The sequence below is a fragment of the Taurulus bubalis genome (assembly GCF_910589615.1).
Source record: "Taurulus bubalis genome assembly, chromosome: 13".
NCBI lineage: Eukaryota > Metazoa > Chordata > Actinopteri > Perciformes > Cottidae > Taurulus > Taurulus bubalis.
Genome location: NC_136601.1, coordinates 2,516,841 through 2,661,019, shown reverse-complemented (window position 1 = coordinate 2,661,019; position 144,179 = coordinate 2,516,841). Strand labels below are relative to the sequence as shown.

General features: G+C 43.0%; 1 protein-coding gene across 1 annotated transcript; it reads left to right on the top strand.

The window, feature by feature from the left end:
• The first annotated feature begins 43,753 nt into the window (after positions 1-43,753).
• Positions 43,754-135,455, top strand: fat2 (FAT atypical cadherin 2). Its single transcript, XM_079228904.1, has 28 exons — positions 43,754-46,994; positions 47,991-48,302; positions 57,618-57,676; positions 58,524-58,862; positions 59,491-59,698; positions 66,667-66,806; positions 67,626-67,688; positions 69,351-69,563; positions 70,151-70,361; positions 71,331-74,998; positions 75,625-76,021; positions 79,234-79,433; positions 80,854-81,007; positions 81,967-82,200; positions 87,459-87,848; positions 95,754-95,965; positions 98,392-98,529; positions 98,622-98,765; positions 105,557-105,754; positions 107,954-108,557; positions 109,498-109,698; positions 113,336-113,493; positions 120,546-120,996; positions 123,647-123,800; positions 127,522-127,618; positions 127,750-127,898; positions 128,545-128,828; positions 134,718-135,455. Exons 1-28 carry the CDS (start codon positions 43,760-43,762, stop codon positions 135,245-135,247), a joined length of 13,143 nt encoding a protein of 4,380 aa, XP_079085030.1. The 5' UTR covers positions 43,754-43,759; the 3' UTR covers positions 135,248-135,455.
• The last annotated feature ends 8,724 nt before the right edge of the window (positions 135,456-144,179 follow it).

Below are 144,179 nucleotides of genomic sequence, written 5' to 3'. Positions count from 1 at the left end.
GTAGTAATGTAGCCTGCTGGGAAACTCGTTACAAAACTCTACGCCAAAGTAATCCTGACTTGAAAGTAATCGATTAGTTGATTTAATCATAATTTTCTACCTTTTGTTTCTTTATAATGTTTTTAATACTTTACTTCTTTCTTTACAGGGTTTGTATGAAGGTAATAAAGTAGTTAATAAAGTAACTCAAGTTAATAAAGGTAATTAACTAATTAATAATAACTAATTATTAATTAGCAATTATTGTTATTGTTAATAATTACTATTAAATTGATTATTGATTTTTTTAATTTGTTGATTGTTATTATTTGTCAATAATATTTAATATTATTATTTATTTATTATGAATTTGTTTGTTTGTTATTATTTTTGTTTGTTGTTTGTTATACATTTATAAATGTGTTATACATTTGTTATACATTTGCTATAAATTTGTTAATTATTATTAACAAATAATTAATAATAATGAATAATAGTAATTAATACAGGTGATGAAGTAATTTGTCAATAATATTTAATATTATTATTTATTTATTATTAATTTGTTTGTTTGTTATTATTTTTGTTTGTTGTTTGTTATACATTTATAAATGTGTTATACATTTGTTATAAATTTGTTATGAATTGTTAATTATTATTAATAAAGTAACTAATTACTAAAAGTAATAAACTACTTAATAAAGTATTTTATGAACATGAGATCTCTGAGTTTTGTCTTTTAAAACCTTCTCGTCTCATCTGGTTTGTTCGCCCCCTGGTGGTTTCAGAGAATATCGCAGCGCATACATTACGGTTGACCTTTCTGTCTGCTGCTCAGTTTTACTCCCCAAAAATTAGACACCATTTATCCAAGGAGTGTATTTCGTGACAGTGTGTGCTCCGCGGTCATGTCGCTCTGACAGCTTGACAGAAGGGGCGGGGCTTAGCGAAGGGTCAGTTGCATATCTGCCTGTTTGAAGAGGGAATGCAGGCAGAGGCTTGTTAGTGGCTTCAGTTTCTACTTGTCTGGCGTTTACAGCGTTGCCGTCGGCCATTACATCCTACAGTTTAAGTGCTCTGGGGTTTAGAGGTTTTAACCTGTGTGGGTTAATCACACGACCACGCCTGACATCACCGATCCGCCCACAATCTTTAGAAAGACGTGTTTTTTACATTTTGCCCTGACTGCGCAAAACGTAAAGTAATCTGTATTTAGCTTTATGCCGGTTACACGGTAAACGTCTCAAATCCATCCTGTGTCCTCGGTATCCCACAATCCATTGCACGCTGCTCAGTTGTTTGCGACTTAAGGAGGAAAGCACTTAAACTCAGGAAATACCATGTCGTATTTGTGTCGGGTGGTTTTGCCTCCAGGTGGTTGTCGGTCACGGGGAAAAGGTATCACATGAACAACGGCAAACGCCAAAGGGCTCGTCGGCAGCCCGGACACGTCGGTGACCACGAAGCCGGTGTATGGTTGCCGCACTTTCATTTGTTGAAGGTTTATTGAGTTCAACCCGAGCACATGGCGGGGTATTTGGGTGTCATGTGAGGGTGACAGAGCATCGATGTGCTCAATGCATTGCTAGAATAAGTACAATAAAAAGTTTAATATTATTTTAGCGTTCTGTGAAACTTCATGGACACAAATGAAACCTGGCTGTTGTTTGTTTGTCTGCAATAACTCAGCCAACTCATTGTTTACGAGAGAAAAGACGCTCTTTGTAGTCGCTCCAACGACGGAGTCTCCAGCCAATCGCTTCAACTTTCCTTCTCAGCAGATCAATAAATTAAGTTTACTTGTGTCAGGTGAGAATTTCGTCGGCTCAGACTCGAGTCAGCGAACTCCCGGTATCGAAGGACTTGGATCAGGGCCTAAAAGGACTTGAATCAAGGCCCAAAAAGACTTGAATCAAGGCCCAAAAGGATTTGGATCAGGGCCCAAAAGGACTTGGATCAAGGCCCAAAAGGACTTGGATCAGGGCCCCAAAAGGACTTGGATCAGGGACACAAAAAGACTTGGATCAGGGCCCAAAAGGACTCGGATCAGGGCCCAAAAGGACTTGGATCAGGGCCCCAAAAGGACTTGAATCAAGGCCCCATTTTGACTTCCCTAACCTGTGGGATTGCAGGTGTTCTGCATCTCGTGAGTTTAACGCTACCTCATTACTTTCTCGTGCAGAGGCAGGGCGCTCTCTTCATTTGGCGCCAGCCTTCCTTCCTCTTTACTCAAGTTCTTGTCGTCGAGTGGATGGATGACAACGAAATGAACAACCACTAAATGATGAAGCGTTCCTTGTTTGGTGTTTTAACGGTGATGTTCCAGTATTGGCTTCGGCTCCAGAGAAGCAGCGTTTTGTTTCCTGGAGCGTCTTCAGTTGATGCACGGCTGTGTTTGTGTTGCTGAAGCAAAGCTCCCATAGCGGCTCTGTGCCGGTCTCTGTGGAGCACGTTTTACCTTTCACTTTCTCTTTTGCACTGATTTCATATCATATTTTACTATTATCTCCTTGTTTCCTAACAAAACCAGACTTCCCAATAAATAAATCAAGACAATGACTGGCAGATTGATCAACAATGATGACTACAGTCATTATTTGGAGCAGCCATAAATACATGCATCTTTTGTAGTAAAATTAAGTTTAAATGATGTAGTTCTTGATGTGAAATATACTATATATATATATATATACATATATATATTTATATATATATATGTATATATATATATATACATTTTGGTTATTTCTTCTCTTTTGCACTGATATTATATTGCATTTTACAGTCTGTCTGGCTTTTTTTTTTTTTACCGTAGGGCAGTTCACTATAGACCTTTTAGTCACTGTAGACCTTTTTAAGTAATAATAAATCAAGACAATGATTTGCAGATTGATGAATAATGATGAATGCAGTCGTTATGTGGAGCAGCCCTAAATTCATGCCTCTTTTGCAGTAACGTTTAAAGGATGTAGCTCTTGATGTGAAGGACTGTTGTGGTTCTCTGATGTCTCTCCTCCGCCATGTTGCTGTTATATTCTGTCTCGTTATGTTCAGTCTGCTCCGTCAGCGCGTTGTGTTGCTAGAGAGCAGCAGGCCTGCAGAGTCAGGCAGCAAAGCCTCCAACCCCTCCAACACTCCAACCCTCCAACCCCTCCAAAGCCTCCAACTCTCCAACCCTCCAACCCTTCAACCCTCCAACCCCTCCAAAGCCTCCAACCCTCCAACACTCCAACCCTCCAACCCTTCAATCCTTCAACCCTCCAACCCTCCAACCCCTCCAAAGCCTCCAACCCTCCAACACTCTAACCCTCCAACACTCCAACCCTCCAACCCTCCAACCCCTCCAACCCTCCAACACTCCAACCCTCCAACCCGCCAACCCTCCAACCTCTCCAACACTCCAAACCTCCAACCCTCCAACCCCTCCAACCCTTCAAACCTCCAACCCTCCAACCCCTCCAACCCTCCAACCCTTCAAACCTCCAACCCTCCAACCCCTCCAAAGCCTCCAACCCTCCAACCCGCCAACCCTCCAACCTCTCCAACACTCCAAACCTCCAACCCTCCAACCCCTCCAACCCTTCAAACCTCCAACCCTCCAACCCCTCCAACCCTCCAACCCTTCAAACCTCCAACCCTCCAACCCCTCCAACCCTTCAAACCTCCAAGCCTCCAACCCCTCCAAAGCCTCCAACCCTCCAACCCCTTCAACACTCCAACCCTCCAACCCTTCAACCCTCCAACCCTCCAACACTCCAACCCTTCAACCCTCCAACCCCTCCAAAGCCTACAAACCCTCCAACCCTCCAACCCCTCCAACACTCCAACCCTCCAACCCTTCAACCCTCCAACCACTCCAACCCTCCAACCCTTCAACCCTCCAACCCCTCCAACCCTCCAACCCCTCCAACCCTCCAACCCCTCCAAAGCCTCCAAACCCTCCAACCCTCCAACCCTCCAACCCCTCCAACCCTCCAACCCCTCCAAAGCCTCCAAACCCTCCAACCCTTCAAACCTCCAACCCCTCCAACCCTCCAACATTCCAACCCTCCAACCCTCCAACCCTCCAACCCCTCCAAACCCTCCAACCCTTCAACCCTCCAACCCCTCCAACACTCCAACCCTCCAACCCTTCAACCCTTCAACCCTCCAACTCTTCAACCCTCCAACACTCCAACCCTTCAACCCTCCAACCCCTCCAACCCTCCAACCCTTCCAACCCTCCAACCCTTCAACCCTCCAACCCTCCAACCCCTCCAACCCTCCAACCCCTCCAACCCCTCCAAAGCCTCCAAACCCTCCAACCCTCCGCTCCCTTCGTTCCTTCAAGTGCATCTCTACTTCAGTTCCTCCGGGGGAAGTTGACTGAGGTTCATTCTCCATCTCAGTTTATTTTGCTTTATCAGTTTGTTTCACAAACATTGACGCTTGCGAGCCAAACAATACAACTACGCTTGACTTGCTCTGAGTGTGTGTGTGTGTGTGTGTGTGTGTGTGTGTGTGTGTGTGTGTGTGTGTGTGAGGAGAAGGAGAAGAAGAACCCCATATGTTCCCTTTCATTAATTCTCTGTTTCCCTCCTTGACCTCGTAGCCTTCATTAGCTCTCCATTCAAACGCCTTCTTCTTCTACTACTTCTTCTTCTTCTTCTTCTTCTTCTTCTTCTTCTTCTTCTTCTTCACGCTGTGATTTAAACGTCTGTCAGCAACGTGTAGAATCTGAAGGTGTGACTGAGGAGCTTTTGTATCTGAACCTGAATAAATATCAGTGAAAGTTAAACCTTAAACACCGCTTCACTCTTCTCTTCTTCTTCTTCTCGTCATGAAAAAATAAAAGTAGCTCTATTAGTGAAGTAGCATAACTACTGTATTTGTTACCCGTCTCCCTCTGAAATATTAATCCTGTCTGAGTGGGAATGGAAGAGAAAGATGTCCTTACAAGAGAGGATCCTCTTCCTCAGTCAGCTTCAAGTCTTCGCGTGTTGATTTTGGCACCGCATTGTCATCAGTGACAGATTGGAAACTGCTCGGTATGCTTTGATGTCCTCTCTCCTCGTGAGGAGAAACAATGAGCGGCTTATTATGGGATGTTCCTCGTGTCAACGTGGACTAAGTGGAGGACCTCACTCAGCCGGTTTCACAGTCCTTAAAAAAGGAGTTAACATAACAAAATAAACCATTTATCCTCATGCAGATTATGTCGTACTGATGGTGTGTGTGTGTGTGTGTGTGTGTGTGTGTGTGTGTGTGTATTCTCAGAGTTTTAGTGCGGCTGGCCTCGCTGGACGGGAACCAGAGGAGGAACCATTTAAATATTACTAACACTTTATACATGATCTGATTAATCACCTAGTCCTTTCTAAGTCCTTAATCCTAAATCCTTTATATCTCATTTACAATGAAACATTTATAAGTGTGTTTATGGATTCATACGAATGAGTGTTCATGTTGGAATAATGCTTTATAAATGATGAATTAAGGGTTTATGCATGCTTTACTAATGCTAAATAGTGTGTTATTAAAAAGTGATATCAAGGTTTTAGTTTCAGTTCAGTTTTTACAGCCATTTAGATCATATTGATATTTACTTTGAATCAAATCAGTGTTCGTAGTGACGCTCAGATCCTCTTATTGTTTTACCATTTCATTGAGTCTTCATATTTACTTTATTCTGACCCAACAGTCGCTGTATTAGGAAGCGGGCGCTGGAGTAAGTCCTAAATACAATCCATGAATCGGCACATTACCAAGTCAACTGCATGGTGGAAACCAGGCCGGCCTTCAAAAGCTCTGAAACATAATGCGCCATAATGCATAGGTATAAACATGTGTATGTTCTCCACAGTCTCATGAATGGTGAAGTATAAACACACACAATGCTGCATTACAGTTTTTCTTCATTGTATACACACAAAAAGATTGAAATATGCACACAGTTTAAATCTCATGAATCAACAAAAAGGCTCCAGATTGCGAAATAAATAATATAATAATGTTCTTAAGTAGTTTTAAAACAGAGGTCTACTTTGAAAAAGTCCGTATGAATTTAACGAGCGAATATTGACGGATTTAGGAAAAGGCACAAGAAATGAGAAGTAACTTTTAATATGATTCACACAAACTATTGTCTGAGGATTCGTTGCAGAAACATTGGAATCAGGGCTTTGTTGAGGATTTATGGTCAGAGATAGTAAAGTAGAAGTGTGTGTGTGTGTGTGTGTGTGTGTGTGTGTGTGTGTGTGTGTGTGTGTGTGTGTGTGTGTGTGTGTGTGTGTCTGAACTCTGACATGGAGTGACTCTGAGTAATTTATGACACTATAAACATAAACCTTTTAACATGAGATGTAAATTCTCTTGCATAAATCATCAGATCTTGTCCTCCCCTCTTTGACCTTTGACCTCCACTCACACCTCTGAGCGCCACAAACTACCAGTGGACCCTGAATGCACCGCGAATCAGGTTTGATCAAAATTCAGATTTCACTAAACTCAGAATATATGAATATATTTATGAATATTTGTGTTGAATCTGATGTATTAATAATTCATATTAGTAGAAGTCAAATATACCGCAAAAATATTTAGAACATTTCTGAAGAAATATTATTAAAATATAAAAAAGATCATACTAAAATGTTCTGCAAAATAAATTTAAGATATCCCACAAACATTGTGTCAGATAAACTCAGTTAAGTATCCACAAATATAAATCAAATATCTGAAAATAATGTGTAAAACATCAAAAAAAATGAAATAAGAAAACTTTTCCCTCTTGTTCCCCTTCAACTCCTTCTTCCTTCCTTCTCTTCACCATCCATCCTCCATGCTTCTCTCTTTCCTTAAGTCCTTCATTTTCACCTCCTTTTCTGTTTTGTTTCTTCCTCCTGACACTTATCTCTTTCATTCTCCTTTCATTTTCTCTCCTCCCACAGTCCCATGTTGTCCTCCTCTCTCCTTCCTTCCTTCTTTCTTTCCTTCTTTCCTTCCTTCCTTCCTTCCTCCCTTCCTTCTTTCATTCCCTCCTTCCTTCCTTCTTTCTTCCTTCCTTCCCTGCTTCATCCTTCCTTCCTTGTTTCATCCTTCCTTCCTTGTTTCATCATTCATTCCTTCCTTCCTTCCTTGTTTCATCCTTTCCTTCCTTGTTTTTCTTCTTAACCAGAGTTCAACACATTTGATTATCTGTTTCCTTAAATATCCTTTAGAATTACACTGTTCCTCGACTTTAAACCAGGCAGTAGACGTTTTCCTGCCTTACGTCGTGCAGCGGTAAGAAACAGTAAAACACACCGGAGAGGAACTGTTCTCAGATCAGATCTCAGCAGGTTGTGTGACTGAAGCTGAGGATTCACGCCAGCTTGATATTTAATTTCACTAAAATGCACGAACAGTTTAGTCCAACACATTCATCCTCATTCATGCCTCGTTTTAAATGAATCTTTTGCATAGATCTCAAGTGGACCAATGACGACGTCTCGGACCCGTTTCCATTGGTTACCAAGCTGCTGCTTTGTTGAAGGTCTATTTGTGACCTTGACAATAGCAGTTTTTTAAAGCACATCAAAGTCCACTCACTCGCTCTTTCTAGAGTTGGAAGTTCATTTTTGCAAAGATGCTCACTTTTTTTTCGACGTTCAATTATTGTCATTCTACAACACAAGGTTGCGCAACAAATTGCAAGTTGTTAGGCGACACTTTGCTGCACAGGTCATCGATTGAGGTCATCGATTGAGGTCATCGATTGAGGTCATCGATTGAGGTCACCACAGGTGAGTCCAACTTTAAAGAAAGAATGTAGAAACTTTTCTTTTCTAACCACTTCTTCTTAAATTGGATCGAGCCGTTCACTTCTGCTCTGGAAAGCGTAATAATAATACAAAAAGAAATCCACAAGAACTCAAGCAAACTAAGCAGGTGTGACCGTTTTAAATGCACGTTATTTAAAATATTTATATTCAGGTGATCTGAGCTGAAAGGTGTTCAGTGGAACACGCTGAGAGGAAACATCACGGCATCGGGTTTCACCGCATCGAAGACACAAAAGCTTTGATGCCGGGAAAGTGAGAGGCGTGGCAGTACATGATTGAGTGTGAAAGTAATCCTCCAACTACTAAGAGCGAGTGTGTGTTTGTGTGTGTGTGTGTGTGTGTGTTCAAAGTAGGGGAACATGTGCGTTCATGCAAGTGGAGTAGACCATAAAGACCAGAGGGGTATCAGACAGAGGAAGTGGGTGAATGAGTTAAAGACGGTATTGTCCCCAAGGGGAAATTCATCTCCACAGCACTGTACATGTCAGACAACAATACAACAATACAGCACACAATGCCACACAACAGGGCCCACTCGGGTCCATTCAGCAGGACCTTCTGTTTGGGTCGGTTGTGGCTGCAGAGATCAGGTTTTACCCAAAGCGAGCTCCTCCTCTCACACAGTCGTCCTGTACGGATGGCTGATCCTCTTTTTGAGTCTCCTGAGAGCGCTGGCTGAGTCTACTGTCGAGTGTCACCTCCAGGTTTTTAAAACAATCAACTGTTTCATGACAGGACGTTGACGGGAGGAACGGACCAATTGTGATGTCCTTTGTTGAGCTGAAGATGGAGATCAAGTGTGCCACCATGTTGGGAGTCTCCAGAGTGGAGTGGGATGTCAACGAGTCAGGGAGGGATGGGCGACGCACCGGTGCAGCCACGGGTGTGAAGTGTGTCCAGGAATGGGATCGACTGGTGTTACTGGTGAGGGCCGGGACGTGGTCACTCAGATTGTTGAGCATAGATCAGATGAGGGGCTTCCGGATCGTCCGGATACCTTTGACATCTTCAACAAAGACGTGTCTGTAGCTTACATCGTCTAAGATGGCCTATGACCTGCTTTTCTGTAAAGGAAAAGTAAATAAAAAGTTCATGCTTGTTTGTTCCTAGGGCCTATAGTACAATTGCATTCATTTGGTAAATCATCATTCTGTAAAAATACAACCTTTTGAGACTTAATAATTATATTTGTGAAGAAAAAACCATGAAAATATTGCTGATTTTCTCCTCTTCCTCTTCTGTTTGAAGATGAAGAAAACAGCTGAGAGACAGCTGGTCTGTCGTCTTTGAAAGCTTTTCTCTGAACTGAAAAACTACAATCCAAATGACGCGGCGCGCTATTAAGGGGAGAACAAAACATGAACAAAAGGAAGAGAAAAGAGAGACACTTTCCATTCTCACCAAACAAAACCCCACTGAACGCTGAGGCAGGAGGGATAGAAGTGGTTTTCTCTGCAGACTTAGTTCTCCATTGTCACAGAGTTGGGACAACGTGTTTGGGGAACGCGTGACGAGTTGACCAACACCGCTGAGAACATCGGTACTCGCTGCTTTTGTCTGTTCTGGCACGACGAGTGTCTGAAGCGTGAAGACAAAATTCACTTTTTCAATCCTGCAGCCTTCAGACAGGATGCGGCGGACGTGGGGTCCCAACATGTTTAGCATATTAATAACCACGTTGTATTACGACCAGAGTGAGGTTCAGGCTTTAATTAGGTCAACCATTTAGAGGCTATATTGTGCAGTTTAGAGTGTGTACCTCTCCTATTTCTTCCATTGAAACTCTTCCTCTCAAACTCTCCATGTCTTTGCTTCTTATTTATTATTAACTACGAGTTTTGCATCTCTTTGTGGTCATTTAGCATAATTATGTGGTCATTTTGCCTCAATTTGTGGTTGTTTTGTGTCTCATTGTGGTCATTTAGCATAATTATGTGGTCATTTTGCTTCAATTTGTGGCTGCTTTGTGTCTCTTTGTCGTCATTTTTAGAGGTACACCGATACCAATATTGGATATTTGGGCAAGTACTGACTCAAATAGCTCCCTAAAATATCGGTGAGAAAGGAACCAATTCAATGTTTGTATTTGTTGCTGGTGAACAAATTATTATTTTAATAATGCATAACAATTCAGTACATTTATAACCATTTTTGTATTTGATATATTTTGTTTTAGAGAGTTGGAAAGGCAATGTGTAAGGGAGGCCTGATTATCCCGGCCAAAATACTATATACTATTATTAACTATTTAATCCCAATAATCATCTAAATGTGCTTAACACTTGAATACAAATGACACTAAAAACATGCAGCTGCCAGATACATTTTACTGCATAGTACACATCTTTATGTAATGAACAAAAAAACCTTGTTCAGTAGGTAAAATGACATCTTCTAAAGGTAAAGTTAATGGGGATAACAAGGTTTGTTCCATCCAAAAATTATTGTAACATTTCAAAATACTAACTTTCAGTTCAAATGATCTGCTAATGGGAGCTTCAATCAGAAATATGTATTGGCATCAACCTCATGTTGGTCGTACTGATCCATGTTCTGGAACAACCAGAAAAATGAATACATATCTACAGATATATATCTGTATATCACACCTCAACTGGGCTTCAAAGAAGTTGTCCGATTTGTTCCGATCTAACATATCAAGAACTGCATATCCATAGATCGTCGGTATAAAATATAATTTAAGTCATTAAGTAGAATGCCATCTACAGTTCTTTTTAAAAAGGGATTTTCCAGATCTCTGCACCACATAATAGCACAAGTCCAATAAAAACTGTTGCCAGTTATGTTAATTATTATCAAAGGCGGGGAAAGTGATGACTCAATACATGAACTAATAAAAACAAGTGCATGGATAGATGCTACTGTAAAGGAAGGTGGAAATATACTTTTAATTGTCGTTGAAATGTCCTTTATAGGTGAGAGGGGGATTTATTTGTCATTGAGGCTGTTGGCTAATAGCTAGCTAGCTAGCTACACATTTAGGTTAACATGCTAGTTAGCGAGCGAGCAAGCAGTTAACTTTATTTAATTAACGGGTGTCAAATACATTTCTTCGCTAAGTGTGTTTCAATGTTATATAACTAGCTTAGATGTCCAAAGTTAAATTGTTTTGCTATGCGGAAGTTAATTATTGTTAACCAATAATAAAGATGTAATATGGTTAGCTAGCTCTTATAGCAAATGTTAGCTAAATGTTAATGCTAACTTTATCTCACATCGAAAAGTTCTTAACCGTGACCGGTTGAAGAGAGGACAGCATATCTCACAACAGGCCAAAAATAATAAGCCTCATTGATACCAAAACTGTAATTATAGACTCTCAGCGTATATAATTTACAACATGAGACTATATAGACCTGTAACTCGAGAAATTTCAACAGCTAGTTTTTATTCTCCATCATTGGCCGTTTCTGCAAGACGTCATCATGCTGCTGAAGGTGGAATACGACTACAGCAAGTATTCACATTATTAAGAATACAAAAAACATTGCTATAAATGATAATAGTATAAGAAAACATATAAAATAAGCCACAAAAATATGACAACAGTATTGCACAATCAGTTTCACTTACTTGTTTACAGGAAATTCATAATGAGTTTTTAACATTTTACTTGGTGCAACATGGCCAGCATCTTCTATCCGGATGCACAGGTTGTTTCATATTTCAACAACAATATTAATATTAATATTAGGGATGTCAGTTTCCGTTTATTTTGCTTTCAAAATTTGCACCCATTGACCTTTAAATAAACCGGTTAATTTTTAAGAAAATTACATGAAATCCAGAAGGTGCTTTCCTTTGACGTCGGCGCTCCATTGACTCTGCGTTTCATATCCTTTTTTTCTTTTTCTGTTGGCTTTGAATCAGATCACTGATGCTCTTATTGATCAGCAACCAAGTTACATCAGCTGATATTTATTACAGCTTTGGAGACCTTTACAAAGGCCGATCAGTTGACGCATCAATCTGAATTCAAACAATTGTCTGCTATCTAGTCTGCTCTTTGTTCGTTTCCCAGACTTTGTCTTGGAAGAATGTCGTTGTTTGTTTTTTTAGGGTGGATAAAGCCGTTAGGATTTTAGTTTTGGAAGCTTTAAGGATAATCCGTCGTTGATCTCGTCGGAGAGACTTCTGCCAAAAAACGACTCTTTCGCAACACACCTGTTGAGGACTTTTGCATTTCACATTCTGCTCATCCTCTGTGGCGACTTGTTGGGGATGTGTGTGACTAATGTTTCTCTCCATCAGAGTTCACCGCACAAATAATGACAAAAAAAATCCGACTAATCTTGCGGCTCTGTAAAAGACGAGGGTATAACTGAGGTGGAATGTTTTTTTGAGCCGACTGCAGGATAGAAACTACGGGCGAGGTTATTCATAAGTGACTGTACAATGTTAAATATGATTATTCAACTCTTATATCAGATACTATTGGAGCAAGGAAACTAGGAAGACAGAAAAGCTTCAGAGAATCTTATCACCGTAAAAGTCGAGTTACGAGCCGCTACTACCTTCGGTCAGTGTCCCCGTTAGCTGCCCGCTGTAGCGAGCTGGGGCTCCTGCTAGCGCTCCATTACTTCCCCGCTAACTAGCTCCCCGAAAACCACCGAAGGTAGCCGGACCAGGCTCGACACCCGACTTGGGCAGAGGGGACGCGGGCAGTAGCAGCAGCAGCGGCCAGTAGCTAGCAGCAGTCCTAGCTAGCAGCAGCGCTAGCTAGCAGCAGCTCCTAGCTTGCTACAGCGGGGACACTGACCGGAGGTAGAAGCGGCTTGTAACCCGACTTTTACGGTACACTATCTGCATGCCTTTTTCTTTTCTTTTTTACCAATATTACATTATTTTCTATTTATTGTAATTCATGTTTTTAATGTTTCCCCTCTCCTTCCCTCTTTCATACATTAAACGGGACGTTGGGTAACTTTTTCTGTAACGTGGAGACGGGTCTAAATTGGCTGCTGTTAGATTGTCAAGATGCATGTTGGTGTCATCGACAAAAACCTTGTCCTTTTTCTTTAATAGAAGGATCTTTTTAAATGACTGAATTATGTAAATTAGTTACATGGCGAGTAAGGAGAGTATAGTTTGGATGTATTCAGCTGTCACTGCTGTGACACCCGAGTGCCTGCAAAAGATTGAGCTGCGTTGAAAAGGAATATATTAAATGTTTAAAAATGATTGACACAGTAAAAGAATAAATACATTAAAAAAAACAACCTAAACGTTTAATTGATTTTCTGCCAGTTCTACTAAATAATCCGCTTCTTCTCTGTTTGTTGTGTTTGCGTGAAAGAAAAAGAGTAATCGATCCGCAGTGAACATCCAGTTTGTGCAGAAGCAGAGAGTTCATGCAGGGACCTCGTGGAGAAAAGACTCATTTGCATGTAGGGACGGGTTTCTGAGCTCCAATATTTAAGCTTCCATGTAACGGGAGTTCAAAGATTCGAGCCAATATCCTGACCGAAATGACAAAGCACCCAATAAAACTGTCAGCAAACTGTGTGTGAGTTTTAAGTGTGTGTGTGTGTGTGTTGTATGTACGTGTGTGTGTGTGTGAGAGAGGCCGAGCGGCAGAAAGGAATGGCTGTAACATGATATGATAATGGGGAAGAGATTACGGAGGGAAAGTGATTTCCCATTCGACTGTAAAACAAATCTGAAGCAAACATTTCAAGTGTTTCCAAAAAAACGGCAAAAATAAATCACGCAGGCGAATATTAAAGAGATGCATCATTTCTCCGAGTGCTGCTTCAATCAGGAGCGCGGCCTCAGAGATATTACGCACTTCCAGAGTTTGACGTTGCAATCGAATGTTCCTGGGACTTTTTTCTTTTTGTACTTTTTCAAATATTTTACTGTGAATGAAGGAATGTGTCTCCGTCACGTCGAGTCTCACTTGACAACCGGGACAATCAGTGATTGTGTTTTATTAAGTGGTGTTCATTCGTAAAGGCAACACACTGAAGTATCAGCAACTTGGTTGCTTTACCTGCCACAGAGCTTATTGTCGGCAATAATCCCAAATCTAATTACAGGATTCATGCACATTCTGACCAATGGATTCCATGACTTTTTCATGACTTTAAACCAAATTTCTATGATCAAACATTTAGTGAAGTCTGGGTGTAAACAGTAAAAAGTGAGTAAATGTAGTATTTAAACTAACAATGAGAACACAAAGCATACAGTAAACCTTAAATGACACAAATGAATGAGACAATAGTTTGATTAAAATAATAAACATTTATATAGATGCCTGTATGTATGCCTGCTTATATTTTGAGTCTTTCTTTTAAAAGCATATTAATAATTTCAAACTCAGCATCATGAACACATGAATATAACACACTTACATGACTTTTACTAAACAAATATGACAAAAATGGAAATAACTTTTAAAATTCCATGACTTTTCCAGGTTTTCCAAGAACCCTGTAATACAAAATGTGGGTTTTCAGCTGAGCCTGATGGGAAGAATAAATACAAAATGACCTCATGTTGGTGCTGGACGAGGGTCAGAGGATCATCGTTTTACAACTCACCCTCTGGCCGCAATCCATCCAATAATAATAGAGATGTCTTCCAGGATTCATGCATGTTTACACAATATTTGGGGCCAATCCATCAGGAAACCACACAACAATAAGTAGGTCAATAATACTGTCACAACGAGAGAGAAGTACTGAACTGAAAGGTACATTTAGGTACATTAGATCGCTGAAACCAAACAATTCATTTTACTTTCCGCCAGCTGTCAATTTGAAGAAGAAAACTCCAAAATGGAAGCAGAAGCGTCAGCGAGTCGTTTTAAACGTTGATGAGCCGCAGGAGCGTTTAAGGTTTAAGAGTCAAATGTGTGGTGTTCTCTTTGAATGAGGGATTAACATGGTGGAGAGAGAGAGAGCAGATGGTGCAGAGGCAGGAGGCCGAAGACCGCCCAGATCCCCTGTGTGTGTGTGTGTGTGTGTGTGTGTGTGTGTGTGTGTGTGTGTGTGTGTGTGTGTGTGTGTGTGTGTGTGTGTGTGTGTGTGTGTGTGTGTGTGTGTGTGATACCAGCAGGTCCCAGGAAGCTGCAGCAAATTCCCAGCAGATCTGCTGGTTCAGACGCAGCTCTGTTCCACCAATATGCTCAACACACGTCTTCTCTGTGCACTCGTCCATCTGTCTGTCTGTCCTGTATGCCTGTCTGTCTGTCCTGTATGCCTGTCTGTCTGTCTGTCTGTCTGTCTGTCTGTCTGTCTGTCTGTCTGTCCTGTATGCCTGTCTGTCTGTCCTGTATGCCTGTCTGTCTGTCTGTCTGTCCTGTATGCCTGTCTGTCTGTCCTGTATGCCTGTCTGTCTGTCTGTCTGTCTGTCTGTCTGTCTGTCTGTCCTGTATGCCTGTCTGTCTGTCCTGTATGCCTGTCTGTCTGTCTGTCTGTCTGTCTGTCTGTCTGTCTGTCTGTCCTGTATGCCTGTCTGTCTGTCTGTCCTGTATGCCTGTCTGTCTGTCCTGTATGCCTGTCTGTCTGTCTGTCCTGTATGCCTGTCTGTCTGTCCTGTATGCCTGTCTGTCTGTCCTGTATGCCTGTCTGTCTGTCTGTCTGTCTGTCTGTATGCACGTCTGTCTACCTCATACTGCCCGTCTGCCTCATACTACCTGTCTGTCTCCCTCATACTACCTGTCTGTCTCCCTCATACTACCTGTCTGTCTCCCTCATACTGTCTGTCTACCTCATACTGTCTGTCTGTCTGCCTCATACTGTCTGTCTCCCTCATACTACCTGTCTGTCTCCCTCATACTACCTGTCTGTCTACCTCATGCTACCTGTCTGTCTACCTCATGCTACCTGTCTGCTTCATACTGTCTGTCTGCCTCATACTACCTGTCTGTCTCCCTCATACTGTCTGTCTGCCTCATACTGTCTGTCTACCTCATGCTACCTGTCTGCCTCATACTACCTGTCTGTCTCCCTCATACTGTCTGTCTCCCTCATACTACCTGTCTGTCTCCCTCATACTACCTGTCTGTCTCCCTCATACTGTCTGTCTCCCTCATACTGTCTGTCTGCCTCATACTGTCTGTCTCCCTCATACTACCTGTCTGTCTACCTCATGCTACCTGTCTGTCTACCTCATGCTACCTGTCTGCCTCATACTGTCTGTCTGCCTCATACTACCTGTCTGTCTCCCTCATACTGTCTGTCTGCCTCATACTGTCTGTCTACCTCATGCTACCTGTCTGCCTCATACTACCTGTCTGTCTCCCTCATACTGTCTGTCTCCCTCATACTGTCTGTCTCCCTCATACTGTCTGTCTCCCTCATACTACCTGTCTGTCTCCCTCATACTACCTGTCTGTCTACCTCATGCTACCTGTCTGCCTCATACTGTCTGTCTGCCTCATACTACCTGTCTGTCTGCCTCATACTACCTGTCTGTCTACCTCATACTACCTGTCTGCCTCATACTGTCTGTCTCCCTCATACTACCTGTCTGTCTGCCTCATACTACCTGTCTGTCTGCCTCATACTACCTGTCTGTCTACCTCATGCTACCTGTCTGCCTCATACTGTCTGTCTCCCTCATACTACCTGTCTGTCTGCCTCATACTACCTGTCTGTCTACCTCATGCTACCTGTCTGCCTCATACTACCTGTCTGTCTGCCTCATACTACCTGTCTGTCTGCCTCATACTACCTGTCTGTCTACCTCATGCTACCTGTCTGCCTCATACTGTCTGTCTGCCTCATACTACCTGTCTGTCTGCCTCATACTACCTGTCTGTCTGCCTCATACTACCTGTCTGTCTACCTCATACTACCTGTCTGCCTCATACTGTCTGTCTGCCTCATACTACCTGTCTACCTCATACTACCTGTCTGCCTCATGCTACCTGTCTGTCTGCCTCATACTACCTGTCTGTCTCATACTGTCTGTCTGCCTCATACTACCTGTCTGTCTGCCTCATACTACCTGTCTGTCTACCTCATGCTACCTGTCTGCCTCATACTGTCTGTCTGCCTCATACTACCTGTCTACCTCATACTACCTGTCTGTCTGCCTCATACTACCTGTCTGTCTACCTCATGCTACCTGTCTGCCTCATACTGTCTGTCTACCTCATACTACCTGTCTGCCTCATGCTACCTGTCTGTCTGCCTCATGCTACCTGTCTGTCTGCCTCATGCTACCTGTCTGTCTGCCTCATACTGCCTGTCTGTCTGCTGTCCCCTCCCTCCCCTCTCTGTTCTGCTGGTATTATTTTGTTCTCATTCATTCACTGTGACATATTCCTGTGACTCACTGCTGCTGTCGCCTTCACAGCCGGCACTAGTCCAGTGTGTGTGTGTGTGTGTGTACGTGTGTGTATGTGTGTGTGTGTGTGTGTGTGTGTGTGTGTGTACGTGTGTGTGTCTGTGTGTTGTGCGTGTGTGTGTAAACACTTTATTTATGAGGTGGGTAATTGAAACAACAGAATCATGAAAATTATTACAATCATGATAAATCATTACAATCGTGATACATCACAGGAACATGAATACTTTAAGAGTAAACATGCAGCTTCACACACAAATCTACAAATATTATTAAATCAATAAAAACACTGTTTCAAAACAAGACTATGGACCGAAAGCTGCACTCACGGCCCGGAGGCTGCGTCCTCATTGCACCCCATAATATGAAAATACTTAGCAGCCTGTGGGACGTCTTTCATCCTTCAGTCAACAGTCCAACTCGCAGCGTTCCTTCATCATCGTGCCGACGGGTTCCTCCTGAAGACGCGAACGTTAACGGACTTTTAGCCGTCATTATATTATTATATTATAGAGATATTATTGTGACTTTTTTGGAAAGTGTTTATTCGGTGTTAAATATGTTAATGTTAAACACAGGTACAGTGTAGCTGTGTGATATGACGATATATATATATATATATATATATATATATATATATATATATATATATATACATATATATATATATATATATATATATATATATATATATATACATATATCCTGAAAACGATTTAAAAACGTTGCACATATATGTAGAGGCCATTTGTCCAATGAATTAAATAAAATAAACATAAATCAAATAAAATAAACACAAATCAAAAAGCCACTGATATGTAGATTATGCAGCTAAAAGAATGCATCATGCGGGATTATGTTTTTTCTGACATTTATTGTAATTTAACAAAACAAGCAAACAAACAAAATAACAAAGAAACTCCCCATGCTGCCTCTCCTGAGCTGGTAAAAAAAACATAGGCCTACCCAGGTGCATGCTGGTCCTGTACCGGCTTCTCCTATATATATATATATATATATATATATATATATATATATATATATATATATATATATATATATATAAACCCCAGGCATTACCCAATTAATATACCAATAAACAATCAAAAGACTAAGTAAACAACTACAAATAATTAAACTAAAAACTATCAAAAGAAAAAACTATCCTAATACATAAAAAAATCTAACCTAAATAAGCAAACCACCAGAATAATTAAACAATACTTGTGAGTAAAATAACTTAATATCCAATAAATAGCTCCTACAATATACATTTCTCTACCGTTTCTGCAATAGGAGCGAGGCGCTCTATCTGAAGCCAACAGACTTGCTGAGCACCGTTAGCTGGGAAACGAGCGGCTAGAAGAAGGATGACGGTTGTTTGTTGTGTCCTAACTGTTTAAACCGTGCAGCGCAGTTTGCTTTATCAGCGCCGTGACAATAAAGCACGAGCAGGAGCGAGGAGACGATCCAAAACAACACGCACTGTTTTATTTCCTCTCCGCCGAGTTCTTATCGCGGGAGGAAACGTGGACGCTCGCGCTATCGGTTGCCGCGGCGGATGTGTCGCGCCGCAGCCACAATGCTTCTGCTCATATCTCTCACTGTCAGAGTTTGGCCTTAAAAACTTCCCCGCTGCTCGGCACGGTCTCACTGCTGCTCGCCGTCGACGTGGAAGCTGCCAATCAGACGTTAACCCTCCGCAATGCCCGATTAAAATGATTCTAATGAGTTTAATGAACGTGAACGCTGCTAATCAGACGTTAACCCTTCGCCCGCTGAATGAACGCGTAACCCGCCACATTAAAACAAGTTTTGGGGGTCGTTTATCCTCCTTCCTTGTTCCCCGTGTTCAAGTAGTCGTATGAACCCCCAATGAGAAAAAACACACTTTCATAACATATTTTGATCATAACTATGAACATTGGGCAGATTTGTCAAAAGATCCCTCCTCGAGCGGTCACTGAGTTTTTCCAACTCAGGGCCGTAACCACATCCCACATGCTAATAACAAACATTTTTGGAAAGATTAGGACCTAAAGAATCGGAATCTGCAACATAAACCACTGCAAAACAAAGCTTTGACATATTGGGGATGTTTTAGTAAAGAAAAAACGTGTTGTTCGGTTCAGAAATGGAAAGATTACTTGTTTTATGGGAAAACGTTGTCCGATTTGTACTCTTTTTCTTTCATTGTCTCCGTGTAGCGAGCAGGTTGTACATCATCTTCCTTCGGGAGGACATTCCTCATACAAGTGCCCTGTTTGAATTGAAAATAAAATGGTGGTAAGAATGAGATAAATAGGGAGGATGATGATTTATGATGATTTATGTCCATGTTTTTCTGTCCTTGTCTGATTGTTCGTATAGTTGCTTGTTATGCTGGTATGCATTATTTTTTTATTTTACTTATTTGTTGTTGTTGTTTTTTGTTCTCTAACAATGTGTAACTTGTAAAAACTGATGATTGAAAGAAAGAAAGAGCGAAAAGCAGAATTTATTGACTTTGCATGCAGATCAGATTAGTATTGACTAAAGACCGTTCTCCCATCTTCTCTGTAAAATGTTTGGCTGGAATTTTACGTTTTTAGGAGGCTGCAATATGAGTTGGTGATAAGCAAACATTTCTTGTCTCGTGGAGGAGCACAAGGCGATAACACCTGAAAGAAAGTCTTTGTTTGAAACTGGAACCGACAGCAGGGAGGAAAGTGATGAGGCGGCAGAGACACAGGACTCTGTCTGCTGACGGCCTTGATTTGTGAGAAACACACACACACACACACACACACACACACACACACACACACACACACACACACACACACCGCTCTGCAAAGAAAGGTATTGCTTGTGTTGCTTTTGTTGCTTTTGTTTGGCTAGTTTTCAGGATTTTCTCAAATTCTAACAGGCTTCATTAAAATGGACAGAAAGTTGGTGGAAAGTCAGGTTATTGATTATGGAAGAAGGCCAGGCTCCATTCCGCCCACATATTTTCCACTATTTACATTTTTTGCAGTTCCTTCTACAATTTAAATTGGAGGTTTTAGTCGATACTTTACCCATTTACTTTCTAATACTTTTTATTTGTGAACTTCTTGTTGACTTAGTTCTGTAAACTTCAATATTTCTCACACTGCATTTACAAAGAAATGTAAAAGACTGACCTCTGCAGCAGTAATTGCTCTTGTTGCCTTTTGGAAACAATCATGCCCGTCTCCCTGTGCATGCGTTTGTAGACCCAAATCCTGCAGATGATGATGATGATGATGATGATGATGATGACGTGTGTAAATATTGATGATTTTGGATCTGGCCGATGCAGTCGTTTGTGAGAAGACATCCATTCAGTATGTAGATCATTAAAGCTGCATAACAGCTGGAGACGATGCATAATGCTGCTTTCAATGGTCAAACACACACACACACACACACAAACACACACGGTCAGAAACACTTAAATATGCAGATACGAATACGAGCAGTGAGAAAACCTGTTTCTCTTGAGGTGTGTGGGTGTGTGTACGTGTGTGTGCGTGTGCGTGTGTGTGTTAAAGTACATGAACACATGCTTGTTGTTCCCGTGTTCTCGGTCGGTAACCTTTCCCTTACTGCTTACCAGCCCCAACGTTCCTGCCGCAGCTCGCGATCTGTCCCAGCATGCCTCAGTGTGTCTGTCCCTAAATTCACTTCCCCGTCTACTCCATCCTGACTCATTCCCTCGGTTTCTCAACATACCGGGTTTTTAAGTTTGAGAATAGGTGAGGTCCGCCACTCCAACCAAACCCTTTTTCTGGGAAACCCCCGCGTAGCATTCAGTAGGAGGTTCCGTTACCCGCAGTCTTGGAGACAGAAGGTCCGCAGAGTGTTGGGAACCCTTCGATGTCCCGGAGTGAAGGCCGGTCTGCGGTTTTTAAATCACTCTCCTTCCGTCTTTGATTCCTCTGCTAATGGATCTAGTTTTTGTTTTTCCGTTGTAGAGTTTCCAAACTTACTCCGGTCGTTTAAAAACCCCCAACGAGGCTTGAATATGGTTGTGTTCATGGGACTTTTCACAATTGTTACCAAATACTTTGAAGCTTCTTTACCTGACATTGGCATCCAAACCCAAATGTGTCCCGCTGTGGTTCTGGTCGGGTTTGGACAGAAGCTAAACGCTTGTTCCTGTTGGGTCGGGCCTGATTTCCACATACAGAAGAGCCGTCTGTCCTCTTCCTGTTTCGGTTGCGATATTTCTTGACGCACTTCCTTTGTGCCGCAAAATGGAGCCTTCGTTTTCCCCGGAGATCGAATAGCCAGCGAGGCTCATGGGTAACCGATCTGCACACCGGTGGTGTCATCATTCTATTGGCATCACATTGTGCAATCACCATCTATTTAGGCTCAATTTAAACCACGTTTTTTTTTGCAGAAGTTTAATCATTTTTTTGAGCCAAAGGCAAATTAGAAGTTTCCATGAATGGAGCTTCCTCTTCATGTTGGGAGAACAAGAAGACTTCAGCCTGCTGCTGCCTGTGTGATCCCTATCAGCCAGCCAAGGCAGGCGCTAAGTGAGGTGGGGGCAAACACTGTAAATCAAACGCACCCCAATGGGGGTTGTTGCGTCACGACCTTCAGGGAGAAGAGGGTGTTACAGAACTGGAGAAACACGGAGAATTCACTCGCTGCTTTAAGTAGTTCAGTTTGAAATCCCCTTTAAATCCAGATTGAAGACTTTTCTGTTTGCTGCTGTCTTTAATTGAACCAGATTCAAGGATATCAATTTCTGCATCTCACTACTGCATTTTATTTCTTAAACTGCACTGCAACTTGTCTTCAATTTTTTGCTTTTTGACTGTTTTTAATGTTTTAAAATGAATGTTCTTAGTTGTTTTTAAATCTTGTTTTCTCTGTATTATGCTTTGATGCTTTTAATGTTTTTAAGTGAAGCACTTTGAGTCGCCTTCTTGTTGAAATGTGCTCTACAAATAAACTTGCCTTTCTTTGACGTGCTTTTCCATTTAGGTACAGGGGGGTGTTTTTGAAGGGTGTTGCATACCCTTCTTTTTTTATCGTGGCATTTCATCTTAGTTTATTTGCCCATGGAAAAAAATCTAGCAGCGGAATTTTAAAACATACTAAGGTCACGCACTGTGAGCATCACGATATGCTTTTGTTTGGAGGAATTCAGGTGAACATCGCTCTGATCTGTATCAGTCTGCGTCGAGAGGTTTACAGTTGTATCCTCACAGGAAGTAGAATACACTGTGAACACATGCCCCCGAAACCATCGGCTCAACTTGAAGTCCTGAAGGGAAAGAGGAGCAACGTGTTTGACAGGAGACTATCATCCGGTGCGTGGAATCCAACGATATTTCGCCAATGTCCCAGTTTAAAGAGCTAAAAACGCTCCTAAGTCTCGTAGCCTTTTGATCTATGCGCTGCCATGTCAGTGAAGAAAGTTCACACCGACTATTTATCTTCCTCCGTGGCCCCTGTCCTTTCCACGGCCCCGAATTCCTCGTCACTTCTGTGTGGAGAGATCGAAGAAGCGGATCCGCTGACGGACGTGTTGACGCGCTTCGGAAAAAAAAAAGGTCATCGGAGGACGATGCAAGGGCCCTGCAGCCTCGGCCCATTACTGCACCTGCAAACTGGTTGTGTCGACATGTGGCGACAGTGTTGCTTTCACTATCCTGTCGATCTGGGGACGCACACACACACACACACACACACACACACACACACACTGCGTCCACGCTGAGAGCAGTTCAGGCGATGGGTCGCTGCTCCCTGAGTTGTTGCATTCTTTTAAACAATCCGTCATTCCAGTCGATCTCAGGTTGTGTGTTTTTATGCTCTCGGGTCATCCGGCATGACATGGCAATTCAACAAATTGCCACAGTTGGTTATGAAGTACTTTTTTTTGCTTCGCCTCAGGAGACAAAAGCAGTCAGAAGTTAAATAAAAATGATCGCAACCGCTCTTGCACACTCGGCCTCGGGACGGCCGAGTCGATGGTTCGGTGGTTCTGATGAAGAGCCTTTTGGATAAATGAGCATGGACGTCATCCGGCATGACTTTGCATTCATCTTCGTTGCGTTATGTTTTGGGAAAGGTTTTTGTTTCCTCTCGCCCCGACCAATCAGCAGCAAGTGACGTAATCGTCACGCCGCCGTCATTTTTCTCGGCAGTCGACGGATGAACGAGAACCTTTGAACAAATTAAAGATGTTGGCGGTGATTCAGAAGTCTGGAAATCTGATACAATCCAAATGAAATTAGCACGAACATGTTAAATGTTACACGCTTCAAGTCGGCATGCTGAAAGTTTTGTTGTGTGTGTGTGTGTGTGTGTGTGTGTGTGTGTGTGTTTTATTCAGACTCATTGCCCAGTTGAGAGAGAGAAATGAGTCTGCTCTGCTTGATTCGCACATAAACTGTGAAATTACTGTCATTTTTGCAAAACCAATGCTATTTAATTGTATAATTTACCAATTTAGCGAATAGCAAAGGATGAAAGACGTTGCCGGGTCGGTTGAGGATATTTTTCTTTCAGTCGGCTCTGAAGCTGCTGAACGAGACTACGTCAAACATTGGGAACATAATTTCAGTCTCTCTCCAAATGAATGGAAAATGGTGCGTTTTAGGTTTAACAAGCGTTTTAATCAGATAACCGTAGTGAGAGGGAATCATCTCGACTGTTCAGAGGGAACGCACATGTGTTAGATTTGGTATTTTCAGTTCAATACCAAAGCGTTCAGGGAATAAAACCTCGACAACATAATCATCGTTTGTGTATATCAATTTCAATTACTGTGTCACCTTGACTTCTTGAAGAAATAGTTTTTTCTTGCATGCCTCCTTGATGAAAGGAGTCAAAAGGTCTTGATGGATTGAAGTTTAATACAACACTTATACTTATTAAGTATTCCTTAAAACAACATTGTGTTTAAAGGACTTTTACAAAAAGGGAAATCCCACCTTCATTGTAAAAATACACTTAAGTGAACCAACAATAGTAATTAATTGTAATCAGCGCATCTCTTTCCCTCAAGCGTGGACTTTGTCTACATTCGTGGTTTCCATCACTCAACAAACTCTCAATGAGGAGATTTGTATGAGACTCACGCTCTTAGAAAAAAAACCGACAAATTTGAGACAAATCACAGTCCATCGGCTGACAAGTCTCTACATTCTTTAAAGAACTGAGCGATGGACACATTCCGTCAAAATACATCTGTCAACTTTTCAAAGTAATCAGATATGAGAGTCTTAAGTTCCAAGCCGGGACCAGAAATGTGATTCCCCAGTAATGCTTTGTTTAACCTCAGGTGTGTGTGTGTGTGTGTGAGTGTGTGTGTGTGTGTGTGTTGCACCGCCCTGCAAGCTGCAGTTCATTGCTGGTTGGCGGTGTCATAAAGTAACACAATAACAACAAGCCTGTTAAGCCTTGACAGCACAAAGGAAGCCATCAAAGCTCCACCGTCCATCACCGGCAACGCAACCGAGACAGAAATAGTTTGGGGTCAAATTATCATCTGCAAGTTTGTTGTCAAACATCAATAAAAGCCGCCTGGCTGGAAGGTAGAAAATCAATTTGACAAAATGATTGATGGTTAGCAGCAACAAGATCTGCCGGTCGGTTCCTTCAACCGCAGCGGCAACTTAATATTTAATGAATGAAACAGATTATGAATGTCTTCATAGGATAATAGTTGACTAATATGAATTAATAAACACTTAAAAAACTATTTAATATAATGTTCCTACAGTTCTTATACATGCTAAATAGGAGGGTTAAAGAATTACAGATCTGTTCAGTATAATAGCTGATGACATTGCAAAGAAATGTTAAAATGTTACGGCTACAATAATAATGCCCTCGTCACATTCAATGCATACATTTACAATATGTGTTGGATCTTGTTTCATTACTGGGGGCACTGGGATATTCTTGGCTCCGCGCTGTGTGGGTTCCTGTGGATGAACAAGCTGTGATTCTTTCATCGCTGCTGAAACTTCAGGCTTTTAGACTTCTTCTGGTTTCCAGTTCAGCACAAACTGCTTGTCCCAACAGGTGAAAACAGCTCCGGCAGTAATGTGAATATTCCTGATGAAGACAGCTGAGGAAGACCCTCTCTTGCACACCTGTAACGTCACGGGGCGGATTTCAATCAGGCGGAGAGAAGCCGCTGATGAAGCGTCTTAAAACCTGCATTCTCTCTCCTGACCACCAGGGGGCGACTCCTCTGGTTGTATAGAAGTCTATGCTTCATGTGTTAAAGCTGCATTCTCTCTCCTGACCACCAGGGGGCGACTCCTCTGGTTGTATAGAAGTCTATGCTTCATGTGTTGAAGCTGCATTCTCTCTCCTGACCACAAGGGGGCGCCTCCTCTGGTTGTATAGAAGTCTATGCTTCATGTGTTAAAGCTGCATTCTCTCTCCTGACCACCAGGGGGCGACTCCTCTGGTTGTATAGAAGTCTATGCTTCATGTGTTGAAGCTGCATTCTCGCTCCTGACCACCAGGGGGCGACTCCTCTGGTTGTATAGAAGTCCATGCTTCATGTGTTAAAGCTGCATTCTCTCTCCTGACCACCAGGGGGCGACTCCTCTGGTTGTATAGAAGTCTATGCTTCATGTGTTAAAGCTGCATTCTCTCTCCTGACCACCAGGGGGCGACTCCTCTGGTTGTATAGAAGTCTATGCTTCATGTGTTGAAGCTGCATTCTCTCTCCTGACCACAAGGGGGCGCCTCCTCTGGTTGTATAGAAGTCTATGCTTCATGTGTTAAAGCTGCATTCTCTCTCCTGACCACCAGGGGGCGACTCCTCTGGTTGTATAGAAGTCTATGCTTCATGTGTTGAAGCTGCATTCTCTCTCCTGACCACAAGGGGGCGCCTCCTCTGGTTGTATAGAAGTCTATGCTTCATGTGTTAAAGCTGCATTATCTCTCCTGACCACCAGGGGGCGACTCCTCTGGTTGTATAGAAGTCTGTGCTTCATGTGTTAAAGCTGCATTCTCGCTCCTGACCACCAGGGGGCGACTCCTCTGGTTGTATAGAAGTCCATGCTTCATGTGTTAAAGCTGCATTCTCTCTCCTGACCACCAGGTGGCGACTCCTCTGGTTGTATAGAAGTCTATGCTTCATGTGTTAAAGCTGCATTCTCTCTCCTGACCACCAGGGGGCGACTCCTCTGGTTGTATAGAAGTCTGTGCTTCATGTGTTAAAGCTGCATTCTCTCTCCTGACCACCAGCGGGCGACTCCTCTGGTTGTATAGAAGTCCATGCTTCATGTGTTAAAGCTGCATTCTCTCTCCTGACCACCAGGTGGCGACTCCTCTGGTTGTATAGAAGTCTATGCTTCATCTGTTAAAGCTGCATTCTCTCTCCTGACCACTAGGGGGCGACTCCTCTGGTTGTATAGAAGTCTATGCTTCATGTGTTAAAGCTGCATTCTCTCTCCTGACCACTAGGGGGCGACTCCTCTGGTTGTATAGAAGTCTATGCTTCATGTGTTAAAGCTGCATTCTCTCTCCTGACCACTAGGGGGCGCCTCCTCTGGTTGTATAGAAGCCTATGCTTCATGTGTTAAAGCTGCATTCTCTCTCCTGACCACCAGGGGGCGCCTCCTCTGGTTGTATAGAAGCCTATGCTTCATGTGTTAAAGCTGCATTCTCTCTCCTGACCACCAGGGGGCGACTCCTCTGGTTGTATAGAAGTCCGTGCTTCATGTGTTAAAGTTGCATTCTCTCTCCTGACCACCAGGGGGCGACTCCTCTGGTTGTATAGAAGTCTATGCTTCATGTGTTAAAGCTGCATTCTCTCTCCTGACCACCAGGGGGCGACTCCTCTGGTTGTATAGAAGTCTATGCTTCATGTGTTAAAGCTGCATTCTCTCTCCTGACCACCAGGGGGCGACTCCTCTGGTTGTATAGAAGTCTGTGCTTCATGTGTTAAAGCTGCATTCTCTCTCCTGACCACCAGGGGGCGACTCCTCTGGTTGTATAAAAGTCTATGCTTCATGTTTTAAAGCTGCATTCTCTCTCCTGACCACCAGGGGGCGACTCCTCTGGTTGTATAGAAGTCCATGCTTCATGTGTTAAAGTTGCATTCTCTCTCCTGACCACCAGGGGGCGACTCCTCTGGTTGTATAGAAGTCTGTGCTTCATGTGTTAAAGCTGCATTCTCTCTCCTGACCACCAGGGGGCGACTCCTCTGGTTGTATAGAAGTCTATGCTTCATGTGTTAAAGCTGCATTCTCTCTCCTGACCACCAAGGGGCGACTCCTCTGGTTGTATAGAAGTCTATGCTTCATGTGTTAAAGCTGCATTCTCTCTCCTGACCACCAGGGGGCGACTCCTCTGGTTGTATAGAAGTCTATATAAATGACCCTACTTCTTGTTTGGACCTTTTGAACGAGTCACAAAGTCGTATTTTTTCTTTTAGGTTTTAAATTCGCCGAGAGTCACACACACACACACACACACACACACACACACACACACACACACACACACACACACAGTATATATGACGGAGCAGCATGAGGCGGCAGCAGCGGGTTACGTAAGATGGATTTGAGCTTTTTCTTTCCTGCAGGCTCTCGTGCTCTCCAGCTTCACCTGCTGCCGGTGGCGACTTGCCCACCTTCTGTTGTGTTTATTTCTGGACCAGCCCTCCTTCCTCTTCTCCTCTCTCCCTCCATCACCCCCTCCACCTTTATCCATCTCCTTTGCTTCTCACAAAGACATTTTCTCTGATTAATTCCACTGCTTTCTGTCCCTCCTCTTCCTCTTCCTCCTCCTCCTCTTCTCATTGTCTCTCTTCACCTCATCTGTCTTTGTGTTGTTTTCTTTCCTTTTGACTCACCCCTTCATCCACCTCCTAACATTCCTCATAGTCTTTATTTCTTCATCAGCATCGTTTCACTTTTTTTTCACCTCTTTTCTCTCGTCACCCTCCAACAACATATTTATTTTTCTCTTTACCCTCCGTTGCTCTTAACTTTCCCTCTTTATTTTCCATTGATCTCGACCTTTTTCTTTGCTTTTCTATCCATTTACCCAACACCTCCTCCTCCTCCTCCTCCTCCTCCTCTTCCTCCTCTCTCTCTCTCCACAGGTCCATGTGTTCTCTCTCTCTCTTCTGCATCATCATGTCTCTCCGTTGGCCTGGACATGCTGGACACGGAGCCTCAGGGAAGCTTCTGCTCACCTTCTGTTCCTCTTTAAAGGTTAATGCAACCTTCAATAAGGGTAACATTGTAAAGGGGAATGTAAACATGCCGCAGAGATACATGTTAATGTTTTTAGGTCAAAACTGATCACTTTAAATATGCGTAAAAGTCTTTTTACATAGAGCATGTCAAGGGAAGTTTATTTATGCAACAGAGAAATTAGAAATGCTTTACATAAAACATCAAAAGCTCAAAAGAGAAAAGGACATTTAATTAAAAACATTCATTAAAGACTGAAGAAGAGAATAGAAAAATTAAAAGAAGCTATAATACAATGAGATGAAATGAAATACAAGAATGAAAGCGTAAGACATTATTTAATAGAAGGCAGCGTCTTGATTTAAAAGAAGTGAAAGTTGCAGATGAACTGCAGTTTTCTGGGAAAAATTACTATTATAGTGATTATTAAGCCAGTATTTATCACAAGGGGTCAGGGATCGTTTAATTGTCGTTAAGCATCAACAAACACACACAACAAAAACCGAAGAACATTGGCATCATAAGGAATGTAAACCGCAGCAAAAAAAACAATTTTCCAGGCAGATAATCTGCTGATGAATTACCGTTTAAATATAATCTCTGAATCTGATGTTATCAACGCACTCTGAGATGCTACTTCTTTTCTTATTAAATCTCGATAAGACAGAAATGACCTCTGATATCAGCAGCGACCGCACTACAGACTAGATGCATTGTGCTCCCTCCTGTTTCTAACACGGCCCGGGGCCGGGGGTTAGAGAGCTGTATGCGCTGCGTTTACACAACATCAGCACCGAGAAAGCCGAGGCGGCTAATTACCCCTCTGAGGTGGTTTTATTAGTCCGGTTGGTTTCTGGTGGGTCAGCAGACTGGTCCCAAAGCAGTTTGTTCATTCACAAATTAAAAGCCCAAACATCTTCATATTTGAAATGTGTTTTTTTGTGGTTGGTGATGAAGCCGAAACAAACATGTTCTGGTTCCGGCTCGTCTAATGTGGGAATCTGCTGCTTTTCTTTTGGATTACAAACTTATTTTTGTCTTTTTTCAAGTGTGTAAATGAATAGTTTGGCCTCAAAAAGGAACACATGTTGTTCTAGAACTGACCGGAGGAGGAAGTGTGTGTTTTCTGGTTGAACCGACGCTTTTAAAGTGTTTTCTTGTTGTTGTTGTTGTTGTTGTGGTTCTATTGGTTGCCCTTAGAGTTCCTTGCAGGTCACAGTTGGCACATTTTAAGTTTTGTTTGTCTCCATGTGTTTATTGTTTTTTGCCAGCGAATATGAATGTGTGTTTAATGAGTTTCTCTCCATTCTGAGATAATTCACCAGGTAATTATCTGTTTAAATGTTAAGCCCGGTTCAAAACGGCTCATTTCAGATGTTTGCCTCCCAATTAGGAGATTCTCTTACGAAAAGAATATACAGATATAAAAAAACCATTTAATTAAAGTTGCTGCGTTAAATGAAGACGTTGACTTCACATGTTTTAATCAGCTGTGTGTGTGTGTGTGTAGTAAATGCAGTTTGCTTTGTTCTTCTACAATAACTTAAACATTGGTTCTTTCATCCAGTTGCTGCATTTATTGTATATTATTATCATATTATTACTATTATTATTATTATATAACAAATTGTCAGCAAAGTACACGCTTCAAGGTTCTGCATTGAATCTGATTAAATTTGACGTAACATAATGCAGAGATATGTGCACTATCAACACACACACACACACACACACACACAAAGATGCACACACCCTAGAAGCACAGCGCTGGCTGAGGCCCAAAGGCCTGAGCCCACAGGCACGAGAGGAGGGGGGGGGGCAATCTGGGCAAATGGGAGGTGTGTGTGTGTGTGTGTGTGTGTGTGTGTGTGTGTGTGTGTGTGTGTGTGTGTGTGTGTGTCACAGAGAGGAGGGCCAGTGTGAGAAGTGGGTGGAGATGGGAGTCCTGAGGGAGTGTTGAGGTGTCTCACTCTGGTTCAGAGCCTTTGACGGCACTGACGTTGAAGTTAGCAGCAGTTGAAGCTCACTCTTACATCTGTGTGTGAGTGTGTGTGTGTGTGTGTGTGTGTGTGGTTTCTTCTTGTGCCTCCTTTTCTTTTGTTCAATCGACTTTCCACCAAAGCACTATGGGAGTACAGCGGCTGTCGCCGTCCTGTCGAAGGACTTTTAAAGTTCCTGAAGTGTGAGGGGAGAAAAGAGACGGATATTCCCGGAGGAGTCGCCTAGCTGGACCCGAGGTGAGTTCTCCTTCACTTCACACTGCTGTTTATAGTGTTTATGCGCCACTATTTAGTATTAAAATCACCAAACACTGCCCCGCACTGTGTATAAACAGCAGAAGCGCCTCGGAAGAAGAACCAAACTGTTCTTGGGACACATAAATCAGAAAGATAATGAAGTTCGTGCACATTGTGCTTCTCATGTCAGCCTCTGCACACCTTGATGCTTTCTGATGTGTTTTACCTTCAGCACCAACTGTTGCCTTTCACAGTCAGTGGAGCAACTCACTTTCTTCCAGTAAAGAGAACATGTGTGTGTGAGTTGTTCCTTGAAGGGTTTTGTTAAATCCCGTGGAGGCGCATGTCAACGCACGCAGCTGAGCGCTTGACGTTTGGGAGCTTTGGCGTCGGCGTCCCTCCCTTTCTCCTAACTCTCCTCCCGGAGCAGTTTTACCTTCTGTGTGTGTGTGTGTGTGTGTGTGTAATGATATTGCTCAATCGTATTGGCGATGACGCATGTGCCCGAATCCAACCTCAATGCAAAGAAACTTTATTTTTTTAAATAACTGTTCAGGTGAGCAGTTTTTTTTTTTTTTTTTTTTTTTGTCGTATGCACGTCTGAAAACGGAGAGATGGCGTTTGTGTGATTGATGGGTGACGAGGTGACCCTTAACTGGCCCGACCCGTTCATTACTCAAGTTAAGGGTGACTTTCTATCATGGAAAGCGACACACACACGAGTGGTTGTTTTCGTAAACAGAAAACTCGACCGCCGCTTTTCTTTTCCCCGAAGCCCCTTTGACCTCAGAGTGGCCTGAGGACTGATCACACTGGGGGTTGATTCTTAAGTCATATAATAGCTTTTTTAGCCCCCTGGAGGAATGCCTTATCTCTGATCAGACAGGTTGTTGAAGTAGGATTAAAGTCAGTTTAGTTCTCCCATCATGTAAAGTGTTTGAAAGCTTTATGCTGAAATATTACAGTGCAAATATTCAGTCAGGACTGGGAGCTTTAAAACGATCTAATGAGCAATTTGGCAAAAGCAGAGCCTCATTAATGACGTCATGGTTCCACGGCTGTTTGGAGGAGTTGAGGTAAAAAGTCTGGACTTGGAAGACGGATGGACCGGCCCGTCATAAAGGGGAGATGGATGTTTCCCTCAGCGGACGCTGAGTGTTTCATTGCCTCTGCAGCTGTCTGGCTGAGCGAGAGCTGCAGGGAAGTGAATGCATGAGTGAAGGAACGAGTGGAAGACAGTGATGGTATGAAGTTAAAGCCTTCTGAGCCCCCTCTGAGGGTCTTCCCACCTCATCCACTGCCCGTCATGCGGTCGGGTCCAAACCAACCCCTCTATTAGGGTAAATAATGCAGAGGCATTTCTGACCCTCCCTGTAATTATGGTATTTGCTCTGAGGCCTGAGTGACCCTTAGGGTGGGTGTGGGGGTGTGTGTGTGTGTGTGTGTGTGTGTGTGTGTGTGGAGGGGCAGTTTAACTTAAGAGGACCCCCCCCCTCCCTCCACACAACCTCCCATGACCCAACCCTGCCCCGCTGCAGAGGCCCAGAAAAATACAGCTAAAAAACAAGTGTTGTATAGGATGTTGGTACAGAGAAGAAACCACAATATGAATCATTTTATAACCGGTTAATTCAGCCTTTGCTAAGTCCCGCCTCCTCAAAAGGTGTGTGACCTGTAGCTTTAGCTTCTAGCTTCATCTTTTTAGCCTGTTTTCACTGCTGAATCCATTGATTTACATAAACAATTAGATGGCATTTCTTGGTGGAGTGGAGTTAGTGGCAGTGTGGGCTCCGGGGTAACGTAGGGTCAGTCGTCTAAAATGGTTTCATACAAATGCAGTTTTTCTATTTTTTTTATAAATGAATGTTAAAGTCCAAATGCAATGCTTATTGTCACACTTATATAGGTAGAAGCAAAAATGCTTATATATTCCTATCCTAAATTATTATTATCAGTTAAATCAGATAATTAATTTGAAATAAAGAAAAAAATAAAATATAATCTTCCATATACATACATTCACACTTGTAACCCTAAACACTTGTTTTATAAATAATGTCAGACTGTTGCATTATGCAGACTCATATCTTTAGAGTCTCCTCAGTGTCATACGGTCGCACATAAATTATTTACCGCATTGTTTTTTGTTATAAAGTGATATATGCGTTAATATGACGCACATTTGCCTCATTTTGTCATTCCATTTACACCAAGGTATCCATCTCTGTAATATCACTGGTTGAATGAAGTCATTGGGACCATTGAGTTATGAGAATATTGTATTTTTATATGATTTTTATACAATGCAAAGCTGCATAGTTATTTATTTGGCTGGTTCAGGCAGAAACAGACTTCCTCTTCTGGTTATTTTATACACAAAGAGGATCCTGGGTGATTGTCCCGAGTAACACATGTTTTGTGTTCACTGATTTATTTGTATTTATCTCTTTCAAGTCCCTCACTCTCTCTGGTTTCTGAGTTCCTTCAGAGCGCTCCGTGGTCCCGACGGGGTCAAGTAGATCCGGACCAAAGCAGATCAGGGCCGTTAGCTCACCCCAGTACACCCAGCCCAGTATACCCAGCCCAGTATACCCACTCCAGCTCCACTTGAAGGCTTCCCAGTCCCGGCTTCACGCTGTGGGGGTGAGAGAGGTCGGGTTGGAGGCCGAGCCCTTCCCAGACCCCTGAACCTCTCCGGGCCGGGGGTTAGCATCGTAACCCCACTCTTACGTAACCCAGGAGGTCTGATCTGAAACGGCGTGGGAGGGTTTCTGCAGATGGTATTTTAAAGTTTTAGTTCTCAGTCATTTAACTGATGATGTTTTGCCCAGATCACATTCCACTCCATTTATAGTAATGTGGATGAAGTTCGCTTTTGCTGATCATACTAAAAATTGTCTCCGTGCCGTAAAACTCAAACCTGCATTTTCTGATACTAATGTTGTATGAAATGTTCAAATAATGTGCCTGAATAATGAGGTCTGGCTCTAATGCAGGATCCGGAAGAATGAGTAGACACTGTTGAACAGAGGTCAAGAGTCAGAGTCATTAAGCACAGATAACAGTCATGCAGGGAAAAAGTAATAAAGTGAGAGCAGAGCGCTGGGAGGCACTTCTATAAATGAGAATAAGTCGGAGCAGGAAGAGGGGGATGAAGGAGAAGGGGGTGATGGAGGCTCGTCCAGTCCAACCTCTGACCTGACTTTGAATAATTATCTGGAAGCAGGAGGAGAAGTGTGGGGCCAAACGTGAACGCTAGATTGTTTTTTCATTTGTTATTTGAACGTCAACACCATCCTTCAACACCAGCCTGCAACTTCCATTTCTCTCGTGGAGGTCTGGTGCTCAGTAGGAGTCGGCTAATTGGAGTAGGCTGCGCTAAAGATGATCAACACAGGGTTTCCTGCAGCGTTTTACAGGGGAGGCAGCCCACCTCGCCTGGAATCATGACTAATGTCAGACCTTTCGCTGTGAAATATATTATGAGTATTTAGCTTCAGCAACAAAAGTGCATACCCCACACCCGATATGATGGACACTTATAATATGATTAACTTTGCTTCTCCCGTAAAATTCAGGTTATAAGCCGCTACTTAGCGGTTATAAGTTGCGAGCTAGCAGCGAGCGCTCTTCCATCAACTCCACAGCTGCTAGCTCGCACTGCTAGCTCGCACTGCTAGTTTGCACTGCTAGTTTGCACTGCTAGCTTGCGCTGCTAGTTGGCGCTGCTAGGTCGGCCAGTAGCTCGCGAGCTAGCGCTGTGGAGGTGGTGGGAGAGTCTAGCTTGCTCACGCTTGCTGCTAGCTCACGCTTGCTGCTAGCTAGTGCCGTCAGACCTGTTTTCCATCGCGCCACCTCGGGTGAACGTGGTGGCATCGTGGGGTGCTGACGGAGAGCCAAGCGGGGTGGTGGGGTGAGAGGCGCTGCAAGGCGGGAAGGACAGCAGGGAGTTTGGCTGCTAGCGAGAGCTCGCTGCTAGTTCGCTGCTAGCTCGCTGCTATACAACCATTTCTTTAATTTTAGTAGATGCGGCTTATGAAGGGGTGCGCCTTATAACCCGCATTTTACGGTAGTCTCCAAAAAGCTGCGTTAATACATTTTCGGTCACCTGAAAGCAGTACAACCAGCTTTATTAAAAATAACATTCATATACTAGGGGTTGGAAATCTTTTGAGAATCTCTCCATTCGTTTCAGAGACGATTCTCTTCTGGGGTAAATGCTGGGAAGCCGTAACAGTGAGCTGGAAGGCGATAAAACATTCAGTCCAGCTTGCGGGAAGCTTTGGAAACGACACGTCTGGCATGGACACATGCTCAAGCAGTTGCACACAGAAAAAAAGTGTCACATAGTTTCAATAGTTGTTCCAGAAGTTCAGGAGTTTCCAGACAGGAATACAGGACCCCATTGTTGGGCCCGACACAAATCGGTGAATTCTCAGTGGATGTTTTCTGTCTTGCAAATCCAAAATATAAAAATTCACAACATAAATGCCTAAACAGCACATGTAATCTGTTGCAGTGTGTTGTCGGGCATCTCATACTGTTAAATTGACTTTAACGTATGTGGAAAAATGAAGACAAGATGTTTTACAGACTGATGGCAGATCAAATAACTCCTTTACGGAAACCGGCTAAAAAAAGATTATGATTTTTTCTTGATTATATTGACAGTTGTGATGACAAAAAATGCAGAGTCACCTTTTACCGCAACCTTTTTCCTGAACTTTCAGAAAGCTTAAACCTCATTTATCTGCTAGTTGACTCTAGTGGTGCTTTGATTGTTGTCGCTCATCACTTCCCTGGAGCCCCACAGGACGTTTAATGCTAAAGACCCCCACACACACATGGCACACACACACACATGGCACACACACACATGGCACTGGGTGTCTTTGGAGACGACCTTTATTCTGAAAGGGTCCGCCTGCTTTCACACCTCGCTGTGGCAACTCATTGTCAAATTTGACATTTCGGTGGGTTATTTCAACATCATTTGTGCGTCGTAGTCAACAAATTTGGGGCGTGTGTTGTTTTTTTATTCCCCCCGGTAAGACGAGAGTGAGCGTTCAATGGAGTGACACGAAGTGAAGCCCATCCATCCATCATGGCTAATGGTAAACTACACTGCAGCACAGACTCATTACCGCGTTAGATTGTATCAAGGATGGATGTTAATGTTTTTTTTTTATGAATGGGGAGGAAATTGAACTTTGCAATTATGCAAATGAGAAGCAGTCTAAAAGTAAGTTCGGTTCCTCGTGGAGGAAAACGTGTCGACGCCATCGAGACCGAGTCAACACTTTAAACCCTCGATGTTTAGCTTTTTACAAGCATGATTTAAACAATGAAGTCATTGTTTATATCTCAGCTGTAGGGGCATTTATGTATGAATTTTATTTAATAACAAGTTAATGATTACTTATACTTACAGGATAAAAATGATAATAATAATTCTTGTGATGTAATAATAGGCGTTTATATACATGCACAAATAATTTACAAATGATCAAACAACTCAATATGATTGAAGGTTCTTTCTTGAAAAATGTACTCAAGTACTTACTATATTTCTTCCTGAGCTTTCAAACAGAGTCATGGAGTCTTTATAGGTTATTAAATTCCTCATTAATAATTTATATGCATCCCATTCCAATAGAAATATACATATAATTACACATTGCATAAATACCCGTAACATATCATTAAGACATTCTTATGCACGGCTCATGAACGGTTGAGATAAAGTGTCATCAGAGGAGCCGAGACACGAGATTAATGTCACTGTAAAGATGAATAACGTTTGGTGGTTGAATGAAGTCGTGTTTCATGGACGGAGAGCTGCGTTCGCTCCATCTGTTTCCTTTGAAAACGCCCACATCCAAAACCAGCAGCTCGGATATTACATTTCAACTGAATCCCAGCTCCCTTTTTCCTTTCTTTTCTCCTGGAGATCGGAGGGCGTAATCACCGCACAGGAAACGGGTCTCTGGGATGAATGAAGGAACAGGAGGAGGATAATGGGCCTATAGTTTTCAGTGGAGAAGAAAAAAAGGAAAAACTCGGAAAATCCTTTAAGACCACTTTCTTAATCTTTTTTTTTTTTTTACCGCAATTTTCTGGCGAAGAGCCTTTGTACAAACATATGGAGATAATAATTACCTGCATGCCACCGGGCCGGGCCGGGCCTGCTGTGCGCCGTTGGCTCCGTCAGATCAAAACCACACTCCCCTGCCCGCCCCATAATAAAAAATAAAACGTCCCAGGGTTTACAAAGCCTGATTGGCAGCTATACGGATCCGTGATTCAACATGTCTGTGTTGCAACAGTCAACACACAGGAAACGGGTGACTAGCCTCACACTGAGTGCTACGTGTGGTACAACAAAAAGTCATTCAGTCGCAGAACTGATGAGTAAGTAGACAGCGACTGTACGGAGATACGGCCAAGAGCAGACAAACCACGCTTTACTTATTGATTTCACTATTTGTTTAAATATGCCATGAAGAGGGAAAACATGACATATGAGGCAATTGACCTTTCGCTAAGTCCCGCCCCTTCGAAATCAGCGTAGCATCGTCCGACATCATCCGTCTGCTGCGTAGAGTCTCATCAATGGTTTCAGATGTTCTGTAGCCCTTTAAGCCCTAATCCTATTTATTGTTTGAGTTGTGTTTATAGGTTGTACATGGGATTATATATTATTGTAGCCATGATTTTTATGTTTAATTTGATACCTAACATGTTTTTTTATTTTTTATTTATACCATGTTTTTTTCTTGATTTGTACCTTGTGACCTGATATAAAAGGGGAACCTAGGGCTCAACGAGTTTTAACTTGAGGCTGTTTTAATACTCGTTAGCCGAAGAGGTTAGAAGAACATATATGTTTTCTAAAACGTAGAAAACCTGTAGAGCTGAGAGAAGGTTTAAATTGTCTCTGTTGGACCAAGTTTGGATTCTTACTGATTTGGAATTTGAGATATTAATGTATAATATATTCCATTCTGGTTATCACAGACTGTATGTTCTGCAGCATATGCTGTTTGCGAGTCTCGGTGGTTTTCTCAGCTACTCCAAACCTTCCTTTGTGCCGTCAGGAGGTGACACCGGACACTGAGCTATAAATCCTAGCGCTCTAGGTATGAGGGTCGGACCTGCCTTCAACCTCCTGAGTCGAGTATAAACCCACCGTGACAGAAAAGATTAACTGTAAATCATCATACATAATTAAAAGGAACATAATTTAAGGGGAGAAACCCCCAGGCGAGTAGGGTAACATATTTAACGGATAGATCATCCCATCATGAAAGGTCCCCAGTTGATTACTTACATTCAGACAAATCCTTTTTTTGTGTTACACACTTTCTGAAAATGGGCCATTCTCTTATTAAATATGTGCTAATTGGCCAAAAAAGAAATCTGAACCATTATTGTTTCATTTTGTTGAAATATTAGAGTCAAAGGTTTTTCTGGAGGGAATTTTGAATATCTCTTTAAATTGCTCCATAAATCAGAAAATACTGTCTCGTCATGAAAAAATAATCTATTTTCACCATGTTTTTAGGAATAAAACATTGTATAAATCAGGCTGTAAATGTTACATGAACAAACCCCTCAGTAGAAAACTTCAGAATATATTTAGGAATGAAGGTGTAGAGTTTGATGGATGTAAGAGCTGCTCAGGGTTCACACACATTCTGACCAATGGATTTCATGACTTTTCCATGACTTTAAACCAAATGTCCATTACAAACATTTAGTGAAATCTGGGTGTAAACAGTATAAAGTGAGTAAATGTAGTATTTAAACTAACAATGAGAACACAAAGCATACAGTAAACCTTAAATGACTCAAATGAATGAGACAATAGTTTGATTAAAATAATAAACATTTATATAGATGCCTGTATGTATGCCTGCTTATATTTTGAGTCTTTCTTTTAAAAGCATATTCATTATTTCAAACTCAGCGTAAATGAACGTCATGAACACATGATTATAACACATTTGCATGACTTTTACAACACTTTGGGGATTTAATTTTTTTCAAGGACTTTTCCTTGAAAAACAGGCATTTTGAAGACACTAAAGGTGAATAGGGTAAACTAATATAAATGATTACTTACCTTAAAAGATTAATTTTTTTTGTATCACAAAGAAATCTACAGACGCAAACAGACAAAGTAGTCACGTAAATAACTAAATGTGTATTTTGGATGTTTTCATTCTGACATGTTATGGAAGCAAAATTGACTAAAATCTTAAAATTGACGAGCGCATGGTGCTTTTCACCTTAAACATGAAGCCTGCATATGCTGATGTACCTGTGATAAACCTTTTATTAGGTTGATAATATCTTCCAACTGATATGTCGGTCCGCTCTACTGGAAACTCTCCATGAAGAAGTGATGAGCAGCGGTGATTATGTGGCCTCAGCCTGCAGCCGAGAAACAGGGAGGAAAACCCCAAACACCCCCGACTTGTGATAAGAACTGTGTGAGAGAATAACGAGGTCGTCGGCCTCACGTTGACAGACGGTGGTGGAGTGAATGAAAAGATGCAGATACTGTTCTGTCTGTACTGGGAGCCATGGGGGCGATGGTGAAACGTGAGCCGGGGAGCTGGAGCTCGACATGTGGCTGCAGGTTGCTACCTGGAACACACACACACTGGGAGGGAGGTGTGTGTGTGTGTGTGACTTGCATGTGCGATCTGACCTCTGCAGCAGCAGTAAGGGCCTGAGGTCTCTGCCCTGCAGCGCTGGATGTGTGGATGAAAACAGGAAGGTTTCCCTTCAAGTTCAGTCGAGTTCTCCGGCCCATGAGAAACTCAAGTGACGTGTCCGCTAGCTGCAAATATCATAAACGTTTTCTTTTATACGGCGGTATTCCATTAAATACCCGTCAGCAGGAGTAGTGTCTGTGCTGGAAAGTGAAGTTTTTCGATTAGGAAAAAGAATCTGAATGCAGTTTTGTTCATTCAGACTGGATTTATTTTATATAAAGAAAGTCCAGCGTGCGATAGGAAGGTGCACTTCCACTATAACTCATAACTCCCTCCGTATGCAGGGAGACCGCGCGTGATGAGGCAAGTAATGCTGATTTGTGGGATTCATTACATGTCTGACAGCGTTCATCGGATACAAATGGAATGAATCATATTTCTGTGTTTGCGTAATCCATCCTCATCTCCTGCTGAGCTCCTCTGGTTGGTCACCAAAGGCTTCAGCTGCTGATTTGTCTTTATTTCAGCCTCACGAGAAGGAAAATATGTGCATAAGTGTTCCTCCTTTGAGTTATGATATTGCCAAATAGTGTTCGACGCTCTCCATCCTCACCTAAAGAGTCATCTGTAATTTATTCCAATAAGACAAATGTTTCTAGATTTATTTTTGTGCTCTTTGTTTTTTGATTGCTAACCCCTTTTTTAGTTTTTAGTACATACTGCAATATCTCATAAAGTAATATGTGTTGGGTTAAGTTTATGTCTAGCACAGTGTTTACTTTATTGCAAGCATAACACTACTACTGTCTCTAATTTAAGGCCTTAAACTGTTCCTTGAACTGATAAGTAAATTGAACATGTGACTCATTTGTGCTTTGCCTTCATCAGATTCATCAGAAACAAAATATTCTTCAGTCACGTACAGTATCAGGAAATGTGTGATTGAAAAACTCAAAGCTTCAAAACGTGTGTGCATAAAAACAAACAAAAGTAAAGAAGTTAACTGTGACTTTCTAGATGCATAAGAACTTAAAATGATGTTACATGCACCTCTAACAACAAGCTGCTGATAAAACATTCAGCAATTTAAATCAGATCCCTGTCACACTATGGGTCAGTTGTATAAATAAATTGGGCGACCCCGATGTGATGTTCTGTTAGAAACTGTGATTCCTCCGATACGAGAGGATCTGATGGCCTTGGTACCGACCTCTTGTGTTTCTATTTAGAATGTCATTAAAAGAAAACGTTACAATGTAATTCCCACCAAACAACACAGACAGATTCTCTGTGCAGATTATTCTGTTTTGTTTACTATTATTTAAAGGAAAGTAGGTTTGTTTTTCTGCAATTTGGGTGAACTGACCCTTAAGAAGAACCTTGATCGCACTTTTAAATCGCTGCATTTGAATTTAGAGAGATTTGTTCTGTCCACAGGGATAAGCATATGAAAGTATTTTTCAAAGACAAAAATCTGTCTCAGACCTTTAAATTATTGCTCTCAGGATTACTTTATTCCTCATTATGCTGATCCTGAAGATCGATATCTGTGAGACCCATCGACATGAAGGTGATGCATATGTTGTAATCAAGGAACCAGACATACTGTCGCTCACAATAAATCGTCCTCTTATTTATGCATTCATGCAGTGGAAGCTATAATCAGGTCTCTCTATTGAGAGTTGAGCCTAACAAGAAAAACATGTGAAGTGTCCCCGGTCAGCGGCTACTCTAAATTATGTTAAAACCTATTTTAATCCACCCTGGCAGATGTGGAAGATAGAAAAAATGACACTGCAGGAAAAATGTCGACAACAAAAATGCCTTAAATCTCTTGCGAAACCCAAATAGTGACCCCGACTGTCGTAATCTGATTATCTGTCACAGAGTGCCCTAACTGGAGATAAAGCCCCACATACCTGTCACCCTCCACTGAAGCCCCCAGCGCCAGTCTACCTGGAGACACAGCGCTCAGTACGTCGTCCTCGAGCTGTTGTTATGAACCCACATCCATCCTGTAATAGATAATGTACGACACCATGGAGGCGTCTTTCACCTCTGTGTGATTCATTAGGACTCCTAATGGCGCCATAATGGGGTCAAAGGTTTAGATACTCTTTCATAATATTTGAACGAGCTGATTTATTGCGGTAAAGTGAAATAACAGCACAGATTGCTCATTGTAGATTGCTTTTTAGCTCCGGACGGGCTGTCGGAGAGGCAGTGAAGGGCAATGTGTTCTGCCCTCCGGTCCTCTCCGCCGTCGCTCTTGAGGCGTAGTGAAACCCGAGCCGTCTCGGTACGGTCGTGCGTCCGCCCGGCTCACTTTAGCTTGTGTAGTTCCATGTTTCCTTTGAACGTTTCCATTACAGAGCATGGAATCCACATGCAAAAGGAACATGCACCCTCCAGCATGCGTCGAACCCGACACTAGCGCATGAATAAAACAAAATAAAATGTTGGCATTGTGCGTTTCTGCAAATCTCAACGTTTCATATCAACATTTCTACAAAATTTGCAGTTCAACGTGTGTCCTATTTTAACCACTTGTGGCTCATTTGACTCTTTAAAAATTGCATTCTGAATTTAAATCCCAAAGGTTTTGTAAAAGTCATGTAAATGTGTTATATTCATGTGTTCAAGACGTTCATTTACGCTGAGTTTGAAATAATTAATATGCTTTTAAAAGAAAGATGCTCAAAATATAAGCAGGCATACATACAGGCATCTATATAAATGTTTATTCTTTTAATCAAACTATTGTCTCATTCATTTGTGTCATTTAAGGTTTATTGAATGCTTTGTATTCTCATTGTTAGTTTAAATACTACATTTACTCACTTTTTACTGTTTACACCCAGATTTCACTAAATGTTTGGTCATGGAAATTTGGTTTAAGGTCATGGAAAAGTCATGGACATCCACTGGTCAAAATGTGTATGAACCCTGCCCGATGTTTTGTATGCATTTGTGAGTCGTTAAAAAAAGAAACGTAATCTATGAGAAACTATTCGCCCCCTAAAACTTAATTGATAGTTCAGTTTCATTGTTTGGGAACGTTAAATAAGGTCATCTTGCCTTCATGAGCTCATCTTGATCTTTCCCAAAGTGTTTCTCATATAATGAGGTTGATTTTTTAAGATGTGTCCCTTGATTTATGAACGGTGTCAAAACATAAACGGACAGCTTTTCATAGTGCTCAACTCTTCCCACGTTACTCAAATCTCTGCACTTTGTTCTTTTCGCTATCAGTCTGAGGGTCGACTCACTGTACCTGCACACAGGTAAACAGTTAGCATAGCCAGGGAATGCTAAATCCTGATAGCATCAGTTATGCCACCGTAGCACTGAAGTATGAATAACACTGATTCATATATAGATATAGTAAAAGGGAATATGATGAGACAATTTTCTCGCTGTTGAATCTGCTCCGAAAGAAACTGAAAGTGAGACTAAACATTTAAAGGACACCTTGTGGGTGCTTTTATTGAAAAGAAAATAGAATATGAAGGAGACAGAAAGCTCAAAATAAACTTGAGTCTCCCCCTTTCAGAACTTATTTTATGCATGTTTGGAAAAACCGTAAGAAGAACTTGAAAGAACAACTGCCTGTCTAATTAGATGCAGCATTCAGTAAATGTTTTACAGGCAATGTAAATGTTTGAAATAGACACGGCCGTGGTTTTCATTTGAGGCGCTTTGACTTTATTGCAGCTCGTGATCTAAATTCATCCCAGTGTTCACGCTGCCACTGGCCGAGTCTCCCTCGTAACGGAGATATTGAAATTCCAGCAGTGTGGGATCTTGATCCTTTGTTGATTATGAGAGCAGCAGTTTGGTGGCTCTTGCCTTCAGGGGCGTCTAGCGCGCACACACACACACACACACACACACACACACACACACACACACGCGGCAGTCAGCAGCACAGACACACACAGTACACATGCAGCCGTTTACACTCGGATCAGGACTGAACCACCCACTGTCATCAAACTACAAATCCCTCCTCATAGCACTGTGATGACAAAGGCTTAGAAGTAGTAATTTGGATGAGTACTTTTAGCTAATATTTGGCCACCAGAGGAATAATTATGGGGAAGGTTTCGAGCTGCCGCCTGTCTATGAGGGATCGGAGGCAACGTTGTGCTGCTGAAACAATGTGCATTTTTTTTTCTTTTTTTAAAGGCAAGTTGGGGCAGGAGTCAGATACCTCGCCACAGGCCTCCCTTCTGCTGTTGTGTCATTGTGTATTCTGTGACCATTTTGTATTCATTTTGGAGCTTAGGGGCAATGATGGGTTTCTATTTCGAAAATAGTGTAGTTACGAGGATTATTTGTGTATTAGATGTTTTTCTGCAGATATGCAGACAGCTAGTTTTGTTTCCATAAAGCCTTTTTTTCTTTTCCTGGTTCATAGTGTATTCACATGACATTTAATTGTTTCTTTCTTTTCTTTCCTTTCTACAGGTCTGAGGATCTTCATGGACGTGCCGAAGATGGCCGCTTTAGGAACGACTCTCCTCACTTTAGCGTCAGTCCTCCTGCAGGTGGCGAGATGTCAGGGGAGCATGGGAAAAGGAAAAGACAGCTCGCCGCTGAGGTTCACGCATCATCTCTACAACGCCACCATCAATGAGAACTCCGCCCCGCGGACGTTCGTCGAGACGCCAGTGAAGATGGGCGTTGAGGTGACGGACCTGTTCTGGGAGATCGAATACGATGTTGTCTCAGGCGACGTCGACGGCCTTTTCCAAGCGGAGGCGGTTAAAGTTGGAGATTTCTGCTTCCTCCGGATCAAAACACGCAGCAGTAACTCGGCCCAACTCAACCGGGAGGTCAGAGACGCTTACACTCTCACGGTGGCGGCGACCGAAAACACTTTTGACTTCCAGGCGAAGACGAAGGTGTTCGTCCAAGTGCTTGACACCAACGACCTGAAGGCTCTTTTCTATCCCGCCTCGTACAACGAGGCCATCAGCGAGGACACTCCAGTTAAGTCAAGTGTGGTGAGGGTGAGCGCTACAGACGCCGACATCGGAAGCAACGCTCAGTTTTATTACTTGTTCACAAGCAGAGCTCATCCTTTTGTCGTCGACCCTTTCACGGGCACAGTCAGCCTCGTCAAGAAGCTCAATCACACCCGAACAGAGAGGTACGACCTCACGGTTTTAGCTGAGGACCGGACAAAGAAGATATCCGGTGTTCAAAAATTCGGTAATGTTGCCAGGGTTACAATAACCGTCCAAAAGGCGTCCATGGGGTCTCCGGTTATCAAACCTGCCCTCAGACCCACAGTATCCACAGATGGCAAAATAACTATCGACGTCCATGTGGAGGCAGGAGTAAAGCCTGTGGAATCCCTAAATATTGTTGGAGGGGATCCACACAAGTGTTTTGAGATAATCCCTTTAGGCGTGCAGGGCAGTGACTTCCAAGTGATCTCTACAAAGAGGATTATCTGGTCTCAAACTCCTTTCGGGTTGAATCTGTCCCTTCAAGCAAAAGACAGGAGCTTCCCGAGTTTACTCTCTCCAATTACACTAATCCACGTTCCGGCCTATTATCACTCTTTGGCATTTTTGGAGGATACCTACATCGTCACCCTGAGTGAGTTTTCACCCCCTACAACTCACGTGGTTAAGGTTTCGGTCACCTCGGTACCTTACAATGTTACCTTCGGTATAAAAAATAATCCGGACAGCGCTAAATTCAAAATAAATCCCAAAACTGGAATTATCATAACCACAGAGAAATTTGACTACGAGAGAAAGGAGCGATACGAGTTCGATGTCGTGGCCAATCATGGCGCCGCCGAGACTCACATAGTGATTGAGATAACCGACGAAAACGACAACATCCCACAGTTCACCCGCACCTCCTATCAGGCCACACTGGATGAAAACACCCCCGTTGGCAGCAGTGTTTTGAAAGTCGCGGCCACAGACAAAGATAAAGGAAAAAACGGCTTTGTGACCTTCGCTATTGCAAACGCGGGGCCCATACCCTTTATAATAGACCCATTCACAGGTGTCATCTCTACCTCCGAACACTTAGACTACGAGCTGATGAAACGGCGGTACCACCTGAGAGTCTGGGCCTCGGACAGCGGAAGCCCCTTCAGTCAGGTCAGCGAATGCCCCGTGACGATAAACCTGAACAACGTCAACGATAACTTCCCTCTGTTTGAGAGGGTGGGCTGCAACACCACGATACCTCAAGATCTACCCGTGGGACACACCATCGTTGAGCTGTCGGCCATTGATGTGGATGAGCTGCAGCAGCTGAGGTATGTCATCGAGTCGGGAAATGAGCTCCAAGTATTTGCCATTGACTCGGTGTCGGGAGCCGTCATCCTGAAGCAGCCGATTCCCCTGCGGGAGGGTGCGTTCAATTTGAGAGTTGTAGCCACTGATGGCAAGCATTTCTCCGAAGTGTCACTTGTCAGGGTGACTGTCACCAACAGAGGCGATGATGCGACGATCCGCTGTCAGGAAACGGGCATTTTTAAACAGCTGACGGATAAACTGATCGAGTCAATCAAACCCATTTTAAACAATCAAGAGGAAGAGCAGTTCTCTGATATACACATCACCAACCGGCATTCTCCCAAGTTTGACTCGAGCCTCCCGGGTTCAATCGACCTGATTGAGGACCATCCCCTGAATTCCACCATAGTTCAGTTCAAGGCAACAGACACGGACACTGGGTTTAACAGTAAGCTGGTGTACGCCATATCAAGTGGGAATGAGGACGGCTGTTTCTTCATCGACATGTTCTCCGGTGACCTCCAGTTAGTTTGCCCGTTGGACAGAGAGAGTAAAGCGTTCTACATCTTGAACATCACCGTTTACGATCTGGGAACGCCGCAGACATCCGCGTGGAAGTTCGTTGCAGTGACCGTCATGGACGTCAACGACAATCCTCCTGTTTTCGATCAGCCCAGGTATCTGATTCGTGTGCCGGAGAACACAGAGGTGGACTCCATCATCTTTACAGCGCGGGCAATAGATCCGGACGTCGATACCAGCGGAAGTGTCCAGTACTCCCTGCTGACGTCCACCGACATGTTCAGAATTGACGAGGTGTCCGGTGAAGTGACTGTGACGAGCGGTTTGGATCGAGAAACCTCACCCAGGCACGACCTCAGGATCGTAGCCAGAGACCAAGCCAATCTCGGCCCTCAGTTGTTCTCCATGGTTGACCTTGTGGTGGTTTTGCAAGACATAAATGACAACCCACCCAAGTTTGTACCCAAAGTTTACAAAATAAAAGTCCCCGAGGACATACCCGTGGGCACCCTCCTCGTGTGGGTTGAGAGTGTCGACTTGGATCTGGGCACTGGAGGCCTCGTCACCTACAACCTCAAGAATACAGAAGGCGGGATCTTTCACCTCGACTCCTCCACGGGGGCCTTGATCCTCGAGCGGGAGCTGGACTTTGAGAGGCGGCCGGTTTACAACCTCACGGTCCGGGCTGTCGATCACGGCCTCCCTCGCTCCCTCTCATCCTCCTGTTTTGTGGAGATTCAGGTTCTGGATGTCAACGAGAACCTCCACAGACCTGTGTTCTCAGAGTTTGTGTATGAATCCGGATTGATGGAGGATGCAGCAGTGGGGACCTCAGTGGTCACGCTTACAGCTTCAGACAAGGACCAGGGCCGAGATGGAGTTGTCCGGTACCACATCAACGAAGGCTCTGGTCTTGGAGTGTTCACCGTTGACGAGGAAACAGGTAAAAACACTGGTTTGGCCTTTTTTCACGCTGCACATCCTGCAGCCGATTCTAATCTCTGTAGTTAGCCTTGTTTGTGGTGCACTTGTTTGCTTGATGTAGGTGAGCAATGGAGCTAATAAACTAGAAATACAGTAGAAAACCAAGATTGGTTATATTACAAACCTACAAACAGCCTTCATTTCAGTCCTAATTTAAAACCCTCCAGCTAGCGGAGATTCCCGGACATTACTGACCTATATGACATTTTTTGTATTGTAAAGAATTTTCATTCGTTTTGACATGAATGTGGAGATTTTAGTTAATACTTGACCTTAAAAAGTACCTCAAAGCAGGTGAAAGGTCAGATTCAGGTAGAGCATTAATACCGTGATTTTAAATGAAACGTAAATGTCGCCCATATAAGCTGCACAATGAGATGCCTACACCATGTTGACGCATAACATCCTTTCAGCAATGTAAACGCTATTTTCTCTGCGATGTTTAAGGCAGTTTATCTATTTACCCGTCAGTGCGTCCTTTGCAGAGGATACGCCTGCGACCTCTCAACAACAACTACCTCAGGGAATCCAAATTTAAACTGCTCCTGAAAGAAACTATGTGCACAAAAGTGGACTCCCCCTGTATTTAGACCCACAGCACACCATAACTCCCCCTGTGGCATTCAGCTTCTTGTAAACTAGAGGAATTTGAGTTAGTTTTGGCAACACAAATGTGTCATGCTGCTGAGCCTTTGGGCACCAATCCAGACTTAAAAAAATGCAAACAGGCACCTTCAGCTAGATGAATGTCTTTGTGATTGATACTCCCTCCAGGGTTGTTACAGTTATTGTATATCAAAATTAATTAAAAATGCTAAGTGTCAGTAATATGTAAGTATCCCTGGAGGCTCAGCAGCAGTTTGAAACAAGTAAACAGTGGTGTGTTGTTCAGAAGGGGAAACTGTTTTTATCAAAGCAGGTAATCTTTGTTCCCCAACCCTTTCACGCGCCTCAGGTGTGATCCGTACAACAGAGGCGTTGGACCGCGAGACGAGGCCTCACTACTGGCTCTCCGTGTACGTCACCGATCTGGGGGTCGAGCCTCTGATCTCCTGGACTCACGTCTTCCTGGAGGTCCTGGACGTCAACGATAACGCTCCAGAACTCTCTCAGCCGGTGTACTTCGCGTCCGTCCGGGAGAACGTGGACGCGGTCAGGTCCGTCGTCCAGGTGTCGGCCTCGGACGCGGACACGTCCTCCGAGGGGAAGCTGTCCTTCCAGATGCTGGAATCCCATCGGAAGTTCTTCGACGTGGATCCCCAAACAGGTACCTAAGAGAGAATGAGCAGAAATGTTGTCCACTGGAACACAATATGTCTCCATTGAACATGCAAAACAATCAGAACCAGTGATAATATTACTTTCCAGTCGTATTGCATGACATATTTAAAAGAAAACCTCTGCAGTAGATTTATTTTTTGTATTTTACTGAAAGACATTCTGCGAGGAACGAGGCTTTCATTGTAAAGTGACTTACTGCTCATTTATAAACATGATATCTGCCTGTTGCCTGACCTTTGTGGCAGTAAGTGCAGATATTTGATGATTCAGCACGGCTCTGAAACATGGGATTGAGTCTTTTACGGGAAGGCAGATATATATTGGTACTCTGGGATGGAGGATGTAATTGGATCAGCTGGGCGAAGTGTCATCCTCCACTTTCACAAGCAATTTGGGTAGAAATATAAGCAACTCGCTCCATTTTGATTGATTTACACTTTTATTCAAACTCCCCTCGTGAATACAAGACATCTGGAGGACCTGTACATGTCGCCGTGTCCCGGTGGTAGATTTACATTCTGATTCAGGGGAACTGCTGTAAAACAAGTTATTTCCCACAAGGGAGGGTATGTCTTAATGTACTGTTGCAAGTCTGAGCAGAGCAAACCATGCAGAACCTGGGCGTGTCACTGAGGGGACAAAGCTGAAATTGAAACTTCATAATGAGAAACTCCTTCAGAGGTCACTCACAAATTCACTCGTCTGTGGTCTGAAAGGATTTCTGGACAAAAACAGAAATAGCAAGAAAAGTTAAACCCCCCCTCAGGTATCTGCGCCTTCATTTTTGACAGTTGCAACTGAGTCATGTGCTCTGGACTTTGATGTTCAGGCAAATCGGTGCAGCGTTAGCTAGGACGCTACAAGCCGCTACAAGCCCTGTCCTCTTTATATAATCTCCAGGTAGCTCTAGTGCTTGTCCACACCCCGAGGCCAATATATCAAAGGATTACTGACGGAGGGCGAGTTCTGCTTTACGGAGAGACGTCACACAAAAGAAGGGAGCACTGGAGGTGTTTAAACAGCTACATTAAAACAGCTTCTTTTTGTTGTGAAGGCAGGTGTATTTGATATTCATGTGGTCGAGCTTACAAGCACAGGATGAAAAATGTGTTTGGTTGAAAAGGTTTTTTTTTGTCATTGTGTGTGCACTTTTTAGAGGATTTCTCTAATGTCAAACCTCGGCTGGTGACGAATGCATTTTGTATGTGGATGACCCAAATTCAGAGAGAAAAGTATAGTGAACTGTGTTCTTTATTCGGATATTAGATCCCCAAAAAAAGTTAGTCTTTCAATTTAAAAAGTATTAGGAATGAAAAAATTACACAAACCAAAATAAAAACTTTAAAAATTATACAATAAAAAACGTCAAAACCTATAAGTTTAAAACTCCATTTATTACTATTTTTACTGAACAATTTAAACACTCAAATTACATGAACTGCTACTGTAACGTCACAGAAGCTTTGGGATGTTTCCCCATTAGAGCCAATGAAGGGAAATCTTAATGTTTCAGCATACGATTATATTTTTGACAAAAAACACTTTGCGTTTCTCTCTTTCCCGTGTCCACCAAGTTAATAAAAGTAAAACGAACATGTACCTGTTTTCCGTGGTCCTTTAACTAGACCAAAATAAAAAGGCGGTTGTTAGTTTTGTCGCAGCTCCGGAGACGGAGGGCTAGCTAGTTAGCTCGTTTGCTTGTTCTTCTCCAGAGCTGCGGGGGTCGACTTGGAGGGACCGTTAGCTCCAGCGCTGCTGCTTGGTTCATTTAGTCCAACCAGCGTAGCATAACCTGGTGGAATAGGTAAGTAGCCAGCTTTCCACTAGTTAGATAGCTAGTTAGCTAATTGAACCGTGCTTTAATACTACACTGGTTGAAGAAAAGGAGCAGAACAACGCTGTCTTTCATCGGTTGAGTTTATACGTCAGCTATAAGACAGTTAGAGGCTGTCCTTTCCACTCCTATTCTATTTCCATGGTTTCAACATGACTCTTCCAGCGCCATAAATACATGGTTTTCCCAGTCTGGTGTGGTAGAACTTGACTGGCCTGCTTTACTGGCCCTGAGCTCAAACCAATTTAACACCTTTGGGATGAACTAGAACAAACCAGACACCATCAACACTAGTGCTGGACCTCACTGACGCTCTTGCAGCGACTGATTGGGAACAAATCTTTGCAGCCAAAACCTGGTGGAAAGCCTGAAACCAAAAGAGTAAAAGCTGCTGTAGCAGCACATCAACGCCTTTGGTTTTGGAGTTCGATGTTCAACGGTCACATATGGGTACGATGTTACCTGTCCACATACTTTAGGACATGCAGTTTAAATCAAATGGTAAAAGACTAAGAGGATTACTTTGACTTTCTCACAGGTAATCAAACCTTTAACTTGAAAGAAGTTTAACTGTCTGGAAAAACCCTTTGACATCAGAGAAAACAAGTAAAGGTGGATATCAGTGCTCGTGGATCGTGTAAATGAGGGAGATTGCGTTGCTTTAAATTATTCTGAAGTGCTTTAGAAACCTCCTCTCCAGAACATGACCCACCTTGTCTTATTTTCTCAAATGAACCCACTATTACTAATGCCCAGGTATTGTTGAGAGCTCTCATGCCTCGACAGGATGAAATGACTCATGGCTGTTCGCAGGTTTCTGACGAAGCTTTTACCCTCCTGAAGCGTGCATGTACTTTATGCTGCAGCTTGTGCGTCTGATTAAACTTTAAACAATTAGTTGATTAACTTTCAGCTACGTAGGATTGTGTGCTGAGCAACAGAAAAACATAAATTAAATACAGTCCAATCTTTTTTTTTTTTTTTTTTTAAGCTGTTGCTTCTTCAAACAAGTTATTGAATGACTTCGACAACAGGTTGGTGCACGGAGCAAGGGTGTGCCAAATTACCCAAAAATACCCGAAAAATCAGCGTCTCTGTTATGTAAGTCCACTGCGGGGCTCATTATGTGTCGTTAGCAAGACCAGTGGAGGCAGGAATGGGCCCAATTCTCAATCCTCAAACTATTGCTTAGCCTCTCATCCTTGAACTGCATCATCGTGTTGCAAGTCTGCCTAATGTTCTGTTCAAAAGCCACAGTCTGGCAATAGAATATTATTACAATTGCCAAGAAATCTACTGAAAAGTCCCAAACCAACAACACATTGATCGACTACAGTGACCCGCTGTTTTTGCAAACGACAGAAAATGGACTATACGTCCATAAGACCCACAACTAGAGAGAATCAGAATCAGATGAGCATTGCTAGTAAGTCAGGGAGACGATCTCAGATCAGATCAGATAATGAGAGGCACCTCAAGTCCTACTCGGTGGATTTGCTTTAAACGGTTCATTCTCGCAATTAGTGATGCATTAGACTTTTTTTCGCTGCTCTTTTCTCTTATTATCTGCATACAATTGTTATTCGAGACGTAACTTCATATTCTTAGTTTAAGGAAGAAAATCCCCCGTCTAAACCGACCCCAGTGAATCCGGACCGCCGCCTCGCAATCTTGATATGTTTGACTGACTGATTTAAGACGCCTCTCTTGAAGACCATGACTTTGACAGGGTTCAGGTTCACTGGGCTCAATAAATGCTGCATTAGGGGAAAAGAAACACAAAGACGTGAAGTAGCAGCTGTAGAAAAGCCAACTGGCGGTGAATTTAAAGGAAGGACGCGGAAACAAAGAACTGGGCCCGGACATGCCAGACAACCCTGTTTGTCTTCACGTGGTTTTGACAGCAGTCCAGCACTAATGACAAAAACACACTTTCTAATGTTCCCCACCTGTCCCAGGGAAGTCCTCCCTGCAGAGCTTGTTTGCACTGTCGTAAAAGGGCCTCAATGACCCTCAGCGCGGTCTTTCAGGCCCCTGGAGGAGAAGCTCCCACTCCTCCTCCTCCACTGGGTCAACACACGGTTTACAAACAGCTTAAATAAAAACACAGCTGAAGATAGAATTAAGCAAACGGCATTGCATAAATAAACCAGAGTGTGGTCACTCTTTCTTTCTCTAATTTACCATTTTGCCGCCAAAATTAGGATTTCTATGCAGGTTTTTAAAATTCAGAAAGAAAACTAGTGAAATAGATAACTGACTTTTCTGTTGCCAGTATTTGAGTATGCATTTCTGTTTTTTTATTCTGGTGTTTCACATTCACAACACAAAATAAATAGGGTTAGTATCTTTTACTTATTCATTCTTTTTATTCATGTAATATTCAGCCAGGTTAAATTAATGTTTTTTTTATCAATGGAGTCTCATTATATGATCTATTTATTTTCACATCTAACTAAATTAAGGGTTTATTTTAACAAACATGAGTTGGTGATGAACCTGATGATTTTGAGTAGTTTTTATTTTGTTTCTGTAGAGTTTTACGAAGCGTCTTCCCACGATCGGCGAGGTGAAATCACTGTTGTCTGACTGCAGTCTGGTGCCTTTGAAGAAAACATATTGATTGTATATTTCTTTGCACGTGATTAATGATAATAATTCTCTAAATCGCATAGCATCGCGCTGGAAAAAGTGGTGAAAATTAGCCGCTCATGTAAAATGCCGATCGCGACCTAAAGCCAGATCTTTTTGAAAAGCTCGACACCTCAGACGTGATCCGTGTCATTAATCAGAGGGAAAGAACAGCGGAGGGAAGAATGCACTTGGCGTTCTGCCCGTTTGCACATCTGAACACACCTGGCCTTCAGCCCGACAGAAGCCGACCTGCTGGAACAATAAGACGTGCGACTCTGCTGCAGTCGCTGGCTGACAGTTTGATGTTCCTGTTCCTGTCAGCAGGTCGTTCCCATCTTTATATACTCGTTGGATTAAATCCATTTCACTCAGAGCGTTAATGGTAAAGCTTTGTGGCGGGCTGCTCTGTCATTTATTTGAAGCTTTCCAAAACTGACAAATAGACGTTGTGTGGCCGAGGTTTGACGTTTTCTGTCTCTCTGCATTTCAGTTTTAACGTAACTGCGTCTGTGATGCAACGCCAGGAACGCCTTTGTCGAGATAAAGACTTTCTTAGCTGTCAGAGACCATGATCTCACATTTATATATCTCAAAATAAAAAAAGTTACATTATCAATTTTATTATTTTAGTTTTGATGCAACAAATATTAAGAAAACAACACAAGAATAATCAATAAAATGAAGTGCAAAAAAATACAAAATATATAGATGGAGTAAAGAAGTACATTTATATTATACTTTCTTTAATGTTGATGACATAAATACTTAAATAGTAGTCTAAATAAATGTATGAAAAAAGAGAACGACAAAGCATTTTCTTAAATTGATTTATGTTTTTTTTTGTGATCGATTTAAAGTGGATTTTGTTTGTTTGTTTGTGTGTGTGTGTGTGTGTGTGTGTGTGTGTGTGTGTGTGTGTGTGTCAGTAACCCCGTTGTGATTCTCATGTTAACCTGAAGTTAATCTTTTTAATGAGCTCAGGAGCATCAGATTTAATTATCGTTTCACACCAGCAACAAACACAAGGGTTTTCCTTTCAGTTTTTCTTTGGTGTGGGAGGTGATAGACACACACACACACACTCGCACACACACATACACACACACACACACACACACACACACACACAGCCTCCCTCCTCTGCCAGCGTGTCTCGGCTCTCCTTATTGGATTTAATTGCTTCCCTCAAACACTTCACTCAGTTTAGTGAGATGAGGTGAGATAAGACAAGGTGAAATGAGATGAGGTGAGATGAGGTGAGGTGAGATGAGATGAGACGAATATAAGGTGAGATGAGATAAGACAAGGTGAGATGAGAAGAGATGAGATGAGGTGCGATGAGATGAGACGAGATGAGGTAAAATGAGATGAGACGAGGTGAGACGAGATGAGGTGAGATGAGGCGAGATGAGACGAGATGAGACGAGATGAGAGGAGATGAGACGAGTTGAGATGAGACGAGATGAGATGAGACAAGATGAGATGAGACGAGGTGAGATGAGATTAGATGAGAGGAGATAAAACGAGTTGAGATGAGACGAGATCAGATGAGATCAGATGAGATGAAATGAGACGAGATGAGATGAGATAAAATGAGATGAGACGAGATGAGGTGAGATGAGACGAGATGAAATGAAACAAGATGAGATTAGATAAAATGAAATGAGATGAGATTAGACGATAAAATGATAAAATAAAATGAGACGACGTGAGGTGAGATGAGATGAGGTGAGGTGAGATGAGATTAGACGAGATGAGACGAGTTGAGATGAGACGAGATGAGGTGAGATGAGATTAGACGAGATGAGACGAGTTGAGATGAGACGAGGTGAGACTAGATGAGAGGAGATGAGACGAGTTGAGATGAGATGAGATGAGACGAGTTGAGATGAGACGAGACGAGATGAGACGAGGTGAGATGAGATTAGAGGAGACGAGTTGAGATGAGACGAGATGAGATGAGATGAGACGAGATGAAATGAGACGAGATGAGATGAGATAAAATGAGATGAGACGAGATGAGGTGAGATGAAATGAGACGAGATGAGGTGAGATGAAATGAGACGAGATGAGGTGAGACTAGACGAGATGAGATAAAATGAGATGAGACGAGATGAGACAAGATGAGATGAGATAAAACGAGATGAGAGGAGATGAGTTGAGATGAGACGAGTTGAGACGAGATGAGGTGAGATGAGACGAGATGAGACGAGATGAGACGAGGTGAGATGAGATCAGAAGAGAGGAGATGAGACGAGATCAGATGAGATGAGACGAGATGAAATGAGACGAGATCAGATCAGATGAGATAAAATGAGATGAGACGAGATGAGACGAGATGAAATGAGACGAGATGAGATTAGATAAAATGAGATGAGATTAGACGAGATGAGATGAAATGAGACGAGATGAGATGAGGTGAGATGAAATGAGACGAGATGAGGTGAGATGAGATGAGACGAGATGAGACGAGTTGAGATGAGACGAGATGAGGTGAGATGAGATTAGACGAGATGAGACGAGTTGAGATGAGACGAGGTGAGATGAGACGAGATGAGAGCAGATGAGACGAGTTGAGATGAGACGAGGTGAGATGAGATTAGATGAGAGGAGATGAGACGAGTTGAGATGAGACGAGATGAGATCAGATGAGATGATACGAGATGAGATGAGACGAGTTGAGATGAGACGAGATGAGATGAGAGGAGATGAGACGAGATGAGATCAGATGAGATGATACGAGATGAGACGAGTTGAGATGAGACGAGATGAGATGAGAGGAGATGAGACGAGTTGAGATCAGATGAGATGAGACGAGATGCGATGAGATAAAATGAGATGAGACGAGATGAGGTGAGATGAAATGAGACGAGATGAGATTAGACGAGATGAGATGAGGTGAGATGAAATGAGGTGAGATGAAATGAGACCAGATGAGGTGAGATGAGATTAGATGAGATAAGATGAGATGAGACAAGACGAGATGAGATAAAATGAGATGAGATAAAACGAGATAAGATGAGAGGAGATGAGATGAGATTAGGTCAAAACCCCAACTGGGAAATTGCTCACAGCTGTAGAAAAAAAAGAGAGATAAGACGACGCAAAATGACATGAAAGTGAGGGGCTTCAACTAATTAAAACGTGATAAATTATAATAAGTTTGTGGATCACAAAAAACAACACATTCCCTCTTCAGGTCTTTTATCAAAGAACAAACCCATTTCAGAATAATTATTCCACTAAAACTCTAACATTTTCTAACGAACAATAACCGTCAACAAAAAGCCAGGAGTCATCTTATCTTAGGTCCGTGTGCAAAAGGTTGTAATGATGTTTACGCAGAAGGTTTAACTGGCGTGTCTTTACTGTTAAGTGAACACAAACAGCTGCACACAAACAACAGCTGTCTGAGGAACCTGTCGGGCCGCATAGTTCACACCTTGATTCAGAAGCAGCCCGATGTCTGCGGTTCACACCAACGCTGATTCACCAAACTGTCTGCTGCCGCCGGTGAGAGGCTGCTGGGAGAGTTATTTCATCCGGTACCGACCGTCGTCTCGATATGTAATAATAATATTTAGCGTTCATGGGTACATTCTTATCTAACACATATGTAACTCTTAGACGTAGACACGTATAACACATGTCTGATTGCGTTGTCTTTCACAAAACTAAGACTTAAGAAGTGTAAAAACAACACGAGGGTTTATTCTCCAGTTTCTTGGACTTAAATAATAATTCAAACGCTTTTAGATTTAAGAGTAATTTGACCTGATTGACATCGTCTCGTCAGCACCACAGGGTCACAATGCAAAAGTTTACAATGTCGGTATTGTTGTATTGTTTCATTTAAGTGTTTTTATTTATTTCATAATGGTTCTAAATAATCTTTAATTTGAGCATTTAAATTCATTCTGAGACCTGTGGTGCTTTTTATTGTTGATTTTATTACTTTTTTTCAGAACAAACAAGCTTTTTTTACTTTTATTATGACATCTCTTTCAATCTTTGTGATTATTCATATTTGTTTGTTCACCTCTTTTGTTGATGATGACATCTGGATGAAATAATGTCGCCACGTTTTATTGTTTGACAGAAAAAACAACGGTCTGACATTCACACTCATACTACACACACAGTTTAATATAACTTTCAGTTACACACACACATAAACACACACACACATACACACACACAGCTCTACCAGCATCATCAACAACAGCAGCAGCAGCAGAAACAACATCCATAAACCAACATGTGTTTTCTCGGCTTTGTTCCTGAGAGGCCGACAACAACAGACACACTAACACTCCTCAGTCTGTTTGTTTGCTTGTTTGTTTGTTTGTTTAGGTCAGGGGTGTCAAACATACGGCATGAATTTTTGGCCATACCGCCCAGCCCTAGGGCACGCTATACATTGACCCAGAGTCAGAATTCATTAGACCACTGACATTACTATAAATATTGCTCAACTGCGAGGGAATCTGCAGAGGAGAGCCCAGGCAGGTAAACAGTGGGCTGATGTCTGAATTTTTGGTCTTTATGTTTCTAGTTTATTGTAAAAATACCTTAAAATAGGGTTTATCATCCAAAAACCTTCACCAATGATTTAAATAGAGAAATATTGTCATTATGTATGCGTTAATATGCTGTGATGTTACTGGTCCGGCCCACTTGAGATCAAATTGGGCAGCATGTGGCCCCTTCACTAACATGAGTTTGACACCCCTGGTTTAGGTGTAATTTGAACTCTCACTTCCCACCACTGAGACTCACGCACACACACACACACTAACAATATTGATTTTCTCTTCCTGTGTGTGTGTGCAGGTGTTATCAGCACCCTCTCAGCGTTGGATCGGGAGGTTAAACCCGAACACAGCGTCGAGGTGAGTCTCTTGTAAACATTTCCGCTTCCCTTCGGGGTCGATGCCGAGACGAAAACAAATCCTGCTGTTCTGCAGACAATAAATCTGAAGTAAGTTCTGACGGCTGATTTTAAAAACACACACACTGCTTTTTAGAGTTAGAAGTCTGCGCTCGTGCCAGGTTCAATAGCAGGATAAGATTAGGAGTCGAAGACTGAAGATGTGTTTTTAAAGCAGCCTTTTTGGAAAAGATGGACCAGAATGCACTGCAGCTACAAGAAAGGTTTGGTGCAACATTTTCTCAAATGGGAAAAAAAAGTGTTCTCCTTTTTATTCTTGCAATATGCCAAATGTATCTGAAATGACTAAACATTTAGCTGTGTTTCAGAATTACAATAACGCATTTTTTTAAAGAAAGGTGCACACAAGAGACACAGTCAAATAAACAAATAAAAAAGTAATATAAATATATATAAACAGTAAAACAGTAATAAAATACAACAATTCCCATGCAAAATGTGGCTCTTTTCAAAATACTATAAAAAGTAATTTCACAGAATGTTACCAGTACATGAAAGAAGGCTGACTTTCATTCTTGACCTTGGAAACAGTAGTTTGACCCCTAAAAACAAAACAACAAATCAGAAAATCTCTCATCCGCAATTGCAGTTTTCACAGCAATTAACCAAACTAGATGAGCGATTAAGGAAGGGCAGCGTGTGTCTCTTAAAAATGAGGCGAGAGCGGGAAAAAATCCCCAATAGAGCTGCGAGAAAAGATGACTTTCATTATTGTGTATAAACAGTTGAGAAACGAGTAAAGCGACACAATCCTGACGGCGTTCTCTCTCCTGCGTCTTCATTCTCAGGTGATCGTTTCCGATAACGGATCCCCGTCCCTGCGCTCCACCGCCACCGTCGTGATCCGGGTCCTGGACGCCAACGACAACCGACCCAAGTTCACCGACAAGCTCTTCCACGTCAAGCTGCCCGAGCAGCGGCGGGGGGCGGGCCGGCGGCAGGTGTGCCGGATGGTGGCCCGCGACGACGACGAGGGCGCCAACGCCGCGGTGACCTACGGGCTCGAGCGCGACAAGGACCACAAGGACCACAGGGACCACAAGGACGAGGGTTTCCAGATCGACGCCGTGACGGGCGCCGTGACGTCGCACGGGGATTTCTGGCCGGGAAACTACAGCATTCTCACGGTCGGTGTCCGGAACTTTGATTTCAAGTTGTCAGCTGGAGATGAAGATGAGTTTGTGTTACTTTAAAGTCTAATAAAGGGCCGAGGCAAATTGAAGTACCGTAAAAGGTTACAAGCCGCTCCTACTTCTGGTCAGTGTCCCCGCTGTAGCAAGCTAGTGCTGCTAGCTAGCGCTGCTGCTGCTACCGGCCGCTCCTGCTGCTACTGCCTGCGTCCCCTCTGCCCAAGTCGGGTGTCGAGCCTGGTTCCGCTACCTTCGGTGGTTTTCGGGGAGCTAGCGGAAGTTAGCGAGGAAGTAACGGAGCGCTAGCAGGAGCCCCAGCTGGCTACAGCGGGGAGCTAACGGGGACACTGACCGAAGGTAGTAGCGGCCCGTAACCCGACTTTTACGGTACTCTTTTTTTATTTTACCCTCCAGAACTTCACAGAAAACAAAAACAGGTATCATGGGGGGACCCTAAAAAAAGGCTCAAAATCGGGTGAAAAATTAGGGATGTGCTGTGTGTCCTTGAGCAATCACTTAACACTGAATTGCTCCCCGTCGCTGTGTCTACGGTGTATGGAATACAATGTGAGTTGCTTTGGATAAAAGTGTTAGCTAAAATGTAATGTCTGATGTCACTTTCCAGGTCAGAGCGACGGACCAGGGCAGCCCGCCGCGCTCGTCCACGGCGAGACTCGACATCGAGTGGATCGCTCGCCCGCCGCCCTCCGCCGAGCCGATCGCCTTCGACGAGCCCTCCTTCACCTTGACCGTCATGGAGACGGAGCCCGTCACTCACATGGTGGGCATCATCACCACGGAGACGCACCGGCAGAGATGGTTCGATATCACAGGTGAGGGGGAAGTGAACACACACACACACACACACACACACACACACACACACACACACACACACAGGCGCTGGTATTGATCGGATCTTCAAACAAACTTCGAGCTCTGATGAAAAACGAGCATCACCCAAATGAGATTAATGATTTCTAAAAGAAGACAAAGACTTTCATTTTCACAAGTTTCCTCAATTTGAAAAGAAACGGCAGACAACGTGTTGATGAATTACATCTGACATCTCCACTCCAACACATGGAGCATTGACTTCTATACAACCAGAGGAGTCGCCCCCTGGTGGCCAGGAGAGAGAATGCAGCTTTAACACATGAAGCATAGACTTCTATACAACCAGAGTAGTCGCCCCCTGGTGGCCAGGAGAGAGAATGCAGCTTTAACATATGACGCATAGACTTCTATACAACCAGAGGAGTCGCCCCTGGTGGACAAGAGAGAGAATACAGTTTTAACACATGAAGCATAGACTTCTATACAACCAGAGGAGTCGCCCCCTGGTGGTCAGGAGAGAGAATGCAGCTTTAACACATGAAGCATAGACTTCTATACAACCAGAGGAGTCGCCCCCTGGTGGCCAGGAGAGAGAATGCAGCTTTAACATATGAAGCATTGACTTCTATACAACCAGAGGAGTCGTCCCCTGGTGGTCAGGAGAGAGAATGCAGCTTTAACACATGAAGCATTGACTTCTATACAATCAGAGGAGTCGTCCCCTGGTGGTCAGGAGAGAGAATGCAGCTTTAACATATGAAGCATTGACTTATATACCCTGGTGGTCAGGAGAGAGAATGCAGGTTGCCTCCTGGTTATTCCTTATTCTCTGTGCCATGTGAACGAAGAAACATTCAAACTGATGAACCAACAGGCTTCGATGGATAGAAGATGAATCAATGCAACATGAAATATGGATAAATAATACAACCATAACACCACAGTGAGTTTCTGGATCGATGGATGAATAGAGAGAGAGAAAAAGGAGGAGGAGAGGAAAAAAAGGTCTTGTTGTCAGCGGGACGTTTGCTCTCTACGAGGATAAATCAACGCCGTTCCTCCTCTCATCATCTGCCAGATCACCACAGGAGGGACGAAGCGGCCATTCCTGCTCCTCCATATTTAAAATGCGTGACCATATTCTTATAGTTGGAATGGAAATCATCCGTCTGTGATCCCGGACGTGCCGGTGTCTCGTTCCCTTTGAGCCTCCTCATTTTTTTTTAAATCGTCACGAGGGTCTGCCAGGACGCTTCCTGCCAGAGAAAGACCGAGGTTCCTCCTGTTCAGTTCGCTGTGCCAAAGCTCCGTCTGAGCCAGAACCCCAGAAGCACCAGCAGACTCCCTCTGCCTCCCCGCGGGGCGTTCAGGTGTCGCCGGACAACTCGTCTTCTGACACTCGTGTGTTACGCTATGTCACGAAGCAGAAGAGTCCCGATGGAGGCTGGCAGTGCTAACCATAGTTTAATAATACAGTTTTCAAAATCATTAAAGCATGAAAAACATCTATTATCTCTTTCATCTATCCACATCCATTTTTGAAATGTATAAATATATATGTGTAATTGACTGAACTGTCCAATAGTCCTCACACCTCTAATGAATCTTTAGAAAAAAAAGCTTTAAAAAGCGTTGTTTTAAAAATATATGTAACACAACATGGTGCTGTGAGACCAGAGAAATAACTTAGACTTAAAAAGTCGTACATTTTAAAGAAACGATTAAAAAAAAAGACTAGAAGCAAAACCCTGCATATTTGAGATGCTATAAAAAGACAATGCCTATTTCTATACTGATGGAGGAAAAAGTGTTTGGAAAGACATTTTCGTAAAAATGATCTTCAAAGCCTGACTATATTCCCAGTTGTTGTTTTTTCAGACAGAATCACTTCCACCTTTGTAGTATATTTGCTTTCCAGAACGGTATGAATGAATGAATGAATGAATATATACTTTATTAATCCCCAAGGGGAAATTTCGTGTCAAGTAGCAGCCATTTACACAGAAAATAAGATAAGATATAAAAACAACAGGGATGAAAGATATATAAGATATATACATTATATGTATTTGTCGTTTTAGCTTTTATGTAGCTAAATGTCAAGTTCTTTCATTCTTCCATTAAAGATCAATGCAAAGTAACCACACCGACAACATCTTCTACTGAAACATAGCAGAGTCCTTTACATTTTATTTAGCTGACGGTTTTAACATAAGTGACTTACAATAAGTTCATTCAACCACGAGTACAAACTCAGAACAACAAGAATCAAGAAAGTACAATTTCTTCAATAAAGTCAAACGACAAAGTGCTACTAGGTGCTACCTTCCTTATTCAAGGTATAGTTTAAAAAGGTGTGTTTTTAGTACACGGTGGAAGATGTAGAGACTTTCCTGAAGTCAATGAGGAGCTCATTCCACCATTTAGGAGCAGGACAGCAAACAGTCTGACTGTGAGTATAAAGTCTCATGGACTTGAAATACTGAAGTATGGTATTTATACTCCTTCTTTACTCCGGTTTCATTCTACTTCCACTCCACAGTGGAGTAGCGCTGACCCTCGTCCCGTTGGCAGATGAGTGTTGTGTCACAGGACTCCTCTCCCATGCAGATACCATCGGGCTGCTTTCTACCTTCCTCCTCTGCAGCAGCAGAACCCAGATTCCTATCGCGGCCTCTCTGCCGATAGCTCGGCGAGAGACAAATGAAGACTTCCCCTCGCTGTCAAAACTATAACCAGGAAAGGCCTCCTGTGAATCTGCACAGAATCATCGTTAAAGGAGCCGTCGCTTTTTGAGAAAAGCACGCACTTCAGCATTTTGGTTGAAGTTTGTGTAACTGTTCTGCACAGCTGGAGTGAAGAGAGAGAATCAATGGATCCCGACTCTCACCTTTTGGCTCAGTGATCTGAAGAATGCAACATGATCAAATCAGAGGAAACGATGTCCTCTCTGCAGGAGAGCTGACCTGATTCTGAGCGTACGGGGTGAGGACGGCACGCGGCTGTAGAGGCGGGTCGGTACCTGGAGGACGCCCGAGGCCGACACGGGACGAGCCCGGGAAGTCAACCTCCTTGTGCCAAGGAGCAATTACATGACCACTCCAACCTGCCCTGAAGGCATTGCTGGCTGTCTGGGGAAGCATTTCTTGTTCATGTCATATACTCATACTCCACGGTGGGGAAAAGGGGATTCAGAATAACTCAGTGGAGTTTATTCGTAAAGCCCAGTGTGATATCAAATGTCCCAGGCTGACCTCTCAAAAGATATCCCTCCAAAATGAGCAGTAAAGCAATATGTGTGGCCCCAAAGGCTGCATTGCTCATTATACCCTCCAACATCAGACTCTGTCTTTCTCAAGGAGTCAGAAATCTGCCCTGAGGCACCTTTTTATGAATGTATGAATGTTCAGCCGATTGAACGCAGTTATCATCTGCTGCCTTCAGACGGGCCGAGCTGCAGGCACCACGTCCTGAACGTGGAACAGAAGAACTTTTAGTTTCGGCGACAAGAGCAACGGTCCGGGTTAAAATAAGTAAACTTGGTGAAGCACGCAAGTGATGTAACCAAAGTACGGGATGTCAGTCACTGATGACTTTTAGTTCCACATGGGACACAAACAGATGTATCCTTGGTGAAAGTCCTGTGTTTGTTTGACCCTTTCTTCCGCTCGAGGTGGATTTCACTTCACCTGAGTTCTTCCTTTGCTTCCGTCATGCTTACTTCAGTCTCGACTTCGTCTTCTTGTATTCGTATCGACAATCAACCGTGTGAATGGATGGTAAAGGCCTTCTGAACCTACGAGGTGGTGTAGCAGGCCTTTTGCAATATCTATGAGGTGTTACAATTGTCCTTTGTAGGGAACTTAGCTTGATGAAAGGTTGGAAGGTCCCCTAAATCATTAGGATTTAACACTTAAGTACATTTAAGGACTACTAATCTCAAACCGCAAATGAAATGGCATTCTGGCCAGATGTTTTTTCTTCTTTTCTTTGGAGAAAAATGGAAAGAATTGGTTCAATATGTGTTCATTCACCCCAAAAAGCCAATGGACCGACTGTACGGACGTGCGATGTCCAACAACGACCTTGCATCCAGTTGCATGACCTCTAAAATGATCCCGTCTGCTTTTCGCTCTGTCTCTTTAGCTTCCAGATGTTTCACTTTCTTACAGTGGGCTTATCGCAGCTTGTTCGCTGACAGAAAAAGCCCCCTGCTTTCATCTAGAAACGAGGAATTAAACGAGAAATTAATAAAAACCCGCTCCACCTTGACCTGCCGCTCTGCATGCGAGGTCCAATCAGCCACGTGTAAGAGATAACTGAGAGGAGGTGGAGGATGAGGCCTCTCGGCACGCCGTGGTCCTGACCCAGATAGACACCCAGAAGACGAATGGAACAACGGATAGATTGATCAAAAATGACAGTGAAACGCCTGCATTTTTCCAAGAGTAAAATATATGTTTTGCATGGCTTCCCCCTGGAGGGAATGGAACCGCCACCATGGCAGTGATATCGTATCTTCCTTGAAATGATCAGCAAAGTGAAACATGGTTTTCACAGGACATCGTCCTCTCTTTGTCCTGAGACGACAGCCGGCGATGAGCTTTGCTGCGTCCGGTTCAGTCTTTTTCTTCTTCTTTTCACGAAAGCCTCTGTGTTTTTGTCTTACGCAATGTCAATCCCGGGATTTGTTAATCTCAATCAGTCGAGCAGACCTGTCGATGCTGCTGCTTAGTCTGCGGCGGTTCAGCTCGGTGATTACGGCTAACGGACAGATAATTGGGTCATCTCCAGGTCTGTTTCTATCCATCAGGGAACTAAGGGTGTGCAGAGTGTTTGTTTGAGGATGACGCAAAGAAAGTTAGAGAAGCGCTTTATTCTCTCTTCAAATGCATGCAAACGTGATTTAGTTTAAATAGAAGTGAGTGCAGCCTGAGCCGTGACGTGATACACACTCATGCAGAGGTCTGACAGCGTCTCGGGGTGTGTGTGTGAAGAGCCCTCCGCGAGGCGGACGTCTCAATAAACACCATCTGGTCCGAGCAGGCGTGAGGTTTACCTTTCTCACGTACGAACACACGACCTGCTGAGAGAGAGAGAGAGAGAGAGGAAAGACATGATGCAAGACAAATCAAGGGGCTGCAGGATGAAGAGAAGGAAGGAGGGAAGAGTGGAGTCACTGCAGAGTTCAGCGTTTTTTACACAAAACAATCACGCATGAGGTCGTGAATCGTGAGAATAAACAGAACAAAGAGCGCACTGTTAATAATAAAAAAACTAAAACGTGTTCCACATTTGAACACTAAAACAAAGGAGCTTTTCAACCAGAATACGACTCAGATGTCAGTTATGGGGTTATGAACAAACAGTTTGGTGTTTCTTGCCAGGAGGCATTGCGACATCCTTAAATTATACCAAACATATTGGTTACATTTCCTGGTCGGGCCGCCTCGGTATCGCTTTATGTTTAGGAGTTACATCACAGATATGTTGAGAGTTCAATTAGAAACGATTTAGCAATTACATCGTTTGCTGTGAGCGCTTTCACCAATGAAATGTCAAAAATAGATTTAAAGGGCCGGTGCGTAGAATTTATGGGGATCAGAAATGGAATACAATATTCATAGTTACCGTAAACGTCGGGTTACACGCCGTTCCTTCCTCCGGTCAGCGCTGCTGCTAGCTAGCACTGCTGCTAGCTCCCCGCTGCTGCTAGCTAGCTCCTCGCTGCTGCTAGCTAGCTCCTCGCTGCTGCTGCTAGCTCCTCGCTGCTGCTAGCTAGCTCCTCGCTGCTGCTGCTAGCTCCCCGCTGCTGCTGCTACAAGTCGGGTGTCGAGCCGGGGCTGGTCCCGCTACCTTCAGTGGTTGTCAGGGAGCTAGCTGAGAGCTAGCGGAAGTTAGCAGGGAACTAGGGGAGCGCTAGCTTGAGCGCCAGCTGGCTACAGCAGGGACCGAAGGTAGTAGCGGCTTGTAACCCGACTTTTACGGTATGTTTTTATTTGTGTATAAAGTTTTGTTTATCTTAATGACACCTTCATATCTACATAAGGAGCGAGTCCTCTTCTCGTGTTGCACCGCCGTGTTTCTACGGTAGCCCAGCACAGACAAACCAAACAGACTTTTGACATCTTTTTTCGCGGCGACCATTGTAGTTCTTCACGTTGACAAGTTTCAGTTGGTTGCAATCTGTAACCTCACCACTAGATGCCGCTAAATCCTGTACACTCGACCTTTAAGGGATCCATAACAACAATGTTATAGTTTCTTAATTCATATGTTATAGCTGTTTTGTACTTTATTATTACAATTCACTTCATGTTGGACAGGAGAGAAACGTACTTTGAATCTTCTGTATGTTTGCACAAATGGAAGATTTGACATTAAAGCTGACTTTATGTTCTTGCAGGTTTATGTTTTAAAACCATTTCAACTCAATTTAACAGTCAAAGTCAAACATAAACTCAGAAGACTCTTTCCAAAATCAGACAGACGGGTAGCAAGACAGGCGGTGAGACAGACAGTGGAGGGTCTGGGTGTCTGGGTTGGTTTCTCAGCTCCGTCTGTAAATAAGAAACCATCAACATGTCCCGCTGTGATGGATGGACCCCTATGAAGGAAAGAAAAATCTATTTCTCTGTATTTTATTTCATTTTTTTCTATTTTAATTCAATAAGTTGCTTTACAAAGGTTGACACAATCAAGTCGGGATGAGAAAATAAATGTTCCTCTTCCGGATGGGACGAGTGTGGACAGAGTTTTGGCCTTTCAAAGTCAGAGAGGAGATCATTAATTACAGTCCAGGGAAATCACTGCCACTCTGGAGGACGATGCCAAGGTGCATCCTTCCTGCCACCACTCAAAACATGACCTGCAGACTCCGACACGCCGTGTAAGATATCGCATGTGACAGCCGGACGCCCTCGAGCCGGCAGACTGAACCTTGGTCTGTGCGTCTCTCTCTCAGGTGGCGATGAAGAAAAGGACTTTGACATCCAGAGAAACACGGGAACCGTCTCCATCGCCCGCCGGCTGGACGCGTCCCGGCGCTCCAACTACAACGTGACGGTGCGGGTCACCGACGGCCACCAGAGCGCCACCACGCAGGTGAGGAAAAACACGCCTCATATACAGGGTTCATACGGTCATGGGAAACCTGGAAAGGTCATGGGATTTTAAAACGGTTATTTCCAGGCTTGGAAAAGTCCTTCGAAATAATGTAATCCCAAAGGTTTTGGAAAGGTCATGTAAATGTGTTATATTCATGTGTTCATGTCGTTCATTTACGCTGAAATAATGAATATGCTTTTAAAAGAAAGACTCAAAATATAAGCAGGCATACATACAGGCATCTATATAAATGTTTATTCTTTTAATCAAACTATTGTCTCATTCATTTGTGTCATTTAAGGTTTACTGTATGCTTTGTATTCTCACTGTTAGTTTAAATACTACATTTACTCACTTTTTACTGTTTACACCCAGATTTCACTAAATGTTTGCTCATGGAAATTTGGTTTAAAGTCATGGAAAAATCACGGAAAAGTCAAGGAAATCCATTGTAAAGAGTAAAAAAAAGTAAGGATGAAGGAAGCAAGGAAGGAAGGGAAGAGTGGTTTTATCTTCCCTTTTATTTCAGGATCAAAACAGATAAGAATGGTACAAAATGTACAAAATGAGAACACTTCAGGGAAATCATATCAAGGTTTGTACCTTGTTGTGTTCACACCAAATTAATTAGCAACGACTAAGTCGTCTCTAAGTTTTTTAATCTTTAGAAAAGCAATTAACGGATACAAGACGATGATCAGCTCACTTTTTGCAGAAACTTATGCATTTTTTTTAAGAAGTGAGAAAACACAATGTTCCCAATGAGCCACATTACAATTTAGATTTAATCCACTGCATCCATTTTTCAACCTGCAGGCCTACATCCGCGTGCTGGACATGAACGAGCATCGCCCCGTCTTCCTGAAGCCGCTGTACCAGGTGAGAGTTCATCCAGTGGATTGTTGTGGCTCACGGGAGAGACTTAATACGGCAACAATACCCTGAAGGACATTCTTTACAGTTAAATGAGGGAGAGTCAGCCAGGTGTGACGAGCAGCAGAGCGCTGCGTGTACAGGAGGAAAAGTCTTGAAAGGGATAGTTTGGATGTCTGGATGATTCTGTGTCGTGAGGAAAGCGATGCACTTATAATATTTATCACCTCTTTATCTTTGCTGTCAGACCTTTCTGTACTATTTTCAGATTCACCAGACAAAAGCTGTCCTTTTTATCACGCAGACCTCTGGAGCAGCTGGTCGCCCGCCGCCTCCATCTGATAGTTTGTGTGTGTTATTAAGGGACTTTGGTGATTTAAAGGTTTAATTTAGGTTCACCAAAGTCACTTAATAACACAAACCAACTAACAATGGATCAGCATCTCCTGTGTTCTTCGGGGTAAAATTGCTGTTTTTATCATGGAGTCTGGTGCTATCCCTTTAAGGACTTTCATGCTCGTGATTGCAGAGGACAAAACAGCACTTTTCACACCTGGTTGTGTCTCTGACATACCAACGATTATCTGAACAAATCCAAACCAGCTCCATAAGTTTTTTCCCAACGGGCTTTAAACTCTCGACTAACGAACTTTCCATCAAAAAGCGTACCGATGTTTCTCAAACTTCTTCCTGCCGAGCTCCCCATTGGAAGCTGAGGAAAGGAACGCCCACCGAGACACTAATGTCTCTTGTGAATCTCACTGAATCCACAAAAACGTGTGTTCAGATTCAGCAGAGTTGTGAGTCTGAGAAGGAGCGTGCTTTATTATGCAAAGTGCTGCAATCGGGCGCGAAGGGTTCTTAGTCCCGTAGGCTGTGCTTTAGTGATTCCTGCTCAGGTGGTTTTAGACGTAGGAACCGGGACGCTTCCAGAGTTAGAGATATTTTAGACATTACACTTTCAATTCAAATTCAAGCGCACGTTGAGGATTATTATCAACAGGAATGCGTCACTGTAATTATCAGGACATCAGACAGAACCAGTCCGCTGTCGTTTCCATAATCACAGTAATCTTCTTCCCCTCTGGCCTGACTCTGAAATTGTTGCTCTAACAGAACATCTTGTCCTTTTTTTGGGTTCTTTCTTTTTTTCAATCATTTTAGTTTAACTTTGTATAAGTTACACATTACTAGACAACAAACAACAACAACAAATAAGTACAAATAAAAAAGAATACATAGCAACTATACGAACAATCAGACAAGGACAGAAAAACAGAAATCATCATAAATCATCATCCTCCATATTGAACCTACTATAATAATTATATTTATCTCATTCTTGCCACCATTTTATTTTCAATTCATCCCCAAAAAAGATTACATACAAGCTGCTCCCTTCACAGGAAGCCAATGCTAAAAAGAAAAAGGGAAAAACCGAAACCCCATATTATGTCCGTCAAAACATTTAAATATAAATATAAATATTGCGGACTCATCCCTTCACAGTCACAAACATGTGTTCTGTTGTTCGTCAGAAAGCCTTTATGAATACAAATTGTGCTCAAATTGAAAATGTAGAAGTCCAGGTGTTCAGTTTCCAATACATTAGTTTCCTGTGTTATTTCTTTGTCATCACCTTGCCCCCGCCCTCCCTGTGGGTCCCAGGTGAGGGTTCCTGAGGACACGCCCCCGTGGAAGGACATCCTGCACATCAGCGCGCAGGACGCCGACATCAACAGCAGGCTGCTGTTCTCCGTCCACAGCAGCCTGCATCCAAACAGCACCAAGCTCTTCCACCTGGACCCAAAGAGCGGAGTCCTGGTGCTGACGGAGGAGCTCGACTACGAGAGGATCTCCGCTCACACGCTCATCGTCATGGTAACGACGACGCCGTTATTAATCTGTAATGAGGATTGGTGAAGTATCGTGCGGAGGAGTCAGAGGCAGGACATGATCAATAGTATTTTAAATCATAAATGTAGAAACAATTGTTCCAACTAATGATGAAGGATTATGCTTTGGATCTGTGTTGCACCATTAATACATGAAATGCAGCTCAAAGTTCTCTGCAAAAAGATCTAGCTTTATTTTAACATTTCTATTCTTTCTCTCATTTTATTTTGCCTCACCTTATATTTCTACAACATCAACATCATTAACATTATTAACAGTGGCAACATGTGTTTTGCTCTGTAAATACTCACTCAACATATAATACTGGCTTAACATACAAAGAATCCAATGGAAAAAACAACTCTAAAAAATGCATCTGAACAGAGAGCATATGAAAAAAAGGATACAATAATTCAGAATTTAAATGTGCATGGAATATTAACAACATTGCATGCCTTAAATAAGCAAAACTGGTGCAGTACTCATATTTAATATATATATTTAAAGGTCTTTCTGCTCCAGTAGTCTCGTCCCACCATCGACTCAAAACACTTGTCCTTGCTCCTCGTCAGGTGCGTGACCAGGAGATCCCAGTGAAGAGGAACTTTGTGAAGGTGGTGGTTCTCGTGGAGGACTGTAACGATCACTCGCCGGCGTTCCTCAGCCCGCGCTACGAGGCCGGCGTCTCCGGCTCGGCCCCGACCGGCACCGAGGTGGTCCGGGTCAAGGCCCTGGACAAGGACATGGGCAGCAATGCCGACATCAGCTACTCTCTGAACTCCGGTGAGCCTTTAATATATATATGTATATATATATATTAAAGTTGGCTCCTTTCTGCAGCTTCTCTGTGCTTCACATTCATTCAGTTGCACACAAGCACACCTGGGAGCTGCCGCCATTTTCTAATATACACCGCCGGGAGCTGCCCTGTGCAAACGCAGCCTTCAGAAGTGGACTACTTAGCTTTGAGGGTTCAAGGGCACAATGATGGTGCCTGAGGGAGAAAAAGTTTTTCTCAGTTGCCTTGTCGGCAATGATTTTCTGTTTGGGATTAGAATTTAAACCTCCTGGTCTCTCTGGTATATTGCTGGGCATATGTGATCAAAGCAGTTGGTAATGACTCCAACTGCTGCGGTGGAACACATTATGCTTGCTCATTGTATTTTATACAGCAAAGAACATCCATTAATGTAACTGACTCCAGAGCAGTTTCTCTTGTTCATATAAAAAGGTGCTTTGGAACAAAAAGGACACGCCTCACTGCAGCAAGAAAATGGAACTTTTAACTCTAAAACTTTATCTGAAAGCCAAGCTGAGAGAAGTTATGGAAAACTATTATCAGATTGATTTTATTTGAATTGTTTTAAGGCTTAAATGAGATGATCAAAACTACATTGTTATAATTAGTATTACATTATAATCTGTACAAAACTGAATTGTTAAAAAAAACTTCCACCAGACTATTTTTTGGGTCGGGAAACACGTCCTTGAAATATCCAGCTTTTCCTTTTGAGAAACACGATAACAGATGAATTACCTGTAAAATGTTTTCTAATAACAAATATATTGTTATTGCAAACCTGTGAGACAGATGGAGGACTCACAGGCTGCATCAAGCGCACACAAAGAAGCAGCAACATGTCAGTTATAGACCTAAAACATGTCGCATCAGGATAACAAGGATAGAATGGTTCATTACGCGTTTTGGAGTAGCTCATTTGTGTAACACTTCATTTTCTTTTCTCCCTGCAGGGAATATCGACAACATCTTCTCCATTGATCCGGAGCTTGGCTCCATCAGAGTGGTGAAACCTTTGGACCGTCAGCCTCAGGACCGGTTCCACTTGACGGTGAAGGCCACCGATCAGGGCTTCCCTCAGCGCAGCGACCTCTGCTCCGTCCACGTCCACGTCCGCATCTCCGACCAAACCCCGCCGGCCTTCTCCTCGGACGAATACCTAACGGAGATCAGTGAATCGAGCACCTTTGGAACGCCAGTGGTCACCATCTCGGCCTCCAGCCCCGCTGCTGTGCATTATGGGATAGAGAGCGGCAACTCTAATGGAACATTTCACATCAACCCATACACTGGGTTGATTTCCACCCAAAAGCACCTTGATTTTGAGAACTGTGTCTCCTACAAGCTCAAAGTCACAGCTTCCACCACGGCTGGAGCCTCGTCCAAGAGCGTCGTTTACATCTACGTGATCGACGAGAACGACAACGCTCCTGTTTTCCAGCGGCGCGAGTACCTGGGGCAAGTCAGCGAGTCGGCTCGCATGAACAGCATGGTGATGGGAGAAAGGAATACCCCTTTGGTCATCCAGGCCTCAGACGCCGACAGAGATTCAAATTCTCTGCTGGCGTATCAGATCCTCGAACCGGAGGCCCTGAACGTCTTCAAGATGGACTCAAGCATGGGCACCATCTCTTTAATCTCACCCGTTGACTTTGAAGCCAAGGCCGAGTATCGCTTCACCGTGCAGGTGAAGGACTCGGGGGAGCCGTCGCTGTACGCAACGGAGCCCGCCAAGGTCACCGTTCGGGTCCTGGACCTGAACGACTGCCCGCCACAATTCGCCACCCCTGTGTACGAGCCATCCGTCATCTTCCCGGCTGTCAGAGATACGGAGGTGGTGCGCGTCGCGGCCCATGACGCCGACTCGGCGGTCGCTTACAGCATCACCGGGGGGAATCTTCACAATGCCTTTTCAATTCACCCCAATACCGGAGTCATCACCGTGAGCAATGTGTCCGAATTTGGGCCTTTTTACCAGCTGGTTGTCAAAGTCTCTGACGGGCTCTACAAAGACTTGGCCACCGTCAAAGTAAATGTAACAAACCTCACGGCGAGCGATCTTGGATTTGAGCAGAAAGGGTATTCAGCAAGCGTTACAGAAAACCTAAAGACAGTCAAAGCTGTGGTGGGACTCCAGGCTACAGGTTGTTTGTTAAATGAGCCTCTTTCATATTCTATAGTCAACCCAGTGGGGAAGTTTGTAATCTCCCAGACATCAGGCGTTCTTGAAACAACTGGTATCCCCTTCGACCGGGAGGAACAGGATGTTTATGACGTAGTGGTGAAGGTAGAAGACATGAGAACGCCGCCTCGGACGGCAACCGCCCAGGTCAAGGTTTTCATAGATGACGTCAATGACAACGCTCCACAGTTTCTAAACTTGCCTTTTTCAATGATGATTTCTGAAGCCTACGATCCAGGAGACGTCTTATATCAAGCAACTGCCATCGACAGAGATCTGGGAGAAGATGGGTCCATCATGTACTCACTGGAGGAGGACTATGACCTCTTCAGGATAGATCCTAACATCGGTGATGTGTCCCTACGAAGGCCTCTTGACTTTGAAGCTCTGAATAAGTATGTTTTGACCGTCTTGGCTACAGATGACGGCGAGCCCAGTCGCAGCACAATGGCACAGCTCAGCATTCAAGTCAGGAATCAAACCAACCCTGTTTTCCAGACGCTTTTGTATCCCCTGAAAGTCCCTGAAAACGTCCCCACATTCACCACCATCTTACACGTCCAGGCCAGGAATCCAGAGGGCTATCGGCTCATCTACAACCTTGAAGAGGAAAACGCCTCACAGCACTTTCACATTGATTTCAAAACCGGCGTGTTGACCGTCGCCGACCCCCTGGACTATGAGAGCCAAACCCTGCACGTGTTGACAGTTCGCGCCACTGACTCTGTGACTGGATTTTTCTCGGAGGCCTACGTTGAAGTAGAAGTAGAAGACGTGAACGATAACGCGCCGGTTTTCTCAAAGCTCGCGTACACTGTGACCTTTGAGGAGGGTCTCCCAATCAACACCTCTGTGGTACAACTTTCTGCCTCTGATAGGGACTCCGGCAGAAACAAAGATCTAACCTTCCAGATGGTGAAAACGGAGAGCAACGAGACAGATTTCTTTGAGATAGACCCTCATAGCGGGTTGATTGTCACAAAACAGGTGCTGGACCATGAAAACACAAAACACTTTCATTTGAAAATCAAAGCCACTGACAATGGCAGCGTTCCTCTCAGTAGTGAAGCCCACGTCTTCATAAATGTCACCGATGTCAACGACAACCCACCGGACTTTGTGAGCTCCCAATATGACGCCTCTCTGGATGAAATGGCAAAGTGTGGCCACATAGTCATCAAAATCCAAGGGTCAGATCCGGACTCCGGGGACCTGGATAACCTCAAGTACAAAATTCTCTCAGGGAACGAAGGCCGCTACTTCAACATCAATGAATCTTCAGGAATCATCTCCTTTTCTAATGTCTGCAAGAGGAATCTGGATCCTTACTACAACCTGACGGTGGCGGTGTCGGACGGAGTGTTTCAGAAAACGGCACCAGTGAATATTGACATGATAAACAGCAACAGGCATAGTCCGCACTTCAAGCAGAACATCTACGAAGCAGAGCTGGCTGAAAATGCAGATGCAGGAACCCGGGTGATCCGGTTAGCGGCCGTTGACCCTGACGACGGGCCATACGGCAGTGTTGACTACACCATCATAAACAAACTTGCCGATGAGAAATTTGCCATCGACATTGATGGGCAGATTGTTACGACGCAACCGTTGGACAGAGAGAACCCGGCCCAGAGAGTCATAGCCATCAAAGTGATGGCGAAAGATGGCGGCGGAAAAGTGGCCTTTTGCACGGTCAAGATTATTCTCACGGACGAGAATGACAACGTTCCTCAGTTCAAAGCGTCAGAGTACCAGGTTTCAATTCAGTCAACTGTCAATAAAGGCTCCCCCGTGATCCAAATCATGGCTTACGACGCAGACGATGGCAAAAACGCAGATGTCACCTACACGGTAGATGAAGCCGGAGAGGTGACCGAAGACGTCATCGAGATCAACCCTTTCACCGGAGTCGTGAGTGTCAAAGAGAGTCTTGTCGGCATGGAGAACAAGATCTTCCACTTCAAAGTCAAAGCTCGCGACGGCAGCGTTCCTTTCTACAACTCCACAGTCCCCGTTCAGGTCAAAGTGGTTCCTCCTGAGGTTCCTCTTCCGAAGTTCTCAGAGCCCCTCTACTCCTTCTCAGCTGCAGAGGACACACCCATCGGGACGGAGGTAGGCTCGGTGAGGGCGGACTCCAAAATGCCCCTTATTTACAGCCTGGTCAACGGGAACACTGTGGAGAGCAACAAAGACAAGGTGTTCAGTTTGGACAAAGAAAGCGGAACTTTGCTGTTGCAGAAGACCATCGATCACGAAAAGACGAAATGGTATCAGATAGATGTGATCGCCCAAGGGAGCCACAACGGAACCGATGTTGCGTCCTTGGTGTCTGTCAGCATCCAGGTCCAAGATGTGAACGACAACCAGCCGGTGTTTGAGGCAAACCCATACAGGGCCTTCCTGGCTGAGAACATGCCTGCTGGAACCACAGTTATCCAGGTGAGAAAGTATTTCATATTGGAACTAGCTGCTTCTCACGGTGGACAGAACAAGTTTAACGTGTGTTTTATTTCGGTTCACATAAAATGTATTAAATATCTGTTTCCCATACTGATCGAAAAGCAGTCTACAGCTATTAGCTAAATGTGTCCTGGACACTGCTGCATTCTCTCTACTGACCACCAGGGGGTGACTCCTCTGGTTGTATAGAAGTCTATGCTTCATGTGTTAAAGCAGCATTCTCTCTCCTGACCACCAGGGGGGGGTGACTCATCTGGTTGTATAGAAGTCTATGCTTCATGTGTTAAAGCAGCATTCTCTCTCCTGGCCACCACTCCTCTGGTTGTATAGAAGTCTATATAAATGACTCTACTTCTCTTGATGTATTCCCTCAGTAAACATTGTAAACATGAGTTTATGTCTCAATCTCTAGTTTCAAGTCTTCTTCAATACAGCATGATGTTCATTTAGTAAATTATGGTCATTTAGAGTCAAACAGACCAAAAAGCAGGGGACACTTTAGGGGCGGGGCTACAAGGTGATTGACAGGTCTCTACCTTGGCGTTATCCGGTCAAGGAGTCGTCTGTGTTCTTTCACAACTCTAACCCTTCATCTTGACCCTCAGGTGACCGCCAACGACCCGGACACGGACACGAACGGCCGTGTGACCTACAGCCTGGAGTCTCAACCCGAGGACGCCGCGGCGGACGCCACCGAGGTGTTCTCCATCGACGGAGACAGCGGCTGGATCACCGCCGTGCGGGAGACGGACTGCGAGGCCGCCAGGTTCTACCGGTTCAACGTGGTCGCCACGGACCACGGCGGCGACGTCAAGCTGTCCTCCAGCGTCCTGGTGGAGGTGACCGTCACGGACGAGAACGACAACCCGCCGAGGTTCTCCGCCGACGTGTACCACGGCTCCGTGGTGGAGAACAGCAGCCCCGGCGACGTGATCGTCTCGATGACGACCACGGACGCCGACGTGTCGCTGGAGAACCGCCTCGTGACGTGTTACATCACAGGTGAGTGTGTGAACGCGAGCGTGAATAGTTTGCACAAAAGGGTAACCGTGTGTCACTTCATGCATCATGTATTTGTCTTTTTCTGTGAGTGTTTAGGACAAAAGAGTGAAATTACATCTTTGTAAATCACCCACACCTGAGTCATGATGGAACATTATTCAGCCACAGATGAATCACAAACAGGAGAAGGTTGAATAGAAGACATGACAGGATTAGCAACTAGATGCCCCGCAGCTAACAACAAAAACAAAGCCACAGAATAATGCTAATCCGTTCCATTTTCCTCCTCACCGTTCTTAAGGAGCTCCGCTGTCATAACAAAGTTGTTTTTTACCAAAGTGCTTTTGGATTATTTATAAAAGGTAGCGTTTGTGTGACGTTGACACCGGCTGGTCAACAATAAACACAAACAAGTATTGAAGTTGCCCACCAGTATGATTGATGTGAGGATTTTACTTATTCAGTGTCCGTCTCCGATGGAGCTCCAAAATTCATTATTTAGATTTCTGGTTGAAGCTCAGTCTGAAATATTAAAGGAAATACTGAGGTTGCAACCCACTTTTTTTCTTCAAATAATCACCAGAAAATCACATACAATTTTCCAATATTTAACTTTTATCTCAACAAACAATCTGTCTGTTATGTTTTCCGGAAAGTATATTTGATCTCAGGAGGCCACTGTTTGTGTTCTGTGTTAAACCAAAAGTCAACTGTGACTTATTTAAATTCACATCCATAACTTAAATAACATAACAAACCAGACCATGACCATGTATAGTTTGGTTGCGTTTTTGTCTTGTTTCAATTCACACAACTTAATTGAGAAATGCAGTTTAGTTAAATAGGAACGTAAACTAATGATTACTCATAAGTATATCTTAATGTAAAAGCTAACATTTAATTTAATATTTAAGGGGAATAATTACTTTTTCATTATGTAATTACTTTCTAGAAATTTCTTGAAAAAGTCAGATTTTTATTCTTTCTTCATCTTGTTCAAAGTAGAAAACTCTCCTTATCTAAATTATGTACAATTTAAGATTGTTGGGGAATTACTACATCGTATAAAATAGCAGTATCAACACTTCCAGTCTTTATTTAGTTGAACACAATGTTTCCTACATGCATTGCCGTTAAACCAGGGATCTTTTCCTCGTGGTGCTGCAGGTTTTATTGATATTTGAAGTAAACCAACTTCTAATTTTAGCACTTCAGACGTGTCTGGCTACTTTTGACAGCGTTAAAGAATTCCAACGGTTTCCTTCTCGGGGTTGAAGCGTTTCTGTCGCGGCTCCATCACGTCACCTGTCACGCAGGTGACTGGCTGTGATGCAATCTGCTGGTCGCACTCAACCCGCCGGTGTCAGCTGTCGAGACGGAAGGGAAAAATGATTTAATCTCAAAGGAAGAACGTTTGTAAGAAAGATAAGAACACAATAAAATACAAAACACCCAGGGGAGTCAGCCTAATATTAATATTCGACCACAACACGGACGTTTGTGAATTATTCATCAGGAAAAACATGGCATCTGCACTCAATATCAAAGCTTGTTTTGAACAAAAACCTGTGAATTAAAACATATTTACATCTGTCAGAGGGTAAGAAGAGAGACCGGAGAGTGAAACAAAAGCAGAAACAGACTCTCAGCACAACCAATAAGAAGCTCGGCAAATAGCAATAGCAATATGTATAAGTATACAAATATTACTTCTGTCAGCCTCATTCCCTTTTCCTGTGAACAACACAAAGAAAAGAGGAGAAAACATAATTCACATAAACTGTAAATGGTTGTTAACAAACTGGACATAGTTTGCTTTATTAGCTTTCCATCTTGATACAACATATTCAGGATCACCGTCACAGGTCGTCAATAACGGCGATCTGCTTTTTAAAAGTTCAATCATTGTTTTCATTCTTTTAGTTGATTGAAAACTATTGACAACTATTTTTCCATTACTGATTAATCGTTTGTCATTTCTTTCAAGCAAAAACTTCCAAATTACCAGTTGAAGGATCAAAGTTCTTAAATGATGAGAATTCGCTGCTGTTCCACTTCTTGCATTTCAAATATTTGAGCCGTCTCCAGAGAGCAAGAGGTCAAAGGTTGTTCACAATCAAATTAATGAACAGACTGGTTATTGACCATTATCTGTGGTTTGTCATCAGACATTTTGGAGAGTTCTCCGATTGTCGTCTGTCTGCTTTGTTGACTTCCCTTTGCTAAGCGTGCAAAGGTCATGGAATCTTAAAATAGTTATTTCCAGGCCTGGAAAAGTCCTTGAAAAAAATAAAATCCCCAAAGTTTAGTAAAAGTCATGTAAGTGTGTTATATTCATGTGTTCATGACGTTCATTTACGCTGAGTTAGAAATAATGAATATGCTTTTAAAAGAAAGACTCAAAATATAAGCAGGCATACATACAGGCATCTATATAAACGTTTATTCTTTTAATCAAACTATTGTCTCATTCATTTGTGTCATTTAAGGTTTACTGTATGCTTTGTGTTCTCATTGTTAGTTTAAATACTACATTTACTCACTTTTTACTGTTTACACCCAGATTTCACTAAATGTTTGCTCATGGGAATTTGGTCTAAAGTCATGGAAAAGTCATGGAAATTTCCATGAAAAATGGATTTCCATGGAAATTTGGTTTAAAGTCATGGAAAAGTCATGGAATTTGGTTAAAAGTCATAGAAATTTGGTTTAAAGTCATAGAAATTTGGTTTAAAGTCATGGAAATTTGGTGAAAGGTCATGGAAATTTGGTGAAAAGTCATGGACATTTGGTTTAAAGTCATGGAAAAGTCATAGAAATTCGGTTTAAAGTCATGGAAATGTGGTTTAAAGTCATGGAAAAGTCATGGAAATTTGGTTAAAAGTCATAGAAATTTGGTTTAAAGTCATGGAAATGTGGTTTAAAGTCATGGAAAAGTCATGGAAATTGGTTAAAAGTCATGGAAATTTGGTTAAAAGTCATAGAAATTTGGTTTAAAGTCATGGAAATTTGGTTTAAAGTCATGGAAATTTGGTTTAAAGTCATGGAAATTTGGTTTTAAGTCATGGAAATTTGGTGAAAGGTCATGGACATTTGGTGTAAAGTCATGGAAACCATTGGTCAGAATGTGTATGAACTACTTGTAGCCTTGCTGTGTCACTGGTCTCCATCAAGAACACGTCCAGTAACCCTGTTCTCCGCCTGCCGTGCAGACGGCGACCCTCTGGGCCAGTTCGCCATCATCCAGGAGGACGAGGGCGAGTGGGGCTTGATCGTGAAGGAAGTTCTGGACCGAGAGACCAGAGACAGATACACGCTCAAGGTCACGGCCACCGACGGGAAGTCGGAGGCTCTGGTCACCGTGGACGTCCACGTCCTGGACATCAACGACAACAGTCCCCAGTGCCAGCAGGCGAGTGGCTTCATCTCCTCGGCTGCCGGGAAACTTTTATTTCCTTTAATCGTCCAAACAAAGGTTGTCCAGGAAATGAAGTCTTGGTTTTACAAGTTGTGATGCACCCTGCCTGCGCTAATAAAGAATCTGATTGGTTTCATTGGAGGGTTTTTAGGGAGGAAAAGTGGTTCAACCTCTGTTGTAAAAACTTTACTGTCTTGAAGTAATTTGTTCTTGGATGTAATGAGAAGAGACTTCCTCCCAAACCGTAAACCCCTCATGTGCTCACAGATAGAGATATATATATATATATATATATATATATATATATATATATATATATATATATATATATATATATATATATATATAGTGAGCTGAATAGAGTATTCCCAGCTCTGCTGTGTCAGCAGTCTTTATTTCTCTTCTCCATTTATATTTCATTCTGCAGCCAAAAACATGTCGATATCAATTCTGAGAGGATCTTCTCAGCTTTGTTGTGATTTTGTGAAGTGTGTACAGTGTTTGTTTGTTTTCTTTCCCTAAGCTAATAAGCTAAAAGCATCCTAATATTATGAATGTATTGATTTCTGACAGGAAGCATCAGCTCAAAAGATGATGATGAAAAACTCCTCTCAGTTGTGTAGCTTGTTCAAATTTCACCAAAACTACTGAACACCATAAACAGTAAAAGTCATCAATAATTGATGCAATGACATATAAATGTGCCAACAGTCCTATTACTTCATATTTGAGATTATCATTTGTTTATCTCATCTTTAATTTGACGGACGGATAACTTGTGGGAGGTAAATTGTAGAAAAATATGGAAATTGATCTTAAAATGTAATGCTTTATGTTTTGCAAACACAATATTCAAAGTTGCAGCATCACATATGGCAGCAAAAGTGAAAGGCAAGCCCAGATTCTAGTGGGTCTTTACATTTTTAGGAAAATCCTGCATAGTATACCTTTCAGTTGGCTGATTTTAATGCATATATTTAGAATTATATCTGATTTCATAGTAAAACAATTTAAAGAAACGATGTTTTATACACCAAAACCCTTCAAAATCAGAATTGGAACCATGTATTTGCCAGGTATGTTCACATATGAGACACAACAGTGGAATAAATATAAATATATAATTTACAATAGAATATAAAACATAAAATAAAGTCCACAGACAAACAGATAACAGAACAAAACAGGTTCATTATAGATTTCGGGACTTTTCCATCTACTTCTGCGATCTAATTTCATTGGGAAAGAGTTTTTTAACACATTGGATCCTCCTGCTGGTTTCTCTTTGGTTTTCCAACCGTGGCTGCAGACCACGTGTCTCTCTTCATTTATTTATTTATTTATGCGGCACTCGGCCGTGCAAAGTGCTGTGCAAATGGAAGGCCTGATCATTGTCATTATCCTCCCGCTCCAGCTGGTGTACGCAGAGGCGGTGATGGAGAACTCGCCCTCCAGCATGTTCGTGCTGAAGGTCTCGGCCTCGGACCCGGACGTGGGCGCCAACGGCCAGGTCTCCTACAGCCTGCACGGCCCCAACGCCGACAAGTTCCATCTGGACCAGCGGACAGGTGGGGCGGCGCCGGTCTGGGGTCGCGGCACGAGCGCCTCCTCGGTGTTTGAGCTGCTGATAGCATCAGCACTCAGGGGGATGTGCACAGGACATCTCCTTTGTCACTTCGTTTTTTTTTTTTACTTTTTTTCTTTGAGGAGCAACTCTTTCTCTTTTTTCAAAAGTTTGTTATTGTGAGGCCACATTTTCTAAGAATTGAACAATTATGACATTGTTTTGCTCTGATTCTACTTCATAAAAACGCGTAAACATAATGTCAAAAAACTCTCTTCGAACGTAATTAAGTAAATAAATACAAAGGAAAAACGTAAATAATAAATGAATATCTATAATGAAAATGATTATAAATTAAACAATTATATTAATCTTTGCAACAATAGTTATAAATTTAATTACCATAACTTCTTTCTCTTGTGTTTTAAATGCCACCTGATTGGCTGTAAGATATCACAGCTTTACTGAAGTGCAACCTGACACTTTGGTATTGAAATATAATTCAAGGATTATAGTTATGTGATCCGACTTTTAATTTAGAGCCAACAACAGATCGGTTTCTGGTTGCTACTTTAGTTTCTTTTTTGTCTTTGTCTGAAACAATGGGGAAAGTACACATTACATGTGTAATAAAAGACATGAAATTCCATATTTAATATAATATTATGTATTTAATACCGTGTTTATTATTCCAGGACAAATGACAAACCAGGTGACAAAGGTATTTTTAACTCTTTGAGCCCTTTTATATCAGGTCACAAGGTACAAATCAAGAAAGAAACATGGTATAAATCCACCCCAAAACATGTTAGGTATCAAATTAAACATAAACATCATGTCTGCAATAATATATAATCCTCATGTACAACCTCTAAACACAACAATACAATAAATAGGATTAGGGTGAGGGCTTAAAGGGCCTCTATGTATTATAACCTCATATCGTATCCGTCGCTCCCCCAGGTGAGCTGTTCACTCTGGCCGTGTTGGACCGCGAGACGGAGGCGGAGCACAACGTGGCGGCGAAGGCGACGGACGGCGGCGGGCGCTCGTGCCAGGCCGACATCCGGCTGACGATCCAGGACGCGAACGACAACCCGCCGCACTTCTCGTCCAGCCACTACGAGGTCACCGTGTTCGACAACACCACCGTCAGGACTCCCGTCGCCGTCGTATACGCCAGGGACCCGGACGCCGGTAGGTTATTAAGTGACTCTGGGTTCTGTGAAGAAGCCAACAGGGAGCATTGTGAAGAGTTTCCTCTCAGGTCAGAACACGCCGCTTCAAGCCTTTAGGCCGGGTAGCAGCGACTGTTTGCTCTCCGAAAGCCGAGCGCACAGGCTCGGCTTTGTGTGCGCGGAGGATTAATTCCAAGCACAATAAAAGACTGAGCCTCTTCCCAGCAGACCTTTGCTTTTTTTCAATCGCCCACCTGAAGCCTCTCCACTGTCACCCAGCTGGCTGCTAACGGGTCTCTACTCAGAGAGGTGAACCTCTTGCTCCACTCAGTCTGACCATTTCAAATTCACTAGCTTCTGCTTCGTGATTTCTCTGACTTTTCATCTTGTGCCAGTTTTTAATTTGTCCAATACTTTGGTTCGTGAGCAAATACCAAATATCTGCATCAGCTGTACTTTGTGTTGAGAGCTAATTAGCAAATGTTAGCATGCTGACGTGATAATGTAAGAGGGTGAAGAGTATATTATATTATAGCTCTACTAAAAAATAAGGATGTCAGCTTCTCACATCTACTAAAGCGGAAGAAGTCCTGTCCTTTGATTTTCTCGACAACCGTTCACACTTAGAATGTAGAGTCATTTATATAGACTTCTATACAACCAGAGGAGTCCCCCCCTGGTGGTCAGTAGAGAGAATGCAGCTTTAACACATGAAGCATAGACTTCTATACAACCAGAGGAAACGTCTCCTGGTGGTCAGGAGAGAGAATGCAGCTTTAACACATGAAGCATAGACTTCTATACAACCAGTGGAGTCACCCCCTGGTTGTCAGTAGAGAGAATGCAGCTTTAACACATGAAGCATGTACTTCTATACAACCAGAGGAAACACCTCATGGTGGTCAGGAGAGAGAATGCAGCTTTAACACATGAAGCATATACTTCTATACAACCAGAGGAGTCACCGCCTGGTGGTCAGGAGAGAGAATGCAGCTTTAACACATGAAGCATAGACTTCTATACAACCAGAGGAGTCGCCCCCTGGTGGTCAGGAGAGAGAATACAGGTGTAACACATGAAGCATAGACTTCTATACAACCAGAGGCGTCGCCCCCTGGTGGTCAGGAGAGAGAATGCAGGTGTAACACATGAAGCATAGACTTCTATACAATCAGAGGAGTCGCCCCCTGGTGGTCAGGAGAGAGAATACAGGTGTAACACATGAAGCATAGACTTCTATACAACCAGAGGTGTCGCCCCCTGGTGGTCAGGAGAGAGAATGCAGGTGTAACACATGAAGCATAGACTTCTATACAATCAGAGGAGTCGCCCCCTGGTGGTCAGGAGAGAGAATACAGGTGTAACACATGAAGCATAGACTTCTATACAACCAGAGGCGTCGCCCCCTGGTGGTCAGGAGAGAGAATGCAGGTGTAACACATGAAGCATAGACTTCTAGCTGCATGGTTTATCCTCCAGCCTTGTTAGGCGATGCAACAACGTCATATAGGGTGTTGTTGTTCAAGGGAGAGCGACAAAAACAAATGGGCTCCTTTGAACAGACCAGTGGTGCATAATATCAGACCTGAAACAAACTCCCTACACAAGTTTATTTTCTCACCTTTATTTGCATCTTCTTTGTTTCCTTTGTGCTACTTCATAATTCCCTTTTTCTCTCACTCAAACACATTTGTCATTCTGTTTGTGTGTTTCCGCACACACAGTTTTTGATTTTCTTTTTAATCACTTTAGTGTGTTACCTCTAATCAAATCTGAACCAGTCTCTTCCACCTGAAGTTTGCTGACACAGTTTGGTACCAATTTGGACTGCCGTGTTTGCATGTTTTATTCATGCCTTGGCTTTGATGGTTGGTTGGCTTTTTATTGGTGTAAACAGTAAAATCAGATAAAAGTAAAGTAAAACAGACAGTTTTCCTCATCTGAAACCATCTGTAGTGCTCAGTCAGTGTAGGCGTGTGTGTGTGCCTGTGTCAGACACACACACACACACACACACACACACACACACACACACACACACACACACACTGGAATAGTCACAGTTCACACAAGAGGATCAATGTAAATGCACAAAGACAAATACACACACATGCTTTTGTTTGCACTGAGATGGACAAATTCCGACAGACACACACACACACACACACACACACACACACACACACACACACACACAAACACACACACACACACACAGACAGAGCTGTTAGGGAAACAGGAGCAGACAGAACAGGTCAGCCACTCCTTCAGATGTGCAGCAGCTTGTCCTCCTTCTCTACACAGACAACTTTCTCATGGACAACAATGACTAATGAACTTTTCTCTTTTTTATTTTGTATTATTTTGCTAAAAGAAATGTATCGAAAACACATTACATTTTCATTACCTGCAGGTTTCCCAACAGGTAGAGACAGAAATACAGACGCTGTTCTTTAAGTGGATCTCTCTTTGTGATCATTTTTATTTAATACAGAAAAATGTAAAGAATAATCGATATTATGATGCATGTTTTACTATCATCCTTCCCAGATTCATCCAGAAGGAAACTGGTGACACAGCATTTATATTTCACACTCAGGAAACATGAGGAAAAATAGAATACCAATCAACAGTTGAATCCCTGATCCTCTAGAAAGCAGGATTTTAAAAGTTGTCCGTTAACCATCTTTAAGTGAATTTATTAGCTAAACTCTTTAACGCAGTAAAACAAAGCATCTTTCCTCGAGAACTTGCCCAACCACCTTTTTGCTGAAGCTCCTTTCCCGTTTAAAATGTTGACCTTTAATCCCGCCACTCCCATAAATCGCTGTAATTATCCTTAAACAGCCGTTGTTGTAGATCTCTGAAAGGAAACAGTGGCTGCTCGTCTCTGAGGTGCAGGGCGTGTGGACATGTGTTTACTGAGGGGCCCGTTAAGATATGCAGATTAGTGTCCTTATTCCAAGTAGGACAATATTCCTAAAAGCAAAGAAAAACTGACATTCAGCGCAGCCTCCCTCCTCCAATCCATCAGCCGCCTTCTCAAAAAGATCGGCGTTGAGATGTTTGCTCTGCCTCAGAAACCCGTTGACGTGCGAGTCCTCATGACGATTGAAAGCAGGAGTCTTCCTCCTCCTCCTCTTCGGCGTCTGGCCTGCAAACTGCTGGCCGGGCGGTTTGAGTTTGACGGATTTTGAGTGTCGCAAACTGCAGTAAACCCAGATTGAGATGCAAAATCATGGACAGATCCACACGTCTTAGTCGCAAAACATTCGGAAAAATAATCACCTTATCATCGTAGTCACAGGTTGGCCTGTGTGGTTCCTTATTCTGTCTTTGCTTACTTAGAATAAAATGAGAGCTGGTATATTTTCTGTAATAAATCGATCGATAGAGGCCGAAAAGGTCAAATCTAGTATTTCCCCATCCTGTGACCTCTCAGGTGTGTGTTGCTCTCCTCTTCGTGGGTTTCTGACCTCCATGGTTTAACACTAGAGTCAATCATTTAAGAATGTTTCACCATTTCAATGAACCGTTGATCAGAATGTGTCTTGTGAGCTCGGGGTGGACAGAAAGAACACAGCGAATACACGTCAACGACACAAGACGAATGCATCGACACAGACGCGTCAGATGATGAGAGGACTCTGATCCTTTACACGTCACGGATGCTTGTTGAATATTTAGTTTGAGTCATGAGTTCTCTCATAACTCAAACCTCGCGGGCGGGTGTCACCGGTTCTGCAGGACCTAAAATATGGAGGTGACTTTCCTTTAATGGAGTCTCTCTTTTCCAGCCGTCCAGAGACACGGACGGGTCACGTTGCCTTTAAGTGTGCTCTGGATATTCATGTTCCCAGGCAGAGGGTTCCTATGGTATCCAATGTGTTTTCCAATACCCACACTATCAGACTATTTAGTTTCTCAAATGCAGTATGCCAAAAATACCAGGATGTCCGAGTACATAGCGTCGCATTTTGCCGTTTGTAAGCCAGCGTCCTCTTCTGGCGGTTTTTACCCACAATCCTTTGTGCAGCAGGTATATTGAGCAAGAGGGTCAAAGTCATGACGGAGTAGTACGACTCAAGTAAACGCACACACGAGTAAAAAGTACAGTGAACGCAGCTCTAATGAGCACATTCACGCTCCCTCTTTTCATTTGCATTTGTTTTTGACAAACGTCAAGAGCTTCGTTTTAAGATTCATCCTGATAATCTCACTAACGACGCTGACATTTGATGCAGACCTCGCTGCAGCAGCAGTGTGCGTAGAAACCACTTTGACGCGTGTCATATCCGGATATATCATTTTACAAAAGATTCTTCAACATCAAGACGCTTCCTCCTTTGATCGTAGAGTTGAAAGTTATGCGATGTGCTTTGACATCATGTCCTCACTTTTAATCACGAACACGGCCTGCGGGGATCCGGATGGGTTCTTTAATAACAATAGCACATTCCTGGGCTAATTTCTTTGAGCGGGAAAAGAAAAGAATCCAGGTGTCGCGCAGCAGCAAGTCTGAACAGCGCCGACATACAACGTACGTCACATGACTGGAAACCAACTAAATAAGAAAAAAAGAAGTTGTTTATTTATATCGTAATTATATTAATACATTCTGACATAACATAGCTCTATATGTTAGGAGTATATGTGCAGTTTGGGTTTGATTGAGTAAAGTTAAATATTTTTAATAATTATTTTAGTTTTTTCGAGCGATCGTGTCGAACTCGGCCAACGCTGAAAAAGTGTAAAATTGGTTTATCGTCAATAATTAATCGGCTCTTTTCTCCAAGCTAATGCTATTTAAAGTTAGCATCTGTGGCATCTGCGCACATTTTATCAGTAAAAATAAAATCCTTCCAGTTCACATATGTGTTTGTGGTATATTAGTTTATGATAGTAAACAGAAGAAAAAAACACACAAAAAAAGAAGTTGTTTATTTATATCGTAACTATATTAATACATTCTAGATTTATATAACATAGCTCTATATGTTAGGAGTATATGTGCAAAGTTTGGGTTTGATTGACTAAAGTTATTTTAGTTCAGGATTTTCGAGCGATCGTGTCAAACGCTAAAAAAGTGTAAAATTGGTCATTCGTCAAAAATTAATTAGCTCTTTTCTCCAAGCTAATGCTATTTAAAGTTAGCATATGCAGCAAAATAAAGCACATAATTGGGCTTACTTTTTAATCCTGTTAAATGACAATTTTTTTACATATTTCCAGGAAATTCTTGAATTTTTCCGTAAAACCCTCCATGTCCTCTTCCAGGTATAAACTCAGAGGTGAGGTACTCCCTGCTGGCGGGCGACGGCGGCTACTTCTCCCTGGAAGAGTTCTCTGGGATCCTGCGGCTGGAGCGACCCCTGACCTCCGAGGCGCCGCCCAGCTTCGAGCTGAAGGTGAAGGCCAGCGACCGCGGCCTTCCCCGGCACCTCTACTCCGTCGCGGCTGTGACGGTGGACGTGGTCTCGCTGGACGACTACCGGCCCGTCTTCCTGAGCTCGGAGTACACCGCTCAGCTCCCAGAATCCCTGGCGGTCGGGTCGCAGGTGCTGAGCGTCTCCGCCCTGACGATGGACGGCGGCGGGCCGGATCCCGTCGTCTACCGGATCACGTCCGGCAACGAGGAGGGACGCTTTCTGCTGGACACGAGGACAGGTGGGGTTTTTATACTCGAATGTTCTATCCGTCTCACACGTTGTTTACACATCTACGACCCCAAATAGAGCAGTCGCCCCCCTGGTGGTCAGGAGAGAGAATACAGCTTTAAGACATGACGCATAGACTTCTATACAACCAGAGGAGTCGCCCCCCTGGTGGTCAGGAGAGAAAATACAGCTTTAACACATGAAGCATAGACTTCTATACAACCAGAGGAGTCGCCCCCCTGGTGGTCAGGAGAGAAAATACAGCTTTAAGACATGACGCATAGACTTCTATACAACCAGAGGAGTCGCCCCCCTGGTGGTCAGGAGAGAAAATACAGCTTTAACACATGAAGCATAGACTTCTATACAACCATAGGAGTCGCCCCCCTGGTGGTCAGGAGAGAGAATACAGCTTTAAGACATGACGCATAGACTTCTATACAACCAGAGGAGTCGCCCCCCTGGTGGTCAGGAGAGAAAATACAGCTTTAACACATGAAGCATAGACTTCTATACAACCATAGGAGTCGCCCCCCTGGTGGTCAGGAGAGAGAATACAGCTTTAAGACATGACGCATAGACTTCTATACAACCAGAGGAGTCGCCCCCCTGGTGGTCAGGAGAGAAAATACAGCTTTAACACATGAAGCATAGACTTCTATACAACCATAGGAGTCGCCCCCCCTGGTGGTCAGGAGAGAGAATACAGCTTTAAGACATGACGCATAGACTTCTATACAACCAGAGGAGTCGCCCCCCTGGTGGTCAGGAGAGAAAATACAGCTTTAACACATGAAGCATAGACTTCTATACAACCATAGGAGTCGCCCCCCTGGTGGTCAGGAGAGAGAATACAGCTTTAAGACATGACGCATAGACTTCTATACAACCAGAGGAGTCGCCCCCCTGGTGGTCAGGAGAGAAAATACAGCTTTAACACATGAAGCATAGACTTCTATACAACCAGAGAAGACGCCCCCTGGTGGTCAGGAGAGAGAATGCAGCTTTAACACATGAAGCATAGACTTCTATACAACCAGAGAAGACGCCCCCTGGTGGTCAGGAGAGAGAATACAGGTGTAACACATGAAGCATAGACTTCTATACAACCAGAGGCGTCGCCCCTGGTGGTCAGGAGAGAGAATGCAGCTTTAACACATGAAGCATAGACTTCTATACAACCAGAGGCGTCGCCCCCTGGTGGTCAGGAGAGAGAATGCAGGTGTAACACATGAAGCATAGACTTCTAGCTGCCTGGTTTATCCTCCAGCCTTGTTAGGCGATGCAACAACGTCATATAGGGTGTTGTTGTTCAAGGGAGAGCGACAAAAACAAATGGGCTCCTTTGAACAGACCAGTGGTGCATAATATCAGACCTGAAACAAACTCCCTACACAAGTTTATTTTCTCACCTTTATTTGCATCTTCTTTGTTTCCTTTGTGCTACTTCATGATTCCCTTTTTCTCTCACTCAAACACATTTGTCACTCTGTTTGTGTGTTTCCGCACACACAGTTTTTGATTTTCTTTTTAATCACTTTAGTGTGTTACCTCTTCTATACAACCAGAGGAGTCGCCCCCCTGGTGGTCAGGAGAGAGAATACAGCTTTAACACATGAAGCATAGACTTCTATACAACCAGAGGAGTCGCCCCCCTGGTGGTCAGCAGAGAGAATGCAGCTTTAACACATAAAGCATATACTTCTATACAACCAGAGAAGACGCCCCCTGGTGGTCAGGAGAGAGAATACAGCTTTAACACATGAAGCATAGACTTCTATACAACCAGAGGAGTCGCCCCCCTGGTGGTCAGCAGAGAGAATGCAGCTTTAACACATAAAGCATATACTTCTATACAACCAGAGAAGACGCCCCCTGGTGGTCAGGAGAGAGAATACAGCTTTAACACATGAAGCATAGACTTCTATACAACCAGAGGAGTCGCCCCCCCTGGTGGTCAGGAGAGAGAATACAGCTTTAACACGTGACGCATAGACTTCTATACAACCAGAGAATACGCCCCCAGGTGGTCAGTAGAGAGAATGCAGCTTTAACACATGAAGCATAGACTTCTATACAACCAGACTTATTTTTGTTCACGGCAACAAGCTGTCCCAGTCTACTCGGCATTTGTGTCACAGCTTCACAGTAGTTAGTATCATCTTTAAATGAATAATAATGGTCGTATTAATATGCAACCCGTATGAATTGAATGCCACTTTTAAATAGTTACATGATTCATAATGTTCTGTTTCCCATTCAACCGAACACATTGTGATTAGTATAATTCAGTATTATGATATTATCTCTATGCCTTCATGCTTGAGCAAATCATCTGACACCCGTATTATTTAGTTTGACTACTTTCATGAAAAGTTAGAGTTTGGCTTGAAGCGCTGAAGTTGAGGAGTTTGAGTTTTTCATGAGCTCCGTTCCTCGCAGGATTTTTTTTTTACTTTCAGATTTTGGGAGTTACAGCAGTCTGCCCCCTTTGGGCGGCGTGGGACCATCGCACGGCTTCCTGCCGATCAATCATTCAAGGGCAGCGGGGTCAGAAGAGCCGAGTCGTCGATCACCACCCACCGCATTAGGTTTCATTATTTTGGGGAGAGCAGAGAGTGGGAAAAGTTTTTTAAAAGTTTTTAAAAGGTAGAAGATGTGGATCAGAAACTCGGACTGACGGACAGACAGAAGAAGAAGAGTATTCATTCAACTAGAAGAGCAAAACTATGAAGTGGTCTCACCGTCTGAGATTTGTCTTTTTAGGATATGAATCGGATAATAAATCGTCTGGTTGTCGTCAGAAAACGAATCCAAATGAAAAGTAATCCCATTAAACTCAGTCAGTGGTGTTCAAAGGGATGAGTTCAAGGGAAATAGTAAAAGTGAAACCTCTCATTTGTTTTTTAAATCTGCACTGATCCCTTTAAATGTGGAGTCAAGTAACAGCAGCCTGAGGAAGACACTTCTACTGATCAATAAATCCCCTGATCAGGCTTTCTTTCCCCTCTCAGCATGTAGTTACAAAGGGATCTGAACCAACAACCCGGTTTGCTGTTCTTCAGCGCAGCGTCTCTGTGTTTTAGAAACCGATTCCCAGCTCGTTGGATCAATTCTTTATTGATACGCCATCGATTTCTGTGGTGCAAAGTAACTGAAAAAGGCAGAAGCTCCTTCTGGAAAGTCGTGATGCAGTTTGCACACTACACTTTTAATTTCGCCAATATTTATATTATTAAAAAAAACTCCCAACAACCTTCAAAGGTGATTAAAAAGTTTCCTTTCGGGTTTTAAGATGCAGATGGTTGAGTTTGGGATCCGTAAAGTGAAAACGTGGATTCATTTCTTCATTTTTTTGCAGGGAATTTGGTTCGTTGAGGTTTTAATTTGACCGTGGCTCCGAACACTTTCTCTGAAATGAAAAATCTATTTTTATGCAGGAAAGTGGGAACATTTTAATTTGTTTATTCTCCAGAAATTGGATTGATTTAAAGGAAGTTATTAACGCGAGCAAAGCAAAGGTCACCGGTGGAGAGGAAGCGTTTGCATGATAACACTCACAGAACAAACCTTGATTCATTTTTTACGTTTCTTGTTGTGTTTTTTTTAACTACAAAGAGAAAGAATGTCTCTCCGGCACTGCTGATAATTTATGAGTTTTTTTCATTTGTTTTATGTGCACAGAACGCTTCAAAATGATGAAATAAATTATGCATGTTCTGCGTCACCAGTGAGTCTCTCCAAGGCCGCCGTTAAGGCTCCGAGTCTGAAACCGTAAATCTCACGTGGCAGTTCGTCACGGCTCGCTGCAGGAGGCAGACGGACGCGACGGGAAGTGTTTTACACTAGAGTTCAATCAGATTGTCACAAACTGAGTGCACGAGGATCAGAGTCTATCGCATCGGCGCCAAAGATAAAACAGAGCAAATATAACTTTTAGAGAACCGTGATGAATTCTTTTGATGATCCACTGTCCCAAAAAAAGTATTTCAACCTCTCTAAAGTCTGTAAACCATCAAAGGTTCTATACATCTTATACTTTGTTATAGTCATCTGGAGGTGTTTTCTTCTTCATTAAACCACAACTAAAACAAGGAAATAAAAGCTTTTATGGATTAAAACAAATAGTAGTGTTAATGATGTATTAAAATGTGTAAACAGGTCATAATTCATCTCTAATATATTTTACATAATATATTTTCCAAGATTACACCTCATTTGATCCATCTGACGAACCTCAAGGCACGTTTGTAATTTAAAGTAACGGCTCTTTTGTAACACATCCGCCTCTCACTCGTCAGCTTTATTCCTCCCAACAGACTTAAACTACCCTTCACTCCGCCGACATCATTAACGCACCAGACAGAACTCTCACGGAGGAACCGGGATGGACTTCAATTAGACGAGCCTTAACACATTAAATACAAAAGAAGTTGCATCCACTAGTCGCTCCTTGTTAACGTCCGACTCTCACCGGACCCACCCAGAGATAATAACTGGATTCAGTGCTTCTCGTTAATGGCTTTGGCGGCCGTCCCAGTCCTGCCTGTGGGGTTCAGGTCTGGGTTTGGAGGATCCGGTCATGGAGGGCCTTTCCAAAGCTTTAGGTCGCTTTGGAAAGGCCCGGCCCACCTCCCCGGGTCGTGGACCTGGTCCAGTCTGCTCCCTCTCATGGGCTGCACCGATGTGCAGGAACACGTCACCCTGTATCTCTATTCAAACGTTCTTCAGTCTAGCTCTTAACGTGCACCAGATTGCTGAGTGAAGCTTTAAAAGGTACACGGCTCCCTCCTCTTGAGGGTCTCGGGGTCCAGCACAGTCTCACGGACCCGGTGATGAACACCGTGAGGTTCTCTGGCTCATGTGACTCTGATGGGATCGTGAATAACAAAACACACCTGTTGGAAACCCCTCAGCGAGGCGCTCAGTGTGTCTAAATGTGTGGTAATGTGTGGCTCTGTTTTAGGCTCACGCTGGAAAAAAATAATAATCAATGAAGCGAGATCTGAGCTGTATGGATTTCATTCGACTTTCCATATAGACTTTATCATCTCATAATTTTGACTTATTTATCTGATAATTATTTTTTGTTTTTTGGCGGGAACGGGCTTCCATAAAATAATAATGTACTTGTTGGAACCTGGAGGTGTTTAGTTTGAGGGCAATGGATGCTCCTCGTTGTGAGCCATTGTCTTCTGTCTCAGCAGACTGGCTGGCAGCCGAAAAACACACCCACACACACACACACACACACACACACACACACACACACACACACACACACACACACACACACACACACACACTCACTGCTCATACAGATGCACTCAGAGGTGTCCTGTCTCCTCAGAGCTGCTAAGAGTAATAAATCCAAGTTAGAACAACTTGGCGTTTGAAAGCTGGCAGCCGCTGGATCATCGAGTACAAATTACATGTTCAGAGTTGGTTTGTTGGCAATTGAGAGACGCAGGCTGGGAGTGAGTCAGATGGAAGAGTAAAGAAAACAGAGTATGAAAGGCTGACTACTCTCCAGCGTCTCTGTCTTGACAGGCGGCTGTTTATTTTGATTAATATAACAGTTTTTTCTGATGATCTCTTTATCCAACAAATACAAACGGATCATTGTTCTTCCTTCATCTCTCCGAAAGGAAAAGACTGCTATTATTACATATTTTTCTTTTTCTATTTTTTATTTATATACGGTATATTTATGTATATATATATATATATATATATATATATATATATATATATATATATATATATATATATATATATATACATATATATATTTTTTTATTTTTTATTTTTTATTTTTTTTTTTATGAAAAATAAAGTACTAGCAGTTTTTAATCAAACAAACAGGAGGCAATGGTGCATTTTTTGAGGACTACTTTCAGCGGCGGATGAATGTTTGTGGGATTTAGTCTGTGTGTGTGTGTGTGTGTGTGTGTGTGTGTGTGTGTGTGTGTGTGTGTGTGTGTGTGTGTGTGTGTTCATGGTGATGAAGGGACAACAGTGAGGCTCAATGTGTTTTATTGGAGCTCTGCGGCTCAGAGGAAGAAGCGGCATCGGGCTCCAGACACAGACTTGTTATTGGATGCATTCATTGTTGCTTATTTGTTGACAATAATAAAGAACATTGCATCCAACCAGACCCGTCCTTAAAAAGCACCTCGGCAGAAGAACCTTCATCACTGACTCTGTTTTCTAGCAGATCCGCCCTGAGTTTTACATTAATCAGCTTTTTGTAAAGTTAATCAATTTAATGATGTAGAAGACGGCAAATAAATACCAATTGCGATTTCTTTAACCTCAAGGCGACGTCTTAAAATAAAAAGATAAAAACTACTCAAACAAAGTATCAATTATTCTAAAAGTCGGCAGTAAATTATTTGATAAAGAACCTGATTCCAGTCCTCCCCGATGCTCTCTTTGGAAAAAACTTGTAAATGCCTTTACTAACTTTGACTTTAACTTTAACTTTGACTTACTGCTGCATTCTACTTCCTCATACAGCAGCTTGACCTTTGACCCTCTTGCTGTATATCTGCTACAGAAAGGATCGTGAACAGGTGGAAACTTAGTTTGCTCTTACTTTACCTTTCTGGTGGTGTTGTCGGCTACCGTGCACTTCCCTGGCCCCCGACTGCCTTCGCCTCTTCGCCTCTTCGCCTCTTCGTCTCTTCGTATCTTAGTCTCTTCGCCTCTTCGCCTCTTCGCCTCTTCGTCTCTTCGTCTCTTAGTCTCTTCGTCTCTTAGTCTCTTCGCCTCTTCGCCTCATCGCCTCTTAAACTCTTAGTCTCTTAGTCTCTTAAGACTCTTTGTTTCTTAGTCTCTTAAGACTCTTCGTCTTTTCGTCTCTTCGTCTCTTAAGTATCTTTGTATCTTTGTCTCTTAAGTCTCTTTGTCTTTTTGTCTCTTCGTCTCTTTGTCTTTTCGTCTCTTCGTCTTTTAAGTCTCTTTGTCTCTTTGTCTCTTTGTCTCTTTGTCTCTTTGTCTCTTAAGTCTCTTTGTCTCTTTGTCTCTTTTTCTCTTTGTCTCTTCGTGTCTTTGTCTTTTCGTCTCTTAAGTCTCTTTGTCTCTTCGTCTCTCCGTCTCTTAAGTCTCTTTGTCTCTTTGTCTCTTTTTCTCTTTGTCTCTTCGTCTCTTAAGTCTCTTGTCTCTTTGTCTCTTCGTCTCTTAAGTCTCTTGTCTCTTTGTCTCTTCGTCTCTCCGTCTCTTAAGTCTCTTTTTCTCTTTGTCTCTTTTTCTCTTTGTCTCTTCGTCTCTTTGTCTCTTCGTCTCTTTGTCTCTTCGTCTCTTCGTCTCTTAAGTCTCTTCGTCTCTTCGTCTCTTTGTCTCTTAAGTCTCTTCGTCTCTTCGTCTCTTCGTCTCTTTGTCTCTTCGTCTCTTAAGTCTCTTAGTCTCTTTGTCTCTTTGTCTCTTCGTCTCTTTGTCTCTTCGTCTCTTTGTCTCTTCGTCTCTTAAGTCTCTTAGTCTCTTCGTCTCTTTGTCTCTTCGTCTCTTTGTCTCTTTGTCTCTTTGTCTCTCTACATCCACACACAGGTAAAACACTGAGGTCTTGGCTGGACTTTTAAAACAAACTTCTGTGTCTTGGACGAGTGTTCAACCCCGCAACATGTATTTGTAATGACGGACCCACCGGTGAATCTGACGGGGCCGAAGAGGCAGAAATGCGAGACCTTGCACTTTTTTAAAATTCTGAATCCCACAGTATTTGGGACTCTGGGCAGCTTTACACAGTTTGTGAACTTTGCTGGTTTTGTCCCGTAACTTTCTCGTGTTCAACGCAAACCAATGGAACCAAAGCTGGAAGAGATATCTCACTTTTCAGTTGTTGTGTTTGGGTCAAAAACGTTCCCGCCTCCCCCAGCGTATCATTGAGATTCATCTCCGCCTCCTCCTCTCGCAGGCCTGCTGACCCTCGCGGCGCCGCTGGACTTCGAGCTCTCCCGGCAGTACTACCTGTCGGTGGAGGGAAGCCGCGGGAAGTCGTCCCTCAGCGACCTCGCCACGGTCATCATCAACGTGACGGACCTCAACGACAACGCGCCGGTGTTCGGACGAGGCGATTACAGCGCTGAGATATCGGAGGATCTGACGCCCGGCAGCCTGGTGATGAAGGTAACGGCACGGTTTATAACGTACTGCTTTATGGGGAAATGTTCTTTATTTTTATAGAGAAAACTGTTTGCCAACCTCAGTTGAAAAGAAACCGGAACGTAAAGTAACCGTATGCATTTATTTATTTTCCCGCTGTAACGAACTTGCACCGAACTAGGACATATATATATATATATACACACACACACACACACACACACACACACACACACACACACACACACACACACACACACACACACACACACAGCCGAGAGCTATCTAATAAGCAGCGCTGAAAAGAAATAGTGAAGTGAAGGTTACATTGATTGAATGACTTAAAAAGGGATTCTTCGACACACACACACACACACACACACACACACACACACACACACACACACACACACACACACACACACACACACACTCAAACAGGTTTAGAACAAACAGAGAACTCATGAAAAGTCACATATACAGATTATTCCACACACACACACTGACAACAGGCCAGTATGAGATGATCTGGCAGCCTGTCGATGATAAACACGTGTAGAATACACACACACACACACACACACACACACACACACACACACTCAGGTTATCTGACAACATGTCGGCCGTCATCTGTCAGGCGGGCGGCAGCGATAACGCAGCAATAACACAGCTCAGTGGCTCTCTGATGCTCCGGCACCGAGTCTCTAATCATGTGCTTCCATATTTTACATTTTCCTCCTCCCGTCCACTGTTTCCATCTCTCCGCCTTTCACCGTTAAACTCTTTTTACACAACAAGGCGAGGGAGTCCTCCGCCAGGGGAAAAACAATTATGGGATTCACGAGCGAAACCAATACAGAGAAAAACAAGCCGAGAACATGGTTTTATTGCTCGTTATCTCCATCTTAATGAGTCTTCTATGTCGGCAATTGAGCCTAAAAGTCTGTTAAAACAAATGAAACAATCCGTCATTGAAGATTACTGTCTGCATGCTGTTTCAAGGGTTTCAATAATTCTTAATTTACAACGTTTTAACAAACCCATTAAGTGTTTTGGCACAAAGCCTCCGTGGCAACAAGGCAACATCTTCGCTGTGAAGGGAATAACAAGGTTGAAACAAGCGAGAACCAGAACCAGAACATGAACCCAGGTGTTAGTGGGTTCAGGTCACAGCAACAGTGCAGGTCAACACATCGTCTGCTTTACTAGCCTCGTTTCTTGTGTTGATGTAAATGTCGTCAGTCAACGGAGTCCTTTAACCCGAGGACCAACGTCAAAACCTTTGAATGAGGTTTTTAAACAGATAGAGGTGGACTCGGGCTGTTTGAGGAACAGGAACGTATTATAATCTGTGCCCCACAAACGGTGGGGCTTCTGTGCCCCACAAACGGTGGGGCACAGGTTATAAACATGTAGGGAAGCTTTTATGGCACTGCACCAAATTTTCTCCACTGGGAGGGCATCCTAGTGGGCACTTCAGCGCGTTATCACCAATGTAGTTGCATCCTAGAGGGCACTTGTTTTCTCCACTAGAGGAGCTTATCACATTTCCTCCACTGGAAAGGCACCTGAGGGGGCAATTTGTCAAGTTTTCTCCACTGGAAGAGATCTTAGAAGGCACTTAACCATGTTTTCTCCACTGGAAGGGAATCTTAAAGTGCACTTAGTCATGTGTTCTCCACTGGAAGGGAATTTTAGAAGGCACTTTAACATGTTTTCTCCACTCGAAGGGAATCCTAGAGGGCACTTAGTTATGTTTTCTCCACTGGAGGGGCCCATTAAGTTATTTCCACTGGAAGAGAATCCTAGAGGGCACTTAGTCATGTTTTCTCCACTGGAAGAGAATCCTAGAGGGCACTTAGTCATGTTTTCTCCACTAGAAGGAAATCTTAGAAGGCACTTTAACATGTTTTCTCCACTGGAAGGGAATCTTATAAGGCACTTTAACATCTTTTCTCCACTTGAAGGGAATCCTAGAGGGCACTTAGTTATGTTTTCTCCACTGGAAGGGCCCATTAAGTTATTTCCACTGGAAGAGAATCCTAGAGGGCACTTAGTCAGGTTTTCTCCACTTGAAGGGCATCCTAGAGGGCACTTAGTTATGTTTTCTCCACTGGAAGGGCCCATTAAGTTATTTCTACTGGAAGAGAATCTTAGAGGGCACTTTGTCACATAATCTCCACTGGAAGGGAATCTTAGAGGGCACTTTAACATGTTTTCTCCACTGGAAGGGCACCATAGAAAGCACGGCATCATTTTTTGGGCACTTTTAACATCCTACAGTGTATATATTTTAGACAACGGGAGCACCAGAGTGGGGATGAAGATAACCATGACCTGAAAGCTTACTTTATTATCGTAAGCATTGTTGTTGCTCTGTTGGATTGTACTTATTGGGTGCTGTCTGGGTAAACATGGTCCCTCACCTCCCTTTCTTTACCTTCCAGGTGACAGCCAGTGATCAGGACGGTCCCGTCAACAATCTGCTGCGTTACTCCATAGTGAGCGGTGACTCCCTGCAGCAGTTCTCCATTCACCCTCGCAGCGGAGAAATCACGGTCCGCACCGCACTGGACAGAGAAGAGGTCAGTGTGTGTCAGAATGAACAACAGGCAGATATTAAGATGCTAAATAAATATGAAATAATTAAGTAGAAGACTAACTGTCTTCCTTTCAGGTCCCTCACTACTCTCTGACGGTGCAGGCAGCAGATGAAGGGGCTCCTCCTCTGTCCTCGGCCGTCCTCATCACCATCACCGTCAACGACGTCAACGACAATGCGCCCGTCTTCTCTCAGGTCAACCACAGTCTGCTGCTGCAGGTACGACAGCCAGATCCCCTCCAGCATGTCAGCGCAACAGGATGCTACATCATCCCCAAAACATTATTTCCCTCTATTTCCGTGTTTTTAAATGGTTTTAGGAACAAAACAGTTTGGGTTTTGTGTTCAGAAACCCAACATGTTCACAGCCCCGAGCCGTTAGAAAACACCCCCATACTCCTGCAAGAGAGGAAAACATAGATCCCACACCAACCACTGCATCAACAAGTTAAAACAATATATAGAAAAATAATAAATTCACCCAAAAAGCTCTCAAAAGAATCGCCTGCTCATCAACTCTGGCAGATAACGCCTGACGTCCCGAGGAAGTGAATCATCGGTCGCATTTATGTGTGGAATTCGACAACACAATGAAGAAAAATTAACTCGCTTTTACACGAACACGAGCAGAACACACAGCTCCTCACGAAAAGCCGAAAATGAATAATAATAATAATGCATTTTATTTGTAGCGCACTTTTAATTCAAAAGAATCTCGGGGCAAAAACGCCTACCTGAATAAAAAGGTTTTTAGTTCATTTCTACAAGTTGTGTCAGTGACCTTAAAAAGCTTTTGAGTTTTATGGTATTCTCTAAAAAAACAACTATAAAAAAGTAACCAAATACTCCTGGAGCGAAGGCTGTAAAGGTCTACCTGCTCGGCTCCGGACTGCCGAACCAATGAGATCGATGTTCTATTGATTGAAGGTAATTGAAGAGAATCACTGAAGATCTGTCGTTCTCTATCAATACATCTCTCCGCTCCGTTATGAGACTCCCTCTCCAGTGAAAACACGGAGCTCATTAAAACTGTGTGCCGAGAGTTCAAGAGGGAGAAGTCTCTTCAGAGGCAGAGTTTCTGAGCTTTGTGGGATCAAAGAGGCGGGAAGCTCAGATGTCCTGATTGGTCGGCGTTGGAGTGTGTGTTGCTCGCAGGACATCGGCGCCACGCTTTCACCTAAAAACCTGCTAACTACGGGGCCCAGTCTGCAGGTCTGGAAAAACTTTTAACAGGCAAATTACCTCCACTTGTTTCTCCGCCACTGGAGGAGCTTATCACATTTTCTCTGCATCCGAGGGGTTAATTTGTCAAGTTTTCTCCACTGGAAGGGAATTCTAGAGGGCACTTAGTCATGTTTTCTCCTCTCAAAGAGAATCTTAGAAGGCATTTTAACATGTTTTCTCCACTGGAAGGGAATCTTAGAGGGCACTTTAACACGTTTTCTCCACTGGAAGGGAATCTTAGAAGGCATTTTAACATGTTTTCTCCACTGGAAGGAAATCTTAGAAGGCACTTTAACATGTTTTCTCCACTCGAAGAGAATCTTAGAAGGCACTTTAACATGTTTTCTCCACTGGAAGGGAATCTTAGAAGGCACTTTAACATGTTTTCTCCACTCGAAGAGAATCTTAGAAGGCACTTTAACATGTTTTCTCCACTGGAAGGAAATCTTAGATGGCACTTTAACATGTTTTCTCCACTGGTAGGGAATCTTAGAGGGCACTTTAACACGTTTTCTCCACTGGAAGGGAATCTTAGAAGGCACTTTAACATGTTTTCTCCACTGGAAGGAAATCTTAGAAGGCACTTTAACATGTTTTCTCCACTCGAAGAGAATCTTAGAAGGCACTTTAACATGTTTTCTCCACTGGAAGGGAATCTTAGAAGGCACTTTAACATGTTTTCTCCACTCGAAGAGAATCTTAGAAGGCACTTTAATATGTTTTCTCCACTGGAAGGAAATCTTAGATGGGCACTTTAACATGTTTTCTCCACTGGTAGGGAATCTTAGAGGGCACTTTAACACGTTTTCTCCACTGGAAGGGAATCTTAGAAGGCACTTTAACATGTTTTCTCCACTGGAAGGAAATCTTAGATGGCACTTTAACATGTTTTCTCCACTGGAAGGGAATCTTAGAGGGCACATACTGTACATTTAAAGTTTATTTTACTTTAGTGCCAGCTCGGATAAAACAAGGCCAAACACCTCAGCTCTGTGTGGCGGTGAATCCACATTATTGATACGGTCCCATCTGCTGATGAAGCTCTGATTGCAGGCAGCAGATGGATGTTTTGTTGTTGTTGTTTTTTCAGACAGGTGTTGCAGGTCAGCAGTCGTCTCTCCTGTAGACATTGCATGCCTTTGCTTTTTTTAATCCGTTTTTTTAATGACACTCACGGCACATCTGTTGTCGTGAAGGGTTCGCGACCCGGTTGTGCTGCAGTTGCCGGTTTGGCACCAGATGGAAAGGTGCTTCGGTGATTTTGGTGATTTGACGTCGTCTTCAGAAGCAACGGATTGATTTACCGCTCGCCGCTTGTGTTCGCTCCCATTTAATAACAGGACATCGACTCCACTGAAAGGCCTCCGTCACTTGTTTTTCTGTTTCTGAGAAAGGTGATTGAATTATTTTTAATAAGCATTGATTAATAATTTGCAGGTCGAAAGACGTCTCGGTTAAAAGTGAAATGTTTTGTTAAGTGTCTGCGTCATGTAAACTTTATTTTAACCACATCTCAATTACTGTGTTTAAACCTCTAGTGAACGTTATAGATTCACATCATTATATAGTCATTATCAGCTGCAATATGTAGAACATCTTGATTTTTCTACAAACAAAAGCCACCATAAAAAAATTAATTTTAAAAAACAGGCGACGATCCCACAGACGTTCTCTCATTACAGGTTTCATAACCACAGAAGTCACTGGTGAGATTCCTAAAACAACTCTCTTTACTTTATTTCAGTCGTATGGTTTAAGGCGACTGGTTTTGTTTCAGGTTCTCAACCTCCATTCCTTCTTGTACTCTGTCTACTGACAGATTACAGACATATTGTGCCAACTTGTGACCAAACTAGTCTGCAGCCAAATATATTCTCTGCTTGACAGTTGAATGGAAACTCAACAGCATTTTTACTCACTGCTGCAGCCGCTATTTGATCATCATTTTGATGTGCCTTTTATTAATTTAAATCAAAGATTAACTTCTTCCCGGGACCTCTGGCATCATGATGCTGGGGTGAAGGTGAGAGAAGCAGACAGACTGGAATCAAACGCCTCTCCCAGTATGACCAGTCAAACCACTCTGATGAAGACACTGTGTGTGTCTTGTGAAGCGAGCTTCTCATTGAAATGTGAAAAAGACCAGCACCGGAAATGCACGTTTTAGCCCATTACCTCTAAATTGCTGCCCACTCGCCAAAGCTGGCTGTACCCTTTGAGATTGATAACTTTATTTTCCTTCTATTAATGCAGACGGAGCCTTTTTAGATGGCTTTGGAGAGGCAATCCATCACGGCGAGCGTTTTCAGACCGTAAAGTATTGTATTGATGCGCTACGGCGTCGGAAAGATGGAACCAACAGATAAAACAAAGACAGACTTGTTTGTTGTTCAAAGTTAATTAATTTCTTAAAGGGTCACTTTGGTGTTTCTCAACAAGGACCCAGAAACCTTTGCTGCAGAACGTGTGGCCGCGTAATCCAACTTTTGCCGCGGACATACTCAGATATCGCTGTAGAAAGCAATACAAATTAAACGGCACCATAAACTTCAGGCTCCTGACTGAAGTTTAATCAAAACAGTTTAAACCAAAACCCAACTCCATAATCTTCACGAAAGCGGGATTTATTGCAGGGCTTTTGCAATAAACTGTGAAATATAATGTAGTTCAACATCTTTGCAAACGTAGCAACCCAAAAATGTCACTAATTAGCTTTAAATGGAGAAAACAATGATGTCAACTAAACGAGGATGAAACACAGAGCGATGACTTCTTCTTCTTCATTTGGACACAAAGTGAGTCGGGTATTATTTTAAGTGTCTGTCAACATAATGAAAATGTTTGACTTTTTTTTTGACTTTTTGACTTTTTTTTTCACCTTTAGCTTGATCCGGTCTGTTATTGTGTTAAGATGCGTCTCGCTCACGGAGAGGTCTGGTTCTGACATATTTAGAGACAGCCGTGGAAACGTGAGCGAGAGTTGGAGAAAGAGGTGTGTATCCAGAGGGTTGTATCCAGAGGTGTGTTAGAGAAAGAGGTGTGTATCCAGAGGTGTGTATCCAGAGGTGTGTTAGAGAAAGAGGTGTGTATCCAGAGGTGTGTATCCAGAGGTGTGTTAGAGAAAGAGGTGTGTATCCAGAGGTGTGTATCCAGAGGTGTGTTAGAGAAAAAGGTGTTAGAGAAAGAGGTGTGTATCCAGAGGTGTGTTAGAGAAAGAGGTGTGTATCCAGAGGGTTGTATCCAGAGGTGTGTTAGAGAAAAAGGTGTTAGAAAAAGAGTAGTGTATCCAGATGTGTATCCAGAGGTGTGTTAGAGAAAGAGGTGTGTATCCAGAGGTGTGTATCCAGAGGTGTGTTAGAGAAAAAGGTGTTAGAGAAAGAGGTGTGTATCCAGAGGTGTGTTAGAGAAAGAGGTGTGTATCCAGAGGTGTGTATCCAGAGGTGTGTATCCAGAGGTGTGTTAGAGAAAAAGGTGTGTATCCAGAGGTGTGTTAGAGAAAGAGGTGTGTATCCAGAGGTGTGTATCCAGAGGTGTGTATCCAGAGGTGTGTTAGAGAAAGAGGTGTGTATCCAGAGGTGTGTATCCAGAGGTGTGTTAGAGAAAGAGGTGTGTATCCAGAGGTGTGTATCCAGAGGTGTGTATCCAGAGGTGTGTTAGAGAAAGAGGTGTGTATCCAGAGGTGTGTATCCAGAGGTGTGTTAGAGAAAGAGGTGTGTATCCAGAGGTGTGTATCCGGAGGTGTGTTAGAGAAAGAGGTGTGTATCCAGAGGTGTGTATCCGGAGGTGTGTTAGAGAAAGAGGTGTGTATCCAGAGGTGTGTTAGAGAAAGAGGTGTGTATCCAGAGGTGTGTATCCGGAGGTGTGTTAGAGAAAGAGGTGTGTATCCAGAGGTGTGTTAGAGAAAGAGGTGTGTATCCAGAGGTGTGTATCCAGAGGTGTGTTAGAGAAAAAGGTGTTAGAGAAAGAGGTGTGTATCCAGAGGTGTGTTAGAGAAAGAGGTGTGTATCCAGAGGTGTGTATCCAGAGGTGTGTATCCGGAGGTGTGTTAGAGAAAGAGGTGTGTATCCAGAGGTGTGTATCCAGAGGTGTGTTAGAGAAAGAGGTGTGTATCCAGAGGTGTGTATCCAGAGGTGTGTATCCGGAGGTGTGTTAGAGAAAGAGGTGTGTATCCAGAGGTGTGTATCCAGAGGTGTGTTAGAGAAAGAGGTGTGTATCCAGAGGTGTGTATCCAGAGGTGTGTTAGAGTACAGAAAGCGTAGATAAAATATGTCCAATGTCATCGCTGAATATTTAACTGATTTCAACAGTACGAAGGAGCTTTCAGAACAAGACTTCTGTGAGCGAGACTTGGTTATTATACCCAATGACAAACAGTTCAAGCAAAACATAAAGGAAAATGTAATTTTTCAATAACAATCTGAGCCCGTCAGCATTAAACATAAGCACCTTTAGAGGACGTACCGGTGTGATTACATTGCAGCTCATTTCGTGGCTGCAGCCTTCTCTCTGGGAGTCGGGGCATCCATGAATGCACCAAAAGGAAAGGCTTTGAATACAGATGAAGCACAATATTAAATGATGCAGATACAACTTGTGGAAACTAATTGAGGCAACACAATGTCCTGAGCATCCTGGTAGTTGATCTAGAAATTATGGAAAATGGCCAGCAGGGGAATCTTAATCAGGTGGTCTTCACTCAAATATATTTAAATACTTCCCTTTTATTGCCTGTAGGACACCAGTCTTCAGTGAGCTCCTTCCAAACAAATGCAGTCTAATATAATACACTCTTTGTAATTATATTTCACTCGGATAACGCCACCCACTTATAGACTAAATATTCAGCATATCGCTGTATAAAGTGATAAAAATTAAACGGCACCATAAAGTTCAGGCTCCTGACCGACCATAAAGTTAAATCAACACCTCTTCAAAACAGTTTAAACCAAAACCCAACTCCATAATCTTCACGAAAGCGGGATTTATTTTAGTGCTTTTGCAATAAACTGTGAAATATTTATGAGTTAAAAAAAAAAGAAGAAGCTATTTTTAGGCCCTTTCCTTGAACATTGCATACCCAAACTAAAAAGGGTGTATCTCTGCAACCACTAGAACTAGAAATGTACACATGTGAGATTTTGTTCAGATGTGTAAATATCAGTCTATATGTTACTGGTTCAGAGTAAATAAAGATGACACACAGAAAAAAATGAAAAGGTTTCAGTTCCGCCTATAAAAAAATCACTTTCAGGATGATTATTTCTTTGAAATGATGCAGCTGTAAGGTCCAACTCTAACCCAAATCATAGCTCAATATGTGAACATTCTCTAACACAAATCATAGCTCAATATGTGAACATTCTCTAACACAAATCATAACTCAGTATGTGAACATTCTCTAACCCAAATCGTAACTCAATATGTGAACATTCTCTAACCCAAATCATAACTCAATATGTGAACATTCTCTCTACAAAGGTTGACTTTGATAAAGTGAAGCAGAACAAAGTTAGAGAGGGTTTAGAACAGAGAACATTCAGACGAGGTCTCCAAAATTTGCATTGGGGCACATTTGCGCACATCTGTGACATTTGAATTTTCTCATGTACCAAACCATATATTTCACTTGTATATTACTTATGGTGTTCAATACATCCAAATACAGCAGTTTTGGGCTTTTCTTTCATAAAACAAGCTATGATTTACAGTTTTATATAACAATCGCTCAGTCTTACCCCCCTCGGCATTGGTTTTTAAAAGGTTAATAACACCCCGCTGTCCTGCAGGAGGGCGAGTCGGTGGGCAGCGGCGTCCTGCAGCTCGTGGTGACGGACAGGGACACGCCCAGGAACGGCCCGCCCTTCTCCATCCACATCGTCAGCGGCAACGAGGACCGGCGGTTCCACGTGGACCAGGGCGGGCTGCTGTCGCTCTCCGCTCCACTCAGGAAGAAGGTCAAGCCCCATCACCGGCTCAAGATACAGGTGAAGACGCCTTCTGCTTAGACTAGTTTGGTTTGTATACAAGCTCCAGGTTTCACCTCACCTGTTTCTCACTCTTACCTTAAGGGGATACTCCAGATGTTTAGAAGTGGAGTTGGATGGTGCTTATGAGGGCGCAGCAGCAAAACATATTTTAGACGCCTAGAAATGTATCTCAGTCCCTCTCTCATCATGAAAGTAGTGACAGACAACACTTCTACTCAAAAAACGATAATACAAAATGTGGTATTAGACATTTATTTACATGTATCTACCATTTTATTCATATATTCCACTGCTTTTGTTAACCTAAGACCTTTGCTAAACCAATTTCCATCACCAAAACAGTTCGTCCACATGAGTAAAGTTATGTTTTCACAAGAGATATGAAGAATTTCAAAAATTGAGCTTACATTTTTCAGCTTTAGGGCCATATTATCACTTTACACTTGTGCCTTAGGACAATGGTGCCTCATTATATAGAGAGCTGAGATTGTTCTGCAATTTATGATGTAACACATGGGTATATATCTCATATGCAAGTGCCTTTAAAAGGTGAATTTAAGAAATTATGTAAAATCTCATAAACCGTCACACTGTGAAATAAACCTCAAAGGGCTTATTGTATTCCTGGTTCAGTGATATAAAAAATGACAATACAAAAGCTGCGCTGCAGAGTCCCTGGTGGCCTTTGTGCTGCTGATGACGCCGTCAGGAGAGATGGAAGTCACACCGCGAACACCAGAGGAAGGAACAGAGGCAGATGAGGTGCAGATAATGACCTTTTCTTTAGCGTTGGATACATAGACAGGTATCGTGAAAAACAAGTCATATTTATGGATAAAGTTATTTTTTAAATCCACTGGAAATAAAAAAAGGTATTATGAGGTCACAGCTTGTATGGATGTTCAAGATAATGAACTGAAAGTATTTTTTTCATACAGCTGAATGGGCATAATAGTGCATTGCATTGCATGGATTATCTGTAGGCTGGGTCGAATGTTTTGGGATTCAAAACTGCTGAATTATGATATTTTATTGAACATATCCAATTTCCAAAAGATCCACATGCAGCATTTAGATCAAACAAACTCCATCTAGTCCTTTTTTTCTTATTTCCTTCAATGCTTCTCTCAAGAGTTTGGCATTTTGGAAAATAAGTTTGCGAGTATGAAGCTGGAGCCGCAGCCGGATTAACTATTGTAGTTTTGATTTAGCGCCAGAACACTAACGTTAAAAATAGTAACACTATCACTAACGTCGGGTATATTTCACCCGATATAAAGTACCTGATAAAATATACTTCTCTTCAAAATATATAAAAATCAACGCAAGGCAAATTTAAGTACTCTTCTTTTATTTTACCCTATCGAACTTCTCATAAAACGATAAACAGGTATCATGGAGGGACCCTGAAAAAATAAAAAAAGGCTCAAAATCGGGTGAAAAATTAGGGAATCGTCAATAAAACATGATTAAAAACATAAATAATGGAGCTATGAACTTTTTATTTGAACGACAAGTTTCCCTTCAATGGTAAAACCCATCCGAAATGTTTTCACCCTCTATCACTAACGTCGGGTGAAAATCACCCGAATACGAGCCTGTTGAAAAAAACAGGAGCATAGAGACACGCCCACCTTCAACAATACACGCCCACCTGCAATAGGACACGCCTACCTGCACTAAGACACGCCCACCTGCAATAATACACGCCCACCTTCAACAATACACGCCCACCTGCAATAAGACACGTCCACCTTAAAAAAGACACGCTTACCTTCAATAAGACACACCTATCATCAATAAGACACACCTATCTTCACGCCTACCTTCAATAAGACACGCCCACCTTCAATAAGACACGCCCATCTTCAATAAGACACGTCCACCTTAAAAAAGACACGCCCACCTTCAATAAGACACGTTCCTCCTTAAAAAAGACACGCTTACCTTCAATAAGACACGTCCACCTTAAAAAAGACACACCTATCTTCAATAAGACACACCTATCTTCACACCCACCTGCAGTAAGACACGCCCACCTTCAATAACGTCAGTGAGCAGCATGAAGCTACACAAGCACCCACACAACTCAGACAAAAGCAACACAATGAAAATAACAAAACCTCAATTTTACGGGTGAAAAAAAAGCGAATCCGTGTAATCATCCGTCTAATCTGTGTGTTGTTCTGACTTCAGGTGACGGACAGCGGCCACCCGCCCCTCTCCTCCATCTGCGTGGTCAACGTCACCGTCAGCGAGCAGAGCAAGTACCCGCCCTCCGTCGTGCCGCTGGAGGTCTTCATCACCACCTCCGGCGGGCCGTTCGCCAACCGGGTCGTGGGCCGGCTGCACGCCTCGGACCAGGACCCGCAGGACGTCCTGACCTACCGGCTGGCGTCGGAGCACCCGGCCGGCGGGGGCAGGTTCTCCGTCGACCTCGCGGACGGCAAGATCTGGGCGGACGAGAACCTGGAGGAGGGTTCCTACTCGCTCAACGTCAGCGTGACGGACGGGACGTTCGGCGTCTGGACCGGCGTCCGGGTCCACGTGTGGGCGGCGGACCAGCGGGCGCTGGACTCCGGGCTCACGCTGCAGCTGGCCGGGCTGTCGCCGGAGGAGTTCCTGGGCGACCACTGGAGAGGCCTGCAGCGCGGCCTGGGACAGGCGCTGGGTTTACCGCGGCAGGAGCTGCACCTGGCCAGCCTGCAGCAGGGGCCCGACCCCCGGGTCCTGGAGGCCCTGCTGGTCTGGAGGGCTCCCAGTGGACTTGTGCAGGCTCTGCCCACCAACAGGCTCGCAGGTGATCCCTCAATACTTAATCACACTTCAATCACTTTGGGTCACTTTAATCACTTTAACTACTTTTTATTCTGTCTGTATATACAATATGACTGTTTTACTGTTTATTTTACTTGTTTTTATCTTTACTATGTGTTCACTGCTGCTGGATTATCTTATGTTATCTAATATATGATGCATGTTTAGCAAAACATGTCACAATGAGGACCCTTAACTATAGTCCACGCCATATATATTCGATCTGGGTTTAATGTTTAATGAAATATGACATACATTTAATTTTTTTAATATAAAAGAGGGAGGGTACAAAAGTTTACGAGTCATGTTTTTTTTCTTGATACTGACTCGTAGGATTGCAGACATCGACTACGTTCAAGGAAATGGAAAGCTATAAAGTTTACCGCAGTGGCGGGCCGTGCATTTTGTACCTCGGCCTGCTGCCTGGTATCATATACATAAATACTTGCAAATGAGCAAATGAAGGATGTTTGGCTCAAAAATCAGCTGGATGACGTGAAATAACGCGTTTGGCTTCACTTTAAGGAGATCCTGTTTAAAAAGTCTCAGCTGTTTCTGATTTTTTAGCCCATTGTAAGTCTGATTGCAATAATAAGACAAATATGAACGTCTGGCATCCTTTAATATTACGCAGATTTAATAGAAATGAGGTCTTTTAATGTTGAGGCTGGACGATGACGTGAGCAATACTTCATAGTCAAACTCTATGACATTGTAGTTCCCCCAAAACACTTCACTAATTAGCTTTAAATGGAGAAAACAATGACAACTCCTTCCCGAGATGAAGGAGAATGAAACGCAGAGCGAAGACTCTCAGGTGCGTCTTCTCCGTCTTCATTTGGCCTCAAAGCGAGTCGGTAAACCCCGTGAGACGGAGAGTGTCTTTGAGCCGTCCGTCTGAACCCCTGACCCCTTTGAAGCAGGCGTTATCTCGGACATGGAGGACTCTCTGGGCCTCAGCATCCTGCGGGTGAGCCACAACGGGTGTCTGGGCGCCGGCTGCCCGCCGCGAGGCTGCAGGAACGCCGTCCGGCTGACGGCGGAGGGACTGAGCCATTTCACCACCGCCAGAGCCGGTTACATCACGCCGCGGCACGCCTGGGAGAGCGTCTGCTCCTGCAACGGTACGTAATGAGGGGGGGGCGCCGGGGTGCTGATGTGAGGAGGGAAGCAGGGAGGAAGTCCTTTTAATCCGCAGGAGTCAAAGACCCAATCCCAGTCTCACCCTTAATTAAGGACTCAGGGTTTGGTTCTGTCCCGCCGTCACGTCGTCGAGTGTTTGAGTCTCTCAGACATGTTGAACCCTTTCCGTAAGTCAGCATTAGATGCAGACTTTGCTCAAGGGAATTACCCACAATTCATAGCAGTGTGACGTTACCAATGGAAGAATGGAGACGTAAAGCAAAGAGGCACGTGATGAAATACTTTTACACGACAACATTACGGATTAAAGATGGAACATTTAAAAACACATGAAATCAGAGGAATGCAAGCAGAAATTATATATATTGTATTTTTTTACATTCATCAAACATTTGGTTTTGACAAAACGAGTAAATAGATCATTTAAAATTACTTCTCATCTCGTGAGGAAGACGTTCAAATCAGTGAATAAAAAGTATAAAAGAAATGCACAATTGTACACAATATTTGTTTTATGTCGTCACGTGATATGTTGCAGTAAAGCGCAAAAATAAAGGGATTTCATAAGAGCCCAACTTAACACCAGGTCAGTCACATTTCTTGGCCCACAATATTTAATTTAATTCATCCAACCCAAAGAAAACCTTCAGCTCAGATGTAAGAAGCTGGAACCAGTGCACTGAAAACAAACAAATCTTATTTAATTGAGAGTTTTTATTGTAAATGTTGTTGTAGTTGTTAAACAGATAATGGAGGTGTAACAAAATGTATAACTTCACATGAAGAGTACGAGAATTTTAAAAGATGATGAACAGCAACAATAAAAGAAGAAGCACGTGCAGGAAAGGCAAAATATGGTTCTGCATTTTAAAATCTTTACATCTTTTGCTGCTGTTTAGCGCCTCCTTTTCCTTTGTGGACAAAAACAGCGAACTCAAAAGTCAAGAGTTAATTTCCCTGCGTGAGTTTGAACGCTACAAACCGGCGTGGAATCATTTGTGACTTCTGCAACTCGAGGTCTTTAGTCTCCTTCACTGCGTTTTAGAGCGCCGCGTCGACCTCGACGCGTCTCTCGTCGTAACAGAAGAGCTTCTGGACTTTTCCAACCTCCGTCAGATCACATCAAACCTTCTTCTCGTGACCTGTTCAAACACAGAAAACTGACGGAGTAAATCTCCAAAGATTCCACACCAATCAGTCTCCGGCCCTCAGCTAGCTTCAGAGCATCTAAACCGGCGGCGGCGCTTTGGCGGCTCGTCCTCGGCGAGTTGTGTTAGCATTCCTGTGAGGATTAGCGAGGAGCAGCTCGGGGCTCTCAGGACGGTCGCTCATTATCAGCTGTCTGTCTCCTGAAACATCCTCGCCGCCGTGTTTTGGCGATCGCAGCTCTTCAGCCGTAAGAGACCGGGGCGCCGCGATAAGGAGATGTCGTGAGGACGGGGAACGGGCCAGAAAAACACGGGTGTCTTAAAAACAGGCGGTGATGGGATACAGTTTGGGGGTTAACGGTTAGCTTTATTTTATTTTGTACTTATATTAACCCTTTAAGCCCACACCCTAACCCCTAATCATATTTATTATTTGAGTTGTGTTTAGAGGTTGTACATGGGGATTATATATGTTTGTAGCCCTGATTTTTAAGTTTAATTTGATATCTAACATGTTTTTTTTGGGGGGGGGATTTATATCATGATTTTTTCTTGATTTTCCTGATATAAAAGGGTCCCCTAATCAGGATCCTAGGGCTCATTAAGTCGTCATCCCCCGCTAAAAAATAAATCCTCAAACAAAATCCTATATTTGAATAAAGCTCTAAATTCTCTTATGAATATATCTCGCCTCCCCGTAGTGGAGATGTTGTTTTTGAAAGGCTGAACGCCAACACATATGGATTGATGAAGACTATTTCATTAAAAAAACATGGTGTGAATTGTGGACATTATTTCATCTATCTTTATTTTCAGTACATTTTGACTTTACGACGCTCTGGAGTTATTGAACATGTCTGAATCACACGAGTCTGAATCAAAGCTTCTTCCCGTTTGTAGAAGTCTAAAATCATCATTTATAGATTTAAAAGTCAATGTTATGAATGAAGCTTCAAACTATTCTATCCAGCCCTAAAATATCAAGATCATTTTCATTTGGGATATTTCAGCATCACCAACAGTCGTTTTCAAAATGCTCTTTAAAAATGGATCTTTTGAATCGGATTCATAAACGTTTTATTGTCCGCCTCTCTTTCCAATGATGAGGCTTTTCCGCTTTTCTATGTTTTTAAGTCACTCTTGAACGTTGTTGGATTTATCGGATCGAAGAAGATATTTAAATGTTCTCTTTAAAGCGCTGGCAGAAGATCACAGGAACAATATTCTGGCACTTTATGGACTAAACTTTCATTCGGTTAATAAAAACAGCAATAATATGTGAATTCACATGCAGGAATAATGGTTTATGAAGTGATATGGTTTGGAAGAAACTGAGAAAAGTCTTTTTTTTTGTTTGTTTTTGTTTGCTTCTAACTGGTGCACACAAACAAACGGGTGCTTTTTATAAAATAAATTTAAGAGAGCGATGACCAGAAGGTTTAAAAAATAATGACTTGTTGTTGTTGTTCAGCAGCAGACTTTGGGAACGCGTTGTTCCTGAACTTCCCCTCAGGCTTTATTAAAGTTTCCTCTTCAAAACCATGAAGTTTAGTCCGTAAACTAATGCTTTCCCTTTTGTCCTTTCGGCATCGTCCTCCTTCACGGATCCACTCGTCCTTCACCTTGAAGCTCGTTGGCGATTCTCCAGTTAAAAAGATCACACAAACGTTCAAAAGAAGAATGTGAAGAAGAAGAAGGAGGAACACAGATGGAGAGAAAGACTGTTTAGTGGCCTTGAGTTGAAATGTGGAAAACATTTCTTCCCCTTTTGAAGGCTTTGTTAACAAGAATGTCTGATTTGTAAAGATTCCACCGACTTTAAAAAGAATTGATTTGCAGAGAATATTTAGTGAAATTAACTTCTAACTAACATCTTTACAGAGGAATAGAGATGAAGCTCGCCATGATTCACAATGACCTTTAAGCTGCTCAGTTAATCATTTTGTCTATACACTTTTTTAAAAGAGCTCAACTTGACATCAGGTCAGTCACATATTTCACAATATTTCATTTAATTCATCCAACCCAAAGAAAACCATCAACTCAGATGTAAGAAGCTGGAACCAGTGCACCTAAAAAAAATACAAATATTCTCATTTAACTGATGCCAATTAAATATTGAACAATCAGGGAAAAGAAACACAGCAGGTGTACATATATGAGGCATCTGGCTAAAGTGTGTGTGTGTGCACATCACACACACACACACACACACACACACACACACACACACACACACACAGTGTCTCTGTGGTCTAAGATGTTGTTTCTGCATCTTATTTTGTGTTAAATATCATCATAAAAAACAAAGAAGAAGTTCCATGTCTTTCCTCCATGGAGCTGCTTCAGAGTCACACAGTTATTTATATATATAGATATATATATATATCATATAATGTATATATATATATATACATATATATACATTGTATGATGTCGGGCTGCTCACGCTGTTGTTTCTGTGGCTCAGAGTCGGCCGTGAGCTTCGATGGTCAGTCCTACCTGAAGTTCCTGCACCAGATGGATGAGGACCAGCAGGACTTCACGCTGTCCCTGAGGTTCAGGACTCTGCAGGACCGCGGCCTCATCGCCTCCACCAACAGCACCAACGACTGGGGAGCTCTGCAGGTATTTACCTCTCCCAGGAAAAGAAAATACATTTCAGTTTGTTAAACATTTGCTGCAGATGTTCTTCTCTCATTTGTATAAACAGATGTGTTGTTGTTGGTTCTGAAAGTGGATTCTGTTGCTGGATGTTGTTTATGTTGGTTAGCTCGTCCAATCAGCTGCTGGACTCTTTTACTTTAGTACCTTTGTGAGATACTTGTACATGTTTCCATCTTCGTTCTTGCTGGAGGAGAGAACAGTTAGCAGTGAAGCCTGAACCCTGAATCAGATTTAAATTCATTCATTTCACAGTTTCAACAGTTCTTGTTTAAAAGTATGCATGTTTTACCATCAAAAAGCTATTTTTCCAAGCCCTTCTAATGCTGACGTTTCTACATATGACCCCATGAGTCTGGTGGCTTTGGAGAGCGCATACGTAACGTCTTCAGTTCCATGTTGGAAAGCAACGTAAAGAGGGGAAAATATTCTAAATATAGCGTTCAATAGAACTGATATTGAGTGTTCTATGTGTCTGAAAGAGGTTTCCACAGCGGTACGTCCTGCGTCGCAGTCTTTTCTCCACTTAAATAAACCCGGAACGAGGGCAGAATCGACCTTTACGTTGGTACTGGTTGTTGATCCATCAGGATGCGTTGGCTCCCAGCAGAACCTTTACGTTTTACTGGTTGTTGATCCATCAGGATGCGTTGGCTCCCAGCAGAACCTTTACGTTTTACTGGTTGTTGATCCATCAGGATGCGTTGGCTCCCAGCAGAACCTTTACGTTTTACTGGTTGTTGATCTCCATCTGGACAAAGCGGTAAAGACGTAAGAAAAGACGTCACTGTTGGTTCTGCGCTCACGAGACGTAAAGCTTTCCTCTCCGGCGGCTTGTTGGAAATGTCACAACAGCTCAGGTTGATCCGGCTCATGCAGCAATTAAACCACAATGAAAGGAACAGGAAAATTAGCATTTCTCATTGATTTGAATGTGCAAATATGTGTTTTATTCTCCCCTGAGCTGGCAGGCATTTTTATTTCACTGCTGCAGAAAGATTACATCTCTTCCTAATTTTCAGATGCTGTTGTTGTTGTTTGAGAGTTATTGACTGTCCCGTTGATCAGACGGACGCTCGCTGGGGAACGCCGTCGACGAGTGAAGATTTAAAATCCAAAACGTCTCCGGACTCAGATTCTAAAAAATGTTCTCCTCCACTGATATCGTCTCAAATGTTAATATTAGATGTTGCTGCTTTGAGCCAGCAGTCATGTCACCAGCACGGGTGTCCAATATTTAATATTTAATGTATCTGGTGAGTTTTTTTAGGTTGGCATCTGATCTCAGTTTTGTCTTTTTTCTGTGTGTTTGCTGCAACACGGATCCCAGAATAGCAGGACGATCGTATCTGGGTCAACGCCGGCGACACCTTGAGACTCGGCCGATGAAATCAAGCCGTCCTTGTTGTGGCGACGCTGACATTTTCGGCCACGTGAATTTCCAGCTGTGTGCTGGGCCTTTTCATATCCTATTTGCCAGAAAAAAAAGGAGAAAAAGAGTTTGTTGTCGAGTTAGTGATTTTTATTTCTCGCGTGTCGGAGCGCATCAGCCGGGCCTCCCCTCCGTCTCTGGCGGTTTGTTTCCCGGCTTGTTAAACGCCCGGTTGAACATCTGAGGCGGCGGTGAACTCCCACGCTGCTCATATTTGTGATTATGAAGCGTCTGGTTTATTATTCCTGCTTCTCCGGCGTATTCGGCTCATCCATGCCCTTTTCCCCTCAAAATGAAACGAGCAGCAGAGACTTCTGCAGGAGTCCTGATCCTGAAGCGTCGAGGGAAAGGAAGATGCACCCGAGGTCTCCTGTACGATGACAAACGGGCTCGGCGGAGGAGAATGATGGATTGTTGTTCTCTTTGAGAGACGTAAATAACTCTCCAAACAGATACCACCAAGAGAAAAGACTCGGCTGGATAAGGATTTAGAAATGCAGCGCGACGCTTCCCCTCCTGGGCTCTTCTCATTGGTTTGACATCCGCCTGCACTCGCCAGAATATTCAATCATTTTGATTCTCGGATAACTTCAAAAGCGACGTTCGGTCTTCTTCCAAGGTTCTACCTCCTGGGTTTTGGGTTGTGGAGAATGGATTCATTGTGAGCCGAAGTGGCTTCAAAAGGAATTCCTTAACGTGGTCGTCTGAGGAGTCCGTCGCCGGCTTTTTGTGATGACTTCAGAGACGCTTCCTGGAGGGAGATGAGCTGAACCTCATCTCATCATGCTGAGCCACGTCTTTTGAAAAGAAAAGCAAAACCACGTTAAAGTTCAGATCTATTTACCGCTAATTCTCTTCTGTGTCTGCACATCACTTTTAAGTCTTTTGAAATGGAAATCTCAGCCGTTTGAATGAACAGCCGGCGTGGCCGGTGGAGCGGAGGCAGTAAAGGTGACTCGGCCGCCGGCCTTGATGAGTGACGGCTCAGAACTGACAGTTTGAAGACCTGATGGGGAACAAAGATGAAGATTCACTCGGGTGTGGAATCAATGGACCAACAAATGCCCCTTTTCTTGTTGAAATAAAGTCACCTTCCCCCTAACAGTTGTTCCTACACAGGTCCAGAGGCCCAAAGTGTTGGGGGCTCCCCATGGCCTTCACCAACAACATGTCTCTCAAAGAGACGCACACCAACCAGGAAGAGATGCAAAAAGACAACGAAGAGACATACAATGACTTCCAGGAGACGCAAAAAGACAACAAATAGATGCAAAACAACTACAAAGTGACACAAAATGACAACAAAGAGATGCAAAACAACTACAAAGTGACACAAAATGACAACAAAGAGATGCAAAACAACTACAAAGTGACACAAAATGACAACAAAGAGATGCAAAACAACTACAAAGTGACACAAAATGACAACAAAGAGATGCAAAACAACTACAAAGTGACACAAAATGACAACAAAGAGATGCAAAACAACTACAAAGTGACACAAAATGACAACAAAGAGATGCAAAACAACTACAAAGTGACACAAAATGACAACAAAGAGATGCAAAACAACTACAAAGTGACACAAAATGACGACAAAGAGATGAGAAAGTATCACAAAGAGATGAGAAAAGAGCGCAAAGAGACAAAATTAACACAAAGACGCAAAACTAACACAAAGAGACGCAAAACCAATACAAAAAGACACAAAACTACTACAAAAAGACCCAAAACTAACACAAACAGACACAAAACTAACACAAAGAGACGCAAAACTAACACAAAGAGACGCATAACTAACACAAAAAGACCCAAAACCAACACAAAAAGACACAAAACCAACACAAAAAGACACAAAACTAACACAAAGGGACGCAAAACTAACACAAAGAGACGCAAAACTAACACAAAAAGACCCAAAACTACTACAAAAAGACACAAAACCAACACAAAAAGACACAAAACTAACACAAAAAGACACAAAACTAACACAAAGGGAGGCTGAACAGTTTAAAACTCTCTATCTTGCCTCATTGTCTCTAAATCCAACAGCGCCTGCAGATTTGAGGCCATTCTCTACTTTTTAGATTATTAATTTGCACGTAGCCACAGTCTACTGTTCACATGTAACTACATTGTGTTTCGCACCACGACACACAAACTTTTCATCACTGCAGCGCTGCTTCTTGTCTGTAACATGACACATATATCACATACCAAGCAGCATACGCATGTGTTTGCGTGTCGGTCGCCGCGCGCTGAACTCGGTTGCAGGGTAACTTGTGCAGAGCGACGTGGTGGATCCGTGGCGGTAGAGCTCCGGCCCCGCGGCGCCCGACTCGACACCAAGGGGGGCGCCGCATCGGCCGTGATGATACTGTCAAATCTTCAGTGCGTCAAACTGTGCCATCTCTCTTCAAATGTCCACCGTGAATCACAGGGGAAGCCTCACCAGGCCATGAAAAATAGATTAAAAGATTAGCGGCAGCGCCTCGGATGTTTCTAGGTTTCTTTTTTTTAACTCGCTGCTCTGCCAGCGCTTCGGTATCTTCCTCGTGATAAACCGGAGCGGCCCTTGTCGTCCTCCCCGCTCACTGCGTGCCGTCATTAATCCGGTTCGTCCCTCCAAGATAATAAGTTTGGTATGTTTCATCGTCCCGGCCGCGGGAGATCAAGCAGAACACCTTCTGGCTGCAGAGTACTTCCAAGTGACACTAAATTACAACAAAGAGATGAAAAAAGAGCACAAAGAGACACAAAACTAACACAAAGAGACACAAAACTAACACAAAGAGACTCAAAACTAACACAAAGAGACACATAACTAACACAAAGAGACACAAGGAGATGCAAAACTAACACAAATTGAGACAAAACTACTACACAAAGATACAAAACTACTACAAACAGACACAAAACTAACACAAAGAGATGCAAAACTATCACAAAGAGACACAAGGAGACGCAAAACTAACACAAAGAGACACAAAACTAACACAAAGAGACACAAAACTAACACAAAGAGACACATAACTACCACAAAGAGACACAAGGAGACGCAAAACTAACACAAAGAGACACAAAACTAACACAAAGAGACACACAACTAACACAAAGAGACACAAGGAGATGCAAAACTAACACAAAGAGACACAAAATTACTACAAACAGACAATAAACTAACACAAAGAGACATAAAACTAACACAAAGATGCAACACTAACACAAAACCAACACAAAAAGACACAAAACCAACACAAATAGATGCAAAACTACTACAAAAAGACACAAAACTAACACAAAGAGACGCACAACCTGTCCTGGCAAGAGTTTCATGGAAAACTTAAGAACAGAAATCACATCTGCAGAATGAGAGGGTGATTAAAAAGAAATGTAAAGAATATAATACATCAATAATGCATCGACGGGATTGATGCTGAGCAGTTTTTGCAAATAACACACACGTGTCCGTGTGCGTGAGCCGGTGAGAGGAGAGGAGGCTGCCGGCTTGTTAGTTTGCGGTTTCGCTGAGCGAGCAGAAACTTTTGAAGAGACTCCCGCTGATGTTGATGAAACGCTGAAGATGAAGATGGAGCATCAGCAACGTGGTGGAGCTGACGGCAGAAGCAGATATTAAAATGTAACCGTAAAGACTTCACAGTAAAAACAAGCTGTATTAGCGGCTGCCGGCGTGTAAGCGGCTGCCGGCGTGTAAGCGGCTGCCGGCGTGTAAGCGGCGGCTGCCGAGTAAGTGGCGGCTGCTGCCGAGTAAGTGGCGGCTGCTGTCTAAGCGGCTGCTGCCTTGTAAGCGGCTGCCGGCGTGTAAGCGGCTGCTGCCGAGTAAGTGGCGGCTGCAGCCGAGTAAGTGGCGGCTGCTGTCTAAGCGGCTGCTGCCTTATAAGCGGCTGCCGGCGTGTAAGCGGCTGCCGGCGTGTAAGCGGCTGCCAGCGTGTAAGCGGCTGCTGCCGTGTAAGCGGCTGCTGCCGTATAAGCGGCTGCTGTCTAAGTGACTGCTGCCGTATAAACGACTGCTGCCGTATAAGTGGCTGCTGGTGTATAAGCGGCTGCTGCTGTGTAAGCGGCTGCTGGTGTATAAGCGGCTGCTGCCGTGTAAGTGTCTGCTGCCGTGTAAGCGCCTGCTGTCTAAGCGGCTGCTGCCGTGTAAGTGTCTGCCGTCTATGCGTCTGCTGCTGTGGAAGCGGCTGCTGCCTAAGCGGCTGCTGCCGTATAAGCGGCTGCTGCCGTATAAGCGGCTGCTGCTGCCTAAGCGGCTGCTGCCGTATAAGCGGCTACTGCCGTGTAAGCGGCTGCTGCCTAAGCGGCTGCTGGTGTGTAAGCGGCTGCTGCTGTGTAAGCGGCTGCTGTCTAAGCGGCTGCTGCCTAAGCGGCTGCTGCCTAAGCGGCTGCTGCCGTATAAGCGGCTGCTGGTGTATAAGCGGCTGCTGCCGTATAAGCGGCTGCTGCCTAAGCGGCTGCTGCCATATAAGCGGCTGCTGCCTAAGCGGCTGCTGCTGTATAAGCGCCGTGACTGATTGAGAGTAATTGATCGGACTCGTTCTGAACTTCATCTGAGTCTCTTGTTTAACTCAAAGGCTTATTTCTGCACATTGGATCTATAAGACAGCTCATGGCGGAGTTGTTTGTTTGTTAAAAGGCTCCCCACTACTTGATGGAACACAGAAATATAAACGCCGTTTTAACAAATGATAAATAACCTTTTTTTGCTTTCAAGCCAATTTTCGCCCACGTTTTAACGGAGACGTCCCCTGACCTGTGAAAACAGCACAATCGATGCTTCCTGGGGAATAATCGCCCCGGCACATAATTGCTATAATTCAACGAGGAGATCAATAAAACAATCATCGCTGCGTGACGCACGACAGCAGAATAACGGAGTCTGAGATGCTCTTCAAATGCCAACTGAATGCCATTAGATGACGACGAGTAAAGAGTAGGTTTAACGGCCCCGGATGTAAACTTTGAGTTTGTATTCACATCTGTATGGTTTGGGTTATTAAACTGAGCTGCATTACGACCAACCTGATTTATTACTTAATGCTTATGAACTAGTGTCAGTGTGAATGTGTGTGTATATGTATATATTATATATATGTATATAAAACAACATCAGTGGCTAGATACTGTGATTCAGAATGACACAGTCCAAAAGATAGAGGTAGAGATTCCTCTGAGTATATTGATATCAAGTGGCAGTTTTTATAAAACCAGAAAATAAATGACGCAACTAACTTAAAGAGACATAAAACTAACATAAAAAAACACAAAACTAACACAAAAAGATACAAAACTAACACAAAGAGACACAGAACTAACATAACATAACTACTCCATTACAAGCTTCCTCCTTGCTGTATGTTATTGAAGTTAACTGCCCCTCGTCTTCCTCTCTTGCTGTATGTTATTGAAGTTAACTGCCCCTCATCTTCCTCTCTTGCTGTATGTTATTGAAGTTAACTGCCCCTCATCTTCCTCTCTTGCTGTATGTTATTGAAGTTAACTGCCCCTCATCTTCCTCTCTTGCTGTATGTTATTGAAGTTAACTGCCCCTCGTCTTCCTCCTCAGCTGACCGATGGAGCGCTGCACTTCAGGTTCCTGTGTGGCAACGCGCCCCCCGCCTCGCTGCTCGTGACCTCTGCCCCGGTGTCGGATGGCCGGTGGCACCGCGTCCTGCTGGAGGTGAACTCCAGCGGCGTGCGGCTGACCCTGGACCAGCAGCGCCCGGCCTCCGCCCCGCTGGCGGAGCCGTGCCGGATGCTGCGCTCCCACGGCGCCCTGCTCTTCGCCGCCCCGGCCCGGGACTCCGCTCAGCATCACCGCAACTTCACCGGCTGCCTGGAGAGCCTGGAGCTCAACGGGGAGCCCATCCGGGCCGGCGACGCGGCGGCGGCGCCGTGGCCCGGGCCGGGCGGCGCCAGGCGGGTGTTCGGCGTGTACCAGTGCTGCGGCAGAGCCGGCGCCTGCGACGACAACCCGTGTCTCAACGACGGGCTCTGTGAGGACGACGGCAGCCCAGGTGAGTCCACGAGAAACTTAACCTAACTTAACCGTATGGCATCAAGACCTGTTACCCGAACTACATTCTGATTATCTCCTCAACATCAAGGCTATTTGAATAATTTAAAAAGGGATAGTATACAGAAAACCCTTGGGAACGTAGATAATTCATATATGTATTACTGGTATATTGGTTTCTGACTATCATAAACCAATATACCAGTAATACACATAATGTAATACCACATATATGAATTATCTGCACGGAAAAGGACAATATATATATATATATATATATATATATATATATATATATATATATATATATATATATATATACATATATATATGTATATATATATATATATATATATATATTGCAATAAATAATAAATAAAAGTTCTATTTTCTTATCGTACCTATATTTTGGATGGATGGATGGATAGAAATTAGTTTGTCACAGTAGCGAGTTGCATAAAAGACACACAAAAAATATCAGGAATGCAAAATACTCAATATATACAAACAGTAGAGCGTATTAATTTAGGAAATTAAACAATAAGGAAAGTGCAATATGAAGTGTATATAAGTATGTACAAATATCGGGGCCCAAAGTTCTCAGCTTCTGTAGAATCCCCAACGTCTTACGACAACACGAGTAAAGAAGTAGAAAGTACTTCAGTTTTCCGGCCATTAAATATTCTCTGCGGTTCTTTGCGGTTCACCCTCTCAGTCCGGGACAAGCCGTGAAGGATTAGCTCGGCCTTATCGGACGCTCGGCCCTGTGAGATTATCGGCGCTTTGGGTTATCACTAATTGGCCGAATGCATCAGCTCTTGTCAAAACACAAAAGAAAGAAAATTGGGGTCAGGGAGTCTTCGCAGGGGGACTTTTTATTTTTATTTTTTTGCTTCTACTTCACAAAAGGGACGTCTGGTGGCCGGTCTTTTATGCAGAGTAGCGGCCGATAAGGACACCTGCGATGCTGCAGCCAGAGCTGGAAGATGATTATTATGTTCGGCGGCGGCGAGCGCAGCCAATATGATCCTCGTTCTCTTCGAAGCTGGATATGAAACCAAACATAAAGCCGGAGAAGATACGGATCTCTGTGCTTTCGGTGTAAACAAACGAACCCAAAGCTGTTATCAGAAACCTGCCGCCTGTTCCGTGTTCCTTTAGCTGTCAGGTCACTGAACTCCGCAACGTCTTCATTCTCCTTCAGTCGATGAGGAAACGCTGCAGGTGGCCCTGTGGACGCGGCACAGAAGGCCACAGCCGGGTATTACTTTATTCATCATCACTTCAGGAACGGATTCTGCGGGTGTGAAGCCGAAATCCACGAATACATATCGTTCCCCGAAATATCCGCCCAGGTCGAGGAAATGTGATCAGACAGGCGGCAAAAACAACCGAGGCTGCGATGCTTCTTTAGCTCTGCTGCAGAATGTAAAGCCGTCCTCTAATGTTTCACTGAGGCAATAAAGAAAAGGATATTAACAACAGATGAAGGGTTAAGCCAACAGACGGAGGGTTCATCTGTAATGTCAGGGAAACTAAAACGTCTACAACTTGGGGATGTGAAAGTTTTCTGTGGTTTACTTGAACTTTACAACTTAAAAGAAAAAAATTAACCTGTTTCTCAACAACCACTTCGTACTTTCTCACGTTTCCCAAACCTGATTATCACTCCTTTAAGTAATAACATGAGAAAAGAATGCATTCTGGTTTAAGGCCGTCTAATGCTGGTTTAATACAAGTTTAAGGCAGTCTAATACAGGTTTAATTCAGGTTTAAGGCAGTCTAATACAGGTTTAATTCAGGTTTAAGGCAGTCTAATACTGGTTTAAAGCAGTCTAATACTGGTTTAAAACCATCTAATCCTGGTTTAAGTAGTCTAATACTGGTTTAAGACAGTCTAATACTGGTTTAAGGCAGTCTAATACTGGTTTAAAGCAGTCTAATACAGGTTTAAGACAGTCTAACACAGGTTTAAAACAGTCTAATTCAGGTTTAAAACAGTCTAATTCAGGTTTAAAACAGTCTAATTTAGGTTTAAAACAGTTTAATACTGGTTTAAAACCAGCTAATCCTGGTTTAAGTAGTCTAATACTGGTTTAAAGCAGTCTAATACAGGTTTAAGTAGTCTAACACAGGTTTAAAACAGTCTAATTCAGGTTTAAAACAGTCTAATCCTGGTTTAAGGCAGTCTAATACTGGTTTAAAACAGTCTAATCCTGGTTTAAAACAGTCTAATCCTGGTTTAAAGCAGTCTAATCCTGGTTTAAGGCAGTCTAATCCTGGTTTAAGGCAGTCTAATCCTGGTTTAAAACAGTCTAATACTGTAAATCGGTCCTTCTCTTTCTCTCAGGTGGTTCTGTGTGTGTTTGATGTTTGAACTTTACGTGCACTAAAACATGACTTTGACTGTTGATGATTTGTCAAACCATTTCCAATAACAGACTTTTTTCTTGTTGCTGGACTTTTTCTGACCAGTTATCCACCGAAAGAAGAGACACAACTACACAAGTTCTCCTTTTTTTAAAGATCAGAGACAGTACCCCGACTGGATCTGCGTGACCTTTGCTTTGATTGTTCTCTGCCTGGAGGGGAAACCCGATGATCAGTCGCTCTCGTCTCAGACGTCTGGCTGTGTTTTATTTACTCTGCAGAGCCGCGCTGCAGGTGTGCGGGACTCTTCCACGGCGCCCGCTGTGAGCTGCTCGACAACCCGTGCGCCTCCCTGCCGTGCGCCGAGGGCCGCGTGTGCGTGCCCAAGCCTCAAGGTTACATGTGCAACTGCTTACCGGACAACACGGACGCACGGTAAACACACACATATTTAATTGATGTCACTTTATTAACATGTGTCTGCTGTGAGATCTCTCCCTCAAGACGTGACGATGCTGGAAATATTTGATCTGGTTTCACTGGAGTTTTAGTTTTAGTTGAGAAAATGGCTCTATGCTATGTATATGCTTCATGTGTTTAAGCTGCATTATCTCTACTGACCACAAGGGGGTGACTCCTCTGGTTGTATAGAAGTATATGCTTCATGTGTTAAAGCTGCATTATCTCTACTGACCACAAGGGGGCGACTCCCCTGGTTGTATAGAAGTCTATGCTTAATGTGTTAAAGCTGCATTCTCTCTCCTGACCACCAGGGTGTGACTCCTCTGGTTGTATAGAAGTATATGCTTCATGTGTTAAAGCTGCATTATCTCTACTGACCACAAGGGGGCGACTCCCCTGGTTGTATAGAAGTCTATGCTTAATGTGTTAAAGCTGCATTCTCTCTCCTGACCACCAGGGTGTGACTCCTCTGGTTGTATAGAAGTCTATGCTTAATGTGTTAAAGCTGCATTCTCTCTACTGACCACAAGGGGGAGACTCCTCTGGTTGTATAGAAGTCTATGCTTCATGTGTTAAAGCTGCATTCTCTCTCCTGACCACCAGGGTGTGACTCCTCTGGTTGTATAGAAGTATATGCTTAATGTGTTAAAGCTGCATTCTCTCTACTGACCACAAGGGGGAGACTCCTCTGGTTGTATAGAAGTCTATGCTTAATGTGTTAAAGCTGCATTCTCTCTACTGACCACCAGGGTGTGACTCCTCTGGTTGTATAGAAGTCTATGCTTCAAGATGGCAGTATGCAAAGCAACGGCCCACTTCTTATATACAGTCACCTGTTTATACTAAAATAAGTCACTTCTTAAATAAGTGTAATTTTCGAGACTAAATTAATAATGAAATAATCACAACACAAGATCAATTAAGTGAGGAAGATAATTACCTGCAGCTGTGACTCTCCTAGATAAGGGACACACACACACACATACACACACAAACCATAATTGGACACACACATTATCATGATGCCAACGTGGCCAAATGAGTACAAACGCCGACACGAGCCTCATTATATGCGGCATCACTTGCAGCTTGCATTCAGCAAAAGCGTGCACGGTTTTTAATTTTGCATGCATATATGATTGGGCGCTTACCTTTAACTATAACACACACACACACACACACACACACACACACACACACAGGTTCATCAACCAGCTAGTTGTATTCCACTCACACGAGAAGAGAAGGGTCACGTTCGGCGGTCGCGTGTTCCTGCCTTCATTACGGCCGCCTGAGGGATTGCGTCGCTCCTCGGGTGAATTAAGGCGCCGCGTGTTCCAGGTAGCGTTCATGATTAACTCTGAACGGACGTCGACCTGCGATCGGATCCTAATTGCAGGAAACGTGAGTTTGCCGTGTGGCTCGTAAAACTCACAGATCAATGTGTTATCATGCCGATGCGCTCCGATAATTACCTCCACGAGTGCGTCGCCTTGTAATCCGTCTGCGCACAAAAGAGGAACATTTATTTTTATCGAATGCCATCCACCCAATCCAAAGAAAAACACAGCAAGACAACCGAGTTCATCAAAAACCTTTTCTCTCTCTCTCCTAAAGCAAACAGTTTGTCCATGAAAACAAAAACATATATATATATATATATATTTGGCTGTGTATCTGTATTTTAGTTTACTCTTCTTTATAATAAGAAATGCTTTAATGAATAATAATTATAGAAGCCTTAGAAAATAACTTCTCTCTTGATTCATTCCGTCAGTAAACATTGTAAACATGAGTTTATGACTGCATTCTCTCTACTGACCACCAGGGGGTGACTCATCTGGTTGTATAGAAGTATATGCTTCATGTGTTAAAGCTGCATTCTCTCTACTGACCACCAGGGGGTGACTCCTCTGGTTGTATAGAAGTATATGCTTCATGTGTTAAAGCTGCATTCTCTCTACTGACCACCAGGGGGTGACTCCTCTGGTTGTATAGAAGTCTATGCTGCATGTGTTAAAGCTGCATTCTCTCTACTGACCAACAAGGGGTGACTCCTCTGGTTCTATAGAAGCTGCATTCTCTCTCCTGACCACCAGGGGGCGACTCTTCTGGTTGTATAGAAGGTTGTCTGGTTGTCGGGTCAAAATGCAGAATTCCAGGCTTCAAGATGGCCGTATGCATTTTGATTGAATGCCATCCATCCAAGCCAAAGTAAAACACAGCACTTGACAACTGAGTTCATCAAAAAACTTTTCTCTCTCTCTCCAAAAGCAAACAGCTTGTCCATGAAAAAAACCCACATATATATCTATTTGGCTGTGTATCTGTTAGATTATACTTTCAGAGCTGTACAGCAGAGGAATTCAACACCTGGGAAATGAGTGGGTGAAGCTGAACAACAGCAGGCAGTTTCATGTAAAACCAAATGATAGGTTTTTGTCAGTGCGGCAGCAGCGGCACTCAGCAATCAGAACGGTGCCAGTTGCTCCTCTGGGTTGCTGCTTTTTATGTCTGTAACCGGAAGATGGAGGGAGGGCTCTGCAACTGGAAGCTCTCAGCATCCACAGTCAAATTCAACCTTAACATCGCTGGGCCAATGCGGGTAAAAGCACGCTGGTTATCGCTTCATGCTCATAGACACAGATTTTTTGGCCACTCGACAATTCTATTCTCGCATTTTGTTTTATATCCTGAATCGTGTTTTCATTTCAGCTGAGAACAACTTGATTTCTGTGTAGCCTGAGAACAAAATCCACCACCTTTTGGTCTATTTAGTCAATTTAACAACACAATCAGACTAAAGCCTCAAACCGCGATTTCATCATGTTGTTTTTTTGCAACTAGTGAACAGAAGTTACCATATGTAGAATGAGGAAGAGTGACGTCTCTGGTAGCGACCTGTCAATCACCTGGTAGTCCCGCCCCTAAAGCATCCGCTGCATTATGGTCTGTTTGACTCTAAATGAAAATAATTTACTAAATGAACATCATGCTGTATTGAAGAAGAAACTAGAGATTGAGACATAAACTCATGTTTACAATGTTTACTGAGGGAATAAATCAAGAGAAGTAGAGTCATTTATATAGACTTCTATACAACCAGAGGAGTCACCCCCTGGTGGTCAGGAGAGAGAATGCAGCTTTAACACATGAAGCATAGACTTCTATACAACCAGAGGAGTCGCCCCCTGCTGTTCAGGAGAGAGAAAGCAGCTTTAACACATGACGCATATACTTCTATACAACCAGAGGAGTCACCCCCTGGTGGTCAGTAGAGAGAATGCAGCTTTAACACATGAAGCATATACTTGTATACAACCAGATGAGTCGCCCCTGGTGGTCAGGAGAGAGAATGCAGCTTTAACACATGAAGCATATACTTCTATACAACCAGAGGAGTCGCCATCTGGTGGCCATTAGAGAGAATGCAGGTTTTTAGACACTTCAACATCGGCTTCACTCTTCAGAACCTGAGGTTGCCGCCTGATTACGACGCTACCCGTTACGTAATGAATGTTAATTTGTTGACACTGTGACTAACAAGATGCCACAACACCAAACTAACATCATCCTTCATCTTAAAGTGTTTGCAGTGAACCAGCATCCGACAAATAACAATCACACGACAAAAACACAGGATAATTAATCGGAATCTCCTGAATCAAATAAACCCAACGCTCTCCTCCTGCAGGTGTCACAACAAGACAGAGTGTTGGCCCAATCCGTGTCCTGGAGGCTTTGATTGTAAAGTCACTGACGGCTCCATCCACTGCGACCCGCTGCCTGTGGTCAGTAAACACATTAGTTATTTACTATGTGTGTGTGTGTGTGTGTGTGTGTGTGTGTGTGTGTGTGTTGTAGATAACTGTCGCAGGAAATTACATTTACAGTAAAATCGTTCTCAATCCGCGTGCGTCAGGTGTCTCCGACCATCGGCTACGTGGAGATCATGGAGATCGGCGCCAGCGTGCTCGGCTTGCTCTTCTTGGTCGCCGGCTTCGTTTGCATCCGGAAGCGTTATGTTCAGCAGAAGAAGAAGAAGCCCGTCTGCGTCCACGACTCCAACGGGTAAGAGCACGCTCAACATCATGAACATCATTACTTTTCTAATGTAGTTTATATTGTTTCTAACGTGTTCAGTTACCTCCCCGAGTTTCCCCCAGCACAAATGACACGAGCAGACCGTAATATCATTTGGCAACGTCTTTATTTGAAACTGCACTGCACTGACCATCCTATGGCTTATATAGGGAAGACACACAAAACACGCAATCCACTCCAGCTGAGGCCAATTAGGGCTCATCCCCGGCACCTGTTCCCTGAGCCGCTCCCCCTCTGCAGCTGAGCCTAACCACGCCCCCAGACACCACATTGTTGTAGTTTACTTTTTCTATTTTAGTTTACTTATTTTACTAAATGTATCTTACTGTTATTGCCTATTCTACGTTGCACTGTATTACTTTGTATTTTACGTTATAATTATTCTATTATTTATACGGCTGGTTTAAATGCAGAGCCCAAATGTCATGTATATATGTAATAAAGTTTAAGTGACAACGTTTAAATAAACAGTCTTCAATCAGCACAAATGAGAAATGATGGAAATCCACTGCTCCTCAATTTTCTTTAGTTACAGCTGAATGAATCGCCCTAAAACACAAAGTCATTTCCTGTGATGCCTCTGAAAGTAAAACACTGCTCTTCACACCCGCAGCTACTTCGAGTCCAGTCTGACCAAGAGCCTGAAATCCAGCCACCACGAAGCCACCACCCTGGAGATGAGCTCGCTGGGCGGCGGCCCCGTCAACGACCTCGACCACACGCCCTTCAGGTCGCTGCGGCCTCGCAGCCAGATCGTGTCCTCGGGAGGCGGGGCTTCCTCTCCCAAGATGCAGCGGCCGGTCGTGTGCAGCGTCGCCCCGAACTTCCCGGTCAGGCCGCCGTCCAGCTCCGACAACGACTCCATCAGGAAGAACCACTGGGACCAGGACTACGAAGGTACGTGGTCTCAGGGGGACTCTGGCTCGTTTTAAAACGTCCCCATTCTCTGGAAGAAAGAGAACCCTCGACAAAGGTTGTGTGTCCTTTAGAAACCTCTCAATATCACCTGGAACCTCGGCCTGGTCAGGTTTAGGTCATATAATATATATATTTATATGTATAATCACTTCCACCGAAGGGAAAAACAAACAAACGGCCAAACCGAATCGCTGCGCATCTTTCACTTTGAAGCTCGGTCGTTCAAGGTCATCGTAGACAAGCGTTGAGTTGTCGGGAGGAGCGGTGCATCATGGGAGAAGCGGCCCGTAGAGCCGTCTGTCAAAACACGCCGCTGATTAAACTCTGGGAGATGAAACGGTCACTGACAAGGCCGATTAGACCGTCAGGAAAGAACAACGTGATTCATCCGTTTCATCTCGGCGCATTTTTATTCTCCACTTATGTATATATATATATATATATATATATATATATATATATATATATATATATATATATATATTCTATGCTGGTCTTAGTCTATATTCTGTAATACCCTCTCGTATTGACCGTCCTCTCTCTCTCTCTCTCTCTCCCTCCCATCCTTTTGTATCCGCAGTCTGTTTCTCGCTCCTCTTTATCTTCATCTCCTCTTGAGCGAGAACTCTTCAAAACGAGTGAAATATTAATTGAATTTGATGTAAATTGTTAAGAAGCAATTAATCAAAATTAACTTCATTGATGTGCCTTTTAATTGGCATTTTGACAAATTCCCTGAAACGCGACGAGGTTTAGATTAATTCCTTCAGTCCCTCATCTTCCTCTCATCTCTACGCGTGAGGACTGACTCTTTACCTCGTTTATTTCTGCACATGCGGCAGGAAAAGGTTCGCTTCCCTTCAGCCGACCCGTGGGAGCAACACCTGTGAACAGAATCAGCTCGTACAAAAGAAAGTCATACGGCTTGAGAGTTATAATAAGAATGAAGGTGTTCCTGCGTGAGGCCCAATGCCCTGATTTAATGTCTTTCACCGTCCTCTTCCTCTCGTCCTCTTCGTCACGTTCCTCCTTCATCTCCCTCCGGTCTATTCGTCTCCTTCTCCTTCCTTCTATCACATTCACTTCCTGTCCTTCTCCTCCTTTGTTATTCTGTCGTTTTCTCTCTCTCACTCGGTCTCTCTCTTTATGTGCAGCATATATATATATATATTTAAATATATATATATATATATATCGCTCTTTTTATTTTTTGTATGTAACAAATCAATGCCCTGTGGAGACGGATGAAGAGAGGCAGCCGGGCGCTCGTCATGCCATCGCTCCCCGAGGCAAAGCCTCACTGGCAGGTCGTTCGTCTGCTCGACCTTATCGCGCCGGATAAAGGACGCCTTGCTGTCGCTGTTATCCGCCTCCTTGTGAAAGGGAGACAGCTGAATCCTCTACGTTCCTCTTTACTGACTCCTCTACGTTCCTCTATACTGACTCCTCTACGTTCCTCTATACTGAATCCTCTACGTTCCTCCATACTGAATCCTCTACGTTCCTCTTTACTGAATCCTCTACGTTCCTCCATACTGAATCCTCTACGTTCCTCTTTGCTGACTCCTCTACGTTCCTCTATACTGAACCCCTCTACGTTCCTCTTTACTGAACCCTCTACGTTCCTCTATACTGAACCCCTCTACGTTCCTCTTTACTGACTCCTCTACGTTCCTCTATACTGAATCCTCTACATTCCTCCATACTGAATCCTCTACGTTCCTCCATACTGACTCCTCTACGTTCCTCTTTACTGACTCCTCTACGTTCCTCCATACTGAACCCTCTACGTTCCTCCATACTGACTCCTCTACGTTCCTCTTTACTGACTCCTCTACGTTCCTCTTTACTGAATCAAAAGCCTTCGGGACCCTTTGACCCTCTGACATGCTCTGTCCGTCCACAATGCGCAAAACCGGTTCAAAGGTCTGCTTTCCATCTAAAGCATCGCTGGCCGATAGAAAGAAAGACAGTAGGCTTAAATGTGATGATGAATCATCCGATCACAGCTGCATCAACCCGTCAGCCGTCATGAAGCGATTTATGAGAGCGAGGCTGGAGAGAGAAAGACAAAAGAGAGCGTTTGATTTTGTTTTAAAAATAGAACAGATGAGACTTTTTTCTATCATGCCTCAGTTTAAACCAAACGCTCATTTGCAGGATGAAACCGTGCACTTTCAAGCTTTTTCTTCTTAGATTACTGTTCAGTATGTTGTTCACCAAAATATTCCATTCATTTTCTATATCTTTTGGATATGCGTACCGAGGTCCGTCCTTCATGTTTCCAAAAGTGGACTTTTTTTCTTTCACACATCCTCAAGTCCATTTATTTTTCCAAGGCTGCTTGAACACAAGATGGAGGGAAATGACCAGCGGTGCATGAGTTTAACAGAGAAACACAGAACCCGTGACCTCCCCGTGACCCCGGTTCCCCTCGGTCCTGTGGGGAACGCTGACACTCGTTATGATTGTAATCATTAATCACTGATTAATTGTAAGGAGCCGCCGGAGGCTGCACACATTCATCACCGCGCAGGTGAAAAGCAACAAGACCATTAAAACACAGACGGTGCTCATCACATCCCACGAGGCCTTACATCAGTCTCCAGGGCTTTGTGTTCCCTCTCGGCCTTCAGTTTGAAAAAAAACCTTGAAGCTCGAAGAGGAGAGCTCGGTTTGTAAAAAGTCGTTAAGTGAACAAAGTTCTGCCGTTTGTTATCGATGTTGCAGCCGAGTGATCCGAGCCTCCATCTGTAGAAAGAGAACGTCTCTGGTTCTCCAGTAGTGTGGAAACAACGAGTCACACTCTTTGTTTCCAGAGAGGTTCAAGTGTCTTCTCGTCCTCCTCGGGAGCGCTTGGTTCGCTTCCCGACTCCAGAGAGACACGACGGATAAAAGACACAGAAAACTGCCGACTAAGCGCCCGCTTCAAACGTTATCAGCCGATCAAACGGGTTCATTATCAGATGTTATCGGACTCGTAGAAATGTGTAAGACGTTATCATCTGATTATCTACAGAGTGTGTGTGTGTGTGTGTGTGTGTTAAAAGTGCAGACAGGAGGGGTCTTATCCCACCTACAATACATAATGATTACTAATCATAAGACATTATTATAAAACTTACTTTGTATTAAGTTGTGTATTTATGTAGAATAGCGAGCTTTGGTTACTCAACATGTTCATTCTAGCTGATGAATAACAATAACAATAACAAAAAGTTTAGACATCACAAACTTTTCTTTTCCTAAAACCATTTAAGTAGTTTTCTGCGTATCAGCCCAGTAACCTTCAGGACTGGTTTTAAAGTTATTTTACTGGTCTAAAGGTACTCATTTGTTGTGCATTAAATATGAAATAAAAATGTTTTGTTGTTGAGATTGTGCAGAACATAGTATTGAGCATATGGAACACGTTAAGAACTAGTAGAGACTTTGTTCTTCTTCTTCATTGAAGCGAGAAAGTGTCTCTGAAGTCTTCAGAGGAGATTTAGAGATGCCGTCTGTTCCTCATCTCTTAAGCCTCCACGCGTCTTCACCGCCACGCAGATGCTCTTATCTCTTCCTCCTCTTCCTCTCATCTATTATATGAACCTCTCACTTTGTCTTCCTCCTCTTCTTCTCCTTTATTCTACTCGTCTCTCTTTCCCTCAAATCTCTCACCTGTTTGTCCTTCTCTCCCTCCATCTTCTTTCTCTTTTCCTCCACCATCTGTCTCTTTGTCTTAGTTTCTCTCCTTCCCTCAAAGTGTCTCTCTCTCCCTCTTTCCCTCTCTCTCTCTCTTAATACAAGCAGCTGCAGTCTGCCAGGAAGCTCTTTTTTTAAGTATAAATGTGCCTTGTTAGTTTGAGATTTCGGGGACGAAGAGCAGGAATTTGAAGTGGTAATCCTGAATAATCCTCATATTTTTGGGGTGTTTTGGGATGTTTCCTCCCATCTTTCTGCTCTCAGGTGTTCCCGTCAGTCCCCCAGAGCGAGCACAGAGACACCGTCAACCGTTTGAAAGAGGAAACTTTATTTAATGCCATACAATTATCTGAGTTTATGTTCATTTATAAATAATAACTGAGTTTATGTTCATGAATACATAATAACTGAGTTTATGTTCATGAATACATTATAACTGAGTGTATGTCCATAAATACATTGTAACTGAGTTTATGTCCATAAATACATAAATGCATAATACAAGCAGGCGTATGTCAACAGCATGTTTTCAGCATGTTTCCCACATTGAGAAACGCTGCGTGTTCAGAGAACTCTGAGCAGCTGAAGTCTGAATCACTTCAAGGTCGTCAAGGTTGTCAACACTCCGATTCCTCAAAAGAAAAGACGGTTCACCTGCTCCCGTTGTTAGAAGCTGCAGAAGATTTAAAAAGTCTTCTGGGTGTAACATCTAGTTAGCACATCAAGAAAAAGGACAAGATAAGTATTTCAAGGTTGGGGACTTAGCTTGAGATTAGTTTCGGGGAGAATATTTAAATGATTAGTGTTTAGAGCTCACACAGGGACGCCCAGAAAGCCACTAGAGCTTCTTTTTATCTGCGCTGCCCTTGAATTGTCTTAATGTTAATTCTGCTCATCCGAGACGGAAAGGATTATTGGATCCGTCTGAAATATGAAAGTACATGTGGTAGCTTTAGGACACGCACCCTCCTTCTGCACCCCAAATGACACCTGATGAAACCCCAATGAAACCCCGATGAAACCCCAATGAAACCCAATGAAACCCCAATGAAACCCCAATGAAACCGCAATGAAACCCCAATGAAACCCAATGAAACCCCAATGAAACCGCAATGAAACCCCAATGCAACCCAATGAAACCCCAATGAAACCCGATGAAACCCGATGAAACCCAATGAAACCGCAATGAAACTCCAATGAAACCCCATGAAACCCCGATAAAACCGCAATGAAACCCCAATGCACCCCCAATGAAATCCAATGAAACCCCAATGAAACCGCAATGAAACCCGATTAAACCCCAATGAAACCCAATGAAACAATGAAACCCAATGAAACCCAATGAAACAATGAAACCCAATGAAACCCCAATGAAACCACAATGAAACCCGATTAATCCCCAATGAAACCCAATGAAACAATGAAACCCAATGAAACCCAATGAAACCCCAATGAAACCCAATGAAACCTGATGAAACCCAATGAATCCCAATGAAACCCCAAGGAAACCCAATTAAACCGCAATTAAACCCCAATGAAACCCCAATGAAACCCAATGAAACCCCAATGAAACCGCAATGAAACCAGATGAAACCCCAATGAAACCCAATGAGACCCAATGAAACCCAGATGAAACCCAGATGAAACCCAATGAAACCCAATGAAACCCAATGAAACGATGAAACCCAATGAAACGATGAAATCCAATGAAACCCAATGAAACAATGAAACCCAATGAAACCCAATGAAACCCACTTTACATGCACAGCGCAGGTATTAATATGCAAATGCTCAAAGCTTTTCCTAAAATCCCTCCTGCACAGCAGCAGCTGTCCCGGTGTTTACGAGCAGTAACTGTCCGATGACGAAGCTGATGAGACTTGTTTGTTCAGTGGGAGAGTTGATCTCTCTCTCTCTCGCTCTCTGGTGAACTGATTCACACCACGATCTGTACTTTTAAAAATATATTTAAAAAGTACATTTCTAGAACTTGAGGTTGTGCAAAGCGAGAGTGAGTTATGTACCAGAGCTGGATCAATAGGTCGGCCGGGCCACTGTACCAGAAGATATTAATATTATTAAAGATGTATAATAATTTGGCCGATAACTTGACAGAAGAAGTGTCGAATATGAATATTTTAATTGCATGAAGTCGTGGTTCTTAAGTCTGTCCTCTCTCCTCAGTCTATCCAGCCGACCCGGACTACTACGGCCGCCCGGCGGTGCAGCAAGAGTTCCCCCAGTTCGACATCGTGGAGGACTCTTCCTGCGGGGCGCCCTCCGCCGCGGACTCGCGCAGGAACTCTCGGTTCGGGGGCTTCCCGTTCCCGCTGGACCGCTGCGACCGCCGCGCCCCGCTGCCACCCTGCTACAGCAACCAGAACCTGGACGACTTCCTGGGGCCCGACGGACTCCCTCTGCCCAGCGCCCAGTGCCCCAACGAGTACACCGCCATCAGCTACTACCCCACGCAGCAGCACGCCCGCAGCCAGGACAACGTCCCGGGCGGCTACAAGCGGCTCAGCATGCGGCTGAGCGTGGCCTTGCCGTCGTACGCGGATCAGCCGGGCCCGCCGCTGCCGCCGCCGCCAGCGAACCCGAACCCGAACCCCGCACAGCCTCAAACGAGACCGGCGAGGCAGAACCCGCGCAGCTACGACGGCTCCAGCACGGTGGAGAGCGACTACGGCAGCTGTGAGGAGGTGATGTTCTGAGACCGGGTTTCAGTTCAGAGCCCACGTCCTTTTTTTTCATTATTTTGGTGGCAATTTGCGTCCTTTTGGGTGATTTTTCACTTCACACTTCATCTGAGGGCCGAGGCGGTGCGAGTGCACGCCACCACGACTCCATTCTACGGCAGCTTTGCGTACTCGCCTCTCGGACGGCCCCTCGCTCTGAGATCTGAGTCTCTCCACAGATGAAAGCGCCGAACGAAACAAGCGTTCGTTTGACTCCTCGGAGCGGCGCCGCCTCGCCGAGTCGGGTCAGACGGAAGGTTACTCAGCGCTCCTCGGAGAAAGTTGAGCGGAAGTTCATTCCCTTTTTTTCTTTTTGACTGAGAGACGCCGCCGAAAGCGCTCGTTAAACCGCGGAGAGCGCTACTGACTCGACTGTTTCAAAGCCGGAACTCACGGCGTCTTCTTTCTTTTTTACGCTGACGCGAGCCGATCGCGCTCTCAGAAACGCGTCCGAGCGAACCCCATCGCCTGCACATTTCACTCCTCAAACATCTGTCCGCAGCATTAAAAAAAGCTGTGCAGAGCGTGACTCAGATAGCGGTTCGCTCCGACTCTGAGGCCGATAAAGAGCTTTGATGAGGACCGACGGAAAGGTAAACAGTGGTTATCACGTCCACGCTCTGCTGCAAGAGAAACATAACACGCACAGGTTTATGTGTGTCTAATGTTGGCCCACCATTTCCAATCTAAAGGTATTTAAAAAAAGAATTATGACACAGAGCACATTTCATGCCGGATGAACATTTGGGTGGACTGTAATCTGCTTACTGTCTGTCACATGAGCGGGGGCTGGATCCCCAACAAGTGAAGTCGACGTGTTTTTAACTTCAACGCTATTAATTCTGTAGATTTTGAATCTCAGTGTTATTATGTTTTGGCTCTGCACCCCTCCCTCCATGATAAAGGGTACACTTAATGTGGGGGCAGTAAAGAAATGTCCATGCAGCCATTTTAAATGGTGCAAATATGCAAAGCTTCAGATGAAAGAAATGTTGTGTTGGTCTTGTTGTGCATAATTCAACATGTTCCTCAACAACTTCTCAAAACAACTGTTTGACAGTTAAGAACCACAATTAAATATAATGTTTTTATCGTCAACATTTCCTTTAATAACGAATTCAGAGCGACAACTAATTCAGATTTCATTTGGACTGTTTTTACCTTTTTAAAAATGGCTTTTAAGCAAATAGTTGTCGTCAATTAATATTTCATTTCAGCTCTAACTTCTTGTTTTTCTGTAATTAATAAATAAGTAAATACATCTTTCAGTCTATATTCATACGTGGAGCTCAAATCAGATGTTTTTCATCATATATACAGATAAGCATTTGGAATGTAATGTTCTGGGTGAATATTATGGGTTTTAAGTTTTCCATCATAAATTCAAACAGTGTGTAATTTGCAATTTTGTGAGCGAGAACAGAGATTTTGTTTGTATTTGTTTTAAAGATCATAACCAACAGGTCATCTGAACCCGGCTGTTATAATCTCATAAATATACTTCGCTAACCAACATCTTCACTGGAACGAGTTTTGCCCAGTCAGCGTTTTCTCCACTTCATCCAGAGTTGGTAACTTATTAATCGTGAAATGTGAGAACGTGTCAGTGAATCCTCGTAAACGCCATTGTTGTTGTTGTTGTTGTTGTTGTTGTTGTTGTTGTTGTGCAACGTCTGGTGGTGTAACTGTGACTAGAGAAGCTTTGCTCCGTGTGCAGGTGTTGTGTTGTTGTGTACATGATCTCTGTGTGTGTTGTTGTGTACATGATCTGTGTGTGTTGTGTACATGATCTCTGTGTGTTGTTGTGTACATGATCTCTGTGTGTTGTTGTGAACATGATCTCTGTGTGTTGTTGTGTACATGATCTCTGTGTGTGTTGTTGTGTACATGATCTCTGTGTGTGTTGTTGTGTACATGATCTCTGTGTGTGTTGTTGTGAACATGATCTCTGTGTGTGTTGTTGTGTATATGATCTCTGTGTGTGTTGTTGTGTACATGATCTCTGTGTGTGTTGTTGTGTACATGATCTCTGTGTGTTGTTGTGTACATGATCTCTGTGTGTGTTGTTGTGTACATGATCTCTGTGTGTTGTTGTGTACATGATCTGTGTGTGTTGTTGTGTACATGATCTCTGTGTGTGTTGTTGTGTACATGATCTCTGTGTGTGTTGTTGTGTACATGATCTCTGTGTGTGTTGTTGTGAACATGATCTCTGTGTGTGTTGTTGTGTACATGATCTCTGTGTGTGTTGTTGTGTACATGATCTCTGTGTGTGTTGTTGTGTACATGATCTCTGTGTGTTGTTGTGTACATGATCTCTGTGTGTGTTGTTGTGTACATGATCTCTGTGTGTTGTTGTGTACATGATCTCTGTGTGTGTTGTTGTGTACATGATCTCTGTGTGTGTTGTTGTGTACATGATCTCTGTGTGTGTTGTTGTGTACATGATCTCTGTGTGTGTTGTTGTGTACATGATCTCTGTGTGTTGTTTGTGCAGAACACGCTTCACTTGAATGTACGTTGCGTTTGTTTTCATTCATAAAGTTTATTTTTGTACCGATGTGGGCCGCCCCATGTTCTGCTGTTGTTTCTCTGTGAGAGATTTTATTAAGATTCCGTCTTTCAGTTTTTTTTATTTTTTTTTTTTTATGCAATATTGTAAAGAGAGTATGAATAAACAATAAAGGTATTATCTTCTACGAACAGAGATTTGAAGATATCGTCTTACAGCATCTGTCAAAACAGGAGAGCTTTCAAATAAACAACACACACACACACACACACATACACACTAAACTCTTGTTTGAACCTTTGTATCAATGATAATAATTCAGATAGAACAACGTACGACAGTTTGAATTAAGGCCGAGGTTTAGCGTGTAAATAAAAGGTATAGTATGTCGAAATGTACTACGAAATGTCTAAGTATAGTAGATGAAAAAATATGGTAAAGTCAGAGATTAGTATTTTGAAAAAGGTCAACTATAATTTTTTTAAAAAGTCAGAGTATAGTATGTAAGAAATATAACATTAAAAAAAAGTATTATTATTATTAGTATAGTGTGTCAAAAAATATGTTAAAGTCATAAAAGGTCCAATTATAATATTACAAAAAAAGTCAAAAGAAAATCATAGTAAAGTACGTGGAAAAATCTATCTATCTATCTATCTATACAATACATATCTATATATATATATATATAGTTTAGCATGTCAATATTCGTCAGAAAATAGTTGAGAAAAATAAAACATAGACAGTAGAAAGTGGAAACAAGTTAGCGTAGCTTGTCTATACACAACTCATATAAAAAGGTCATTACATGTATTTGTATATTATGTAGAAAACTGGGATAAAGAATTTATTATAACGTCGTATAAACGTCTGAGCGATTATTTGCACAAAGTAAACGAACAGAAATAATTTAGAGGATCTTTTATGTGTTTGGAGTTTCTTGCTGACATCTGATGTTCTGCTGCTGAAGTTTCTCATGAGGCACCAGTATTTTACAACGACTTAAAAACATGAACACAGGAAGTGAGGAAGAGGAAACAACCTGCTGCTTTCTGCTTCCTACTTCCTGCTTCCTGGAGGACAGAAGACAGAATAAAGGAGATAGAAAAGATAAAGTCTGAGGTTTCATGAATATTCTGTGTGACAGGATGAAAGAATGTGTGTGTGAGATATGGAGATTCTGAGATAAGACGCTACGTTACCATGGTGCCCACACTGCCAAGAAATATTCATGAAAGAATTTGGGAAAAACAAAAAGGTGATTTTAGACATAAAGATAGAATTAAAGCTACGGGAGACAATGGAGTCAAGGAACAACACTGTTCCTGTAAAGTCACACTTCCTGCTCACACGTTTGCTTCAGCTCACACAATTCAATTCAATTCAGTTTATTTTATATAGCCCAATATCACAAATACAAGTTTGCCTCGGAGGGCTTTACAATCTGTACACATGACATCCCTGTCCCGGGACCTCACATCGGATCAGGAAAAACTCCCCCAATAAAGATAGTAAAAACCCTTTCACAGGGAAAAAAAGGGGAAGAAACCTGAGGGAGAGCAACAGAGGAGGATCCCTCTCCCCGGATGGACAGAAGCAATAGATGTCATGTGGCCAGAATGAATAACGTAACGGAGTTACAGCACATTCAATGAATGTGACAGAAATGATTCATATAATGAGTAGTATGCATGGTCCATGATCCAGATAGCCACGACCCATTAAGCAGAAGGAGGTAGAGAGGAGGGGCATCCCAGGGGCAGTGGGAGGAGAAAGCAGGGCCATGGCAGCTGGCAGGCCTGGTTCCAGGCCGGTTCCATCAGCAGGGCCATGGCAGTAGGCAGGACCGGTTCCAGGCCAGTTGCATCAGCAGGGCCATCAGCAGGCCACGAACCAGGCAGCCACGAATCCATGGAAAAAGAAAGTAGAGTTAGTAATATGCATTGAAGAGACAATCATTTATCCAGAAGGAGAGAAAGAAGAGGTGAGGAGGAGAGGAGGAGCGAAAGAGGAAGAGAAGGAGAGGAGGAGCTCAGTGTATCCTAAGATGTCCCCCAGCAGTGGATCAATGTTTCTGCATCGCTTTAGGATGTGCCGGATCTTTGAGATGTTACGTAGGTGAAAAAAGGCGGTCATTGAGATCTGTTTCACGTGGGAGCCAAAGGACAGGTCCTGGTCAAAAATAACTCAGAGATTCCTTACGGTGGTGGTGGATGCCAGAGCGATGCCATCCAGGGCCATCAGATAGTTGATTTCTGAGGTGTTCTGGTCCGAGTAAAATAACTTCAGTCTTGTCGAGTTCAGCAGCAGGAAGTCGCAGGTCATCCAGGTTTTGATGTCTTTAAGACACGCTTGAAGTTTGGCGACCTGGTGGGTTTCATCTTTGATCGACAGATATAGTTGAGTATCATCGGCATAACAGTGAAAGTTTATGGAGTGTTTTCTGATAATACTGCCTAAAAGAAGCATATATAAGGTGAATAAAATTGGTCCAAGCACAGAACCTTGTGGAACTCCATGACTAACGGTGGTCATCGAGGCTTCATCGTTTACAAATACAAACTGAGATCGATCTGATAAATACAACTTAAACCAGCATAGTGCTGTACCTTTAATACCAATCAACTGGTCTAGTCTCTGTAATAAGATGTCATGGTCAATGGTGTCAAACGCTGCACTAAGGTCTAACAAGACCAGAACAGAGACAAGTCCTTTATCAGCACTAAGGTCTAACAAGACCAGAACAGAGACAAGTCCTTTATCAGCACTAAGGTCTAACAAGACCAGAACAGAGACAAGTCCTTTATCAGCACTAAGGTCTAACAAGACCAGAACAGAGACAAGTCCTTTATCAGCACTAAGGTCTAACAAGACCAGAACAGAGACAAGTCCTTCATCAGCACTAAGGTCTAACAAGACCAGAACAGAGACAAGTCCCCTATCTGATGCAACTAGAAGATCATTAGTAATTGTCACTAGTGTCTCTGTGCTATGATGCTTTCTAAATCCTGACTGAAACTCCTCAAATAAACTATTGTTATGTAAAAAGTCACACAACTGATTTGCGACTTCCTTCTCCAGTATCTCAGAGAGGAAGGGAAGGTTAGAGATAGGTCTGTAGTTAGCCAACACCTCTGGATCCAGAGTGGGCTTCTTAAGAAGAGGTTTAATTACAGCCACTTTAAAAGACTGTGGTACATGACCCGTTAGTAAAGACCCATTGATAATATCTAGTAGAGAGGTGCTAGTTAAAGGTAAAGCTTCCTTAAACAGCTTCGTCTGAACGGGGTCCAGGAGACAGGTAGACGATTTAGAAGTAGAAACCATTGAAGACAGTTGGTCGAGGTTGATGGTAAAAATTCCATTCAGACACACAACAAGGCCCACAGCCTCCTCCATGGTCATCACACACACACACACACACACACACACACACACACACACACACACACACACACACACACACACACACACACACACACACACACTCACAGCAAGTGTGGAATGCTAGTTCCTGTCTTAAAACCACAGCTGTGGAGCTGCCTGACCTCTCACGCTGTCAATCACTCTTTTCCTCCCAGTCATCACACACACACACACACACACACACACACACACACACACACACACACACACACACACACACACAGCTGGTGTGAGACAACAAAGGTGTGAGTGTGTCAGGTGGTTTTGTATCATATATGGAGCCATGACAATAAAAAGCAGCTTCCTCAATATCAAAGTGAAGGTTTATGGCGGTAATAATATTAAAGTATTTAGTCTATTTGTTTATTAGAACACTAATAATGAAACATCTTAAACGTTAACGCACATACACATAGGATCGGTTGGTTTGAGTCGTTCTGCTCGTCCCTCAGAATAATTCAGAGCTGTTACTTTTTAATCCGCCCCAAAAATGGATTAAACCCAAAAGTTAAATCTTTGACAGGTTGAGATGAGGATTAGAAAAAGGAAGAATCCCATTCGTCATAATACTGAGGCGCCTACACCTCCACCAATATTTCATATTTCAATATTTCATATTTAAGAGGGCTGCAGCAGCAGATCAGCTGGTGTCTCACTGGTCAAGATGTTTAAGTGCTTCATCAAATCAGTGTTGGAATATTAGCTCCTCAAGTGTAATGAGATTAGCAGCATTAAAAACATGCATATGAGGAGCTGGGAATTGAACCGCCGACCATCAGTGTGTGAGTGCTCTCCCTCCTTTGTAGAGAGAACTGACCTGAAGGATGAGGGAAGCTCCATCAGGCGTCAACATCTCTGCTCTCCATTATTTTTTAATTAATTGCAAGCGATCGTAAAAGAAGGTTTTAGTTTCAGGTCTCTTGGAAAAGCTTAATATGCACAAAGTGGGCCTCGCTTTGGGAATGTTTTGTCCACTTATAGATAGATAGAATAAAGGATACGGACGTATGAGTTGAAGAGCTTCAGCTGTAAAGCACATTCAGACAGCGGCTCACAGTGACTTATGTATTTCATAAAGATGAGCGGAGACATGAAGAGGGAAGGAGGCCGATCACGTCTCTTCTGCAGCCTCAGCATGTTCACTCACCACTCTCCTCCTGGGATGAGACGACGGTAATGTGTTGTACTCTAAACGCTGCATGGCGTCCATTACTGAAGCAATAAGACCTGAGAAGCAAAGCCCATGCTTCACTGTAGAGTAATGGATTGGAATATGTTTATTTAATAAAGACAGTCATATAGAGGCTGAGGATTTCACTTTGGAGACATATCGGGTGTTTTAGGGACTTGACTGATGATCGACCCCAAAGAGAGAGAACGGCTGCCGGCTGAAGGCCTGAAGGGAAATACCTGCACATATTAATACACCTGCACATATTAATGCACATATTAATACACCTGCACATATTAATACACCTGCACATATTAATGCACATATTAATACACCTGCACATATTAATACACCTGCACATATTAATACACCTTAATACACCCGCACATATTAATACATCTGCACATATTAATACACCTGCACATATTAATGCACATATTAATACACCTGCACATATTAATACACCTACACATATTAATGCACATATTAATACACCTGCACAAATTAAAACACCTTAATACACCCGCACATATTAATACATCTGCACATATTAATACACCTTAATACACCCGCACATATTAATACACCTGCACATATTAATGCACCTGCACATATTAATGCACATATTAATACACCTGCACATATTAATGCACATATTAATACACCTGCACATATTAATACACATATGAATACACCTGCACATATTAATACTCCTGCACGTATTAATACACCTGCACATATTAATACACCTGCACATATTAATACACCTGCACATATTAATACACATATTAATACACCTGCACATATTAATACTCCTGCACGTATTAATACACCTGCACATATTAATACACCTGCACATATTAATACACCTGCACATATTAATACATCTGCACATATTAATGCACCTTAATACACCCGCACATATTAATACACCTGCACATATTAATACACCTGCACATGAAACTCATGGCGGTTATTAATTATAATTAATAATGAATGAGCTTGAGGAGAGCAACCGGAACACTGAAGGTATTGGGTATCAAAAGATAAGAATATATTGGGTATCATAGATAAGAATATATATATATATATATATATATACATTTTTTAATATATATAAATATATTATATTTACATATATATATTATATATATTTATATATAATATATATATTATATTTATATATATTATATATTTTTTTTTAATATAAATATATTATATTTATATTTTTTATATATATCTTTATGTATATATATAATATATATTGTCATATATATATTATTATATTATTATTTTATTTATTTATATTATATATATAAAATGATATATTTATTTATATATATATCTTGAAAGAAGAAATCTTTAGTTTTTTTTTTTTTACACTAAAACTATTATCTGAAAAATATTTTTACAAAAAAATCCGAGAGATTAATGTATAATCCACAATAACACTTTATTTTACAACTGTTCTTGCTCTTTTTCCCGGTAGCGGCCACCAGAGGGCGCATGCGCAAACTAAGGAAAGCAGAACTGTGATTGGCTGATCGCTGAACAGTTTAGAGAAGAACTCACGTTTACATTTATCAGAGTAATGTTGTATTTCCACAACAATACTCCACTAAACACAATGTATGGGGAACGTTTTAGAGAAGATCAACTAAATAATGTTCTAAAAATGAATGTTTGAAATACAAAACAATATGAAAACAATGTGTACATTAAGACAGACTGTTTATATAGTTTGATTATTCTAATCAATGTAACGCTGCATTGATCATTCACTAATCACTCACTAATGA

Bases quoted from the DNA above. Each gene is read 5' to 3' on its own strand.
- fat2 (XM_079228904.1), top strand. From the start codon at position 43,760: ATGGCCGCTTTAGGAACGACTCTCCTCACTTTAGCGTCAGTCCTCCTG. The intron at 82,201-87,458 runs GTAGGTTATTAA...GTCCTCTTCCAG, and splicing joins CGCCAGGGACCCGGACGCCG to GTATAAACTCAGAGGTGAGG. The intron at 128,829-134,717 runs GTACGTGGTCTC...CTCTCTCCTCAG, and splicing joins CTGGGACCAGGACTACGAAG to TCTATCCAGCCGACCCGGAC.